At 43.5% G+C, this 105,065-nt stretch overlaps 5 protein-coding genes across 15 annotated transcripts; 2 read left to right on the forward strand and 3 right to left on the reverse strand.

Annotated features, from left to right (window-relative positions):
• Positions 1-261: 261 nt before the first annotated feature.
• Positions 262-21,941, reverse strand: MRPS31 (mitochondrial ribosomal protein S31). The gene is made up of 7 exons (XM_037377231.1): positions 21,769-21,941; positions 19,390-19,680; positions 18,560-18,718; positions 13,545-13,691; positions 10,444-10,517; positions 6,007-6,150; positions 262-965 (listed from the first exon to the last, which is right to left on the reverse strand). Exons 1-7 carry the CDS (start codon positions 21,894-21,896, stop codon positions 754-756), a joined length of 1,155 nt encoding a protein of 384 aa, XP_037233128.1. The 5' UTR covers positions 21,897-21,941; the 3' UTR covers positions 262-753.
• Positions 21,942-26,030: 4,089 nt separating this feature from the next.
• Positions 26,031-42,852, forward strand: SLC25A15 (solute carrier family 25 member 15). Of its 3 annotated transcripts, XM_037377592.1 has the most exons (8): positions 26,035-26,190; positions 26,836-26,942; positions 28,751-28,878; positions 32,753-33,011; positions 37,786-37,923; positions 38,262-38,431; positions 39,481-39,639; positions 40,518-42,852. In XM_037377592.1, exons 3-8 carry the CDS (start codon positions 28,824-28,826, stop codon positions 40,640-40,642), a joined length of 906 nt encoding a protein of 301 aa, XP_037233489.1. In that variant the 5' UTR covers positions 26,035-26,190; positions 26,836-26,942; positions 28,751-28,823; the 3' UTR covers positions 40,643-42,852. The 3 variants fall into 3 exon arrangements, with proteins under 3 accessions (XP_037233491.1, XP_037233489.1, XP_037233490.1); XM_037377594.1 differs by lacking the exon at positions 37,786-37,923 and having other exon boundaries at positions 26,031-26,190; XM_037377593.1 differs by lacking the exons at positions 26,035-26,190; positions 26,836-26,942 and adding an exon at positions 28,173-28,576.
• A 2,550-nt stretch (positions 42,853-45,402) lies between these two features.
• LOC119143565 (phosphatidylinositol 3,4,5-trisphosphate 3-phosphatase TPTE2-like) lies at positions 45,403-66,364 on the reverse strand. 7 transcript variants are annotated; one of them, XM_037377944.1, is made up of 19 exons: positions 66,133-66,364; positions 64,893-64,982; positions 62,736-62,813; positions 60,450-60,497; positions 59,572-59,730; positions 59,057-59,176; positions 56,211-56,310; positions 55,327-55,390; positions 54,749-54,813; positions 54,105-54,165; positions 53,127-53,208; positions 52,959-53,047; positions 50,907-50,968; positions 49,881-49,961; positions 48,781-48,886; positions 48,030-48,127; positions 47,560-47,655; positions 47,093-47,163; positions 45,403-45,674 (listed from the first exon to the last, which is right to left on the reverse strand). In XM_037377944.1, the coding sequence occupies exons 2-19, from the start codon at positions 64,940-64,942 to the stop codon at positions 45,572-45,574; spliced, it is 1,533 nt and encodes a 510-aa protein (XP_037233841.1). In that variant the 5' UTR covers positions 64,943-64,982; positions 66,133-66,364; the 3' UTR covers positions 45,403-45,571. The 7 variants fall into 7 exon arrangements, with proteins under 7 accessions (XP_037233841.1, XP_037233844.1, XP_037233840.1 ...); XM_037377947.1 differs by lacking the exon at positions 66,133-66,364 and adding an exon at positions 65,769-65,792; XM_037377943.1 differs by lacking the exon at positions 66,133-66,364 and adding an exon at positions 65,615-65,684.
• Positions 66,365-72,865: 6,501 nt separating this feature from the next.
• LOC119143581 (fibrinogen-like protein 1) lies at positions 72,866-82,256 on the forward strand. Of its 3 annotated transcripts, none has more exons than XM_037377966.1 (9): positions 72,866-73,084; positions 73,370-73,429; positions 74,739-74,820; positions 76,158-76,368; positions 77,465-77,624; positions 79,164-79,261; positions 79,346-79,434; positions 80,829-81,019; positions 82,038-82,256. In XM_037377966.1, the coding sequence occupies exons 3-9, from the start codon at positions 74,749-74,751 to the stop codon at positions 82,225-82,227; spliced, it is 1,011 nt and encodes a 336-aa protein (XP_037233863.1). In that variant the 5' UTR covers positions 72,866-73,084; positions 73,370-73,429; positions 74,739-74,748; the 3' UTR covers positions 82,228-82,256. The 3 variants fall into 3 exon arrangements, with proteins under 3 accessions (XP_037233863.1, XP_037233864.1, XP_037233862.1); XM_037377967.1 differs by having other exon boundaries at positions 73,370-73,418; XM_037377965.1 differs by having other exon boundaries at positions 72,866-73,418.
• Positions 82,257-87,007: 4,751 nt separating this feature from the next.
• Positions 87,008-103,607, reverse strand: LOC119142960 (thrombospondin type-1 domain-containing protein 1-like). Its single transcript, XM_037376570.1, is given in 5 exon segments — positions 87,008-88,397; positions 92,811-92,969; positions 101,149-101,654; positions 101,656-102,112; positions 103,586-103,607. Coding segments are annotated over 5 exon segments (2,520 nt in total). The 3' UTR covers positions 87,008-87,021.
• Between the last annotated feature and the right edge of the window lie 1,458 nt (positions 103,608-105,065).

Genomic DNA, 105,065 nt, shown 5'->3' on the forward strand with positions numbered 1-105,065 from the left:
CCATTTTCAAACAACAAATACCGATGGGAAGTTGGTCAAAAGCTTCAGAATGGATGTATGGACGGTAGGAGAGACTTCCCATATTATTTTATGTAACTCACCAGTGTTATGCTGTGCACACATCTCATGAATACAATACCTCTTCACTGAGCAGATAAACAAGCATTCAATTCCAGTGACTTAGTCATTACAAAAAATTTTAAAATGAACCAATGAAGATAACTACTGAAAGGAGGAAAGAAAGGATTAACACCATCCAAATACCAATACCAAATTCATTGTATTTAATGAATTAGCAAAGTGAACTGTTCATATCTCAGTAACAGCTCTTCAACATTACAGCTGTTTCTGGAGTTTTCAAAAACAAAAGCATTTCAAGTTTTCCAGAATGGGAAAGATGATCAAACCTGTCAAGATATACACCAAGTGTAAAGGGTGTAGGAAGTGGCATTACTCCTAGTATTTTGTATGGTCAAAAGATTAGTTTCAAATTTAAAAGACGACAATTTTGTTAAACTAAATTTTAAATGTACATTCTACAGAAGCCATACTTTTCAGTTCCTTCTTTTGTTGTCAAAAATTATCCACATATACATGGACATACACACATGAAAGTATGACCTTTGAGTTTATTATTTAAACTACAATTTTCAGGTCACATGATTACTATGCACTGACAGTACTTCCATTGTAAGAAATCATCAATTTTGATGCAATGATTCCTCATTTCAAGGTTAAGCACTTTCCCAAGTCTCAAATCTCTTGAAGAAATTCCTTCTTTTCCTCAAAATACTTCTGAAACCACTCAATATGTTCAATCTTCTGTTTAACACTGAGGTATGGGTTTTTTGAAAGCCCACAAATGACCAGCTCCATGAAGTGACGAATAGGTCCTTGCTTAGGAAAACCTTCGAGGTGTTTCTCCAGAAAGATATGTTCATGAAATTCAGCACCATCGTCCATCCCTAACAGAAGGGATCCAAGAAAATGACAGTTATTATCATAACAGCAAATTTAAAGTAAAAAAGGATATAGTTCGCAAATAATCTTAAATTTGTGAAATTAATGGTTCTGTGCCCTTGAATTCTTTTGCACAGTTAAGCCAACCACACAGAAGTGGAAGAAACTGTAGAATTTTAACACATTAATTTCTCCCTCTACACAAAAAATGTCAGCACATATCATACTCCTGACTACCCTATTACTTCAGTTTTGTACTCTCATTTATAAGAATATCTAATATTTAAATCAGCTTTCTGGCTGGTAACCTGGCTGAAAGCTGATGCCAGGGTGGAAGCAGGGGGAGTAATAAAAAAAAATAAATAAATCTTCTTGCTAAAAAAAAAAAAAAAATGTTAAGTATGTGAAAATTTTGATTTACCATGGGTACCATCTTTTAGACTGGGGACACTCTCTTCATAAATTCTTTAAGAAAACACTTGATTGCCTAAATTCTGCAGAGGATTAGAGAACACAAGCTAGTCCTGAACAAATGAGGCAACCTCATAAAGTACGTCATATGAACAGCTAACATACACTCGCATGTTCATTCCAAGTCATGGTTTTAACATCCTATTGCTATCAAATGGGCATAGAAAAGCAGTTTTCCAATGCTTTCTGAATCTGGGAGTGTATGCCAACATAAAAATGTTGTGTATCTCACCAGTTGCTACTTTTAAGTTGTAACCAGTACAAAAGATGATTCAAAAGCATTTAAAAGCATCCACAGGAACACGGGACAAGGAATTATTATTATAGATCATATAATCACGCACAGCTCAGATCCTATGGTAAGTTTTTGATCTCTGCCCTGTGGATTTTCTTTGCTGTTCATGTTATGATGCTAGTGCACGCAAGAGACTCAGAACACAAATTCCTACATGCAGAAAAGAGGCTGCTTTTGCAGTTTCCAATTCTCAGATAAAAAAAAACAAGGCAAGCTGGGATTTGCAATTGAAAGATTATTCTTCAGTTAGGGATATGTGAAAAATTTTATTTATCTGATCTGCTATAGTTTTGTAAATGACATTTGCACCTTTAAGTAAAAATATATCATTACAGAACAATACTGTATATTATATTTCCAGACAACAAAAACAGGAAGTCTACTCTGTAGACTAAGTGTAAATGTTTCTCTACACGAGCTAGGGTATATTATTTGACAACATTAAATCAGGAGTATTAAAATCGAGGCAATTAAGCCATGTCAGTCCTAGGCTTCCTCCTGTGTAGAGCTTCTACAGTTTCAGAAGAAATGATGCACAGCTCTGGGATGGAGAAGTCTCTCAGCTTGTATTCGCTAAGTTCTTTCTTTCTTGTTCTAAACTTTAGGAACTGCAAAATCTGAACAGGCTGGGAAATACGCTTATTTTTCCCACAAATGTGAGAAAATGTTTGTCCTTGAAAAAGCAAGCATGTTTCCTTCTTCAGAAACTCTTTTTTCCTTTATGTTAAAAGTTTAAAAAAAAAATCACGTCAGCTTCAGAAGGTATATTTCTGCTGTGCTTGGAGACCAATGTCCATTTACAGATTACCATGTCACCCACACTGACTTTCCTCCACCAAGGGAAGGTGGAATCTTGCTGTACCTGGATGCTACTGGTTGCTTTCACAAGCTAACATCCTTTCCAGATTTCCAGACTTTTGCTGGTCACAAAAATCCAGGAGAACTATACCAAATGAGCCCACTACCAAAAGAATCTGAATAATGCTGACAGTAAAATTTGGCCTTCTTGATGCTCTTCTTTTGGGGATAGATACAGGGTATCAGGAGAGATTACATCTAATTAATAATTTCACCGATTTCATCTCTAACCCAAGAGAAATGAAAAAATTTATAGCCTCACAAAAACACAAGTCAGAAGGAAATATTACACCGTGTATTTTGATCTCCCATTTGTCAAAGACTATCATACATAGTTTGGGGATGAAGTGTTAGCCCAAACATTTCAGTTAGACCACATATTTCAGTCCTCAAAGAAGTAAAGCATGCATCACAAAAAGAGACCACAATTGCCCAAAGCATCAGAGGCCGAGACTTCTGGTGGGAACTGATTAGATGAGATATGCTTGCATGATTCCCCTCACCCCCAGCAAGCCGTAACTTCCTACATGGGAAGAACAAGCTTGTCCCTTAGCCTCTCTTGCACTGTCCTCAGAAACCTAGTTTGAAAGAATATGCATGGTGGGAGGATTTTCTTCATCGACCTCAAAGCACCAAGTCACCCACTCTCAATATCCTATTTCCAATACCCTACATACAGCAAAACAGAAAGTCTAGGGAATTTCTCTAGCTAAAACACTAACCCTCCCAAGACATGGCCAATGTTGCCTTAAAGATGACATCTCAAACGCAGATGTCCATTCCTGTAGGGAGTGTTGCTGACATGCTATAAAGATGACCAAGTATCCTGATCTAGTGAAAGATGTCCCCGCCCATGGACTAGATGATTCTTAAAGGTACCTTCCAACCCAAACCATTATATGATTCTAGGATTTTTAGAATGAGATAAGTAATGCTTTTACAGTAGGTGCCTAGAACAGACCCAGAATTTACAGTAAAGCAATCCCCCCCGAAAATGACTGTGTAACATTTGCCACCTCTCTTAGCAAACCGACTCAATGCTTCTCTGTTGGGAAAAGCATCTTAGCAAAACAGCCAAAACAGGATTTGGTGAACGTTTGCCTACAAAAGTCAACAAGGGGCAACTGAGGCATTACTTTTCCGAGACTTCCATTAAGCCTATCACTTCTGCCCTAACAGTCTCTGGCCCACCAGAAGCATTTACTCCTCAGAATGAGGTGCTAAAACAATGTATCATCAAGAATCTGCACTGTCCTTTCTAACCACTGTGCTCCTCAGGATGTGAGTCTTAAATATAAATGCACAGAAATAATTTTTAGAAGGGAAAAAAATCAACGTTTTTCCCAACTTTTTGCCATGCCAAATCATGGAGCAAAACTAAAGCTACTAGAAGCAGAAGAGGCAAGCAGAAAGGAGGAGTGAGAATGATGTTACGCAAGGTATACTGATGGTTTGCTAACCTGGTAAAAATTAATCAGAGGTCAGAGAGATGGAGAAAAAAAAAGGTAGTTTTCTGCCTAACAGTGACTTCAACTGCATCAGATAAGGGAAAGGACACGCAGGCAAGAGCAGACAACAGGACAGCAGGGTTGGGGGGCAAGACCACTACTGGCCACTGCAGCAAGCCAGCACTTCCAGCCACACCTTCAGATGTTCACACCAAGGCCAGAGGTTTTAAAAATCATGACCTTGCCCTGATGCCTCAAAGCACAGCACAGTGCCTCGTTAAAGCACTAACAACAACACTGCAGATGCTCTGGAGACAAGAAAACAGTTACAAGCTGTCTTCTTTCTTTTTCATATTTCATTTAAAACTTTAAAGGCTTTCATAATACTAAATGTTGAGCATACATCCTTCCTCAACAGTAAATTTCATTACACTTATGTTTTTAAAGCCATGTGCTTGTGGCATAGAAGAAAAATCACACATTTCTTAATACAGAACAAGCTGAGGTAATGTCCTCCTATTGAGACAACTGTTACAAAACTGCAAATTAATAGCAGGAACAGGCATCTTTCTTTTGAAGAGCCACTGCAATTACACTATGTTGGTATAATTGGAGAGAGGTTTGCAAGCTTTTAACTGTGCTTTGACATACCTGATCTGATTAACAGTCTGTGGCCAGCAGTTTGACAGGATGGAATTTACTGATTTGATATTTCAACCTGAGAGGTGATAGATTTTGGAACACTCCACTGGAATTTTCCACATGACTAGTCTTTGTGGACAAATCAATAAAGGTTCTTGTTTAATTACATGTAAAGATGTATGTAATGCTGTCCATTCACCACCCCATCCCAGACAGCACTGTTCCAGCTACATTGCTTCAACAGAAAAACCACTGGCCACCAAAGACGCCTGGTCCACTTACAACCCCAGACAGCAAGATTCCAGCCACATTACAACAACAGAAAAACCATTGGCCGCAACGGTTTTCAGCTTGCAAAAACATGACTAGAGTATACTCGGATTTCTACATGATAGAACAGATCAATTCTGGGAGCAGTGATTATATTCTGTGAAAAAACTGCCAAAATAGGATGAGAATAAACATTAAGAAACAATGAACCACATTATGCAATTTGCAGCTCGGTATAGGACAGATTTTCAAAGACTCCCTGCTTCAGATACTAACCTGTTCTGCTTTCACTGACTGAATCATTCTAAAAGTAGTCCTGTTTGATGTCTTTAAAGTCTTAAAAAAAACCCCAAAACACACCAACCCACAGCCAAGCTCTCCCTGAAGTTATGAAGTTCCCTTCCCTAAAGTGTACACCTGCTTTGTGTAGTTGTTCTTCCCTTCCTTAACATTCGTTCCCTTTCTGCTGGCTTAACTTCACAAAATGCTTTTTTTTTTTTTTTCCAACAGTAATAAAAGTAAATAGCATGCACAAAGATGTCTAGTTAAGATAGATGCCCAGAGTGAGTGAACACTGACTGCTTATTCTTATGAAACAGATAGAACAAAGGGAGCAAACAACTGTTTAACATTCAGCCAACACAGATATGGAACTGGCAGATAGCTGATTAGGATCCTGCTAGCCGCTTGGTCTGAGAGCCACACCAAAGAACAGAATCAGCATTATAAAACACACATGGCAGTTTTAAGATTTCCTATCCTCTGCTAGAAGCTTCTTTAAAGAAGCTGCATAGTAAAAGGTATTATGTAATAGACCTGAATGGCCTTTTGGTGCTGAAAGCATCAGGGCTGAGGGGGGGAGGGAGTTCTCCCCTTTTTTGGCAGAATCTTGTCTGAAGAGTGCCAGAATGAGTTCATCTGAAGCATCTCTGATTTTGGACGCTATTACTATCAAATACATGACTCATAGCTGAAACATGATGTTACGAGAGTCAAAGGTCATAATATGCTCTAATTCTCAGAAAAGATACAAAGAGACAAATAATAAAATAGTGCACGTACCAATTTCATTGTCAATTGGGAACTCCCACAGTATTCCTTCTTTTGTCCACTGGATCATCTCCTCAAAACCATTTCGAGGAGGCTGTGCAGTTACTGCTGCAATCTCCTTTGCAAATTCCAGATCCCAAATTGTTGGTGAAGATACTAAAAAAGAAATTTTGTAAAGATCTATCAGCATGCCAAAGACTTCTCACTAACTAAAACAAAGTCCTTTAACCTTTACAGAGACTAATACTTTCAGCTGTGCTAATTTTTCTGCCTTAGATGCCAGCATCACCTTTCTCAAATGAGAAGCCTCTTGTTGACATGAAAGTCCATTAAATTCTCAAATATCTGGTGAAAACCTATTCTGAACTCCTAGGGGATAATTTATTTTTAAGCCTTTCACACAGAGCGGGAATTTAATTTTTCCACAATCTTTTTTTTCCTTTTTCTCTTTCACAAATCGTACATACTACAAACTCTGAACTTGACTGGTACACTCTGCCAAAGGAATCTTGCTTACTAGAAGAGATTTCAGGTACTTCAAAACTATACTTTCCTCCTTCAGGGAAACAACTCAGTCTCCAAATGATGGCAATTTCTTCCCCGCCACTCATAAGTGTCCCAGTTTTTGTCTCTTGGGCTTGAGAAATCCTGATTTCCTATTCTTCTTCCAAAATCAAACAGTCCCTTTAAAGACGCATCTTTCCTGATACATATAAGTACACTTTGATTAAAAAAAAAATAAAATAAAAGATTTATCTGGCAGCAGCGTTACTCTTAAGGAGTTCTTGCCTCTCCACCCAGGAGAACTGGTCATGAACCCAGACTGAACCACACTGCTGAAGTGAAGGGAACAAGCTGTTGCCACAGGACAGGGAGGAGCCACTGGGAGTGCCTTTGGCTGCTGCCTCATGACAGTTGTGCTCCCCTTTATTTTCGTGTCTCCCCCTGTTACCAATTCACCCTAAGCTCCTTGGAACAGAGATCTTGAATACAAATGCTACAGTCCATTTGAAGTGGATCATGGCCAATCAGCTATTATTTTACTAATAATAGACTTTACTAATAAGTCTAAGTATTTGAAACCAAGATATTATAATTTCATCTTCAACTCACTGGCTTACAACTCCACTGGATTAAAAATAAAGAAAAAACCTCCTCCCTCCCTTAAGAAAAAAACCAAAATGAAAGGGCAAACAGTATTTCTACATACTGAAAAGCATTTTCACATTTTGTGTTAAATCAGAAGACACTTTTCCAAATTAGGTCTTACTTAGCAGGGAAATTGCTGAAACTATATTCCCTAGCTGCCTACCTTGATTTGAGGGCTGGAAGCAGGAATAAAATACAGATAAAAGACCACACAAGAAATCATAACAGAATGAAATTATTACCCACATCTTAATACCTTTTAATAATGTGCTACTAATAAATCTTCTAGTAGAACAGAGCAGAAACTAATTTTTCAAGCTTACAGTAAAGGTGGTAAACATTATATTTTCACCTCTGTGAAACAAAATAAAATTACAGTGGTGTTTTTTAACAGGTACTGATCTTTTATGTTAACAGTTAAAAATATTTTTTTCAGGATGCCAGTTTACTTTCCCATTTACATTTCACAATAAATGCTCAATACATAACACAGAAATTTATTTTCTGTCATGTATAAACAATACTTTAACTCGTTATCTCCACTAATATAAGCCCAGACAGTGAAGGCAAATCAATCAAGTATCACAGTGGTACTTCCTGAGAGTAACACAAAAAAATTTTTTGTCAACAGGCTTAGTCAGTAAGCCAAGTAAGAAGCTTCCTGGTTTAGAATATGTTGTGCATTTCCTCAAGGCTACCTGGAATAAAACAAGGAAACACCACATAAAAAGCTGAAAGAAGCTTACTTTTTAGTATCTCATTACAAATCCAGTAAGTCCACTTGCTCTTTTACAAAATTTGTGTACATTACAGTTTTGCGTTTATTAAAAAAAGTGTATCTCAACTTTCTATCTAGGGTGACTACTAAGTGCCGTTGTGCCTGTATTGTGCTCGTGCCAAAAAGAAAGGTTAAATTCTCACCCTCTTACCTGAGTAAACCTGATTCAACTCAAATGCCAGTTACTTGAACATCACATTTGTCAAGATAGCTAAAAATAAATGCTGCATCATTCATTATGTAAAATGGACCAATTTTAAGGAAACTGGCAACCTTAAAAACAGTAAATTGAATTCCATTCTAATAAGCAACCTTCATTGTCCACCACAGAGGTGGCTGCATCCAGAAAGCTCACAGCAGTATACTTGAAAATACGCAAATTGCACTGACATCTTACTAAAGAAACTCAGTAAACACGTTAATTTCTCCCTGCAGTTTCAAGTGTAAAAAAAGGAGAAAACTACTCAGCAAGAAACTGGCAAAAACTAACAGTCTTGCTCTTGAAAAGGAAACAAATACATGTCATCTTCTGAGATATCAGAGAGGAATACTATTTCTTCTGCAGCTGCTGGTTTTATACATAGTTGTAAGTCACTACACTGAAATAAAGTCTTTTCTCCAAAGGGCCTCAGAATAGCTTAGGGAAATCAGCATATTAAAGGTCAGTGCTAAGAATGCACAATTTCATTGTTCAGGAAGAAAAGTGAAGTAGGGAGTTTTTACATGACTTGCCCATATTCACACACTCTTAGCCAAAATCCCGTTCGCAGTACAGCCAAGCCTTCCTGTGCGAAAGCTATGCCCCTTACACGGCATTACAACTGCTCCTGCAGAGCTGTGACGTTCAGTGAATAGCCAGGTATCACACACGTTTTGCTGTTGCTTTTGGGGTTTAATTTAGATGGGTTTCGGCATATGTACATGGTGGATAAGGAATTGGCTGGACGGTCACATCCAGAGAGTAGTGGTCAACAGCTCGACATCTGGATGGAGATCAGTGATGAGTGGCATCCTACAGGGGTTTGTACTGGGACCAGTACTGTTTAGTATCTTCACCAACACCACCGACAGTGGCACTCAGTGCATCCTCCACGTATTTGCACATGACACCAAGCTGAATGGTGCAGTTGACACACCTGAGGGACAGGATGCCATCCAAAGGGATCCGGACAAGCTCAAGAAGCGGGCCCGTGTGAACCTCATGAGGTTCAACAAGGTCAAGTGCAAGATCCTGCACATGGGTTGGGGCAACCCCTGGTATCAATACAGGCTGGGGGATGAAGGGACTGAGAGCAGCCCTGCTGAGAGGGACTTACAGGTGTTGGTGGATGTAAAACTGGACATGGCCCAGCAACGTAAATTTGCAGCCCTGGCCAACTGGCTTCATAGAAAGAAGTGTGGCCAGCAGGTCAAGGGAGGTAATTCTGCCCCTCCACTCTCTCTGGTGAGACCCCCACCTGCAGTACTGTGTCCAGCTCTGGGTTCCTCAGCACAGGAAAGACATGGACCTGTGAATCAGGTCCAGAGGAGGGCCACAAAAATAATCAGAGGGATGGAACACCTCTCCTGTGGGGAAAAGCTGAGAGATTTGGAGTTGTTCAGCCTGGAGAACGGAAGGCTTAAGGGAGATCTTATTGCAGCCTTTCAATACTTAAAAGGGGCTTATAAGAAAGATGACAACAGACATTTTAGTAGGGACTGTCGTCACAGGACAAGGGGTAATGGTTTTAAACTAAAAGAGGGCAGATTCAGACTAGATAAGGAAGAAATTTTTTATGATCAAGGGTGGTGAAACGCTGGAACAGGCTGCCCAGAAAGGCTGTAGGTGTCCCATCCCTGGAAACATTTAAGGTCAGGCTGGACAGGGCTCTGAGCAACCTGTTCTAGTTGAAGATGTTCCTGCTTATTGCAGGAGGGTTGGACCACCTGTCCTTTAAAGGTCCCTTCCAAGTCAAACCATTCCATGCTTCTAAACATACATGAAGAGCTTTACAGTAGGTAAAACAAGGCATCATTTGTCAGTCACTTACAGGATCTTTCAAGCTACATAGACAACACTAAACAAGAGAAGGCTACAAAGCAACTGAATGCATAGTCTTGGGTTCTTTCTACCTTGCTTATGCTTAGCCCCCTGTAGAGCAAGCTCATTTCCCTGGGATCACAGCCTTGTGATGAATGCAGCAAGTTTGCAACTTGACCAAATAAGCTACTGGAGCCAACATACCCATTCTCCAGGCTAGTTTTCCACTCACAGAAGACAGACAAGCCTCAGTGACAAAAAGTCAGTTTTACCCCTTCAAGTTCAGTAACAGAATGTCCTGATTAGTACAGAAAATCTACTATGCCACATGGAAGTTTTGCTTAGTAAAAATCAGAGTTACATTAAAGTATTCACTTTTTCATAGGTCTGAAAGCAGGAAGCTAACAGGTCACAAGTCTGACCCACAAAAATGAATCTCTTGATGTTCTAAAAATTCAGAATTTGGCCTCACTGGGTTTTTCATTATTGAATTTCCACTAACCTGTTTTCAGTGCATTTTCTGGTTCTGTAGAAGCCTTAGTGAATATATTAAGCCTTCTTCCTCCTTTGAGACTTCTATAACAAAAAAGACAAATGATATTTAGCATTTCACAACGCTTCACAACACTGCCAGATAACAAATTCAAAAGCACAAAATATTCTCATGAACTAACATATCTCTGGAGAAAAAAAAAACACGAGATAGTGACTCTCACTAAATCCTCAGGCATTTAACCAGAGAAAGTGTTCATGACTTTATTATTCATCTGTAACAGAGCTTCCCAAAACATTTCCATGTGAAAGAATGAGCATAAATCAAACACTGTGTTTGCAGTCATTTTTTAACTGAAATAGTTAGGAATCTGAACAAAGCTAAACAGTACCAAACTACAGTACTCGAACAGTTTTACAAAGTTGCAATTTAAAAGTGAATCTGGTGATTTGGAGATTTTTTCCCCCATAAAAAATATGGCACAATTCAGGAAGAGAAAAGGCACCAGCTAAATCAAACAATTCCTGCTTTATGACATAAATAGCCTTTTTGGAAGAGTACACAGCTACCTTCTCTGCCATATGGCAAACACTCAAAGTATATCTGCACGATATATTTTAAACAGCATCACCTTGATGCTCTCTCTTCTGAATATAAAAATATTTCACTCTGACCATCTATTCTTAATCATATTTATCTTCAGCGTAAGTGTATACCGAAAAAATTTAATAATCCAAGAGTTCAACAAGTAATCAAAATAAATTTTCTTATAAACAGGAAAAAAGTACAGTAAAGGCATTGTTTTTCCAACACACTGAAGTTCAGAACAAATGATTCTTTTAATCGTACAATCTTCTGGGTTTCCACTGAAATCCTAATATTTCCTACTTTATATATTACATACTCACTGCTACTCTGGCAATAGTTGCCCTTCCTGACCTTAAAATTTCACCTGTCTGGGTTTACTGTGGATTTCTGATAACCACAACTACTTCTGCATACCTGTTCTTCATATTACATTTTACTGATGTAACTACCCTGGATCTCTTTCAGCACAGAGCCCTAAAAAAATGTTGGTTTAGGATTATATTTTCCTATTTGTGTGTAACTCTCAATATCATCAGATACAGGCATGACTTGGAAGAACATTTATTTTAAAATTACTAGTTCAAATTACTATAAAGCACCATCACCCATTTCATTGAAATCTACTAACTCCATTTAAACTTAGATACTCTTCCTAACCCATTCTTTTCATATTATCAATAGGTAAGTATATGCATTAGATTTTCAGGAACGTGGAAGGAAACTCAGGACTAAAACTGGAGACAGTTTGCTCATTAAAGGGATTTTTAAAAATATTTTAAGGTACTGTTCCTGAAGTTATATCCCAAGTGCACTTTCATCACACAAAGAGGGCAAGACAGCTTCACAGATATCATAAATGTAATAAACGTTCTCAAACATAAGTGAAATTCACTTTACTTTGCAGTATGTTAATAAATGAAAATTTCAGCAAAGATATAAAATAATATACACCGTACCAGCATGTAATACCTCAGGTTTTCAGTTCAGATTTCATCATATTACTTCTAGTCTCTCAAACTTTGAAAAACTTTTAATCCAACATCTTAAATAAAGTATTTCTCACAGTCAGTCAAGAATCACAGCATAACAAAATTACTTTCATGTGACTACCAACTCTGTCTGACAATTACCCCCAGATTAAAGCTACCTATAGAGCTATTCAGCAGCTGATGACGACATCAGCTCCCTTACTCCTCAAACCAGCTGAATGAAAACCCCAGGACAGAAACATCTAAGTCAGGACAGCTTGGTCAAGAACCTTGTTCCACTTCTTCCTTTCTACTTCCACCACAGGAAGCCCCTCTTGCACATTCTACAAGCTCTGCATCAGGAATCAAGAAAACACTGCTTGCTGGCCTTATAACATCGAAGATGCCCAAGAGATATTTCCCTAGTACACCTTAACAGTTTGGTAGCTCAAGAACAAGGAAGTTACTCAGAAACATTTCAGCAAGCAGGTTAAATTCTTCTAATGACTGGCTATAAACTGCTGCTTTGAGGTTTTTGCATTATCTACATGGCTCAATGCATATGTTCCAACCTGTTCCTTATGGGAAGTCACAGTTCTGTTTATGATACACCGAAATAGATGTGTCTGCCAAAGAGGGCAGAATATAGTACATCTACTCACCCATAAATTTATGCTTTTTTTTTTTCTTAGTTATCCAAATTTTGTCTTCAGTATTATCTATCTAAATACAAATGAATCCCTCAAATTCCAGCCACAAACACAAAGACAAGGGGATTTATTTGCAAAATAAATTAATGATTAGAGAAGATAATTCTACTAAAAACAGAACTGCCAGAGAAAGGATATACTGAGAAGAAATGTGATGATGAGTTGCCATGGGCAAATGAAAAGACTGCAGGCAAGAAAGCATAACTTACAGGAGTAAACCAAAAATTTAAGACCACTCCTGAATTCATTAAGTAGTAGAATGGCCACATACACCAGCAGCAAGATAAAATTTAAGAGGTACCCTGAAATAATCATGTAAATTACGTTCATTCCATAGACAATTACAAAGTCACAGACAATAGAAAAATCAATTACAGAATGATTTATCAGTTGCAACAAGGTGGTAAAAACCAAAACAACTTCAAAATCTCTTTAAAACGCCAACAGAATGTATGAATCTTTTCTAAATGTAGAGCATTTATCTGTTTTCCACTACATGAAAGTAAGCCTTCAAAACCTCCATTTCCCAAAAAGTTGTGATATCAAATTGTATTGTGTAAGTCAGAATAATTTAAGTACTTAAATACAACTGTGTTTCAACACCTAGTATTTTAATAATCTAAAATTTAATATTAAAAAAGTGCACATTATTTCAATAGCTAGTTAACATTAGTGTGTTTTCACAGCGTATTTCAACATGAGCAGTACTTTTCTTGAAAAACACAACTAATTTCTTTAAGCTCTGAAGTATCATGGTAACATGAAAATGTACAACTACATTTAAAATATTAGCCATTAGTAATTGATTGCACACTCCTATTGGAAGGGAACGTAACAGAAGTACCTTCTAGAGTCAGAAGACTGAGGTGACAATCTTTCAGGCTTGGTTCCTTGACCATCCTCATCGAACTCCAAGGAAATGCGACGAGATAGCATCACACCTCTCTGAGCTGGGGACTGCCTTTTAATTGCCATTTCTGAAATAACGTTGCTGAAATTAAAAACATGAATGTAAAAACTCAAAAAATTTGTCAAAAAATTGACAAATCAAGACATTTGTCATATGTCTTAACCAGAAACGCTACATAAGCTTGTATGAATCAGAATTATATATTACTCCACAACATACACTCAACTTTTAAGTCATCAACCATTCAAGCCTTATTTAAAACGCCTCAGCTGTTACATGCTATATAGATTGAATGAAAAGTGCCATTCTAGCCTACTAAATCAACAGTAGATGTCGTCTTTGAAATTATTTAGTTCCCAACTAAAAGAATTTCATATATCTGCATACCAATACTGAGTGCACCTGGTATGTTTCCCTTAAGTAAATGAGGAATTTCTCTGGATACAAGGAATATGCTGAAATAGGGAGGTAAAAAAAAAAAAACACACCAGTTTTTTGGACACGGACCAACACTGCCCAGGGACAGAGCTGTGCTGCTGCAGACCAAAAGAAAGCTTGCCCTCACATATCAGCTGACATGGGTCAATCATGCTACCCTAATAAGTAGGTCACCTTTCCTGATCCACTGCAATCTGTTGCATCGTGTAATCATATTACAGCATTAACAGGCCAAATCTTCCTTCATAACTCTGTAGTCAAAATCATATGCAAAGAGCAAAGGCTCTGATCTCTTCCAGCACTGTATGCTACTCATTCTGAATGCAAAGGGCAAAACACACCGCTTTTCTGCCTCTGCCAGTTAGCTCCCTTAACCGATAAGTCTGTTGGTTGTTAAAGACCAAGCTGGTAGTTCTTCCTCACAGCTGTCCTCTCCATCCAACTGCTTCCAGTAACATGCAGTCCTCCAAAATTGCAGCACTCAAGTTTTAACCATGAATATCGTCTCAAAAAATACAAATAGGCCAGGCTGAAAACACTGCATATCCATTTTATGAAAATCTGCATGAAATTCAAACAATGGTTTTGGCAATTTAAGTCAAAAGAGATTTTACTGACAAGAAATACTTCTGGAAAATTATAATTTAATTGCCACAGCAACACAGTAGGATTTATCTTTGGTGTTAGATGTGGTTTCAAATGGCAGAATAAGAATAGCACAGCTCTTCAAGTACTACTCTGAAAGAAAGGCACCTGAGAACAAGTTTTAAATAATTTCATTTTAATCTTGAAGAAAAAACAATCTCAGATTAGTTGCGTATCTTACACTAGAATTTACCCTGTGAAGTGCCTACTGGCATCAGTGAGCTGGTGTTGGGCTTGACACACTTCTGAGGGTTAAGGGGACATAATTCCTAAGGTCAGCCACACACAGCCCAGCCCAACTGCTTGACCTGGCTGCAACCTAAAAGGCTGGAGTGTTCCCATGCTTCAGGGGGATCAGGCTTGCTCAGATAAGCTCTCCTCTCAGCTGACCTTGATTTATTTGTGGTTTTACACAGTAGAATTGGACAGACTATGCTACCAAGCTCTCAGAACACAGAGTCAATGGTATCCTATTTCTCACTGGGAAGTCCTAATGTCACTCTGTCATTGGTATATGAACATTTCTGGCAGCAACATTCATCACTCCCAAGATTGAAAGTGCCCCTGTATTAACTAAAAATAAAACTACAAAGATGATTTAAATGCCTTTTGTAATGAAAAACATCAGATTACGAAGTCATTCTCCAACCCCAGTGTACCTACAGTGGTTAGACATTACCTCACGTCCCAGCACGAGGTTAAAAACCTAAGTTCCTAGATACTTCTGCCTTCCAGAGGTGGGAAGCAGTAGAGCTTTTGTAACAACCACATATTCTCTCTCTTTCCTGATTAGTAACTAATAATTATAATACTAAAAACGGACACCCAAGGAGCTCTGGATGTACTTCAGCCTTAGCTTTGAATTACTTTTCTTCTTTACCCAAAACAGGAGCTGAAATTTCAACCTGTAGTGCTGCAGATTTTATTTTGGTACAGTGCCGTTGTAATTTCCACTGAGTGAAACTTCATCCCACACTGAGAAAAATAAACTCCTCTATCGTTAATATTTTCCTCTCCTAGTGAACACACTGTCCTGGCGCTGTCTACAAAACAAGGCAGTGAGACGACTGCATACAACAGTGACCTCTGGAGGTCATGCCACAATCCTGGGGAAAAAAATAAATTGGTACAAACCAAAAGACCTGGACAACATACATTGTATTGTACATCATAAATCCCAATAGCAGTATCCCAATCTTTTGCAGGTGAGCATTATATGGCTCTACTGTTTGTGAAGGGGTCTCATTTTTAAATAGTGTTAAATAATGGAGGAATATATACTGGCTTCTAAAATGTGCCAGTATATCGAATATAAAATCTTTATAGAAAAAAATTAAAGCTAAATTGCCCATATTCTCTTGTTGTCAAAAAAAATTCAATACAAAATAATCACGTATGAATAAAAGTAATTGGTTTCTAATATAGTAGAAGCATTTTAGTGCCTTGTGTGGACTGAGAAATTCTGGAATATAAAGTCATGCCCAAGCAAGTCTGAGGGCTGCTGGGCTCTTCAAAATCAACATTTTTAAACACTTATCAAGAAGCTGAAAGTACCACATTTATCTCAGAGTCTGACTGTGAAAGGTTACTATTAACCAAGTTTTCAGTCATGAAAATCAGCAGGAGCTGCTGATCTTTCCTGAAAACTCATCTACTGATAAGAGCTTCAAACTGTTGCCTAACTATTAAGGAAGAAAACAGAACTTTTCAGCATATAGCGGGGGAAAGATGGAGCGGGGGGGGGGGGGGTTGGGGAAGGCATATTCCCAGGGGAAACAAGCTAGTTCACAAAGCTGCCTCAGAGAACAGAACTTGCCAACTCAAAGCGTAGCAAGCCAGCCATGACATTCCTAACCAACCAAAAAGGCTCATTTTGGTTGAGGAAAATGGATGTTTCTAACCATTTTTCTAACTATAGTAACTCACCCACAAAGATGTTATAAAATATTGTAATAGCACATCTTAACCCATCAATCAACTATAGAGAGCCACTATATAGCTGCAGGTGCTTTTAAATGTCTGAAGAATTTAAACTCTCCCAACAAAAACACCCTTTTTGCTTAGACTAGAACTTCCTTAAGACACCTTCTTTCTTCCACAGCAGTTACAGCTGGGTAAGTGCTTCAGGGGAGGGGGAGATGCAATGGGTGGCAAGGACAGGGAGCCCTCGATGCCAGTAACCAACGATATTCAGAGCAGACGTACCTTAAGGAACAGATGCAGGTGCATATGAGGTTAGCCACCGCACATATTAGCTCAGTCAGTATCAGTACAGTCATCCAACATGTTATCAGCTATTAAGTAGCTTCTAATTTTGTTTAAGTTGCAAGATGTTTGTGTACTCTGCTCTTCTGAAAACCCCAGTGACAGAGATGGAACAACCTCACTGGAAATTAATAGCTTAATGAACACATGCTTTATATGAAACAGTCCTTATCTATTCTCCTTACATTAGGAAGCACCTCTAAGTTTTTGGTAATACTGCACACACACACACACACACAAAATGCAGAAATACATCAATTTTACATAAAGCAGCCAGACCTCTAAGCTTTAAGGCTACTCATTTCAGCTCCAAGAGCCTGTGGAGAGATAAGCTTCTGTCAAGTTCTTGAGATTTCCTATATTCAGGCTGAAAGGACATGAAAACAGAGTGCACATACAGCCTTTGGAGATGCTTGCATATGCTACCTAAAACCATACTTCCTCCTCAAATAGCACAAACCTCACATGTTTAGAGAGAATTTCATTCTGCCCTCCACAACCACCACTAGCACTCTCAGTAGAGAATGACAAATACAGGCCAAAAGTGAAATGCAGTTTCTTCCTCCTCCCTTCACAACCTCTGAAGAATATGCATTTTGTTTAACAGTTATTCATTGAGCACTGTATATCTTTGCAAACACCCAACTCAACCTATTTGCAAGCATCTGTCACGTTCTTAAGTTTTCACTTACTTAAAAGGCAGACATCAGCCACAAACATCATTAGCTTGCTGGCTGTTCTGTTTGCAGTACATTGATAAAGGTGATCATTTACCAATCCCCATAGCAATCTACAAATAATAACATATGGGTCAAACTTAAATCCTGGTTTGGGACAAATTCAGTTTCACAGAATAAACTGAAACTAAGATAAGTAGTTTGCAGTTTACACCACAAACTGCCATAAATAAAGGTTTCACATTCCTATTTTGCTGAAGATCCAATTTTCTGTTTAGTTCAGCATTTCACCTGGATTTAATGCCTTAATTTTCTGAGCAGTTATCCAAATACTAGCTGAAAATAAGCAAAGAGAATGAAAAAATCTGTGTCTAGCCATCATCCAAAAAGCAGTATGCACAACTGTTTCAGTTTCCACACAAATGTTTCTCATCTCTTTGAAAGCCACATTGGAAACTGAGTTAAGCCAAGAGATGAGTTTCTTGGGTTGACTGGAAAGTTTTGAAAGGAAGGGTGGGGCTATAAATAGAGCTAGTCTTGTTCAGTTCTGCAGAGCTGTCATGAAAATTCACCAGTCCAGACAGAACGTCTGAAACATCTACAAATCCATCCATTATGTGAGAATTTTGGAAGCTTGGGGAAAAAAAAGTATCTGTTATTATGCTAGCCTGTCCAAAAAAGTAATGATCCTGGGCAGGAAAACAATTCCATTTCTGCAAAACCATTTTATAATGAGGATGGCAAAATTTAGGGAGTTTGGTATAACCAGACTAATAATGTTCCTAATATTCACTAATTCCAAGGATAAGCTGTCCAAATGTATCTCTCAGGGCCATCTTTCCAACACAGAACCCAGTCACCTTCATGATGACATTGCAAAATCAGAATTTCAACACTAATGAAAATAACACTCAATAAACAGACCGTAAGTTAATAGTTCCCCCCCTTTTCTGTTTATCTGTGGTTTCTTCATGTCTTCTTAGCTGTGCAAGTAGTTCCGATTCCGTCTGTTTCTTGTTGAGTGGGAGGGAAGATGCAACTGCAGAAACAGCCTCCACCAGTTCTGGATTTAAAGGCTTGCCTCTGTAAGAGACACAACAGATAAGGAAATAGAAAAAATTAAAAGCCTTAATATTTTTCAGTTGTCATTTCTATACTGTCATTTTATGTCTTAACTCAGAAGTTACAGTTACCTATTATCCCAAATGGGGGTGGCCAGGGGATGGCCCGGTTTGCCCTATGTTGCACAAACCATCTCACTGACACTGACAAGCTCGTGTTCTCAAACCTGGGAAAATGGCAGCCCTATGCCACTGCATAGCCCCTCAGACATGAAGCTTGAAGACCACAGGCAGTATAGATCTGCGTGTTTATAAAAATTATAAACACACCATGGAGGAGAGCCACTTGCAAGACTTGACAATCATTATTTTTTTCCTTTTTCCTCAGTTTTATTGTATTTTACCTGAACAGTATTTCCCCCCTCACATTCAAATCACTTTATACATGCAGACGGTAGTGTTACCTTTCAAAAGTCTCAGTGCAGAAAGTTAGCACATAGTAGAAAGCCTACAACATCTTTTGTCCATATTCTCCCCTGTGATTTACTGTAATCTGTATCTGTACACCATATATCCTTACAAGATTCTTTTCCATACTCGGAAACAGCATTTGATGCTTTATTTTGTCCCAGATCATAAAAAAAAAAATATGCAAGAAAGGAGAAAACAAGTTAAGAAAAATATATACTTAACCGCTGGATGTCTTCTGTAGTTCTCCGAGGCACAGCGCCTTCACTGTCCGGGCCTTCCAGCTTGTTTGTGGCTTGCTTTTTGATTTCACGTGTTTTTAACTGTTGGAGTTTTGTCCTGTAGCTCACTTCTACTTTCATATGACCAATAATGTCTAGTAACTTCTGCTTTGGTGTTTCTGCTGTACCTTCCTGACTCTTTGATGACACTTCAGCGCTGCTGTCTTTGGAAGTAGTAGATTTATCTTTCTCAGTAGAAAGTATGCTGCTTGTGCTGAAGAGTTTCTGTATTTTGCTAGAAGTTTAAAAAAATAAATAAAAAACAGAAGCTACAAATAGGGTCCAAGGCTTTATTATTTAAGTCTACAAAAACACCATCAGTTACAACTGTCTAGGCCTAACTGAGTATGTTAAGCACATGTCCAATATGCACATTTTGACTTTTGAGAAGGACTAAGGCAGCATTTAGGTGCCTTATCATTTATGGGTTTGTCATCACAAAAATCAAATAAATTTATTTCCTCCGTAAATAAACAGCGTTTAATCTACTAACTTAAAACTTCTCAAGTATTTCTGCATTAGGTAGCAGACAGAGTTTGAATCTACTGGTAGCTGATACTTAAATTCATTAGTACTATAGAAAACTCAACAGAACTCTTAAAATGAGGCAAAGAGATCACTCCTAGCTGCCTGAAAAAAAGACTGCACCCACACATTCAGCTTCACATCATTTTACACTTGTAGCACTACTACAGATCGCATTCCCCCACCCTATGCCCTGCAATATAGCACCCAAGCATTTCTGCAGCCATGTGGGAAAATGGATCCTGCTGCAAGACAACCCAGTAACAAACAAAAAAGTTATTTTGGTTATTCTTCCCTCTGGAACAGCTCTTCTACCTAGTTTAACACATCACTAGTTTAACACAAAGAAGCTAAAACTGCCATGGTGCCAATGAGGATGCAAAGCCAGGGACAGCAGGGAGCTGCTCAGGGTATTACTGCAACACAGACACAACAAATACTCTGTAAAAACTACTGTAAAATTCAAAGAATTTTAAACATTCTAAACTCTTTAACATACTAAAATGAAATGTTTAAGTCTTTAAATTCACAAATACTTTTTTTGTTTAAAAATCACCTTAAAGTTACTAAAATAAAGAAAAAACCCTTACAATTAAGTATGTGTTTTGATTCAAAATAAAACATTTCAGTAGATCTTAAAACACTTCAACAAATCTGAAGGAATCTTGATATACTTTCCCCTCTCACACACACCCCTCCAGCTAAAAAAGAAAAATCTGCTAGGCAGGCACCACATTACTGCCTCAGTCACTCCATACTTAATAGATTGTCAGCATTAACCCTAAGTTTCAATGTTGAGAAGCAACAGGAAAATTTAAGGAAAGCTTCATCTGCATTATTGAGAAGATGGTAGGAATCCTGTGGGGAACCATTCAGTGTAAAACAGCAGATCTTTTTCAAACACGTTCTTCATTAATTCAAGCTGCATGCTCCTTAAACTATTTATCCATTCAGAGATCTTTCCTTGCAGAAAAACACAGCAAGGCTGCAAGTCCTAAACATGTAAAGCCAGTGGCACACTGCAGTTTGCACTACTGTTAGCTCATCTACCATCAGGTTTCTCTTCTGCTCAGAAGCCTATCCTTAGAAAGCAAACACAGCCACGAAAGAAACCTAGCTGCTTTATTTATCAGGCTATCACAGTATTGGAACTTGTTCAAAAACGTCGAGGAGCTTTGAAATAAAAAAAGCAAAGGTACAACAGACTTATTAGAAGTAGTTAAAAGCTTATAGTAAAAATAATAATGAACTTCCAAACGCTATTTTCAGCCAGTGCTTTGGGCATGTACTGCTCTCCTGATACACACGCGGTAAAATGACGCCCGGGTCACAGCTGCACATCCTTCCCTGCGCCCAGAGATGAGAAGGACTGCAAGGAGAGCCACGCAAGAAACACAACCCACACCCCTCGGCTTGGCCTCACCCTCCCGATGCCCTCTGCCCGCGGGTGTCACCAGGGCCCAGCCCCGGCAGGACGGGCCTGGCCTGCCTGCCGCCAAGCGGGCTTAAACCCCGAGACCCCGGGGGCGGGCAGGGCGGCGGGCCGCGGCAGGGCACAGCGCAGCACCACGGGCACCGGGCAGGCCTCGCGGTCACGGGAGACTGTCGCTAAAACAAACCCCCCCCGTGTAACATGAAGGCAAATGGCGGCAACCCGCTGCCGAGGCGCAGGCCGCGGCGCCCCGGCCTGGACCGGCCCCACCCGCGGCGCACAGGAGCAGCCTTTCCCGGGGAGCCCCGTCCCGCCAAAGGCCGCGCCCTCTCCACCGGGGAAGGGATTTGCGTGAGGCGACGGTACCTGTGAGGCCTCCCCTCCCGCCGCGCCGCCCCCGCCGCCTCCCGGCCGCTGGCTGGCCCGGCGAGCAGCCGCATGGCGAGGCGACAGGGGCCGCCGGCCGCATCCCAGCCACGGACGCGGCTCCACATCGTGGGAGCGGCGCGGCAGGCGGCGCGGTCCGGCAGAGCGGTCCGTCCCCCGCTTGGTCCCGCCGGCGCGGCCGGAAGCTGCGCCAAGCGTTCCGCGCACCAGCGTTCCGGTACCTGGCAGTGCTGCGTTAACCGTTGTGCTTGATGATCTTAAAGGTCTTTTCCAGTCTTTTCTATGATTCTGTAACTTCATAGCAACTGGTAGTTACCAAGACTATTAAGCAAACTAAGAACAATGATTTATTGTGCAGTCGAAGTATAGAAAACAGAACCTGGATGTGCAGATCTTACACTGCAAAGAAACATTCCTCCGAAGACCTGTCTCTGCAGGTGGTTTGCTCTGCTGTAGATCAGACCATGTCAATGCAATCATTGAACACATTTGAACACCTCTGATGTTTTCACTCCTATTGGAATCAGTAGTCACAGTAATGGTGGTGTCATCAGATCTGCTCCAAATTATTTTCTCCAGCTGCCTTTTCAAACAACAGTGCATCCTGCACTGCCCAGCTGCACCATTTACCTGCACATTCTCCACTGTTTTAGAGTCACAACAAACAAATACCAAGTGATGGTGGCAGCTAGTCTCTTCTATCTCTCAGAATGACCTTTTGTTGGTTTTTTTCCAACTTGAACTATCCCTCATCCCCATGCATCCAGACAGATTTGTAGTAAGGTCTTCAATCTCTATGCTTACTCGGAAGATGCCACAGTCCAGGAAGTTCTGGAATTCCCAAGGTGATGTGACCATCTACAACAACAGAAACAGACCAGCAGACTGAAATGTCTAGTGCTGAGACTCCTCATCTCTGACTTAGGGAGGCTATCTTGCATTAGGTTAGGGCCAAACATCTTTCTGAAATATGTGGTTAAAAGCTGTCCCCCAAAACCTTCACTTCACTGAGTGCAACCTACTTTGGAAGGCCAACACTGTCCTCTCACTTGCAGTTGACAGCAGTACATCAGTACCCAAATCACTATCACCTGTGTAAGGCCTTGCGTGCAGAAGCCATCTTACTTTTCCTCCATGTACAGCCCCCATGTGGTACTGTACTGCTTGACACAGTTCTCCAAACAGTGGGAACAACATCCACGGCAAGATGCTGGGCAAGTTTTGATGGTGTCATTTCTGCAGCTCTGGCTGCTATTCTGGGACAGTACTTGCAAAGAACTGATGTTCACCCTCCTGGCAGTGAGGCTTTCCCTAAGAATTAGGAAAGGCAGACTGGCTTACAGGGAGCAAATGGTTTGCCTCTGGGTGGCTGGAGATGGTGGGCCAGGAGATCGGCTTGGACTGCTGGTATCCTGCAGGATAGAAAGGAATACATGTTGCAAGGAAACCCTTTCCTCTCCTGGGTCACACAAGTTTTCATGTCATTCCCTTACCAGCTTTTCAACTCCCAAAAGTTACCCATCCCTCCAGTGCTGAAACACTCTGCTCAAGAGGGGTTGTGCCCCTCCCATCACACAATGGGCCATCATGTCCCAAAGCCAATCACCCATACCCCTTCGGTGCAAGAAAGCACCTCCATGTTCCTGCAAAGCACTTGCAAGCCACGGTCTCTGTACACATGTCCCATTTCTGTCCTACCTAAAAGCCCTGAGAGGAAGCCTGAAGTTAAGCTCCAAATTGTCCATTAGGACCTCTATGCCAGCACGGTGCAGGGACATGCAGGGACACGGCGTGCAGTCTTAGTAGGCGTGGGTGCAGGAAGCAGGAATAGCCATGTGGTGGCAATATGCTCATTGTATGCTGCATTTCACGCCTATAAAATCTCCCAGGCAACGTTTCAAGCACTCACCAGTTCCCTCTTTTGTACAGGGTCCAATCGAGCAGATCAGGCCTGGTGGTCTGCCTGAGGAACATGGTTATGAAGAAGCATCCTGAAACACTCAAGGTCTGATGTTTCAGCTGGCAAATGCCGAAGGCAGGCAGCATGTGGTTTAATGGCATATTAGTCACAATTTTTACCAAATTAGGGGTTAGATGTTTTTCACCAACTGGATCTTCCAACACTGCTGCAGTCCTGCTAAAAAAGAAGTCAGCACTCAGGTCAAAATTCTTTGCGACTAAATAGTAATCTCTAAGTATCTCAGGTCATTTGATATGCACAACTAACAGTCACTAACTGGTTACTGCAGACTCAGCAATTATTTCTATGTTAAAGCAATAAAGTAACTTACAGTCCGATGTATTGTTTCTAGAATATTTTTAACCTAGCCTGCTTTTCCTTAGCAATTGCCATATTTTGAAGAATAGCCCCAATTAAAAAAGGATTTTTCTTTTCTTTACCAATTTAAAAGGATTTTCCTTTTCCTTTACCATTTAAAAGGAACGTTTCAAGAAAATAACCATATAGAAAAATCATATCTGAACCCTTCAATTACTTAAAAGTGATGGGGGGAAAAGTACATTTAACTTTCTGGTATTTATAATGCTTTTTCCTGGGTTTGGGCTTTGAAAGTATGAGCTGTCCATTTTATCTAGGGGAAAACACCATGGATCTAAGCTCCGATATGTAGGTCTGTGTGTCTCAATCCATGCAAACACATGTGCAACTCAGCAGGGATTGCAGGTGTACAGCACTTCCCAGGAACACTGCCTGGTCTGGCAGAGCATCTGTGGCAGTACTGATCACTGATATATATTGTAGCTACTGCTCATCTACCTTTCCACAGTCTGTACGGTGTCCTACTGCTTTCAACTGGGCATTGCTTCTGATGAGCCTTATCGTGAGCACTTCAGTTAATTGTTAATCAAAAGAGAAAAAAAAAAGAAAGAATGTAGAGGAATTATAGAGGAATGAAGCCGGGTTAATTAACATTGATAATATACAGCTGTGGGCTGGCTTCAGGGGCGGTGGGTTGGCTGATGTGGATAAGGTGCAGCTGTGGCTGGTTCCTGCTAAGTAGTTAAATAGCTCTAAGGGGTATGGAAGAAGAGTTGATGAAGGGAGGTGTGGAAGAAGCAGAGGGAGAAGAGAGAGTGTCCTGAGTGTAGGAAAGATGAGGAGAAGGATGCAGCAGAGGCAAGAAGCAGGGTGGGCTGGCCTGAAGAGGATGAAGAAACAGCACAGGCAGTAGATGACCTGTTGAAACCCTGTGGGGGATTGGTGGCTGTGCCAGGGCGAGGTGTGGGAATTACTTATTGAAGTTAACCTGGTACATGGTGGTAAAAGCCTTGTTGCAGCTGGCTAGTTTTGATAGTGCTGTGACAAAAGAGTTTTGTGCAGTTGCAGCTGAGGAAAGTGGTATTAGGCCTCATCACAGTGGTTTAAGCCACTATATGCCGCTTCCTATTCCCAAAAAGCAAAGAGCATAAAAGGGACATCTCTGCTTAGGAGAACTTGTCTATGTGCCATCAAAGCTAGAGGTTTTAGCAGATGTCAGAACAGGAACACCTTTTTTTATTTGTATTGCCACAATTATTTGACTATTCAATCCAACTAAAGAGGCACAAGAAAATCCCTTTTGTGTTAGTATCCAAGACATGAGGTATAGCTTCATAATTTTAGATACAGCAGTCTACAATCTTCTATCTTTTACATATAAGCTCCAGATTTGTACAGTTTAGTTCTCTAACACATGTGTTAAATTTAATGGGAATTTTGTATTTTGGGAAAAGAGGAATAGTAATTTTTGTTTTGCATTACTGTTATTCAGTAACATAGTACAAAAAAAGAAATGGCCACCGGTTAATTTTCCTTCTCTGTCATTGCTGGAATGACATTTTTAAAATGTCCTGTGGCTGCTTTCCCCCCACCCACAAACGCTGTTTATTTCAGGGTGCATAATTCCTAAATTAATCCTTCTTTACAAACAGACCACCCAACCGACCAAAACAAAAGGATGTTGTGGTTCTAATTCATCAGTTCAGTGAAATCCCGCTCAGCAAGCTTGAACACCGCTCGCCGATCCGGGGTTTTCCAGGGAGAAACTGCCATCGAGCCCGGGCAGCAGCGGCCTGACCTTCACGGCGCCTCCGCCCCCCCCCACCACGCCGCCCCGGCCGCCCGCGGCGCGCAGGCCCCCGAGGGGGTGGGTGCGGGGGGCGCCGGCACTTGTGGGGACCCCGCACCCTGTCCCCGACCCCACGCTGCGCAGCCCCGCCGGGCGTGTCCCCGCCCGCCCGGAACCGCCTCTCGCCGCCGGGGTCATCGCAGGCCGCCGCCCGGCCCGGCCCAGCCCCGCCGCCCGCCCAGCACCTCCCCGGGCCGCGGCGGGGCCGCGCCGCCTCCCCTCGGCCGCCTATATAGGGGCAGCGGCCGTGGCGGGACCGCCCGGGCGGGCTGCGGTGAGTGGCGGCGCCGGGCGCGGGGCAGCGGCTTTGCCCTCTCGGCGGGCGGAGCGGGCCGGGCCGGGCTGGGCGCGGAGCGGCGGGGTCCCCGGGCGGGAGCCGGGCTGGCCTGTGGGCCTGGCGCGCCTGCCGGCCCGGGGTGCGCCGCGGGGCTCAGCGGCCCCTCGGGAAGCTGCGGGGTGGGGCCGGGCGCGGTGCGGGGGTCGGCGGGCCCTGCCCCGGCGGGGCCTCCGCCATCGCCGAACGCGGCCGGGGCTTTCCCGCTCGGGGCGGGTGGGCCTGTTGGCGGCGGGGGGCAGCGCGGCGGCGGCCCGAGCCTTCCCCTCCCGAGGCGGCCTGCCCTCGGCTTCGGCCGCCCTGCAGCCGGGCCGGCCAGGGGTGCCCGGCCGTGGGGTCCCGCCGTGGCCCGGCCGTGCGCACGTGTGAGCGCTGCCCGCTGCCCTGCCCGCCCGGCGCCTCAGCTGCGGATGCCGGCCTGCTGCCGCCTGCCCGTGCGGGGTCTTGCGAGCAGCAGGGCTGCCTGCTGGGCTCATCGGCTTTGGAGAATGTTTGCGGAATGAATCGGCAGAGAATAACACCTGGGGCTGCGGGCGAAGGGCTCTGTGGGACCTGCTATGCTAACTGATGCACCTTTGTTTCTAGGTTTGAGGCTTGGATGTGGTTTGGAAGTAATAGAGCAGATGTTGCTTCGTGTATCTACAGTTTTTAATCTGCTAGTGTGATCACAAGTAAGAAAAAAATCGGGGAAGGTATGTACATATATAATACTGCTGTAGTTTGGACTAAGTCTTAAATATTCTGAAAGTGGCGATGTGCTCTTATTGATCAGGGAACTAAACTTTCTTGGCTCTTAAATCTTCCATATTTTTATAGGCATCTCTGTTTTTCCTTCTGCTGCCGAGCTTTCCATTGGTGTCTGTGGGTGATTTGGCATGTCCCTTTGGGGATCAGCACAAGTTGCTAAGCTCTCAGCATGATGCAAGCAGTGTACATTTTAGTGAGTGCAGGCCACTGTTGCTCTCTAGTAATTCCCTTCATTCAGAGGCTGCCTCACTGGCCTGTTGTTCTTTTCTTCCCCTAAATGAGAAGCAAAACTCTGCAGTGCTGTGTGAACACTAATGAGGTATATAGGCTAATGAAGCATCACTTGGTCTTGGAGCCTCTGATTTGAAACAACACCTAGTGTACTATGTTGTCAGTAGTGAAACTGTTCAGATCTGAAACCACAACTCAGAAACTGCTTGTGTTAGTACCATTTATTACAAGAGTAGTGATATTTTTTTAAAAATCCATTATGTTCAAATTCGATCAACACATCTTAAACAGATCGGACATAAGTTACTGAGTGACAGTATTTGGCCTACTGGATAGGTTTTATTAAGCTTCAGGAATAATAAATCTGTTTAGAGACAGGCTTTCTTAAAGCCTTGCTTGTAAGCAAGCATCTGTGCTTTTAATGTAAAAGCTGCACAAAGGATGTGGTTCATGCAGTGTGGGTTTTTTTAATTATTCTTTCAATGTAGCCTACTGGAAATCATGTTTCCCATTCATATTACTCCAAAATATATTTTGGGAGTCAGAAAGCTTCAAAAGAAGCACTACAGTAGGTAGAAGAGTGAAAAATGTTCTTTTTACTGATGTACTTTGCTTGAAGCCAGGCTTAAAAGTCAATGAGGGACTGATTCATGTGTGTGTTTGTGTGTTTTCTAAGACTCATGCAACTTCTTGACAGTATTCCCAGCCAAATGTCTCGCTCAGCAATGTGGTTCTGAACCAGTGGGAGCTCATCAACTCGGTGATTTTACTCTAGATAAGCAAGCTTGTTTTAACTGCTTGCCCAGCGGAAGTATTATGCTGCAAACTTGAGAACTGAATTAATTTGAATATTTTATTTGAAGGTATTGCCTTTGTATTTCTGCTTTCCAGCTGCCTTCCTGAGAGATGAGCTGTATTTCTTATTTATAGTGTGCTAGTCTGTGGAGGATTTACACTGGAAACATGACAGCCAGACACCATTCTAGATTCATATTCATTCCCTTTCTACTCATATTTTCTGAGAACCATGTAGAAATACCTAATGTGCCTGTATCATCATGCATACAGCTTTCTTAGCTGCTGTTTACCATGAGAGAGAGAGAGCAATTCTCTGTTTTGCTTTATAGGCAGGGAGCTGAGGTGGGGAGTAATATTCCTGCCAGCTAGCCTTGGAAGCCTGATGGAGGCTATGCTTCTACAATCAATCGAAAAATAATGCTCGACACTGTTCCTGGATGTCCTCTTTGCATTCATTTGAGAGATCCAGGGAGACTAGAAGCTAGAAAGCCCAAGTGATCTGAAGCTAGGAAGCAATACTTCCAGAGAACTTGCGTAACACATAAAACTGGTCAGTCAAAATACAAATATGCGATGTCTCAGTTCTGGGGACAAGCATTTTCTGTCTCTAAATGGTTTAGAACAAGCTAACTGGAAGAGTGGAAGTAGAAGCATTCATGTGACGCTTTTGCCTGTCAGAGTTACTGTTGTAAATCAGGTATGCTTCATCTTTCTCTTCCCTCAGGAGACCAGTATCACTATACCTGCCAGGAAACGGGAGACTTCACTCTGAAGTAACTGATAAACAAGCGTGAAGCATGAGGATCAACTCTGCTATTCAGGCTGCTATTGATCTCACAGCAGGAGCTGCAGGTAATGCTGGAGAGAATTTAATTGCACAAAACTTCTGAGGGACAGTTTTAATACCTTTGACAAATGTAGAAGCAGTTTCCCATTGCTATAAAAAGCCTCGCCTTCTGTATTTTAAGGATACGGAGTTGAAGCAGCTGACCTCAGCGAGTGTTGTAACTACATCACTCTCACTCCTCCCTGCTGAAACCCCTGCCGTACAGGGAAGGTGTAACCCTTATTTCAGACTAATAATCTTCCAGAAGGAGGTTTAAGTTAGTGTTGGTTCTCATGCTTATAGGAGTTTAAGAATCATTCACAATTAAAGCATTGGAATGAACTCCAACAATGCGCAAGTAATTGAGGTGCTGCTTTTCTCACAGGAATCCTCTGTAATTGAAATGGGCAAGAGGCTAGCCGAAAGGTTATTGACTCCAACAACATCCCAGTGTGAATCTTTAAAAGCTGGGAAGCTCAGCAGTGCGACTGATGATGATGAATTCACTTAACTAACTTCCACTTTGGTCTAGTCTGTGCTATAGTTTTGCTGGACCAGTTGTGACAGTTGCAAATGTGGAAACAGTGGCATTGTCTTGCTGGTGTTACCACATTGGAAGTGTCTGTGGCTGAGGGATGAATTTGTTTTTAGCTCTACCACGGAAAAGGGATCTTTTTGACATTGCTAAGGTGGCAATGTTTATATAGAAAAGATGGAAGGAAAGATTTTTCTAATGTACTGTTGTAACCAATTTAGATAGTTTCATGGGTTTTCTTTCCCATACAATAGCTATTGCAGTCAGTCCTTTTATGATGGTTATGTTAATGCTGTATGACAGTATTCATGGTGTTAAGTGCATTCAAAGGTAGTTGTTTGAGGTCATTTGTCAGAACGGAGTTAACCTTACTGCAGTGAGAAGGCAAGTGGTGACAAGTCACATGAGACCAGTGTGGCACCTTCATAAAGCATTTCTCCTGCTGCCACATTTTTTCCTGGTGAATACCTGCTTTGTTAGCCTTTGCAAAATACGTAAGTGACCAGGTAAGACCCTCTTTTCCTGCAAGGGAAGAGAAATGTTTCTGCTATTACTCCTTCATTGCTTTAAAAAAAAAAAAAAAAGTTTCTGTTAGCCTGTGCACTCACCTTGGTTTTGGGCTCCTCAGTAAAGAAAAGCTATTGTATCTGCTCTGTTTCCCAAAGTAGCAACTTAATATCTGTGCGGTTCTTGATGGTTTTGCAGGTGTTCCCAAGTGCTCAAATGGGAGGTGTGATTGCTTTCCTTCCTGGTGCTTCATCCTAGGAATGCTACTGTTAACTTTATGAGTTGAAGCCTGGTATGTCTCATCTTGGCTACTACAAGGGCTGGAAACTGGCATTAGCCTAGAAGCCCATTGCTTGGTGATACTGTTCCATGCCCGCCTTCAGGCTGACAGGGTATGCACTTGAGGTTTGCCTGGGTTTTAGCAGTAGAGCTTAGAGGACCTTAGAATTTATTATGGTGTTTTCTTCTCTGGTATAGTTCTCTTGCCTTCAGATGAAGAAATTTAGACCTCTTTCAATATAACTTCAGTAATCCTAAATCACTGTTTCTTGTTTTTTTTCTTTGATACTTCTGTTGTAGTAGATAGTTTTACTGTTCCTCTAGTATTTATTTTCCACATTTTTTCCACATACTTGCTTTATATTGCCTGTGTTCATTGGCAGTGCTTTTTTCTGTGTTACATTATGTTTCTACACCCTTTAGAAAGTGTGCTTAACTAGGCAAATGACTAGTTCCTCCAGCAAATGCATAACCTGATTTTACCTTCCTCTCCAGATATAGTCTTGGCTAGCTGATAAGTAATGACATTTCGGGGCAAGTAAGTTCTGGACAAAGAATAAACAAGTCATTTAGCTGCCTGTGGGTCATAGTCCTTTGCCTAGGAATTGATCAACCTCTGCTCACATCTTTGATTAAGTAGGACTCTTTTTTTTTTTTTTCTTTTTCTTTTTTTTTTTTTTTTTTTTCCCACTATTCCCATGTTATTATTAGGACCACATTTGTCTAAATGTTATTATTAGGACCACATTTGTCTAAATGTTCAAGCAGGGTTGACTTTTTTTTGCTTTTCTGGTTTGTTTTGGTTTTGTTGTGTATTTTTTCAGACCCATTACTGCTGACTGGAATTATTATGTTTTTCTTTAATATTTTAGATATTAACTGGGACTCTTGGTCTCTACCTTGAGGCTTACAAAGTTCCTTGCTGTAGTTTACTGGGCTTCTTGTGCCACCTTCAATGACAGTGTAAGGAGAGCCCTTTCTCTTTTTGGAACATCTGTTCACAGTCCACTCCCCATTTTTCAGCTTTACATTTCCAAGACCATTCCTGGTTTTCTTGGGCTTCTTCCAACAGCCATTATTTTATTATATATGGATGTGTTAGGCTCCTGTGTAAAGGAAGTCCTAGCACTTGTCCTGTAGATTAATATCTACCTGGCTTGCCTGCAGGTAGCATTGGCTGAGCCTTTCCAGCTCTGCTTTTCATCTGAGGTTTACATGGATGTTACTGGCCTGAGCCAGCTACTTCTCTCCTTGGTTATCACTCCCAGAGCAAGAAGCTCATCATGCTTCCTTGCATGTCTTACTCTGAAGCTTTTCATAATCCATCTGGTTGAGCATGAGGTTTTATGGCAGCTAGATCTCCAGTTCCTGAAGTAGCTCTTTGCAGAGGAGCAACAACAATGTAACACAAATGTGTTTGCAAAGAGTAAAATTAATTGAAAATAACCGGGGTTAAACAAATGCTTGCTCACTTTTCTTCTTTCACTTAGAAGAAAAATAACTAACCTTAATTCTATTTCAGTTTCTCTACATTATCTGCATTTACAGATAATTATTTCTGTTTCATAGCTGAAAAAACATCTTGTTAACTTGACCCTCTTTAAGATATTTCCGGGTTAACTGTGCTTTGGTTAAAGATCAGCTTCTGTTTTAGGGTGGTTCTTCTCTCTTGCTGGAAAAGCAAAACCGTAAAGCCTATATAAGGTACACCTATCATATGCGTCCTGTTAGGTATTGGCATCTAATAGATTGCTGTCAACATACGCTGGTGGTTTTTACTGAAAAAGTGTAACGTCAGCTCTTTCTGCAGACTACTTAATTGAGTTAGATCTTGTGGAAGAACACTGCACTATGGGCAAAGTGGTTATTGATGACAATGATGGAAATACCTCACAAGTTTTCAGGGTATTGACCTTGCAGTTCTCTTTGGAAAAGATAACATGTTGAGAAACTTTGCCCTTTTGCCCTTTTTCAGCTTATACTGGACACTTTCTTCCAGTATGTGGGAATAAATGTACGTAACAATCATCTAGATTTTTGAAGTAAAGAGCTTGAGTCTTTGATTATCAACTTACAATGTATCATCAGTTTTAGCACTCTCTCAGCAGTGTTCCTCTTGTGCTGGAGGAATCTTTGTCTTGCTTGATTACAAATATTTCAGGTTTTATTATTACTGGAACATAAAATCAGCTTCAGAACCACTGCATTAATGAGCAAGGGAAAATGTTGCTTAACTCATTAACACAAGTGACTTGATTGCAGAACAATACTTCTAATTTAATACCTGTTTATGTAAGATGAACAAATTCATTTATACTTGCTTTTAGTAAGGTAAAGAAATGTTTAATGAGAATAAAACTGTTACTGCTGTTATGCCTGATTTTTTTTTTCTTCAGTAACTAAATTCACCACTGACAATTGATGCTATTGTTCTAAAATCAGCACAGTTGTCTTTTCCTGTGGAGAATTAATTCCATCTTTGCTTTCTGCGTGATTTTCCTAATAGTGGTGTTTGTGTATAGGTGTTTCAGCTGTGATAATCTTCAGCCACGCTCTCTTAACTTCCACTGCTTACTTAGGTGGGACAGCATGCGTGGTGACTGGCCAGCCCTTTGACACTGCGAAGGTGAAGATGCAGACGTTCCCCAACATGTACAAAGGACTTATTGACTGTTTTGTGAAAACCTATAAGCAAGTGGGGTTTCGAGGCTTCTACAAGGGAACCACACCAGCGCTTGTAGCCAACATTGCGGAGAACTCAGTTCTGTTCATGTGCTATGGATTTTGCCAGCAAATTGTGAGAAGAATTGTTGGAGTAGACAGGAAAACAAAGCTCAGGTTAGTAATAGAAGTCTGGTTCATAATCTAAAATAAATAAATAAAAAATCATGCAGCTGCTACTTGCAAATACTGTATTGTCAGGGTGCAGCTGATGTCCTGGGCCCCCCTCAGTCAGTATGCAGTGTAATAGGTTTTGGAATATAGACCTTTGTGTTAGGATACGGTGTCTAACTAAAACAGAGCCATCTACTTGTTACTACAGGTAGCTGGTTTAGATAATCACAACTTAATGGAATATTCAAGACCTGGAACATTTTTGCCAAAGAGACTGAGCATTGCCACAGCTGAAAGTTAGTATTCCCTTGATCTCTAGGTGGTTCTGATTTTGCAAGGGAGGTATTTGTTCTTAGAGGGAGGCATACTAAGGGGAAAGGACACTTTTCTAATATTGCCTTGCTTTTAAAAAATTGTTTCAAAAGCTTGAATATAATGGTGGTTAGACCAAAGGTCTAACACAATCTACCGCACTGGCAGTAAGTGGTTGCCTAAAGAATGAGAAAGAAGAGAAGGAAGTGTTTAATACTTTTGAGTTCTCTACCAGGCTGCTTTCTTAGTTCAGAGGATTTCTTGATCCTGGTGTGACTTTGGATCTCTTTTTGAAGCACTTGTCCAGTCTCCTCTCAAATTCTTCTAAGTTCCTTACATGTGCAGTACGCTTTGGCAGGGAGTTCTGCAGGTGATAGTCATTAGTTCTGTAATTGTTGATTCTTAGCCACTGTCTCCATGTTATCTGGGATTTTGTAGACCTGTATCCATTGCTCCATGCCCCTCTTCCCCACCTGAGTCTTTTCCTAGATGGAAGGATCCCAGTCCTCCTAGTCAATGAGCACTCTGAAGCTGTTCCTTTAGCTGTCACTGTCTTTCTCTGAAACTGTTGTAGTTCTAATGCGTTTGGGCTCTTAGCTTATGAGACCAGAGCTGTGCAGAGTATTCAGGCTATGAACAAGTCATGGATTTATGCACTGGCATAATGATCATAATCCCTTTCTAGCTAGGACGGCTCTTCTCCAGGTCTGTGTGCCTTATTGTTACGCATTTCTCAAGGCATGTCTTCTGTGCAGCACTGGGAGCAGCTGCACCTTCTCCATCCCTGTGCTGCCCCACGGTATGTAAACAACTTCTCACACTGTCTGAAGTCCATTCATTCATAGTGATGCAAGGTTTAACCCCACTTAGCTTTTTATTAATAGCTTTGTTCTGCCTCTGTCACATCTGTCTCCAAATGGAAGTATCTGGGGAGGCCATGGTTCTGCATTTGAGATCTCTGACATGGCTTGGGTAGCTACCTAAGTGCAAGACAAGTATTTAAAAGTGGCATTAAGTGAAGTGTTCTCCTGTCACGTGTTAAGGTGCTCTGTATCTTAAGACTGAGGCCTGCTATGAGTGAATACGTATCATAGAATCATGGGATGGTTTGGGTTGGAAGAGACCTTAAAGATCATCTAGTTCCACCCCCATCTGCCATGGGCAGGGACACCTTGCACCACGCCAGGTTGCTCAAAGCCCCATCCAGCCTGGCCTTGAGCACCGCCAGGGATGGGGCATCCACAGCTTCTCTGGGCAGCCTGTGCCAGTGCCTCACCACCCTCACAGGAAAGAATTTCTTCCCGAGGAGACTTCTATGACGTGATGAAGAAACGAATTATATTATTTGCTCTTTATTTGTGTTGTCTTTCACTGTGTTCTGGCAGTTCAGACCTCTCAGCTGAGACAGAACTATTTCCACCTTTTTTTATTGCTTTCTTGGATCGGGGGCTTCTGTTTGCTTGGCTTACAGATCCCTTGTCTTTTCCTACCCATTAAAATGTAGAAGGCAGGCCTACCAACAGGCCTACCTACTTAACGATCTTTTATGATCCTCCTGGGAGGTAGACCGCAGACTTGCAGAGGTCCTAGGATCATCTCTTCACATGACTGAGACAGCATGTTTACGGTGTATGTAGGGGAGGCAGCACAGGAAACTTTCAAACAGTACGTATAGGTGTTCTACTCCATATCTTTGGAGTAGGATACAGAATGGGAATGTAATTTGAATATGTAGCAATAGCGAGTGTCTCTGACAACTGACCCTTCTTTCCTCGGTCAGGTAATAGTATTTTTCAGATCCAGGATGGTTGGTTTTAATACATTGTTGATTGAAGAGCAAACAGTGTAACTGCATGGCTGTACTAGGACAGAACACTAAAGGATTTAGGTTTACTTGAAAGGCTTCTTCCTTGGTGCTGCTCCCTTGATCTCTTCATCTGGATCATTGTGGGGGCATCTGATGAGGTACATGTATGACAGAATTGTATTGATGTGGTCTGCAGTGGTACCCTGAGTACACGTGGTCTGTCCAGGACATCTCTACCCATTCTCATTGTTGAAGAGCGAAGAAGCCTTTGGCGTGTGCTCTAGGGAAGGGAAGAAACCTTGATGAGGTGGCTAACCAGCAGACATGACAAGCAAAGAACTATAATTACCTTAATTGCCTCTGCTGTTTAAAAATTGTCATACTGTCTTAGCCTGAAGAAGAATATGCATGAAGTCACAAACTGAGGTGCACCTGACCATTTTTCTTAACCATATATAAGCAATTGCTTCTCAGTTTTTCATGATTTTATAATTTTTGTGATTTCTCAAAACCAGCTAGAATAGTTTGGGTTTGCTTTAAGTTACCTTTTCAGCCTTAACTTTAAATGGCTTGGAAATAAGCTTGCCTAGCCTGCCTGGGTTTAGGGATATCCTGGTCAGTGTGTGAAGCCTTGCAAAACAGTTACCAGGTTAGTTACAAAACAACAGGTTTTCCAGTTAAAGGAATACATGCCACTGATGCACAAGTCAAAAAGAAAACAGAGGGAGAAATGCTAAATTCCATTTATTTTTTAACATCCATTTAGACCAACCAAACTGATTTCATTCAGTGCTAAAGTCTAAACTGAGACAGCAAAATGGAAAGAAGTGCTAAATTAAGTATGTCTTTAAATACCCATTTAGCCCAACCAAACTGATTCTGTTCCGTGCCAAAGACTAAATGGAGAGAACTTTATACTAGTTCACCTCAGTTTGACTTTCTCAGTATGTGACTAGTCATCTTCAGTAGGTTATTTTATTTGAAAAAAACAAGATAAATGCGTTATAGAAGTGTGAGAGTAGAGGATTCTTGCTCCTGTGATGTGTGATCAAAACCCTCCCATGCAGAAAAAAATTCTGAATTGGGCATTTTGAGTTGAGGGGGAACTTGAACAGGATTCAAGACTTATCACTTCTGCAATGAGGTTCACTATATTAAAACCCAGAGCCTAAACAGTGGGTCTATTTGAATTTCTGTATGTAGAATTAAACATCAGCAGCAAAAGTAGAAAAGATCTGAATTATGGCTAAGTCTAGTCCTTTATGTACGTGTCAGAATTCTTTTAATCTGATAGCATCTGGGGTTTATTTCTCTCCTGAAGGAGGCAGGATCTTGCGTATCCTTTAGTACATAGTTAGAAGGCACCTTTTCCGTATTTTCTTATCTTAATTCTTCAGTGTGTAACCTTATTGCCTTGCTCTAGCTCATAGCTTAATGACTGCAGGGCTCAGCCAAATACTGTATTTTCAGCTCTGCCTTTCTCTGTCCAGAGCTTTAGTAGGTTGCATTTCAGATCCCTGTTCTGCCAAGCTTTGTGTTCTGCAAGAGGGTTGTGCAGTCAGTGTTGCATTTCTTATTTACTGCATGTTATTCAGTTGCTGCTTGACTGGCAGTTCCTGATTTCTTCTGCTTTGACAGCTCTTGTCACTGCCCTATCTGAAGATGTCACGAGCTTTGCTTCATGTGAATTTTCACCTTACAGAAGCATCACAAAACTAAAGCTGTAGCTTTAATCTCTGATACTATAGGTGCATAAAACTGCTGGGCACAGGGCAAACATCTCCCTTGTATGGAAAGAATTTCTGTTCGGCAGCGAGGTCAGCACAGCGGAGACTGGCTCCCCAGGCTTTGAAAGAAGAGAGAAGCTCCACTTGCTCTGTGCTATTGTGCAGCTCCTGTCCAACACACCAGTGTCTGCAGGAGCCTGTTTAAAGTGTATCATCATAAAGCAGTATGAGCCTGGAGACCTGGCAGTTCAGCAGCCCAGACTTCGTGATATGTGTAAAATCACTGCAAAGTAAGCCCCAGTTTTGGAATACTGTGAGTCAGTGCAGATTACAGTGCTGTCTTATTCAGTGGTGTGGTTTGTTTGTGCTAGCTCCGAATCACTTGGTTATGTTCATAGCACCACATCCATAGAAAGATTATAGTGGTCCATCATGCTTTGCTTTCAGATTTCTAGCATCTTCCACTGAAAGAAAACCTGTATTAATACTGGTAAGATGAATTTGAGAACACTGACATCTATACGAAATTATTGTTGCTCCTTCTCTCTTTGAGGAAGTAACTAGTACCCAAAAGTTGCCCAGTAAAACAAGTCTACAGAAATCTTTTATCACAGCCAAGAAGGGGAAGATTTGATAGTGTTTATTCTGCCACATTCACTGAAGTATAGCAAAAAGGGTAAAGGTTGCAATGTATCCTCTCGGGTGTCAAAAGGGTGTGTTCAAGTTGTACACGAAGATGGGATGAGTTAGGTTTTTCATCTCTCTAGTTCAAGTAACTGCCCTTTTCCCTTAAGACTCTTCCCCCCAAGACTGTGCATCAGTTTCTCGATGATTATTTAGAGTACAGGTTTGGGAAGCTGATTGGTGGTGCAGTGGCTCAGCTGCGCTGAAGGTCAGTGCCCAAATACCTTCTGCAGTTTCTCTCTTGCAGTGATCTGCAGAATGCTGCTGCAGGCTCCTTCGCCTCTGCCTTTGCCACCCTTGTCCTCTGTCCCACAGAGCTGGTCAAGTGCCGGCTGCAGGCCATGCATGAAATGCAGTTGTCAGGAAAGATAATCCAGGGACACAAGTAAGTATACACCCTGCCCAGTATTTCTGAAACCCTTTTATTTATTATTTTTTTTTATTATTTTTAATTCTGTGTTGGCTCAGTGTCACATTTGTAGTGCACTACTAACCAGAGAAGAGTTGTGGTTGGGAGGGTCACGGCCTGGAGATCTCTCAGGTATCAGTAAAGCTGGATGCTGGTGAAGGGCTCCCAGCAGGGTCTTGTTCTAAGTCTTGCTTGAATTCTGTTGTCTGCACAATGGGTCTAACCCTTAATTGTTGTTGCCGTTGCCTACTATTCTGTAACTTTCTCATTATCTGGCTATTAGGCATCACTAACTGGATTAACGTCTCTATCAGTACAGTTTGGTCAGTAGTGAAGGGTGTTATTCAAAAGGACGGTCCCCTTGGATTTTACCGTGGCCTGTCAAGCACTTTGCTGCGGGAGATCCCAGGCTATTTCTTCTTCTTTGGAGGGTATGAACTGAGCCGGACATTTTTTGCCTCTGGGAGATCAAAAGATGAATTAGGTATGGTGCCTCTTTTTCCAGGTTGATTTTAGCATGCTGTCATGGGGGATATAAGGGGGAGGGGGCATATCTTCCCTGAAGATATACAAATTATATACAGCAGTTGTAAAATGCATGTAAAATGAAGGGAATTGGTCATACGCAAAATGCAGACCTCTGTGTTTTGTATGTATATAGTAATGAATTATTGAAGTGACCGTTTTTCAATGGAGCAGGATGTATTACAAATGGAGAATGAATACAGTGAGCTAACAGTAATGCTACAAAACTACTTGAATATCTGATCCTACAAGTGTAGTGCCACTCAACTTATTTCAGCTGCCGTTTAGAGTGATGTTGAAGTCCTTAGTTGTATTCCTGAACAGTGTTTTCAAGCGTATGCTGAAAAGTATACTGACTATTAGATGTAATTACAGTGATAGTAAGAGAACACTGAGATTGAAAATTAGACATGGAAAACACGAAGAGATGCCAGAATAAAGATTGCTTGTCCCCTGTTGAAAGATTGAACAGTAATACTTTGTCTTGCTGGGACTTAGGATTTCAGCTGCGTGCACTGTGGTCTCTGTTGCAAAATAAGTATATCATCATCTGATCTGAAACACGAAGTCGGGTTGCATCTTAAAAAATGATGGATCACAAAGTAACTTTACCAAATAAATAAATCTCTGTATAGGTGATTAGGGACACCATGTGATATCACTCTAAACCATTTCACAATTAGCCTTGGAAAGTGACTACAAGTGTGAAAGGAGTGGAGTTAATTTAGTTAAAGCAGTCAAAACAGATTTCAGAGTTAAGCGTTTTTAGCACATCCACTAATCTGAGGCACTCCTTTGTAACCTTTGAGCTTCTGGTTACACTTGCAACTTACCAGTGGCTTAAAATTAACTTAAAGGTTTTGCTGGGGTGGGGGGCGGTGCAGAAACTGCTCTTTTGTCATAAGCAGGTTTCTCTATGTTCTCTTTGACTTCTGTAGATGAAATAATGTGATATTTATGTTGGTGAATATTTTGTGGTGTGTATAAAAGCTTATTTCTTAACTTTAGGTCCTATTCCTTTGCTACTGAGTGGAGGTTTTGGAGGCAGCTGTCTGTGGATTGCTGTGTATCCTGTGGACTGTGTCAAATCTAGAATTCAGGTTCTTTCAATGGCTGGAAAACAGACAGGCTTTATGGGAACATTTGTAACTGTTGTGAGAACTGAAGGTGAGTATGCAGCACATTAACTGAATCTGTAGGGCTGCAGATTGAAGTCAGTACCCTCCAGTATTAAAAATTGCTTAAGAAGTCTAGTGCACTGATAATGTGTTGAAGACAGACAGTAACTGTTTCTAACAAATACTGATGCTTCATGTAGGCTGGAAAGCTTGGAATTTAGAAATCGAGACCTACTGCATCTGCCCTGCCTCTTGGTTCAGGAGACAATTCACATAACACTAACAGGAGCTCAGTATGCATTAAAAGCAGATAAAGGAAGGATCTCCATCACCCTGTGACCAAACCTATAGATGAAAATTGAAGGAATCAGTGAAGTTCAGTACAGAATTTTTCTTTACCTCTAGAAGTTACTATATGGCTGACTGAGGGCTGTTTGATAAATCAGACCTATCTAGCCTGGCAGCTTGGGGCATCTACCTCTGTGTCTCATCTCTGGAAAAGGCCTGCACCAGGAACTTCAAAAGATGGTGTAAGAACGTATGTGGCAGCAGATACGAATCCTGGCCCTTGTGCTAGGGAAGATACTCCAGAGCAGGAGTCTGGCTTGGGTACAGCTTCACCATAGTCCTGCTGTTCTTTCTGTCCCCTTGCCAGCTATGGCACAGCTACTATGAAGACCCTGTCATATCTGAGATAAGCTTCTAACAGAAGCACTTAAATGGCTACGCTCGTGTTCTAACTCTAGATGCTTACCTCTGTATCACTATCCAGTAACACCGCAGTTAGCAGCTCCGCTGAGTTTAGCTCTTTGTGTGCATGCCTCTGAGCAGAAGCGTTACTTTAGTATCCTTAGAAGGTAAAAGTACAGTGGTTGATGCAGATAGCAATTTATTAAATTGCCTAACTCGCTCTTATTTCATTTCCAGGTGTACTTGCCTTGTATTCTGGACTAAAGCCAACTATGATCCGCGCATTCCTGGCTAATGGGGCACTGTTCCTTGCCTATGAGTACAGCCGGAAACTTATGATGAAACAAGTAGATTCTTACTGATACCGTCTAGCAGATGGAGAACGAAAAGGTTGTTTAATGATCATTTAAATAAATGGTCAAAAACCTGTAGATCACACCATGGTCTGAGCAGGGCTAAATCAGCGACCTAACTTTAGGAACTCAACTCCTGTTTAGGATTTGTAATCTTTGAAATTCAGGTGTGTTTTATAGATGTGTACATGCTGCTTGAGTTAGATCAGCAGAACTATCTCCATCTTGCAGATTCTGCACTAGGTACATGGCACATCATAAATGTATTTTCCTGACCGGTAATGGTGCTAAAAAAGTTTATGTTGACCTGTCAGGTTTCATGTAATATGCAGCAGTAGGCTGTGATTTGTTTACGGCAAAACACTGTCTTAAAATCTGTGCTGTGGTGGTGAGTTTTCCAAGTTGTTCCTGGCAAGTGTCTGACTTGAAATAACAGCAGTCCTGTCTGATCTTGCTGAGTATGGCTGGCTGATACATAGCCCTCAGCTAGATTCCTGCCCTTGTCTGGATCCTTTCTGCTCTGTGACTTTCCAAGGTCATGGCAGTTGGTGCCTGACTTGTGTAGTCTGTCCCAGTAAATGGGCTTATAAAAGTAGGAAGTGTTCACCCCATACCTTGTACTTACATGACCTAGAGCCTGACATATGCTGGCATTTGAGGTAAAAATACATAGTTGATGGGTTTAAGGAGTCCTTGAAAGGATTTCAGAAAATAGTGAAATGCTGGAGTATATACTAAGCACCACTGAATTAAGTACTTAACATGAGGGAGACTACTGGAAATAGCTGCTGGCTCTGAGCACAGAATTGTAACTGCAGATTCCTGTCTGGGTCACCCTGATGTGAATGAGTCCATGTGCTTGAAGGACAGGACACTGAAGAGCAGCAGAATGCCAGAACCAAGTTCTTAAAGACAACTGACACCACGGTCTCTGTGGTGTAGCGCACACTTGGGCTGGAGCTCTGCCACTTGATGTGTCCTTCCAGCTGAGTGGAAAAAGCTCACATGACTGGATAGTTTGTATCATGTCCCCTTCAGGCCTGGAGGGCATACCTGCTTGGCTGTGTTACTTGATCAAACATGCAGTTAGCATTACCCAAAATTATGCAAAACACCTGTTTCTAGATGCCACTTTAAGTAGGATGTTCTTTATACATGCGGTGTAAGCAGCTATTGCCGTATCCTGGGCGAAGGTAAAGCAGGTCTCTGAGCTCCACAGTGCCTGACTCGGGCCTGGAGTTGTATGGAAGCATGTTGACTGCATGCTGTAAGTGGCAGCTCACCTGGTGGGGGGCACAGGCAGACTCTTTGACCTACCAAGATCATCAGCGCTACACAGATTGGCAGCTTCTCCTGGCAACCACAGTTTGTCAGTGACTGACAACACTTTCAGCTGAAACAGCTCAGTTTTGCCTATTAGAGCTTCCCTTCCAAATCCCAGAAAGGGGAGAAAGCTTCAGGCATAGATCAGGATAAAGCTTCAGGAAGCATCTCAGTACCTGCTGCCTCATGCAGTGGAGCCAGGGTGCACTGAAACCAGCTACACCTCTGCATTGTTACAGCCTGTTTGAGAGGTGGCCAGGGCAGCTCCCCCAACTCTTCTGGCTTCTCCCACCTCCCTGTGCAGTGAGAACTGTTCATCTCCCTTTCATACACCCCTGCAAAAGGGCAGTTAAAGCAGGGCAGGGCAGAAGAATCTTCAGTGTCTGTTGCGCCAATTTACCTCAGCTGACTGGTAGACTAGGAGCAGTAATGCTGTGCATCATCTGGACTTTAAAAGGAGTTTATGCCAAATGTTTAAATAATCCAGGTAGGAGGGTAAGGCTTTAAGGGTTGTTACACTTCCCCTTCTTTTCAAAGGTGTCTAGCCAAGGGAATGATTATATTTGTACATGTTTCTCATAGGTATGGAAAAGCGATGACTGATTCCACATCAGTGGAATACTTCAATCTATTAAGATTTGTCTTTGCTTTCATTTTTTAAAGCTTATGGTTGCAGTTTTTAATACAAAAGTTGAAGCTTCAAGAGAAGCAGGATACTTAGCACTGAACCTACAGCAAGAAATAGACTTGTTTTGAGAGTTCACCTTCTGAAGTTGATGTAAGCAGTATTTTTGCTATTCACAGCTGCTTAAGCTGTACATATGTATCAGTTGTTCAAAGAACTTCATAATGTTGGTATAAAAATTCATGGCAATAAAGTTTGATTTGATTAACTGGGTACCTGACAGTTGTTTATGCAACAACAATTAACAAGCTTGTCTAGCTGAGGAGCAAAGAGAGGTTGAAGTCTGTGTCACTGCCCCCACAGAATTAAAGGAAAAAGGGGTTTTGCAATCACTAAGCATATAAAGCCCTCAAAATTGAAGGGAAAGTGCCAGCTATAACAAAGTGCTGTAAAACAAATGCAAATTTTACATATCCTACTATGGAAAATAAAGGCCTATAGTTTCACCCTTGGCCTGTTGCTTTGATAGTACTAGAGTCAGCTCTACTATTAAGGTTCAACTCAACTTCCAAGATCATCAATTACCGTGATATATGCTATAAGGGCAAGTTTCCTGCCACAAGAATGCCAGGGGTCTAGCACAGGTCACCTGAATTCCACATGGGAAGGGGGGAAGCATCCACTACATTGAAGCCAGAAAAAAAAAAAAAAAAAAAATCAATGCTACAGGGAGTTTGAGAACTATTGTTACCATCTTGTGAGCAGCGGTGCTTGGATCTCTGAAGATAAATGTAGTATCTCCCTCATACAGCTATTTTGTTACTCATTCCTGCTTACACAATAGTTTTTGCTTAGCTGCGTGCTTCAGCTAGAAAAAACCCTGACTCTCGCCATTACAGCCTTTGCTGTTGCTGCATGAGATTAGCTTAGTCCGTAAGCAGGAAGAAGGTTCACCTTAACAGCCCTGCAAGCTATGAGACAGGGCATCCCAGGAGAGTGATATCCAATTCCTGAGCTAAGACCCGAGGAACTTAGTCAATCAGCCACTTCTGGCTGCAGTAAACTGACCTCTTCCACCTCCCGGTACGCTCGGTGTGGCAGCAGAGGCCTTGCTGCTGCCTTGCTCATCGCCCTCTAGCGCTGCGGCCCCGCTCCCACCCCGTGTGAGCGTGCACTCCTTTTCTGCAGGCAGAGACGCAGGGATTGCGGTAACTTTGGCAGCACCCCTTCACCTTGCGCACTTTGCTACATTTATGCACAGTAACACATGCAGCCTCTGAAGCGACACGACAGCTTGGGGACCAGCACTGCTGAATTGTACCATTCCAGCCCTCTGCTCGCTCTGTGCGCATCCGCCAGCACAGACATGGAATACCACATCCCATTTTGTATTAGTACAAGAAAGGCAGGGACATGCTTGTGCAAGCCAGAGGGCGATGAGGACAGATGGTGGAAAAAGCAGAGCTCGCCCATAACAGAAAGCTGAGAAGAGATTGTAAGATCAGGTGTGCTTTCTACAGTTACCTCATTCATGAGAAGTGGTAGGGACAGGCTCTTCTCAGAGATACAGGGACAGGACAAGATGCAACAGCTACGACTTGTAATGTTAGAAATTCCAACAAGGAAGGAAAAGTAGAAAATTAAGTCTTCTGTGAAAACCCAAGCCACAGAGAATAGAACTAGGTTGTGTGAGCCAGCTCTAGTGGGCCTGTTTTGCACAGGAGCTTGAACTACATGTATCAGGGTGATCCAGGCTCACTGTACTGCACCTAAAACTGCAAACAATTGGTGCAACACTTGGGCATTCAAGACAGATTTTAGCCTCCACACGAAGTACAGCACTGACAGAAGCAGCTCCCAACACTGTGGGAGTTTCCAACAGCCCAGCTCTGAAGTACCAGGTCATTACACAGCAACAGCAAAAGTTGAGTGTATACACGTACTGCATAGTATACCGCTACCCTCGGGTGAGCGCAGGGAAGGTAGGCGATCTCCACTTACTCCAACAACTAGGCATTAGCCATGGAAAGCTGTATCACCCCCTTTTCCACTCCTGGTTCCTAACAACAAAAAGACAAAGGAAGCAACAGAACCAAGCAGCTGACCTCGACACATTCCACATCCAGACAGGCATGAAGAGTCCCCACAGAGGAGCTGCACTGATGAGAACGGCTGGAAGCAGAACAGACATCCTGGAATTTTGTGCTTTACTAGTCTTAGTATAGCTCAGAGGGGTCAGTGAGCATATGCAGTATTAGCTCAGAGCAAGAGCACAGATCAAACCCACGACATGCAGGCATGAAGACAAGCCTGGCTTAACTGATCCCAGGCAGCTGGCATGCTCATGAGCTGATGAGATCCAGACTTAAGGAAGGGTTAGGGCACTTGGCTATGTCAGCCCTTTGGGGGAAGGTAGAGCAACAGACAAACAGCTGTGCAGTCTCCAGGCACCAGTCAGCTCCTAGGCTAGGTGTTGCTCAAAACCCTGTGTCTCTGGATTTCTGATGAAGAGGGGTTCAATACCAAGACTTCTACTCAAAAAGTGGTCTGCTGGTGCCAGATCACAATATTTCTCCCTCAAAATCCCCATTACTTTACTGACCTGTAGAAAACAGCGATGTTGAGAGAAGGTGTCTCAGATTTTTCCAGAAGTCTCCTGTAGATTGCTAATGTCCACCCACCATCAGGTTAATGCTCATTTAAGATAATTGCCTTAGATTGATAAAAATGGGGATTACCTGTATGTAGAAACATTAAACTCCAGAGGATCCAACAGCTCATTAACGTGACATGACTGTCAACTGACACTAACTCTTCAGACTATTATTGCTCTGCACAACAGAACTTCATGCAAGTTTATTTGGGAAGTTGTATCCTCACAGAAATACATTAATACATCAAAATGAGACCGCTTCACTTTACACTGAAGCAGAAAGACATTTTCCAGGAAAAGACAGATTTTTACATTTTTCCCTTCTTTCAGCTTTCCCTTATGGTTCAATAAAGTTCACCTCCACAGCAAATGTTTCACTATAGACTTTCCATGTTTTAGACTTGTGAGGGTTATCCAGCTCATTCCTGGGAAGGTAGAGTCTGAAAGACAAAATTCAGTAGCATATCTTACAGCCCAAGACACACTTTTTCTTTCAGCCAGCCAAGGGAACTTCAAATTCAGCCCTGGAATATATTAAATATAGCCCCAGACCATGAATTAAGAAAAGTGTCAGTCATGCCTGCACAGTGCTTTGACTGGATGTTTCTCAGACTAGTACAGATCCAATCTGATGGGTTTGTGGGTGTGTTAAAAAAAACCACACCCAAAACCCAAAGAGCCCTACAATGCAAGATTGTTAAAGTTTGTGTTAGTAGCGGGAATAACTGACTTTCCTAGCGAAAGGATTTGATTCAGTATTCAGTCAAGTTCAGCAGGTGTGTTCTCCATTTTTGATGCTTACCAAATTCACATCACTTAATATCACTTGCACATCAGCTGTGGCTGAATTAGAAATACAGAGATAGAAGCACTGCCTTAACAGCTGTTTTGCTTCTGATCAGACCTAGTCCACCTCAGGTCTAGCAGAATTCTCTGGGAAGGAAGAGAGACAGTCTCTACTAAATTGTGTTTCAAAGACAGTCGGGGGGGGGCATCCTCCCTAGCCCTGGAAGAAACAACACTTGGGTGAAAGTTTTGAGATGGCACTGTTGCAGGGCTGTCACACAACAGGTACATGTTTTCCCTGGCACTGGTTTGGTATAACCAGATGTCTGCACCTGGACTGCTCAGCATATTAAGTTTAGTTATGAACCTAGACTCATGGCTACCTGTCCTCATGCTCCGATGGGATCAATAGAATAAAAACTGTTTCCTTCCTATTCCACTCAAAGAATGCAGTAGTTTCCACACATCAAGTTCACTGATCCTCTGTCTAAGTCTGTCAAGTTTGGCAGACAGGAAAGAAGGATCTCCTGTCTGCGTTTCTAGACCACTCTGATCCAGCCAAACAAGGCCAGCTTTCAGTGGCTGGAGCTGTCCCAAGACTTCTAGTCTAACAAGAAAAGCCACAGTAATTTTTAACTTAAAAGCATGAGAAGCAGTAAAAGCCTTTCTTTAGGATTCCAAGCATCAGTACCTCTAACTCTGGTCTTAATGTTTGCCTACAAAGCTGCTGAATGAGGTCCAGCCTCTTAGGCAGTCATGCTAGACGATAGCAGTTGCCTTTGGTTTGAACAGCATTACCTTTTTGAATTCAAGTTCATTAACAATACTTAGATGCTGAGAAGAGTCTAATGGATTAGGATAAAGAGCTCACCTATGTTTGCACAGTGTAAGGAAGCGTGTGCTAACTGCCTGCTTACAAGTTACAGTTGAACTGGGTCAGAGACCAGTACCCACACAGAAGCCAGAACAGGCTGATCACCAGCTCGCTCAGCTTTCAGTACTGTTTATCAACTTCCCACTCCATTCAGACACCAGAAGTTAGTGACTGCCTTCAGATCCTGTGATCACTTACCTGTTATTTTCAATAAAGGAAGTGTTGAACCAGAAGAAGAATGGGCAGTCATCATAGCCTTTTGGGAGATCCTAAACACAAAGATCTTGTTTAAGGACTCCATTAGACAACAGGATTTATTTTAAGCAGAGCAAGAATATCCACCTGTCCTCAGTAGTTTGGTTTACAAAGCTACAGCGTCAGAGTCAACACACTTGAAGAGCCCAGTATCCCACCCAAATCACCATCTTCACCAATATTATTTCAGGACTAGGTCACTCAGTGCAATTGAGCAAGAGACCCATGTCAGAAGCAGCAGGTACTCAACTAAGATGTCCAGGTTGTACTGTATGAACAGCCAGATGCCTCCCCTGCCTGCATAGGCACAAATTCTGCCCCACACGGCACAGCCAACCAGACCCCAGCTGCAGTTTGCACTGCAGCCTCTCCCCAGACTCAAGCAAACTTCTTCACACTGTTATACTTACAGAATGTGACTCAAATCTGACTTTCACATCACCGCTTATAACAGGGCTGTCTTCCAAGCCAATGACTACAGAGTCACTTTCAGAATCAAAGAAAAGCTATATAATAGAAGAAAATATTAGTTTTATGAAGAGTTACTATAGAGAGACAAAGGAGTAATTCATGACAGTACCTAGCTAATCATTCTAGCACTACTATTGTAGTATTTGTACACCATGAATAATGGCCAGAAATTTAAGCTTCTCAGGTCTGAGTGAACCATTTACATTTAAGTAACTTCTATGGAAATCTTTCACAATCTTACTAAAAAAAACAACTATGATTTAGCAAAGTTTAGCTTTTTCACCCTCTCAGAATTTATAGCATTTATTTAGTTAGCTGGGTTTTTTATCCAGTATTCAGCTTCTACAGGAGGACACTTGACCTATAAGTCAATATAAATTCAACTGACAAGACTCCATAGTACTCTCACCTTGCAGTTCCCTTGACTGGCACATATACATTCTAGTACAACTTGCTTCCTCACTATTATCTGCAATCTCATATCAGTTCCATTGCCTTTCCCAACTCCTAGGAAGAAAGAGTTGCATTATACCAAAGCATATACATTTAGCTGGAAACATAAGCTGTAATGAAAACCGAGTGCAACCCCATTCAAAAGTGCCTTCTTTCCAGAACACCTTGCAATAGACTTTAAAGAACTCAAATCCTAAAGGCAGCTCAAGATTCAGTGGTTGAAACCTTTATTTTGAGGTAGCAGTGAACCCTACTAGTGGAGCAGGCTAACGTAGAGTCTGGTTCCACTGACTGAACAAGAAGAGCAGTTTGAAGTCCCCTAGAACAAGTAGTACTGAAGTTCCAGCCTTCTATCAAGGCTGCCAGTACATGTGTACAGAATCAGGTGTGCACATCAAGCTGAAAAACATTAGCGGATGTAGTTCCGTATGTGGAGTCAATCTCACTTTTCAAAAGTGATTCCCCTCCCAAAAGAGCAGGTTGTGTGTGAACCACCATTTGATCAGACACCCATAAAGTGACAGAACACACGGGGCAAGTGCACTTCAAAGTGCTTTTTGCTGTAGTTTAACTGTGCCATTTGAATTCTCAAATCCCAGTAGATCTACATTCCTATCATGGGTTTAGCAAGAGAGGCAGTAGAGATCAGCTGCTGTAATAGAAAGTCATTACCAAATACAGGAATGCCCAAATTCAAGAGTTCTTACCGTGTATAGAGTGGATTTTGAAGTTTTTTATTTTGAGTTGTCTCTCTGGTGGGAGTTTCAAGTTACACTTGTTCTTCAGGATCTCATAATACCCAACATACCTACTCTGTAATACAAAAAAACCCAGACACATTATGCAGTTTCTGTACCACACACAAATTCTAAGCAGAAGTAGGATTAAATAGATCTTCTACCCCAAGTTCTTAGCTCTAACTTCAAAGCTAAGAAGAAAGTAGCCATTTGTTCTTCCCCTCCCCAGTTCAAACAGTTCTCTAGACAAATTCAACACCTATATTTTCAAGCGGTACTCAAGCTTATGTTCTAAGAGGAATTCTGTACTTCAGCTCAGCAAGAGGCAGGGAGCTTTGATGATGTAGCTTTTTAAAGGGCAGAATGTTTCAATGTACAAGATACCTTCATTTTACAGCAGCACATTCTGAAGGACAGCTATACTTCCATTTTAAACCAGCAACTGATGAACCTCTGTCACCAGCTTTATCTCACATACCCGAATTGCACAACACACAGCAAATCAAGATGAGCTAAGCCCCAGACTGTGGTCTGAGGCAATAACTTCTGTGTTTTCTTGCAAATGTAGTCTCTAGATGATGCATTCCTCTACTCAGCCACATCAGTGCCATAGTTCCTCCCCAGGCCAAGCTGTAGGCTTCAGTGCATCCCTGATAAACAGCTCAATTGTCTTACAGGGTCATGCTCCTGTGAGCGTGCCCAGAGAGGTTGTGGAGCCTCCATCTCTGAAGATATTTTTAGACCTGACTGGATATAGCCCTAGGCAACCTAGCTCACCCTGTTTGCACATTGGGGTTAGACTGAAAGCTCTCCCAATCTCAACAATTCCTTTATCATCAAATCTGAATTATGGCATCTAAGATTATGCAGAAAAAGGCATAGGAAATATGTGCTTGGACAAAGGGGAGGAAGATGCAGTGCAAACCTGCCATCTGATAGTTTCACAGTCCTTTGAGAAAGTGTTCAGGAGTTAAACGCATGGGAGAAACCTGGCAGGGGAGGTGGGGTAGTGTAGGAGCTCACAGGCTGCTGTTGGTTTGGCTGCTGTTACTGGACCTGCTTAACCTTACCTGGGATGGAGTTTCAACTCCTTGAAACTTGGTACTTGTGCTTCTATCAGTTCTTCTCTCCCCAAAGTAGGCCAAACTTTCCTACACAGGAAAATAATTTCAAGGATTAAGATACTCTTCCCACCACCATTCCCCTTCCTGAGAAGGGGACAGTAAACTAGTGTTACACTAATCAATTCCAATAAAGGAATACAAGTGAAAATATGCAATAGTTGCTTTAGTACCTTCTAAAGGAGGCTATTAACTAGAATAAGAAAGTACTAATTAGGAAGTCAGATACGTTAAGTCTGTCATCTATGACAGTGTGAAGGAGAGCAATATGATTTCAGTGATTGGTTTAGAACCGTCACTATTTCTCAGGTAGTCTGTGGCAAGACCAAGCTGAACACTAGTTCAGATCTTCACAAGTCAAACTCGGAAAAACAAGTTCAATAGATACAGTCTGCCCAGACTACCCTGAGTGACCTGGACCTTCTGCAACCCTGGTCTTCAGTTCTATATACCAGTCCTGGGATACTAAAGCAGCACATGCAGCCGTACTGGCTGGGACTTTGTGATCTTTCTTTCCCCAGAAGGGCTTACTGTAATGCTAGCAGTCAAGACAAGACAATCCCTGAATGCCTCACACTACTTGGAGGGAGGTTAGGCAAAAATAATTGCTCAAGACCATGTAACTACAGTGACACCATCTTCAGCAGAGCATGCTCAGAAGCCACCTACAGTTTAAGAAACCTGTTGCTCAAGATCCCAGGTCTATCATAACTCAAAAAAAAAAAAAGTGTGCTTCAAAGCTAGTACTCTTAAATTCTACTTTCCCAGTTCTTCCTGATCAAGAATAGTCTTGATCAGAAAGGAATTTACACAGTTGCACGATTCACAAGAAATTTTTTAGAACAGGTTGTTTACACTACCCTTTTTCCAACACAGACTTTTTTTGCAGAATATTAGTGAATTTCACCAGTTAAGCAGATTCTAAAGGGGCTTTTTGAATACTAGAAGAATCAAAAAATAAACGCTGGTTTTTACCTTCGCACTCTCAAACTGGTCACTGTCTATGAGCCAGGTACAGACCATCGTTCCAGTTCTACCTGTATTAGAAGCGAAAGACAGGTTGAACTACAGGAGTTCAAAGGTATTCAGGATTATTTTTGTGAATATGAAGTTAACTCCTGTTTTCCATTTCAAAAGTTGGAAGTGACAGTATAGTCGTCAAGTACCTGTATTCCTGGGAAGAATGAGTTAAAGACAAGATATCACAGTTTATTAGCTTGTTCCTGAAGGCAGTTCCCACATTTCTTTGCAGTATTACTGGAGACACTTAGTAAGTTGCCAGTATCCACCTACATCATTCATCAGGGAACAGCATCAAGCACACCCTACTAAATGAGGTTATAGACTGGCACTTGCCAATGTTGTACATCTTAAAAGTTGCTTCTCTGCCTCAACCTTTTCCCCCCAACCCAATCCTACTAAGAAGGCATCAAGACTTCCAGCAAAGACTCCAGTATAGTCTGTTTTGAATTTGAAGTCTGAGGTCTCAAAAAATACCCCTCTCTGCACTTGCTCAAGTTGGATTTGGCCTGCAGGTAGTTTCAATGTTCAGTTTTGCAAGACCTTTTAAGCTACAGTTCCAACTGGGAGAGACTTCTTTATGTTAAGTAACCACCTTGTTCAGCCAACTATTTGCAGTAGTAACAGCAGACAGCTAAAGATGTGGCAGATGTTTGCAGGGAAGTTTGGTTTATTTTCACAGCTATCTGTGCTCTTCAACAAATCCCACACTACTAGAGATTGTGCATAGCACCTACAGGTCAGCTCATATGCAGTAGCTTTGACAAGCCTGTTCCCATAAGACCACATTATGCTCTATCACATAATACCATGTGTAGCTTGATTTAAGATCCAGCAGTACCCAGAACATTCTAGCAGGGGAAAGTTATGGAGCAGATCATCTTGAATACTATTGCACAGCATGTGCAGGACAACCAGGTGATCAGGCCCAGCATGGGTTTATGAAAGGCAGGTCCTGCCTGAATAACCTGATCTCCTATGACAAGATGATCCACTCATGATGGATGAGGGAAAGTCTGTGAATGCTATTTACCTGGACTGTAGTAAAGCCTTTGACACCATTTTCCACAGCATTCTCCTGGAGAAACTGGCTGCTCGTGACTTGGATGGGTATACTCTTTTCTGGGTAAAAAAACCTGACTGGATGGCTGAGCCCAAAGAGTGGTAGTAAATTGAGTTACATCCAGTTAGCAGCTAGTCCCAAGTGGTGTTCCTCAGGGCTCGGTACTGGGATCAGTTTTTAGTATCTTTATCAATGATCTGGACAAGGGGATCAAGTGCACCCTCAGTAAGTTTGCAGATGACACCACGTTGGCCAGGAGTGTTGATCTGCTTGGGGGTAGGAAGGCTCTGGACAGCCTCGAGTTGTGCCAGTGAGGTTCAGATTGGATATTAGGAAGAATTCCTTCACCAAAAGGGTTGTCAAGCATTGGAATAGGCCGCCCAGGGACATTACCTTCCTTGGCGGTATTTAGAAAACATGTAGGTGTAGTGCATACAGACATGGTTTAGTGATGGACTCTGCAGTGTTAGGTTAATGGTTGGACATGATCTTAAAGGTCTTTTCCACCTAAAGAATTCTATTTCCCCCCTGCCAAGAAATTAAAGAGCTTGAGATATATTACAATGGAGGACATTCAGTGGGGGTGACTGGCTTCCAGGGAGCAAAAGCAGCAGCTTCACACTTTTGCTAGTAGCAGTGTCAGTAGCTCCCTATCCCCAACCTCTCCCAGGAAACTGCTGTCCCAGAAGCCAGGAGAGCAGGAAATTATTGAAGAACATTAAGAGATCAGATGCCAGCTTTGATTAAGAACTAGTAATTTGGGCTACCTAGAAAAGGGGTTGTGTAATACTAAAACACACAGTACTACACTGTTACTCATCATCACAGTAGCTGCAGAATTTGCCAAGTTGCACTCTAACCCATCTCACACTTACATCAAAGCAGCCATGGTAAGAATAAAGCACAATTTGTAGCATTCAGAGATTACACATGAGAGGTTCTACCTTTGCCTCCTTTGCAATGAATTGCTATGATGTTCTTTTCATCTTGGCTCATCCATTCACGGACACTGGCAGTGAATTTCAGCATGTCCCTAGATGACAGGAAGATTAGTGGATCAAAGCAAACTCCTACACAGTATGATTACATATGCATTTCTTGACAAGACTCACTCTAGTGCTGGGACATTGTGGTCATCAATAAAGATCCTTTCCACCCTGTAGTGGAAGTACTTGGGGTCATAGCCTTTTTCACCTGCAAGGAAAGATCTGAAGTTATGCCAGGAAGGAGAAGAGGACTGCAACAAAGTGGCTTGTGACACAATTGCTGGTCTAAGCATACACTAGTGTTTAAAGTGCAGTAGTATGAATAGACAGATTGAAGTGAAAAAAATGAGGTAATTTGGCTAGAACCACGCTTGCTTGAGTTTCACACCTTTCACTTCAGTGAGAGGTTATCTCCAGGCCCAATTGGCCATTCCTTTCCATGGGCATTATTTAGGGATCTGAAAGTTAGTGTTCTGATGTACTGTCAGGGTCAATCACAGCAACCACCACCTACAAAGTGGTCAAGAGCTGTTAATACCACACCTACCTGTGTCCCCTCATCTATCCCTTTGCTGGCCAGAGGGCAGGTTTACTTTTTCAAGTAGCAGTGCTTCTATATCACATCTTGCTTCCAGCTCTGATACTCTACTATGAAACAGGGGCCACAGAATAATTGTTTCTGAAGTGGTTTGGTTTTTGGGGTTTTTTGGGGGGGTTTTTTTGGCCACCTTTAAACAGAAGAGCTTTTAACTATTCCTCACCTCGTTCTCCTAAGCCTCCATGAGAAAATTCTCCATCACCCCAAGTTTTAGCCCAGGTATAGTTTTCCACTTATTTTTTAGTAAGATTTTCAGAACATTGAAGAAATTGTTCAACATTAACAAAAAGACTAAACTGCGAGACAGATCGTATCTCCTTTGCAAGCTCTGGTAGTATTAGATGCTCAAAGTCAATAGCCATGTTCAGGACTGAAGGCAGTCAGAGATCGCCATCTACTTTTGACATACTGCACATTCCTGGAGATGTGTTATTGCCAGCAGCACACTTGAAGAAATGTTTCTCTTTAGCAGTTATTCAGTATAGTCAGCAGCTAAATATACTTACTGCAGAGATTGTAGACTTTATAGTGGTCGGCATGTTTGGTGTCCAAAAATCTTGCAACTTCCTAAAGTAATAACCAAGTAAGAGTTCAGAGTAGTTAGTGCTCTACTCCTTATTTCCACTGCCGCCTCAACACCCATCCCTCAAGTGGGGTCAGCAACTGCATTAAACAGCCCTTGGACAGCAGGCCCTTCCAGCCCAACTACTCAGGTTCTTGTCTGGAATAAAAGTACTACTGCAACTGTCTTCCTTGCCCTATATATTTCTACAGTATCAAGCACAGCTCTGAAGAGGGCATTATACAGACCTTTTGAACATCTTTAGATGAATAGATAGTTCTTATTATCACTCACACTACTGCTAGCCTGGGACAGAACTGATTTGGTTCTCCAAAGCATTCCCAAAGAACAGGAGCAACAGAGCACCAGTGCATCCACACTGCAAGATACACCCCCCCAAGCTTAGCTGAAAGACTACAACACAAGCAGTACAGCACAATGAAGACCATCATGCAGTCATTCCAACCAGCCAAGGCAAAAGTCAATCCTAATCCTGCTGATCTGGTCCACACACAAATTAGTGAGAACCACCCCACCAGTGGGGTGAAACAGTATTCAGAAACTGAACTTGGTAGATTAGATTTTTACCTCTATAGGGTTCCTATAGAAAGACTGCTTCCCAGAAGATGGAAACGACATTGCAATAATGCGATCTGTGGAGAAGACAGCAATCAGAAGTAACAGTGGGAAGCCTCCCCACACGTAAGAACTACGTGACTGACAGCATCATGAAATTGCATATTCCTACCCTAACTATAAAACCAACCTACCTACCCATTTCTGAGAAGCTTTGCTCTACATTCAGCATAGCAAGACAATAATACTTCTCAAGGCATCAGCTACTGTTGTGTTGGTCTTCACAGAATCATAACCAAAAATACTGTAAGTATTTTCAGTAGTTTCTCAGCTCTGGTTCCCTAGGTCTCAGGAGAATTTCTATCATTACTTACAGCATGTACAGCCTCTTCCCCAGGAGGCTAACCCTTGAGTACAGTGTCAGAGTCAGGAATCCTTATTTCAAAATCCCACAGAAAAGGAGTAGGCCTGGTTTGGCTTCATACTTACATTTCATTAGTCTAAAACATTGACTGTATTTTATGTCAAGCACTGAACTGAATAACTAGTCTTAGCAGGATATAACAGGCTGCAAAGTGTTATCTACAAACCAGTAACATAAGTGAGATCCAGATCAAAGCCATCTTTCATATAACGCCTTTTGTTTTCAGAGACCTGCCAAAAAAAAAGAAAGAACAGTTAGTCTTCTAAAGGAATGCCAAAGATCAACAACTTACAAGGGGGGTGGGGGTGGGGAATCAACCATCTAGACTCTGAAGTTGTCATGAGTAGTAAAGCCTCATTTTGCTATAGCAAAGACCACAGCATTAGCCAAAAGTAACATTTGTTGTGTTAGCTTTTGGGTAGAAGTTCCATACAGAATTTTTACCCTGAAGTATCAAAGTTTATTCTAGTAGAAAGAACACTGCAGACACTTTGCAGACAGAAACATGAATCTGTCCTTTCTATTTGAGTGTTTGGGGGCTAAGGGAAGGAAGAAGAAAGTTAAGGGCAGCATAACAAAGACTGCTTATTCCCAAGCAAGAAGACACACTTGAACCTTCAAGTACCACTTCAGTGCGCCTGATGAAAACAAGGGCTTCAAGAGCTAAGTTGTTTTGTTTTCACCTGGAATAAGCAGCAGAAACATTAAAATTCCTATTCTCCCCATGTGAAGGAAAACTATGTACCACAGAAACTAGAAACTATCCATTGAGACACATGGTGGTGTTGCAATCACTTTGCTGTGCTGGCCTTCCCGGTCAAGTTTCTGCTTACATGAACAAAGTTAAGAGTAATTAGCTATATGGAGGCTGGAGGCAAAGCTCCCGTGCCCCTGACAGGTACCAAACAGATGTACTGCTCAGGCACTATCATCAGCTGCAGACCAATAGGCTGTGGGCAGTCTTGCTGCTCGCCATTGATGACTGCCTGGAGAAAGAGCTAGAGCAGGAAACGGTAACAGCAGCCTAAATACATTAAAAGGCCAACTTACCATTCTCCTGGTCACCACTTCAAGTTGCTTCTTTTGTGAAGCCAGGCGAAATATTCTTATTAAGATGACAATTCTTAGAACTCGGAGGAAAGTAACCATTCTAGATGAGGGTCAGATTCACCATGAATGAAAATGAACATGATTAGACTTAGATGCAAAGCTTAAAGCTATTTAAATACTGTTTCAGAGACAGTTTAAGGCTTTGTTTCATATACTGAACTAGTACTTCTCACACTGGTTTTGGGAAAAAAAAAAAAAAGTACTATGCTTAAGGAATACCATGGTTTTATTGTTGAGGTTTTTTGGGGAGTATGTTCCGAACAGCTAATGAAAGTAGGAAACCCCCTACTTGCTCAGGCTTTCACAGGCACCTCTGCCCAGCAAGCAAATCCCCTTAACGCTACCCATATTATTATCCCCAAATCCTTGTTCCTTGAAGCCTGTTCTCATATACATTTAAGTGTAAGTAGCCACCTGAAAAACAGCTGAAAAGAGAAGCCAGAGAGGCTGCATACATCATGCCTTCATTAAGAAGCCTGAGAACAGGTCAGTATAAACCCTGTGTTTAATCATTCAGCAACTTGATCAGATGATTTGGTTTGAGGAACTTTGAACTGCTGATGAACTTTGAAGCAGGCAAGATGCTTATGCAGTGGCTCTACCTAGACAACTGAACAGGGGCAGCTGCTTTTCATACCCTTAGGGACTAGGGCAAACTAACATTCATTCCTTAGGGAGGTATATGAGCATATACATTTAAGGAGCACATGCACATATTTCAGGTCCTCGTATACTCAGGTAAGAATCCCAGTGAATACCTTCATTAAGGGGGACAAGCCTCCAGCTGAAAACAGTCTGCTCTCCACTGATATGAAGATTAAAGTCAGCAATACAAGGTTGTCCCAGACACCTGGAGGAAACTTTCAGTTTCCAACCCCTGAGCTCCTTCCTAGGCCAGGATCACTTGGCTGTTTTCAGAACAGACTTCCCTTGGAGCTATCAGCCAAGGAGATGAACCAGCAGTGGGGTGAAGAGGACTACATAGCCCCTCTCCCCAGCCTGAACCACCGTTGTGAGAAGCAGCTCTTCAAGATAAAAGCAGTTTGCATTCTGCCCTTTACAAAGTTAGCCAGTTAAGCATTAGCTCCCAGACCGATACCCAGCTCTCATTCCTCAATGTCGTTTTATAGGTCTGACTTCAAGGAAACAGGTAACATCCCAATGCACACCCAGACAGACCAGATTAGAAATAGAAACCATACCCCTCTATCAGGGGATGTTGCTTCCAAGGGCTGTCACCAAAATTTTACTTGTCACATATATGCTTTCATCCACATAAAAGCTGCTCAGATTCTAATTATTCTGAGAAGTATCAGGTGCTTTAAGACTATTGTTCACTTCTTGAAGAAGGGCTGGGTAAATAAGTGATAAACCCCAGGTAGGCTACTGGGAATTAGTTGGATTGTGTGAATATAGTTAGGTGGGAAGACCATCTCACCAAGATTTGATATTTGGCCAAGTCTGAGGTATCATCTAATATAATATTTTGGTCAGAACACGACTGAAGATCCCTTAACAAGGTAAGCCTTAAAGAAGGCCTCAAAAATTGAATGGGTGAGACAATAGACCCCAGCTGAGGATCTTCCAAGAACAGTGTTATCTTCTGTGACCCCAAAGCCTATATTAAATCTACATCAACTTCAGCAAGTCAATAGAAAGGTCTTGCACACACCAATCTACAATAGGATGGGTCAGTGCAGGATTAAGCCTACTAACACAGCCTAGTAAAGACAACAGCACAAGTTACCTGTCACAGTGTTATTTCTCCTACCTTTAACTGAACGCTGCTATAAGAAGAGAGCTGCATTAGAAAAACGTGGCCAGAGAAATTGGAAGTAATCATTAAACTCAGATTAGTGTTCAGAAAGACCTGAAAGGAAACACCCTTTTATGATACTGAGGCTGCACAAACTACCCCTTTGACAATTCTACTTTTTGAAACCCGAGTTTAGCTGGTATTTAAAGAGACAAGTAGTACTTCCAGAGGTTTGTCCAACTCTGGATCTTCTTCAATAGCTACACTTTGAGTTTGTTTCTTCTAGAAGAATGTTTCCCCACTTGTACCCAGTAGCCAGCTGAATCAGGGGCATAATTATTTTTTTTTCCTTTTTTAAAAAAAAAGAGCTCAACTTCTTTCCCTGGCTGATGCAAGCAAGTTTTATTAATTCAAACCTATAGTTGTAGTTCTACCTGCACTAAGATTAGTTTGTTTCCATCAGGAATGGATTCCTCTCATCTGATCAAGCTACAGAAATAAGATTGAAATGCGACTTGAGTTACTTATGCACGTGAACAGCATGTTTCCCCTCCCCAAGGCATGGCTGAAATATCCAATATGTATTACCATGGGGCTTCTGGGAAAACAAGACAGTGTGGCAACTCTTTCTCTTTCAAAATTCATTAAGTGGAGACCCTCCCCCAGTTGTCTATGCCATTTGCTATTAGAAGCCAAATCTTCTGTCTGACCTTCAGACTCTTACCTCTATCAGGGCTGCTGCACACCTTCCCCCAAGAAATGTTTGACTCAGTATTTGATGGTCTTACTATTCACTTTCAGTTACCTCAACTGATACATTTAGATCATCTCTGCCTTCAAGACAGGGACAGCCTACAGTATAACTGTAGATCAAAGTTAGGTGTCTTTGTTAGCCTGTATCATGAAGTATGGTTACAACCACATCCGTTATCTGAGCTAGATGTGTGCATACTAGAGGTGCCCAAGAAAATCCTTAGAAAGCTATCAAGAGAAGAGAGTTCACATTTAACAGCTGCCATACCATTCTTACCTTGGTATCTGATCTGCTGCAGCAAGGTCTGAGAAGGAGTATGTCATGTTAATTAGCAGAGTGCCCACCACTATGCATGCATCCAAAATATTCAGTTTAGACCGGAAATAGTTCCTGAAGCTGAAACAAGAGTTTTAGACAGATGCCCATAGGGGCAGCAAAGATTGAAATACATTTTCCGGAACAGAATTACCTATACAGAGCTACTGCTAGAGACAAGCTCTCCTGAAGCAGTTCTTAACACTGAAGACTCATTAAGAAAATAATCTTACACCTTGTCTACACCCATAAGTCACAGCAAAGCTGATGCCGTTTCCAAGTGCTCACTTATACCAAAAACACTCTACAGATTATTCTATAGAGGGATAACAGCAATTTACAGCGCCAAGACTACAATGGTCACATCTCTATGACCAGAAAGTTCGCCTACAGGGCATCCATGTTCATAGTCCAAGTTTGAAGTATTGCTTCCTTGCTGGCTTGCCACACTGACTTAGTTTTTGTCCACATCTTACCCTTCAACAAACACTCTTAGGAGAACATCGATGAGAAAGAAGATTGCTATTGCCAAGGAAACACCTTCAAGAATCTCTCTAACACCCTTCTTCTCACTGATAGCCAGATCCACAATCACAATTAAAATGTCCACAATGATAAGTACAACTCCAAATACTCTGTAAAAAAAAGAAAAATACAAGTCAACAAATGCCATCAATTCATTTCTGCCTTTCAGGTTGACTGAAGCGCACAAGCCCAGAATTTTGCTTTAACCTGTTCCAGCAAGAGTGTGTTCTCTTACATACAGATAGGCACCTGCTTGTATCAGCAGCTGAAGGATTCCAGTTGCATTTTAAGTCATCTGCACAGAGTACACCATCCATGTTGAATTGTACATTTACTTCAGACTCAGCTGTAGTTCTTAACCTATAAACCCACAGCTACCTAGAAGTGGTGCAAACCCAAAAAAAGCTTTAAGGCACTCAAGTGTCTGTCAGTGCTGCCTTTCACCTTACTCCCCTCCCACTTTGACTTAGTGTAGTCCCTTGAAAATAACTGTTTTTAGTGGCTTACCTTGTTCCAGCACATAGACTGCATAGAACCGACCAACTGGTTGTTCAAAGGCTGCCACAGCCTGAAGTAAGCCATTAAAGAGCTTTTATCCAAATCAACAGCATTTAAAACCATGGCTTTCAGCTATCCTTGAAGAATGTAGTTGTATCTGTTTAAGACTTCTTTCTCAATCAAAGTACTTTCCTCAAGTCACCCTTTCTAGGGGTGATAAAGGATTCAGTACTTTCCAGACAGAGCAGGCTGGAGTTCAAAGAGCTCTCCAAGTTTTTACACCAGAAATAAGGACCACCTTACCCAAATCATTACAAGCATGAGCTTTTACCTGAATCCAAATGACATCACAAATGGGGAAATTTTTCTCCTAATTGCACTGCAAGAAAGGAGAACTGCCATCAAGACAAGTAACTTTTTGCTACTGATATTAGCCACAAGAGTACCGTTACATTCTTATGTTCATATTCTTTTGGTTTTAGAATTCTGTATAGTAGTAATTCCTTTAAGAGGAGATTATTCTGTTGCACTCACACTGTATATAGGTTAAAACAGTAAAGCAATGCTTTGACCACTTGTTAGAAATATTCACCAGTTACAGACCCTAAAAGTACAGCAGTACGTACTTTACACATAACACTTCAATATCACAATTTCAGTTACACTAGAAGACTGCCTTAATGCCCATTTACAAGCTATAAGAAGTGGGCTTATACAATAACAGTTTGTCAAGAGGAATATTAAAGGATAAACATCTCTTAAGGTATCTTTTTCAAGATATTAGCTTATTGTATCAGACAATTTTTGTCTGTGCCTGGAAAAAGCTACACTTAATAGTTCCACTGCTGCTTCTGTGCCCTTGGAATAAAGGAAGGCAAATCCTCTTCTACCTTTAAGAGGTAACATTCGGCTTTCAGGTTGAAGACTCAAGTACCTATTAAGAAAATCAGTTACTGATGCTAAGTTCTTTCAATTCTGAGAGTTATCCCCAACCCTAGCAAGGCTCCAGCTCCTGTTTTCAGTTATGGAAGATTATTTGTTGCCTCTTCGGTATACTTTAAGCTTCTGATTTAAAGCTAGGCCTTTGTGTAACTACCTCACCAGCTGAAGTTCTCTTTAGGCTATACCAAGTGTAGTAGGTAGAATAAATTATCTGTAAGCCCCAAGTTCTGGCAATTTGAAAAACAGATTGCCAGCCTGTTAAGTAATTTTGGGATTACTTAGCTACTGTAAGCACTAAGTCTTTACTTACACTTGGAAAAGGTGTTTTCCTTAAGAGTCTATCACTAACAGTAGTACCTACCAAAAGGTTCTGACATGCTGACAGAAACTACTGGTAAATTCCTTTCATATTGTTCACATATCTACCCTACCTTTCCTGTTATATATACTTACTACACTTCCTTTCCGCATCACCATTAAAGATACCACTGTTACAGGAAGCCTGCCAGCTCAGTCATGCATATTGCACCCCAGTGAGCCTGTTCAAGCTACTTGTTTGCTCTAGGGTAACTTTGGCATCACATTTGGTGTGTACCCTTAACACCTCAGTAACTCAGTTTAAGACAAGGGTAGATATCTTTGAAGTGATGAGGAAGCATCTTGCCAGGCTTAATGAGTTAACCCACACTTACTAGTAGGTGCATACTTTAAACTAAGGAACAAGGTCCACCCAGCAAACATCTGCATCCATAAGCAGGAAGGAGTTGCTGAGGTTTAGTACCCACTTTTTCCATGGCTTTCCTTACATTTATGTGTATCTAATATAGAAGGAAACACTGTGATAATTACACTAACAGTTCGATGACCTATGTCTTTACCTCATCAATCCTACAATGCAAATATAGTAGGTACACCAAGACTTCATCTCCCACAGTCTAACAACAAGCACCTTTATTAGGTGCACTAAAGACTGAAATATACACACCACTCCAATTTGGCCTGCCAACACCTTACATCACTTGAAGAGAACATGGCATATCTGTTCACATAGCTTAAAGCTTTTGTGAAATGCATTTGTACATGCAAACTTCTGAGTTCAAGAAAGACATGTCACATAAAAGAACTAAGATAACAGGCTTCGTCTTACTATCCTTGAGCAGCAAGAACAGAGAAACAAGTCTATTGACTTGTCACCGACATGACTAAGTACACTATAAGAGTGAGTAAGCTGGTGACAAGAACTAAACAACATTAGAAAATAACTACTTCAAGAACAGAGTTAATCACTAGCAAGTTCAGACAGTTTAGTCTTGATGAGGGCCTGATCCCTATTTGCTCCAGAAACTCAATCAGCTCATTTTTTTTTCCCCCACCAGCATTTGTTCTTCTGTGCTCTCCCAAACTCATTCCTTCAGGAAAATTTAATCAATGCGGTTTGGACTACCCATTCTTCATAATTTGATGGACTTGTAGCTAGTTCTTGGGTTGGGCTTTAATCTCTACAGACATAAAGAAGCTTCCTGAACTTGTCTTTACTATGCACTAAAAATAAATGTCAGTATCAAGTGATTTACTGGGCTTATCCCTACTTCAGCAAGCCACCTGCCTTCTTATTTTATCTCAACATTTTCCAATTTGGGGGGTAAGCAAGGCATTTAGTATATCATTAGCTTACTTGGAACAGCTGTCTGGTTCATTATCCTCATCACGCCCATCATCAATCTTTACTGTGGGCTCTTCTGCTGCTGGAGAGCTGTCAAAGCAATAACGCAAGTCACATTCTCATACAGATGTCAACTTTATACATTGCTACTCTTTGTTGTTCCACAGAAAACAGTATTAACTGTCAGCTGAGCAGCAAGCAGCAGCCTGGGACAGAGCACAGGCATAGTACCATGGGAAGACAGACTTCCCATATGCTGGCACAACAGAACCCCTCTGCTTGTACCAATCTAGTTACTGTTAGCAATTTCTCGAAAGTTCCTCTTTCAGGGAGGAAGGGAACAGATGTGTTCAGCAATAGGATAAGTGGCTTTCAAGTAAGGTATCCAAGAGTCTGCTGAGGGCTTAACAGCCCTGTTCAGACTCTGGAAGTGCTGTAAATATGCATATGCAAAATTGTTTCAGAGAGTCCAAATGACATTAATACTATTACAGTAAACTACTTGTTCAGAGAATGAATGTTTTCACCAGGAAAAGCCATAGCACAGAGATGTTTTTGTGCAGAGCAGGATGCCAGACAGGAAACTGGAAGACCAGAGCAGCAGCAGCTGAGCTAGTGCTAGAACAGCATTTTTGGGGGACAGTGGCTGCTTGCCATAGCTTCCTTAAAAGGGTCTCTTCAGATCATGTTTTTGTTCAGCCACCCGAGAAGCTTTGAAGACCACATGATAACTTCAGAGAAAATAAAGTTTAACATCCAAATCCAGGAGTTTCTAATTCAGCCTTCTCCACAGAAATACTGCCATGCATAATAGCACAGCCAATGTTTGCCATGGCTCTGCCTCTGGCATCATTGCCTCAGAACAGCATGGAAACATCAATATTGAACATGTGCGTATAAGTCACTCCTGGCCAAGAAGCAATCTAGCATGTTTAAAGCATTACTGGAACAACTCAGAGGATACAAGTACTCTTCATGCTCCACAATAGACCCAATGCACCAGCACTGCTTCTGTAGTGTGGGCTAACCTGCTTTTAAGCAAGGAACTAAGTGATGCATTTCCTACAGTGTCAGCAACCAGTACTGGTGGTTCACCACCTGTACTTAGTATCAGGCTGAGTAGAGGAATGATTCCCCCCCCAACAGTTTTGTTATTTAATGCTAATTTTCCAGCTCCAGTGTCTCCAGACATTTTGTATCCTCATTTTGTTCCTAGAACTGAAGCAAAGCTCCAGCAATGTATTACCATTCAGCTTTGCTTCCCAGCTACTCCTATGGAATATTCACTTGGGAGTTTCCACTTTATGTACAGCTGAAATGTTTCGCTCAAAGCAGGTTGCTGCTGCTACAGCAGAAGTTTTGCTGAAGGTCACTTGCTTTTATTTGTAGACACATGAAGTGCACCAAAGGCTACTTCTTATCCTCCACTGTGATTAGAATAAGCCAAAATAAGAATGAGCAACAAAGTGTTTTGCGTTAGGAAGTCAATCTTTAACACAAAAGGAAAACAGAAGCCAAGTTCAAGTACATTGTTTCCACTGTGCACTCACAAGTATTCAGTTCCAGATAATGCTTTCCTCAGAGGGAGTCTGTTTTGTTGAGCACTCCACATCTGCTTGTTGTCCAAGATGGAACAAGCTCTCTGCCACAAGCTACTACATCTATTTTTTCACTACTGGGGTGAAAGAGAAGAAAATAAGGATATACTAGAACTTATTTCCTTTACACGCACTTTCCATACAGAGCATAAGCTTTTCTGACTGCTCACAGCTAAAGGGAACCTCAAATTTGAGGTTTTTAAGGAGAGCAGAACATAAGCATCTTGCTTTACAAGAGACCTTGACAGAGTTTCTGGATGATAGAACAGAGCAGGCTTTAATGTCATGAGCTTACACCAGGGCTGAAGGCTCTGTACTTCCTAGCTAGTTCTTAACTGCTTCAAGAAGTCAATCACAACAGCATTTTTCCTTTAAATCATATTTTCTTCAAAGACATTACTCCTTTCAGACAACAGCATTTCAAGGGGGAAAGAATACAAAGACTATATACTACATAAACTTCAAGCACTATCTTTGTTATATTTAGAGCACTAAGCAACTCTAGACAGGGGACGACACACTGCACACTTCAACCCCAGAGACATATCCTGGTGCAGTTCATTTCACTCACCTGGACTCTTCTGCCAGCCCTGCTCCTTGTTCATACTTCACAGCTGTCATTTTGCCTGTTGTTGCTCTGCTGGTCTTAAGAGAAGCACATCTGCTTAAAGAGATATCAGTAGAAAAGCAGTGAATAACCAGCATCCCGTAGCAGCCTTACACTCAGTTACCAGCAGACAGACTTCTGCTTCTTTTTCATGAGTTCAGAGAGCACAACCTTTACCTGGAAGACCACTGAGAGACATTAAGGCCAGCAGCGGGATACTCTTTGACTATACCCAATACACCACAGTGACAACAACTTTAAAGCAGCATCTTTACCTCACGATGAAGCCTCTTCCCCTGCTTCAAGCTACGAAACGCAGCAGACCCGCAGGCGGCACCCCCGGGAGCGGTGCCGCCCAGGCTGCTGCCCCAAGCGCGGGCTAGAAGCCCCGGGCAGCGGGCCCGTCCCCGCGGGCACACACCGGCCCCGCGGGCGGCAGCTCCACGGCCGGCCCCGCTCCCTCGGAGCCGCCTCGCCGGGCGGCAGCCGCCGCTCGGGCACGGCATCGCGGTGCGGCGCGGGCAGCGGCTCCCGCAGCGGCGGGCACGGCCCCGCCAGCAGCCTTCCGCACGCCCGGCGCCGAGCCGGCCCCGGCAAGCCGCCGGCACCCCCGCAGGCCAAGCCCCGGCGGGGCGGCCCGGTGACCGCGGCCCCCCGGGAGCCCTCTCTCCCCCAGCCACCCTCACCTCACCGCGGCCGGCGGGCTCAAAGTCGAGCCCGGACGCCCGCCCCCCGCGCTCCGCGAGCTCAGCGGAAAGTTGCGTTAAACTTCCTGAGGGCCGTTCTCCGGCCCCCGCCTTCCCTCACGCCGGCCGGGCCGGGCCGCGCAGCCCCACTCACCCGCCGGGGAGAGGCCGAGCAGCGGGCACCGACGGACCTCAGCCCCCCGCCGCGCCGCGGCTAAATGCCCCGGCGGCGCCTCACGGCTGCACCTGGGCCGGGGCCGGGCTGGGCGGACCCGCCCGCTGCCACCGCGACGGCCCCGCCGCCGCTCCCGGCACCGCCCGGCACCGCCCGGCACCTCGCACTCAGCAGCGGCGGGTCCGCAGCGGCCGCCGGCGCCTCCCGGGACCCGGGGGTCCCGCAGCCGGGCCGGGCCTGCCTGCCCCGCCGGGTCCCGCAGCAGGGCCTGCCGCCCTCTGCCGATCCTCAGCCATTCGGGCCGTGTACACCCGCTGCTGGGCTTTGCCGCCTCTTCACGCACCTCCCGGGCACGGCGGCTGCTGGGGGTCGCGGTCGGGACCGGGCTGGTGCGGACGGGCCGCGGGACCGTGGCAGCGACTGCGCCCTCGCAGGGCAGCGCCGCGTTCACCGTGCGAGCGCTTCGTGCTCTCCACGTAACGCTGAGCACTCGCGCCCGTGCAGCCGGGAGCCCGCGGGGCAGAGCGCGGCCCGTTCCCTGCGGCGGCCCCGCGCACCGGCCGGCAGCCCCCGGGAGACCCCCGTGCGGTGGAGCGGAGCGGCCGGGGGGTCCTGCGGGGCGGGGTGGGGGATCCTGCGTGGCGGGGGGGGTCCTGCGTGGCGGGGGGGGTCCTGCGGGGCGGGGAGGGTCCTGCGTGGCGGGGGGGGTCCTGCGTGGCGGGGAGGGTCCTGCTGGGCGGCCGACAGCAGGGGGCGCTCAAGGAGAGCTTGTGAGGCTGCTCGCGGCGGCTGTGGCTGGAGCAGGGCTGCGTGCGGGTCAGCCGTGGCAGGAGCCTTGCGGGATGCCCCTTGCCCAAAAGAAGGAAAATCCTTAGGATGAACGCTGAGAACAAGGAGCATGCCTGGGCAACAAGCTACATGGACAGTTTCCCTTTCAAGCCTGTCAGATATATATAAATATATGGGTGAGTAGCTAGTACAGACAGTGATAGCGAGCAACGAGCTAAAGGTGTTTGCTGTGCTCAGATAATTCTGTATTTTAGAAGCGGCTAAACATGGATGGAAACTAAGCTGGATGATGAGAAGAAACATTCGATTAATTTTCTCTTAATTCTGAAAAAAAAAATGTACATGTGCGTGTACAGCCTTTATCCTGTGGACTGTGTGGGTATCCTGTGAGTCACTGTCAGAAGCAGCTGTTGCCTGTGCAGCACCTGCACGGGGACGACCATATCAGAGAATAGTATAGAAACACAGAGGTCTGGTTTCCCCTGTCCTGGGCTCTGCAAGCACCAGACTGTAAAGGCGGTTTGGGTATTGAAGTGGACTTTTCACAGGACAACCTGTAATGACCAGTCAAAGGAGAGCTGGAGGCGGGAGGCTTCCAGTTTGGCATACAGGCTGAACGCCAGGGCCCTAAATGAACCAGCTTGCTAGAGGCTGCAGATGCACCTAGAAAGTAAAAACAGTTCTTCCCTTTTTTCATGAAATAGGTAGACATCCCAGTGGTAACACCATCACTGTTCCTTTCAGTGTTGCTAATCTTACAGCATTGGTGATGCTGTAGAAGATCTGCCAGCTCTCATGCGTCATCATGAGTTTCCTAGTGGTTGATCTATTTTCTTCAAAGCCTAACTTCTGGACTCAGATGACTAAAATAAAAAACCCCACCTTTTTTTATTAATAAAATTAAATTTCTAGTTCTCAGCTGGTAGAGAAAAGCATATGAACAAGACCCCAGGTTGATAAGCCTAAAAATAAAAAGGAAGCACTGCAAATATTTTGCTGGTTAATTCATGATACTGACATTTTAAAGCCCCTCAGATCCAGTTCTGATCCCTTGACAATTATTCATCATGTAAAATAGAGGATTTGTCAACAAAATACAGAAAAGATTGAAATATTTTAGTAAATAATCCAGTCTCATACTGGCTAGAGAGCAGGATGAAGTATGCATATCTCAGAGGGGTGATGACATACTTTACATTCCAAAAATAACAGAGAGGGTAGTAAACAGAATCTCTTAACTTGAAAGATTTTAAAATTGGCATGTATGTCTCATTTACATCTGATACTTTTAAGAGAGATGGTCAAGAATGATTATATTTTTATTAAGTCTTAGGATAGAAGAAATATGGAGCAAAGTGGGGAAAAAATTGGTCCTCTGACAATATTAAAAGCAGGTAGATCATAAGACCTGATGATGATAGATCTGTCAGCTTGGCTTTGGTCCCAGATGAAATGAGAGCAGACCAAACAGAGGTTTCAGCTAATAAAATATTAAAGAAGATTAGCAGTGATGGTGATGATGATTATGGTGGTAATAATAATAATAATAATAATGATGATGATGATGATAATATGCAAATTATTAATGCCAACATGGGATGAGGGAAAATAGTTCCTGTCAAGAAAATTTGTATTTCTAAAACAAGATGACAAGTTTTACTGTTAAAATAAAAGTATTTTTTTCCTTCTGTAAGCAACTGTCTGGCTAGAAAATCACTTTGATTAGAGAGGCAAAAGAATATAAACTCAATCTGGTTCACATTGGCGAAAACCCAGCACACTTGTCTTAAAATAACTAAAAGGGGGACCATCCATAAGTAGTTCCTTTCCAGAGAGGTTCTGCAGGGATTGGGTGTTGTCTTATGCTGTTTAATGTTGTGTTGTTTTGTTTTAAACCATACACGGAATAAAATCTCGAATGATGAAGTTTGCAGCTGACACAGAGGTTGGAAAAGTGGTCGTAATTGAAGAACAGCTGCCTAGCACTGAGTAAATTGTAACATCTGTTAAGTTCAGATGAGTGAGCAACGTGCTTTTCCATACGTCCACTGTCAATCTCAGAACAAAAGACTCACGATGGTGCTTTTCAGCCTTTGGTACCTGAAGGACCATGCAACACCTTTAAAAAAAAAAATCCTTGGTCTACTTATAATCCCACCAACTGTCACTGCAAGGCACCTTCCACCTGCATGGCATATATGTGTACATGTCAAAAAGCTTGCAAGCATTTCTTGACTTACTTCTCATGTTGCAAGTCACAGTCATCCTCACTGTGGGGAGAAAGACCATGGCAGGTCAGACTCGGAGAATCAGCAACTATTATGAAAACAGGTAACTAAAAAATCCTGGGGTAGCGGTAGGGAGTAGCCAGCCATAGGTGATTATGGCATGTGGCTCTGTGGCAAAAGGAATAACAAGATCCCTGGATCCACAAACATGCGTTGGAAATATTGCTTGAGCTCTTTACTTGGCTCCAGAGCTCTCAGGTCTCCAGTGCTGGTAACAACTCCAGAAGAAAGAGCCATGACATGAGTAAAAGGCTGTGAAGTGCACCTCATAACACCTGGGTTGAGTAGCTCAAAGCTGTCCATCTTCTGAAAGGAAAGATAAGGAGTGACTTGATTACAGTTAGTCAGGGCTGGATCTGGAAAAAGGTCTAGGTGTTCAAAAAGGGGTGTAAGCAGACTTAAAGCTTTGAAATTTAGATCTCGAAAGGTACTTGTTCAGCAGCTGCCTAACCTTAGAGGCAATTAAACTGCTTGGACATCTCTCTGCGAGGCTGCAGAGATCCCCCAGAACCCATAGTTCTGCTCCTGTGCTTGCCCTGGATTGTTCTGGCTATTTCTCTCTGCTGCTTGCCTCTGGCTGTGGAGGATGAGGATCCCAAATCTAGGCAGAGGAGTACTGCAGTCCCTGGAGCCCTCAACAAGCCCAGTGAGACCCCCTCCGCCACACACTGCCATACACCACCCACAGCTCTTCTCACCTTTATGTACGCGCTCTGCATTGAACAACCATGAATGAAATCACTGCAGGAGCAGAACTTATTCTTGTCCTTCCTCCTTCCCCATGCCAGCCAAGTGCCCGGCCCACTAGCACTCTTCCATACACTTGTGCTCTGGTGCCCAGCCTTGCCTTGGACAAGCTCCACACAACTCCTCACCCCTTGAACCCCCAGCACGCATGCCTGCAGCCAAAGTAGGGTTCCCAGCCAAGGGCAGACACACAGCTTCTCTGTACTTGGACCTAGCCTTAAGCAGAGAAAAAGACATTTGGCAGGAGAGTGCTCTTCCCCTTTGCAGAGTAAGGCATTATGAGATTAACAGCCTGCAGGATGACACTTGGCAAATTCAGAGTCAGAGCAAGAAACGATAATAATTAACAATGCAGGTAATTAAGCAGTGGAAAAGCATGCTAAGGTCTGTGGCTGGTTCTTCAGCCCTGGTTATTTTACACCAAAATATCTTTTCTCAAAGAGATGCTCCCATTCAAATGGGAGTGAATTAGGTCAGGAGAGTTCCCTGACCTGAGGTAGGTAGAAGATCACACAGATAATGCACATACTCCCTCTGGCTTTGTGACTAATTCCCTCTGGTACAGCTATTCCTCATGTATGTGGGACTGCTTGGACCTGTGCTTGCCCTCAGGAACTTATAAACTAATTACGTTTGTTGTGTCAACCCATTAGATGGTTACAGGCTGCATGCAGACTCATTAGTTAGGCTGTATTATGTTTTTGCTCTTTGAACGTTATCAAAACATTCAAGTCTAGCATGTTTAACGTCTGCTACCATTCTTTGTACACAGATTTCTGTGGTTCCTCTTTGCTAGCAAACCACAGGTGCTAAATGCGCATATGCTGGTTTTGGTTATTTAGTAGATTGAAACTATGGTGGCTGATGTCATGCTGACCTTTTAAGTTTATCCTACTTTTGATGAAACCCTTTATTGTTAGATTTAAAAAAAAAGTTTCAGATCTCATACCATAATTTTATTTTTAAAAAATCGGCAGCCCATACTCCTCCAGAAGAGGTATAGTAGCTCACAAATCAAGAACCTGCAGGCCCCTGGTACCTCCACACTTGCAGTGCCTGCAGAGGACCCAGGTCCGCAGTCTCTCCCAGTGAGCAGCATGTCCGTTCGTAGAAGGTGGGATGTGACAGAGAAGTATAAAAGTAATGGCAAATGCATAAAGCACCTGGATTCAGTGCAAATGAGCTGTTTTTCTTGGAGCCAACTCCAGACTGCTCTGAATTTTCCTAGGGCACAGGTAGGCAGGCAGACTCTTGCTGGGAAAACCTCAGGTCTCTGCACCTCCTTCGGAGTCTGAAGCCGTCTGCCTCATTTCTTCCCTTCCCTCTTTAACAACAAACAAACCACGAGGAACTGGTCTTGGAAGAGTTTTGAGGTGCCACCACTGTCTTCCAGCTGCAGTGATGTCCCACTGGGCACTGGGGGAGTGAATGTTCATCAGGTGTCATCTTCGTGTCTTCATCCCAAGCCATTCTTTCTGGGAGAGCCCAGTGCCCTGCGACTGTAGGAGTATCAAGAGCTGCCCCACAGCCGCCCTCTTCATTCACATTTATCCAGCAGTTTGCATTCTTCCTGTGCTGGCTGTGCATTTAATGTGTGAATAATAGGCGTTTTATGACTGTTATTCAGCACCTACATACTTTTGCTGGAAGGAGGGTGGACGAGAGCAGGGCGGGGAGGTTTTTAGTTACTGAAACTGCTATTATTTGTTGACAAGATCACCGAGTATCTTAAGAAGAGGGAATTTGATCTCCTTCCAAGTAACTAAAAAGAAATTTGCACTGCAGAATATGTGTGAAGCGTATGTATTCCAGGGTAAAAAAAGAAGACCATTTACAGTCACATTGCCTAGGGATTTCAACATCTGTGAGGAAACAACAACAGGGATCACACAGTGTCCACATTCTTTACAATGACTTGATTATTTTAGCTCTGGGCCAGTGGAGCAGTACATGAATGCACCCTCCTGCTAGACCCACCTCACGTGAACTCAGCCTCATGACAATCCCTCTCTTGTACTTCAGGTATTCCTAAAACTTCATCTAGCCTGGGAAAATAAATTAATTGAGAAGCAGGTATGCAAGAAACATGTTCTAGCTGACTGACTTTTTCACATGCAGACTTTGGTGAGGCTAACACTGACGGAGTCCTAGAGACAGTGTGCGAGTGCCCCAGATGTCTTGCCCCTGAGAGGTGTTTGCTCCTGAAGGAGGGTGGGAGTTTGTGTCCTGCTCCTGCAAAGCTGCAGTCACATAACAGACATGTGAGTCCCACGGAGACTGCAGCTCCACTGCCTCTTCCCACCCAGGGACCAGCAGGACTTAGAGACGTGGGGCCCGATGCTCCTGGCCTTACAGCCCTGCAGATGGCTGTGAGGGCTGCTCACGCTGCCCGTACCGAGACTCCAACACTGCCACCACGGACCTGGGCCCGTCACCAATCCCATCTGGGACCTGGAGGTGCTCGCAGGCCGAGGAGGATGTTGGCCATCTAGGCAAGAGCACAAACTGGTGTGCAGCATCTCAAGCCCTGGCTGGCTGGCTCCAGCTGAGAAAGAGATGCTGCTGTGGATGAAGGTGCCGGGGGATGGTGTGCAGCCCCCTGTGCTCAGGTGTGTGGTACCCCAGCACCCTGCTGTTGGCTGTAGTCCCTGGCTGAAGTAGTGGGAGAAAGAGCTGAGTACCCACTAAGGAGGAGAGGAGACGTTTCACTCATTTCACAGCTGCCAAAACCAGCCTAAAACTAGGGGTAGAGAGCAAGTGAGAAGAAGAGCGCTGTTTACGTAATCCTTTGGCAGTGAAATGGGTCAGTGTTCTTGTGGGAGAGGAAGAATGTAGTTTTTAAGAAATAAACAGCATCACTGTAGTTGATAAAAGCTGGACTGTCCTGCTTTCCTGAAGGGTAACACAGAAGTTTACTGTGGGCTTATATGCCTTGTCTTTCGTCCTCACAGTTTCTCCTCTGAACACAGCACACTGAAATGGAACATTCCTGCTGTTTTCTTTAAAATAATCTGTAATTCCTTGGCTATAATGCAAAGGGAGGCACCCATCAGTTTGTTTGGGTTATTTTTTCTCTCTTCCACGAATGTCCTTGTTTATGTTAACTAGCAAATCTAATCAACCAGCTCAGAGGAGAGTTACACAACTGCAAACCTCCTGAGATTTCAGTGGAATAGCAAATCTTGCTTAATACCGCCCCCACCCCCCCGCCCCCACCCCCATTCTCTTCTCACTTCAGATTTGCAGCTCCTTTGGCGTTACAGCTGTGCTGTGCCTTTACATATAAACCAGATTAAACAGCAAAGGGAATGCTGAATGGAAAAGCTGTGTTATTTCCACCTTGCAGGACTTACTGAAATAAGCCTGGCTGTATCAAACATGAGATGAAACTCCCACAGGGAGCATTAGTCTGAGTGATTCATGTAAATGCTTAAAGAAGTCTGTCTTGTTTGAGCTTCCTAGTCAAATAAGGTGGGTAATGGTACGCAACCAGCAGAGCCCCTCTGCTTTGGAGAGCACTGCTGACAGAGACCTGTTGTTTATTCTTACTGGGAAGCAAGAGGATGAGTATTGGGTACCAACAGATACCCCGAGTTATGGGTAACTTTCACACGAGGAGCTGTGAGCGTCTTCTGTGGAACTGTCTAGTGCTGTGAAACGTTCTTCGTCTGCACCCTTGATGTGAGCCATCTGGAGGGGAAAAATCTCATCAACCTCTAGAAATGCAGCCAGGTTTATGATCACTTTCTTTTGCAGTTGACTTTTTAAGGGAGATAATCTCATCAGGAGGAGGTCTGAAGGAAAGGTGACTTACAGGTATGTGCATTTCATGTGTGTTGATTAAGGCATAGACGAAGTTGCTTGCTTTCCCTCCCGTCTGCACTGTCTGGTTGTCAGGAGCTGTGGCTCAAACCCATCCTTCCTGCTAACTTTTTGACTCCACCACATGCACCGCATGGGGCCTGATTCTGACCTCGGCACCAGTGCTGCAGCCCCAGCATGGCTGTGGGGCGGTGTGGGTGAACAGCACCAGCAGTCACAGATAGGGGAGTCCCCTGCTGCAACACTGAACTCCTCTCTATGAGCTGAAAGAATGCTGTGTGCTGGGGCACCCACCTGCACGACACCTTTTATGGGTGACTTCCATGGGGCACTTCTTCTCTTGGCTTGCTTTGGGCACTACCTGCCTGGCTTGGGGGATGGCTCCCCCGTCACAGCAGCTTCGCTGGCTCTGGAAGCAGCCCCAGCATCAGCTGCTGCAGGGATGCTAATAGAGCTGTAGCTGAAACAAAGCTTGTTGCTCAGAGTGGAAAGCTGGGTAGCCAAGTTTCTGCAGCACTTCCAGATGTGAAGCGGGGGAGCCGATTTTAGCTGATTTTTCAGATTTTTTTAATTCTGATTTCTTTGATGTATTTTTTCTAAAGCACCGTGCAACCACACTGCAAACAATTTGTACTGTTCACTCACGTTCAGCTGCATGTTCCCAGTGTCATTTGCTTAGCACTTTTTCTAGCCGAGGCTCTCCAACTGAAGCCATCTGTGTGCTCAGGCAGGTCAGCAGCAGAGATCTCTTCCACCGAAATCCAAGCAAAAACTATCCCATGCCCACTCAGTCCCATGTGTGACTTCTGATGTCGGCCTCTAAGGTAATCCCATCCTGACAGACTGCTCCATGGACTGAGGGGGGGCAATGCCTACAGTCACTCAAGAGGCAAAATTCCTCTTAGCTTTGTGGAGTTTGGACTGAGCAAGGACTGTGTGGTTTTGGCCAACCAGTTTGGCAAGGAGTGCTCCAAGGAGGTGTAATTGCTGAGTAACTTCCCATCTGCGTGGGCAGTCAGGAGAAGGGGCAGAGGCTGCCGGGGAGTTACGCTAGGTATTTATTTCTCCAGGGAAGCAGGAGCTTGGACCTAAACCTCAATATCCCTCTCAGCACACTGCACTGGTGCTTCAGCTTCCCCCTAACACGCATCTTTTACCTGTTTTTCTCCTTCCTGTAGTTTCAAGCAACCTCCTTAAATCCTGCAACATTTTTCTGGGGAATTAAACGTGATTGTGAGGGGGGACTAAGTTGTGAGAGGAACTAAAGAAACCTCCAGTGCAGCCTGTCAATGCTTCTTTTCAGGTCAAAAGAAATGAGTGCGATGATGCGTTTGCTGCTGCTGCTCCTTCTGGTCAGCTTCGGCTCGCCTGCACCCAGGTTTTCAGTGCGTATCTTTTACTGGTGTCTGTACAACCTCTCAGTGGTTTATGATTCCCAGCCATGTAGAGATAGGTGCATCCACAGAAGAGGGATGGAGACCTGCAAGAGCAGAGCAAAAAGGCATCTGCCTGCAGCTAAAGGAGGGTCACTCTTGTCCTGATAATAGAATAGTTTGCACACAAGGGGCTGTGCAGCTCTCTGGGTGACTAGACTGATATTGCCAAGAGTTATGAACAACAATAACAAAAGCCCTTTAAAAAAAGAAAGTAATTTTATGGCCAGTGAAGAAATATTCTACTCCATTCCCTCAGGGAAAACTGCCTTCATTTATTCAATGTGATTTAAAAAGCAGTAAGGGGAAGATGAGGTAGGCATGATCTGAGGCAACCTGTACTCTTCTGATGAGTAAATTTCTCTTGGGCCATCCCAACAAGGTACAGAACTTGGCAAGGAGAGTCCAGTGAGATAAGGGCTGTCTGCAGCAGGTCCCTGTGTGCCTCCAGCCTGGAAATGCTCCTCTGTGGAGGAAAACCAACAGGCCTAGGAAAAGGAAGAGGCAGCTGGATGGCCATGTTTGATCACACTCAGCAGTCTGCTGTCATGGGCAACTGCTTGTTTTGCTTGTACCTAGTACCGGTTCTGACCTGGTATCACTCAAGCCAGCTTGCTCAGGGTTAAAATAGCCAATTATTCTTATTGCACAGGTTTCCTTGGTTGTCTTGGAAGAGATTTTGCTCTGTTTTGTTGTGTTTTTAATGGAATAACACCAGCTGCACACTAGACTGCGGCTGAAAATGTTTATCCCAGCCAGTGTGTGTCAGATTATTGGTTATGGTAACGTAGCTTTGAAGTTATACCACTGTAGGCTCACTGCTTTCAGCTCATTTGTGTCAAATATCAGCCTTTTATCTTCCAGTTTTACATAAAGATGATTCTGGAACCTTGCTGGTTTGGCCTGGCTGCAGTGCAAGAACTGAGTTTCCCCCCTCTTATTACCCTGAGCATTTTCACAACTTCCAAACACTCCCCTTGAGTTCATTAAATGGGAGTCAAAATGAATGACTTTTTGTCCAGAGTAATTTTCTACATATCTGACCATATTCTGGGATGCTCTGAGCAGTGGCAAGATCATTGTAGAAAACTCATTTCCACTGGGTTCAACTCAACAGCCCACAACAGCATGGTTTGTGTATCTTAGGAAGGAACCGCCATGGAATGGTCTTGATCTGCAGAGGCAGTGGGACATGTTAGGGTCAAGAGGAGGCAGATACTCCTTCTCTCTGCCTCTCTGATTTCACCAGTGACTTAAGTGTGGGGATTTTTGTTTTATTTTCTCCACAGGAAAAAGATATCTGCCTCCTAGACAATAATAAATTAAGAAAAAGGTTAAACCAGCTTCAAGACTTGCTTTACTTATATGAACTGCAACTGAAGGACATCCTGGAGAACACTTACCACAGAACAAAAAGCGGGCTGTTCTCAGGCAACAGGAGCGTGCAGCATGAGATGCTCTTACCCACGACCAGTGGAAATTTGATAGTCTATGACCAAGGTACAGTTTGCAGTGGTGTGTGTGGAAATTTCAGCTTCCCATAATGTTTGTTTCTCCCTGCAGTGTCCCATGCGTCATATTTTATTTCTGCTTAAAGTTATAGAATGTGTAAAGGTGGATTGTGTTTTTAAATGCAGTCAGATACATGAGAAGGAGGGGGGCAGACTGGCTGCCCTGGTACCAGCAGACATCCCCCAGAGCCAGTCAGCTGGGCCAGCTTTAGGCAGCTACTGCCCAGGTACAACGCAGACACCTGCAGATGGCTTCTCACCTGGGACTCTGGTGCACAGAGGAACAGGCTCCTCTCAGATGTTTTCCATCAGGCCTACTTTAGACATCTCCTTTAGGAAGAGATGGGTCTTGCTCTTGAAAAGCTCATTTTCCCCGAGTGACTTATGGGAGCCCAGAGTGCCTAGCTCAGCTGTGGGCACTGAAACCTGTTTTGAAGAGCGCAGCCTCCTTGCTCCTCAGCTACTCCACCACCTCTGCAGCACAGCAGTGGGCATGCATACCCGCTTCCCTGGTGTCAGTTTAAGAACATGGTCATAACTGGAATCGTGGCCTGTGGCCAAGATTTTACCCTTCCTGGGCATTGCATTGAAAGTGTGAGGCATTCTCCTGATACAGCCCTGATGGAGCTGGTCACAGGAGCTTAGCCCCTTCCAGTAGAGATTTCAGGCCCCAATCCAACCTGAAGTACAGCTGAGATTACCTTCCACACGGAAATCAGTTTCCCTGCAACTGATCTTGCTGACAGAGCCAATGCCTGTCCAGCGCTGCTCCCATGCTATGGCCCCAGCCTAAGCTGCAGCCACCCCGTACCTCACCAAAGATTTGGGAGTGACTCCCTCAGAGGGCATGGCTGTAAAGGCTCTCAAGCTTTGCTACCCTATGTCAAGCCCAGCAGTTGGCAAACCAGCGTTGCTACTACCTTACTGAGCCATTTGCTTTGGCTTTGCAGGGCTTGCAGGGCCATCCGCAGGCTGGCCAAGTGTCCTTGTCCCATACAGCCCCTCAGTGATGCCTTCCCTTGGCTGCACGTACCCCTTTGCTTTCCCCCCTCCCCATATAACAAACCCATACTGTTCTGCCCTAGATTGCTCCGCAGTGTATAATCGTCAGAAGGCCAAAACCGGCTACTACCGGATAAGGCCCAGAGCAGACCGAGAGCCTTTCCTGGCATACTGTGACATGTCTGATGGGGGGGGGTGGACCGTCATTCAGCGGCGGAGTAACGGCAAGGAGAATTTCAACAGGTGGGTGCATTGTGGTTGCATCAACAGGGCTTGCAGCCAGGTCTCCAGCTCCCAGCCCCGGTCCCACTGCCTGGCAAAACCCTGCGTTTGAGAAGCAGGGTATGCTACGCTATACTTTAGCAATGATAATTCTGCATTAGGACAACCTGGTGCTACAGGTTTGTAGCAGGAGGCCATTTTCAAAATGGACCTACAAAGGCTTTTCCATGGCTTCTCTGCATTTGAGTAAGTGTGTACGTGTGTACATACTTGTTTTATCATTATTGGAGATAGCCGAAGGCTCCGAATTGGCAGGTATCTGCTGTCAGTTCATAGACTGAGATCTGTTGAACCTATTACCTGTTCTCGTATCAGGAATTCCATTCAGCATGGTGTAACATTTATTCATCAACATATTTCAAAAAGATGTCAAACCACTGGTCCAGATTGTCCTTTCTCTGTGCAAAATCCCAGAGAGGTGACTTTCACTTGGAGACCTCCAGGAGGAGAGACGCTCTGGTAGCACAGTAAAGAAGGAACATCCCCATGCAGATCACAGCACACACAATTTCAGGGCATGTCCAGTGCCTCCTACAGTGAGTGCAGTCCATTGCAAAGCTACCTCAACTGACTCTCAGGCTTGCTCAGAGAGTGGTAACCATCTAGCCATGGTACTTCAGGTCTCAGCATCAGTGAACGAAAAACATACTGAAGAGGAGCATTGACTAGTGTGTACATTAATATCCCTAATAACATGAGGGAGGGAATAAACACGGGATTACTAAAACTGGAAATGATGGTACACAGGTTGTATAGGTAGTATAGAAGTATCAAAGATAATACATAAATAACAGAGCAGATTTTAAGAGAATGAAATTATGAGAAGAATGTAACAGCAGGAGATTTCTCTCAGGAAGATGAAGCCAGAGAATGGTGATGAAAAGTGAGTATATATCTTTGAAGGACAAGTTGCCACATTGAAACAGTAATCCTGGAAAAAAACCAGAGGTGAGAGTCAATGAATAAAAAATACATTTAAATGGAACAGGAGCTCAAAACAAACACAGATATTTTCCTTTAAACTTCCTCTGCAAGCTTCTACTTGCAGCTTCTATGCAATTTCTGATTCTTCACCATACCACATCATACATTTTAGATTGCCACGTATTTTAGACTGCAATATTTGTTCCCAGCCAGGAGTGCATTTGAATTATGACTTGCTGAAGAACAGTATCAGATGCTTTGCTGAAGACCAGTATGACAGCTGCTGCTTTCCCTTTCCATCTAACTGACACCCTCAACCTGTGAGCACTGCATCTGGCAGTTGGAAGGTTTGATCCCAGTATATGTGTGTGCACAGGTTTAGCAGGAGAAGCAGCTGTGAGCTGTATTTACTTCTAAAGTGGAGTGACAAATCTCAGCTCAGCTTGCTATGGATCAGGTACTTTTAGAAAACAATGTCTAGAGATACAGATGAAGTTTTACTTGTTACCATAGCCAAGTGTCACAAACTGTCTAATTCCCTCATGCGCTGAAATTGGTATTTGTATCTCACTGCAGGAAATGGGATGATTACAAACTGGGATTTGGGAAATTCCAGGGCAAGAATGATGAATACTGGCTGGGCAATGACCACATCCATGACCTGCTCGCTAGAGGTGCAAGTATTTTCCCTCCACAGATTTCTTTCCAATTTGCGTGAGATAGCTCATCCATCTAACAAGACACCACTTTGTGTTTAGGAGAGTGCTCATTAAAGATTGACCTGATGGACTGGCAAGGGGAAAGACGTTATGCAGTTTATGAAAATTTCCAGCTTGCAAATGAGCAGGTAAGAAATTGAGAGTGGTGATCTGCTTGGTTTGTCTGTGAGGTTGGGGCATCTGCATATGCAGCATCAGACTTCAGTATCAGGGTTGTAATTACAGTGTTGCAAAACTTACCTGCTCTGGTTCCCTGGGATTCCAGGTTTGGCTGTTTGACAAACAGCCCTGGGAGCAGGGACCTAAGCCTGGGACTGCTTCCTCACAACCACTGAGTGCCCAAGCCAGCAGGTCACCTCTGTGTGTGCTCTTTTGCTAACTCAGCTGCTGCACGGAGGGCAGCTCTCCGCCACAGGGCGCAGGGATTCCCACATTCATTTGCCTCCAGCCCCATGGTCTTCTGTGAGGTAAGAGACAAGGGTTTGAACCTCTGCAATGAAACTGAACCCTGTTTTCCTGCTTCCTAGGAGAGTGTTTCAGGCTGTCACATAAAAGGCAATTGCCAGAACAAACTCTACTTTGTTTTAAAAGAAAACAGTGAACTGTAATCCAAGCTTTGGAAGAGCAGTTATAAGTTCCTATCTTGAAGAAAGGTACCTGTACTACTACACTTGGTGCTACGGACACAGAAGACCCAAAGACAGACACATCCCTGTATTTTCATGTTTGCTTCTAGCTTTAGACGGTGTCACGCTCAGTATTAGTGCTGTTCTTTGCAGGCTTGCCTGTCTGAACACACCATGCCTAAGTGGCCCAAATACCCAGGGACATGAGTTCCATTGCATGGACCAGTCCTAGTTCCAACTCCATGACCACTCCAGAAATTTATGCATTACATTCAGTTTGCCATTAGTTTTCTTATGAAAAGTTTGAACAGCTTCATTTTAATACCTTACTGCTATTTTTCATAAACAAAAGTGGAATATGATGACAGGAAAAAGCCCACACCACAAAAGTAATCATCCATCTTACATCAAACATCTCTTAGATCTGTTAGCCGTGCACAATGGAACTATTCTTCTAAGTATTCCTACCAGGACTAGACCATTTAGCTAGAAATCAGATGGCTTCTAGTTCCTGGAAGAGCAAAATTCCTAAGGAGTTATTCTAGCTGAACAACTGACCAGTTTATGAAGGCAACTACTTGGCACAGTTTTCTGCCAGGTTGTTCTTGATGAGCTAGGAAGAGCCTTCCAGCTTGTTGTATAGTGCATCAAATGTTTATTGAAAGACAACAAAGCCTGAAGCCTGTTGTAGCAGCAGCTACTAGCAATCCCTTCTGGAAGTTTAAACCCCGCATTGATCTACACTAGGATCATTAAAGCACGGGGCCAAAACTCACCCTTGACTTCAACAGTCTTGCCTTTGACAGTGGATACAATGGCCAGAGAAAAGTTGATCTCAAAAGTGGGAGGAAGGGCAGAAAGAGCTGATAACAAAGACGTTTCACATGTTCTTGCAGGACAATTACAGGTTATGGTTTGGCACCTACTCTGGTAACGCTGGCGACGCTCTGTCTGGTGGGAGCAATTTTGAAGATCAGTGGTCAGCCTCTCACAGAGGGATGCAGTTCACCACATCTGACAAGGACCACGATCGATTCCTGGCAGGCAACTGTGCATCAGAGAACAAGGGCGGTTGGTGGTTTAACAGGTATGGAAAACAGTTGATTCCTCTTGGATGCATAGGGTGTGGGTGGCTGTACAGCCGAGAGCACTTGCCTGCCTTACAGCAGCTGGAGGTTGCTGTGTGCATTTGCCACCTCACACAGTCAAATCTAAGATGTTCAGACCTACAGATCCTCAAAGGAAAGCAATCTCCTTCTTTCACTATGAAGCAAAGCAGGTCAGTTGCATTCATTTTAAGAAAATGGGTCATAATAAATGCACAGGGGGGAATGACCTGGAAGGAAAAGAGCTCAAATAAAATTCCTTTAAGTGCTTTGGGTTATATCCCAGGAAAGAAAACAATGGTAGCCACTGCAAGGTGAAGTGTGTATGAAGGACATTTCTCTGTTGTGGAGCATGTCTAGGGGGTGAGTTACCCCTTGTTAGTCCTGATGGTATGTTTGCTAGTTGGGCATACCTCACACATCAACAGATAGGGGCTCAGGTTCACCAGCCCTGGACACACTGCTCTCAGGTTTTTTCAGCTTTAGTGCAGAATGAGCCCCTTCTTTGACCAGGCCCTCATCACATACAAACTGAAATCACTAGAGCTACAAGAATGTACATCAATAGTGGGATTTACCTTGATTAAAAGACATCTGCATTTTTAGGTGCCAATACGTAGCCGCCTACACTTGAGCTGCAGCCTACTAAGTGGCACTACACCGCTCTGTTTAGGCAACTGAACTGAGTCCCTAGTTAATACACTTGGAGGAGTCAACAGGTTGAATTATCTGACCAGCATAGGTGTCTACGTTAGGATGACCCACATACTTCTCTGGGTTCCACTAAATGCATTAACCAGATTCCCACAGGCTAATGCAGGACTTTAGATAACCAGTTCAGTACAGACAGATACATCTAGGTGTCTGAATTTGTCAGTGAATCCCGCCCTGGTATTTCTAAATGTATGATGTGTGAAAACTGTACTTCACTGTAATGATGCAATATCTTCCCACACTAAACCTAATTTCCCTTTTTTCCCTTTCCTACATTGTTACAAGGTGCCACGCCGTAAACCTCAATGGAAGATACTACAGAACAGGGAAGTACAATGGATCCCATGACAATGGCGTGGTTTGGTCTACATGGCATGGGATGTGGTACTCGCTAAAATACTCGGCCATGAAAATCAGGGCTCCGTTCTTTGTTGACAGCGAGAGTGGAGATGGTGAGAACGGTCAGGGCAGCTGAAACCTGCTGCTTTGGAAAGAAAAAAGTACAGGCTGAAAAGAATTGTGTAAATTAATAGCCAGCCCTCTGCTGCTGCCAATTGACAAACCTGCACTGTGATAACTGGAGTTGCACCTGTTTGTATGAGCTGAAGCTAATGCTGCAAGTTATTTGAGCACAGCCAGCCAACAATTTAATGGAAAACATATGGATCTTAGTCATGGAAGAGTCACAGTTTTCTTTTTCAGTGATTTTCAGGACTTCATTGCTAAGCGTTTTTGAAAAGCATTCTGGACCTTGAATGATCAAGAATGTTCTTTTAGCTATTTGTACTCTTCAAGATCTTTCTCATCTTGATTTTAACTGTCCGCAGCTCAGTTACCAGAACTTAAGAACAGAAACAACAAGTTGATGGGGAATTGGAATTAATCTGGTGTCTCTTCGCTAGTGCTTTGATCTGAATCAGCAGAGTTTTTTTAAGCAGCTCTCCCTATGGTTCCCAATTGCCACACTTCAGTTGCAAAATGCTTCTGGAGTGTGTGAAACCGAACCAGTGGATGCACATGCTCCAGTTGCTAACGTGCATCCAGGCTAAGGCTATGTCAGAGTAAACCCCCACAACGTGGACAGTGTGGACACTGGGTTTCCTTGCCAACAGCTTCCCACTGCAGATACGCTTCTATAGCACACCGTGATACATTAAAGCAGACAGAGACAGCGCTGCCAACCAGGCTTAAGCCCCAGGTGAAAATTAGGCAGATTTTACTACATTTAAGACAAGCACAAATATTCTTAGGAGTTCATATAATGCAGTCATGATTCATTTGTACATTCTCGTGGAGTGAGGGGAATCAGTAAGTGGAAAGTGGTTGAACTGTAAGGCACACTGACTTCATTGTCTCATTGGAGTGAAAGAAAGAGCAACACAAATGACTGACAGAAGTGGAATACTGAAAATTTATTTTCCACAAGTTTTTAATAACAACTATTAAAAATGAACAGTAATATTAGCTTGATGTAAATCATTTAACTACCATGTTGCAGAATGAGCCTTTTTTAAAAAAAATAATATTTACAATCATGTATTAAACTGGTAGTTATTTTCCATTTACTTGCTTTCAGATCCATACATATTGTAATTTGTATTATATATCCATAAAGGGTGAAATAAAACCATCTGAGTAGGATTTAACACTTTGTATTTGGTTTTCAACAGTACAAACTTGAACAGAAATTTGGATGAAAATCTTGGTAAAGCTCATAATGTGAGAAATGCATTCTTTTGGCATTGACTCTAGTGCTTTTGCACCTGCTGTTCTGGATAGTTGAGTGGGTCTGCAAGGTAAGTTTAATTTCCATGGCTCAAGCTGTCCTGGACAAATGCAGAAACATGTGCAGGTTCAGTGTGAAACTTGGTTTGGTTCCTCTGCTTTGTCAAGAGGTAAACCCTGCTCTCACTTCTTCCTAAACATCCCAGTGACTGCAAAGGTGAACACTGGAGCACAATGGGCCAGCGCTCCAGGGAACCATGCTCCTGAAGCCTGTGCCCTGGCAAGGCTGCACTGCTGCTCTCTTCCCAAGCATTGGCATGTACCCACATGGAACGAAACTTGCACTATGCCCCTGAAATGAGGTTGCCCTTGTGAAGAAACCACTGCGAACAGCCAGCACTTACTATTTCCTTTCTGATCCCTAATTCTCTATTTTGCTATGGTAAAATCTTAGTGCCAGGTTGTAACTGCATGTTGGGAACGTAAGGAATCACTTTGCACATGTTGTAACCGTGGGGCCACAGATGCAGTGCTGAGGGCAGTAAGGACAATTTTTGTCTAGGCAGAAGACACAGAGAAACACGAGTGAAATAAGTTAATGCCTTCTGGCAGATGATGCTCAATCCCATTCTTCAGTAGAAGGCTAGGGAAGCAAGATAAAGATTACAGACTGGTGATGCTTGACTCTGTATGCTGGAAATCAACTACAGCACCAAAGAGACAGCGTTAGTGGTTTGCCAGTTCACTGAGCAGGCAATAAGCCATCTGATAATAGAGCATCAAGCTGGAAATAAAAGTCCACAAGGCTTGGTCAGACAACTGTTACCCAGTCCAGCTCCCCAGTGAGTGTGCAGTAAGTGATGTAAAGCCCAGAGTACAGAGCCTCTTCCCCCTTCTATGTTAATATGGAGAGGCAGGCATTATATTTGGACTGCCTTCAGCCAGCATGAATATGTGAAGGTGCTTTTTTTTCTCTTTCTCTGAGAGAGAAAGGGACCAAGATCTGACAGGCTGGGAGGGAAGGGGTCTGCCTTGCTGCCTTAGATGCAAGATGTACCTAAGTACATGTAGTGCATTACAGTAGCTGTTCTGAACACAGTTCGACCCCGAGACAAGGTTTCAGGAAGCAGCATCTGGCTTAAGAGTGAGGGTCCCCCTCCTCTGCCACGCAGGGAACCCCCTTGGATATGCAGAGGTCACAGGGCTTTGTGTAGGACCCTGCAACTCCCACAGCAAACCCCAGGAAGTGTTTCAGAAGTCTCTTTACCTTAATAAACAGGGTAAAATGCCACTAGCTAAGAACTTATTTGATCTGAAGGCTACTGCCAAGCTCAGATCACTCCCACTGAGGGTTAGGAGACTGCTTGCTGAATGTTGCTGTGCTGTACATTTGATCTCCTGTTTCTCCAGGGCCTCCCGTGCTGAGAGGCTCATGGAAGCTGTAAATATTGTAGCCCTGTAGCTCCAGCGCTGACAGATCACTGCTTCAGGGCAAATGTTCTTGACACTGTGGAGTTTACCTTAGTACAGGGGTGGTAAGTAACCTGAGCAGCAATTGCTTCAGAGCTCTGATTTCCAGCTCATTTAAGTCAATTTAAAGACTCATCACATTTGATTAGCTTTGGATCACTCTTCAAGTGTGGACATGTTCTCAAATGCTTTAAACAGCATTTCAAGTTGATGGTTTATGGGAATGCATAGCTGGTACTAAAGCCACGCTGGGCCAAAGGGCTGAATGCCGACAATGCAGTGTGCTGGCACAGCTCCTGGGAAAGAGGGAGTTCGCATCACCCTGCGAGTCAGATCTGGCGCTCCAGCAGCAGCTGCGAAATGTTACCCATCAAAAAAAGGCCATTCAAATGGCGGGGTTTCGTTCTGGCAGCCAAATGCCGAGTGTCTTGCTCCTCCTAGGCTGTCACAGCAAGACCTGTTGCTGTGTGCCTGTCAAGTTACCTGTGCATATGCTTTGGATACTTCAGTGGGGTGCCACTGGTAACTGGCTAATGCACAGTGATGCTGCTCTTCCTTCAAAATAGTTGGTTTGGAGGGAAAAAAAAGTGTGGCCCTGTGAAATCTATCTTTCTGGTCAGAAAGCCAGTGTTGAGAGATAGCCAGAGAACTGAGCACATGCTAGTTTTTCCCTCACACCCACAAGGCAGGCTATAGGGCATGTAGGGTTGGGCTCCTTATGGCGGAGTTGTTTTAAGACTGACAGTCCTTTGCCTGAAGCTATCTCCTTTCACTCCATCCTCCATGGGCAGCACCTCCTCTTTTCTTGTTTTTGCCCAATAGCATTCCCTTGGTCTTTGCAAACTCCCTGAAGAGACGGTTATCCTAACAAATGGCAAGCAAAGTCTCTGAGTCATTCTCACTGGCCTGAGCTCTGTCTCGGTTGTTAATTGGGGTTTCAACCCAGCTCTGAATACTTGCAGCAGTGTGTAATCACCAAACTGTGATCTCTGGTTTTAAAGCACAACAAAAAAAACCAAAACAATGTAACTTTTGTACTTCACCATGATTCTCCAGGAATCACCAGATGTCAAGCCACTTTATTTTTTCTTTTTGTCCGCAAAACAGGTATTCATCAAATAAATCTGTTGTTCACTGGTTTTGTTCATAATTTATTTTGAGCTTGCTGTAGTAGTATTATTGTCAGTTATTTACATTTTTTAAAAGTTTAATAAAGGCAAAGATGATTACAGAAAAGATGGGTGATTCAAAAATTCTCTCACTGTCTTTTACCGATGCTTCAATGCTGCCTTAACATTTCTGTGAGGACTAAAATTTGATGATCAATTTTCTCTGCCCTCCCAGCATCATGCCTTTTCTACTAATCTCCCGCAAATATTTGCACATTACTGTTTTCTTAACATAAATATTGGCAGACAGAAAATATCAAAGTCTTGAATGATGAAAAACACCTCCTCAATTTTAAGTTCAGTCCAAGTATTCAGCATCAATTGTTTGCACTTTCATGCAACCAGCTAAAAAAAACACCACCATATGACTTATTTGAGCAACTACAAATGACGAATCAACACAGTTCAATAACAACTACCAGAAAAACAATGAAAACTGCTCGCAACTTGACGTTTATGTTTTCTAAATGGCCAATGATCCACTAATTAGGACAGATGGTCTAGGATACTGGACAATAGATGCTTTAGGATATCATAATCTACTAGTACATGGTCCACAAGGTGAGAAAGGCTAGATCAGTGGCATTCATCATGCATGACGCACCAAACGTGACTGCTTTACACAATAAAATCTGTTGGCTATTCCTGCGTCACACCTTCACTAACATGTGCTTTCCCAGGGTATTCTGTGTGTATTGTACACACATACATACAAAAAATAATTACACGGAAGCACTTTCCAGTAATTAGAAAGGAATGTGTTCCCAGAAGCCAGACTTGGGGCATTATTCCCTCCTGCTCTGTGCAGAGGTAATGCAGTTCCTGCTGCCCCTTCCACCAGAAGCCAACCGACCCTGCAGACCCTCTCCTGTGCACGCCCCTCCTGCAGGGCTGCAATGAGTCACTCAGATCACCAGCTTCTCGATGCTTAAAGTACTTGTTTCATCCTCTTCATTTGAGCCGAAATACCCGGGGAGGTCGATCATCTGCTGCTCTGCCTCCGTTAAGCCAAAAGTAGTATTGTCATAAAAGGCAAACTCAGGGTCCAAGGGGAAGCTCTGGCACTTGTCCCTTCGGTACTGGGCAGGGCTCACGCCTGGGCCTCTCTGGGAATTATCCTTGCCAGTCGAGCCCGCTTCCTTCCGCCACGCACCTCTGGGGTTAGGTGAAGGGCCCCTCTTACTACGGCTGAGCTCGGGCTTATCAGCTGCCTTCTCCTGACCAGCAGGCTGGCGGTCAGTGATCAGGTCCAGCTTCTTCACCGGGGGACCTGCCCTGTGGTGGCCCTTTGTGCCGTGGCCCTGTGGTTCGCACCCCAGCACAGTGCTGTGGGGCTGATCCAGCTTTTCACACGTGTGATTGGTGTTCCTCGATTTTGGCCGCGTCCTGTCCTCCAAACCCTGGTCCCACGTTCTGGTCCTGGAGTTGTAGAGGGGAGTCTGTCGGGGGGTGAGGGTGGACATACTTCTCTCTCTGAAAGGCCTGGCCTTTTTGGTTTCATGGAAACTGGCTGTTCTTCTAAACTGCGGGTTTCTGTGACAGCCCCTCTCGGGTAAGTCCCCTCTGTTATCCTGGTGCTTGAAATGAGCTCTTCTTACTAAGGTCTGAGTAGGGCTCATGGCAGGATTGGCCTGTGAGAACGGAAAATCCAGCCTAGGGTGAGAGCTTTCCCCCAGGAATTTGGGCTGACTGGCTGGCTGGTCCAGAAATGGAGATTTGATCCTAAATTTGTTCGCCACTGCCTCCTCTTGGTTCTCCCCACTCAGGGGAAGCATCGTGGTAGCACCAACAACCGTGTCCGTGAGGGGATTCTGAGAGACATGGTACACCTTGGTGGTCTCAGTCAGCCCTTTCTTCTTCATCTCTTTCAGCTGCTGCTGTGCCAGGCGGTAGCTGAAAATCGGAGGGATTATTTTTTGTGCGTTTGGCTGAAAGTTTTCGCTTCCAGAGGCATCATCTTCTTGGGCAAATTGGAGGCTTCGCCTGTAAGTCAGAGGAATGTTAACAGGGGCATCCCCTCCTTCGGCAAAACTGTCCCGCTGCTTGTTGCCTTGGCAAATGTTCTCCTCATCAGAGTTTTTCCGGAAGCTGGGGGAATGGACGGAGTTTCGGCGGACAGCAGTGCTGCACTTCTGAGCTCTACAGAGCTTCCTCCAGAGGGTGATGAGAACAGTGGCAAAGATGATGAACAAGCATAGGGAGATACCTGTGACGGTGACTATATTATTTGCTTTCTGGTCCTCTCCTGGCTGGACAGAAGGTGGAGTGGGAGGCCTGATAGCTGTAACAAAGAGCACACATGTCTGTCAGAGTTGCACTGCCATCAGCACTTTGGTATTTTAGGATGGATACGTTACTGCAAAGAAAAAATAACCAATTAATACAGTACAGGAAGCTGTCCAACTGCCATTAAAATTTGCTCATTGGAGATGACTTACTACCAATGACTTCAAACTGGCAGGAACAGATCTACTTACTTTACACCAAGGCTCCCATGGACCTTTTCAATGTAATCTTTACTTTTTCCTGTTCCGCCATTTCCTTAAGGCACTCCTAAATACGTGTAAAATGGGATAACACTATTTGTCCTCCTTTATGAAGTACATTAAGATCCTCTGGTGAAAGGTGCCGTAAAAGGGGAAAAAAATAACCCGACCCACATTAGTACTTCAGGTACCACTTTAGACTTACTTTTAGGATATCTTAAGCGGGCGTGAGATTTGCAGTGAGTCTGAAGAGCAGAGAGACAGCACTAGCATGGGCAGTGTATCTTTTCTAAGGAGTCCTCTGAGGATGGTTCTTCCACTGCTGCCTGATGTCACAGCCCCAGACGCTGAAACCTTCCCCCACTACAGCAGGCTCCCAACTGAGAAGGCCACTGCTCTCATGCCCCTGGCATTCTAGTATTGACACTCTTCTGTTGTGGACTGGAGATGGGCCTTCAAAGAGGGAAGAATATCCTGCAGCCCTCCTTCACTAAGGTAGTGGTCAGTCACTGGAACAGGCTCCCCAGGGAAGCAGTCACTGCACCAAACCTGTCAGAGTTCAAGGAGCATCTGGAAGATTGTCTTAGTCATGTGGTTTAATTTTAGGTAGCCCTGCGAGGAACAGGGAGCTGGACTCTATGATCCTTACGGGTCCCTTCCAACTTGAGATATTATATGATTCTAATCTGGAATGTGAACATCTCAGAGCTTTCCACATCCCTATTTAAACCTCCACCTGCCCATTGCACCTCATTACAGAAGGCTGAACCAATGAGAGATTAATAATTCTTTTTGTGGATGAGGTCTCTAGCATTTCAGATGCAACCCTGAGCAGAATATAGCACGGTGGAAAGTGGATGATTTGGTGCAGCAGCTAATTTTAGTGTGTGTTAGCACTCCCCAGTTTCTTGTGGCCAAACGTCAGCTGTCAGGCCACAAAAATGCCGTCGGAGGATGAAGCTGCTCAGTTGTAGTTGACAAGAGCTGGCCACAAAGCTGTGAGCTCAGACTGAACCACTTAACAACCCTGTCCCAGTCTCTAGCTTTATCCGGAACCCAAAGCCTTCCATCAGAGTGATAGACAGTCTGTTGTAAAACTTGGCAGGTGCTCCTGCCAGCACCACAGTGACTGTCCAGGCATAGGAAATGCGTCTGCAGAATAACAAGAAGGAGACACCATGTACTTCCCATAATTCAGAATAATACTCATTCCACAGCAAGCTGGTAGCACGGCGATTAGTTGTGCAGGATGCACAAATGCACTGATGAACACAGACCAGAAGGTCTCAGGCTGCTATGACAACAGACACGCAGGGTGCTGCGCTGGGCAGGAGATCTGTTTCTTTGACTCAGGACCACCCGACAGTCCCAAGCCCTTTGAAAAATCCTGCCATTGGGTTAACTCTGACCTTCATGTCACTCTGAGAGCTTGACATCAGCTTAAAGAACAAGACCACCGCCTGCTGAGTCCTTTTTGGAGGATGTCTAAAACTTGCATTCAGCCCAATGCCACCACGCCAGAGCATGGAACACTGCTGTTGTGGGGCCTGAGCAGGGAGTGAACATGCTGACCTCAGGGAAGAAGGCAGGACCAGCATTTGCTCTGTTCAGTACCACCACAGCGGAGCAATCCCTTCATTGCTCATCCTTCCCTCAGTCCAGTTATTTTCTAAAGACTCCGTTTTCTATCTGTAATGCAGACACTGTGCTGTATTGTTTGGAGTAGAAAGCTAACAGCTAGGGAATGGCGAGGTTTGAAACAGGACTTAGTTGCATAGATTTGCCACTCTCTCCTTCTCATCTACCTCTGCCCCTAGGCTGTGTGCTGGTTTCATTTATTCAGCCATTTGCTCCATCTGCTGGACTAATGACTGCAAACACAGTTATGCTGAAAAAAAAGCTTGCCTGCTTCAGAAAGGTGCAGACAGTCAGGGGGTGGGGAAGAGTGACACTCCCAGCTTGAGATCAGGCAGCAGATGAACACTGTAATATCATGGTGTCAAGTCACTTCTCAAGCACCCTAGGATTCAATGAGATGAAATCATGTAGGTGATTCTGTAAAGAAAGCTGCCTGACATGGGAGCAGGAGTATTAGAAACCACGTGCAAGAGAGAAGCGAGGCAATTCCTCCAGATGATCCCAGGGCAATGGGTGCAGATGTAGGCCTCCTGTGCATCTGTGTTTTCTATATATAAACCCTCTTTATCAACCCATAGACCTCGCTAGAATCTGAGGGTTGTCCAGACCTGCTGAGTACTGTTAGGCTGTATCTCTAACCAGGCTGGCACAGGAAGGCTGATATCTCTGGAAACCACCATATGCATTATACAGTTGCGCACCTGCAGAGAAAGAGTGACACCTCTGAGAAGCACCAGAGTCCTGTCACTTCTGTGCATGTAAAGCAGGGTGCATGCACAAACCCCGTGTCCAGCACATGCTCCACATGCATGGACCATCCTCTGGGGAGCTCTCTGCACTGGGACTGCCCTCAGAGCTCCAGAGGAGTGGGGTGAAATTGCCCAGCAAGGAGCCAAGCCAAATACTGTCCTTACAGACATACCCCTCCGGCAGGTAACAGGAGGCGCGGAATAGCACAGCTCAGTATCAGCTTTAGAAAAATACCAACAACCCCACTGCATTTTGCTGGTGGCATTACTGCCCACAGCATTCTGACTGCTCGGCATAGAGAAGACAACCAGACCTAGAGCAGGGAATCAGTTTTAAGCTGGGGCCCTAAACATTTGACTTGTTCCTCCCTGCTTACACTTGCAGCGTTACAATATAAGCAAACCCACATGGCCAGCATTTTCTAGTCATTAAAAACATCAGACAGTTTAACAACAAGCTGTTTAAACATCCCAAGTGCTGCACAAACACTGACAAAGTGCACTATCTGACTTGATAGAATACAATTTTTAATATTTTCCCTTCGCCTGACCTGTTGTTCAACACAACCCACTTCTTAGAGTGCTCCCGATACATTTCAGTCCTGCCTGTATACTTCTGAGGTCTTCATTCAACAAACACCCTAAAGCTGGTTCAAGCCAACATCTCCATTTAAAAAGTCGTCCTGTGGTCTTCCTGCTCCAGCTACACATTCTCCCCCTCTCCTGTCCTTCCCTTTTCAGTGGCCGTGTGAGAAACAACCTCCCTACTTTCCTAAACTGTCAGTTCTTTAGGTGGCTGCATTCCAGTTCTCCACACAGCACTTTTGCCAGCACAAGAAAGTTCACAGAAGCAGCCAAAACAAGGGGTGAGGCATTGCTCACTTTGCAATAGCTTAAAATATCTGCTAAATTACATCCTGAGAGCTTAGGAGCTTGCACAGTCCCTGGGCACCTTCCCCTCCCCATCCCTGTCCCCTGTGGCACCTGTGGGACAGAAGGCATTGATTGGAGCTTGTAGATGAGCCCGTTTCTGAGCAGATGGACCTCTAGGGCCCCTTGGCCCTGCTGTAGCAGCTCTCCAGTTCCAGAGACAGCACCCTCCTTTCCAGCAGGGAGTTTGCAAGAAGCGAAAGTTTAGCATGGACTAAGCACCAGCGCCCTGTTAAAAGGGGCCACTTCTGCCCCTTATGATGGCTGCAAACACTCAGCTATGGGGCTGGCACAGCCTCATCCAGCCTCACCACGGCCATGTGGCTACTGTAACCCCCTCTCACCTTACAGGACACTTAAGTCTCTTGTATCCGTACCCACTGGCCACCCACCGGCACTGGCCAGTCTGCCCTGTCACTGGCCCACAGTAGTGGCAGGCTGGAGCAGGGGGAGACCTGGCACTGCCACCTCAAAACTCCCAGAATGGGAACCTCACTGTGGGTCTCAGCTGGAACCAGCCCTCTTTTAATAGGTTTCCACTGCCTGGGGTCTTTGGCTTTCAGTACTGAACATGTTCTGCTAGCCCCAGGATCTCTCCTTCAGCCCTTCTCTGCTCCCTGGCCATGCTGGAGATTTTAAACCCCTTCCATAGCACCCACAGGTTTCAGAAATCTTCTTACACCTTGGAGCCCTATCTCCAGCTGTCCTACAAACACATGTAGGCTCCCACCCTACTCCATCAACTGCAGGAACGTGACACCCCCCCACAATCAATATGACTGAAGGAGAAATCAGATACTTCCATTTTACAAAGCCCTTCTGGTAACAGGCCCTTTGCTTTTTCCAGGGGAGACATGCAACCACAGGGAAGAGGACAGCAGAGCTACGTACACAAACACTCCTCCAGTGAACACAAGGAAGTCTCCCTCGGTGATCCAGCACAGCCTGGTTTTGCCGGCGAGGAGGTGAGGCACTCTCTGGAGCGCTCCCGGACGCCGTCCCCACAGGTGACACTGCAGGGGCTCCAGGGCTGCCATGGGCTCCACGTTTCTGCAAATACATAAACTCACAGCAATAAGGAATGCATCTGCCTCCTTACCTTTAAAAACACAGCCATTTGCCTTCTCTTATTTGAGAAAACCAGCAATAAATAACCTAACAATCCAAACAGCAACCCCAAAAGAGCAAGCAGCATCCAGGGATCTGCTCCTGTTCCCATCAAGAGTCTGGGGCAAAGCTTCCACTGTTTTCCTTTTCTCACTCCAGTGCCAACCAGCAACACAGCAGTCGGTCAACTGGCAGGCAGGTTCTGCCTGGAACAGCAAATGGAAATTAATCCACAGATCTTTGGAATGGGTTAGTAATTTATATATTCATCTAATTCCTGCCTGACAAATAGTGCTTTTACAGCAGGATAACTAAAGTGTAGTTACTCCTGATTTATATGATTGTGAAAGGAGGATGAGCCTACAAGGTCTAATGAAACGGCAATACTGGGGTTTTTCTTTATTATCTTCTCAGCCACACAAACATGTTATTGAATCACTCATTTGACAGCTTACAGGCCCCTATTGCTTATGGTTAGACAATTAACTCAAGATATAATTTTGCAGGTTCATTTATTTATTTTAAGTGGAGGCAGACTCTAGTTCTAATACTACCTCAAACATTATCATTTTTTAATGTTTAATGAAATCCCCCTTTTGCTTAGACAACATCCTCATCCGGTGTTCAACACTCAAACTTTACAGCAGCAAAAACCCAAGAGGGATAAAGGGACCGTTCCTGCCCATATCTGGCAGCTGTGACGCTGAAGCAGGACCACAACTTTAAATTCCAAACTAACGCATGAGTCCAGGTGTAATCTTAAAGGACAAAACCCTGGGGACTCTCCTATGGGTCAGTTGACTTGGTGGCCTGGTTTTGAAATCTGCCAGAAAGAAAAACAATACACCACTTAACTCAATTTCACCACTCACAGCTAAAGTGGAAAAACAACTAATTTAAAAAAAAAAAAAAAAAAAAAAAGAGAAGTAGATTAGGTTTGTTAAAGTTTGCTCTTTTAAATAATTTATGGTGCTGCCACTGCCAACACAGGTCATGATCTTTAATTTTATGACACAGTTGCTTTGCTGCTAGCATGCCCCTGAGCCCTGAGCTCCTGGACAGTGACCAAGTTACCATATCAAAGGACTAGACAGTGTTGCATGACTGGCTTTATGATTTCATGTTATCTTCGTTGCTCTATTGTTACTATTTTTGAAAATAACTTTTAATTTTTGTCTAACAAAAATTAAATACAGCTGTGTTTCAATGAACATGAAATTTTAACTGGTTTGGGCCCTGTCCTATGAATTTTTGTGCGCACGCCAGCAGGAATAACGTTAACACAAGCAGCGTAACAGAACCAGCGGGGCTGGTCTCCTGCGTGCAGGTACTCACCTGCATTGCAGGATGGGGCCCAGAGGGTTTGAGCTTACACTTGTGCTGTCAGCCAAGGCTGTAAAGCGTGTGTGGGCACATACTCACGCACATCTGTGTGCATGCACGTTTGAGTATGTCTGCCTTGCCTAATGCAGAGTAGAAATGGGCATGGCAAGACGCCCTGGTGGTGCTGCGGTTGTAAAGCCCACACAACACCAAGTGACCTCTCTGGCTATTTGCCACTGACTCCACAATACTGTGACATCCATGATCCCAGGCTGTCTTTCACTTTGTGCTTTTCGTGCACCTCTCTGCTTTCGCCCCTCTGTTTCTGGTGCTGGAGAGCTGCTACAGCTGGGGTGAGGAGCCCAGAGGCAGGCTGAGCTTTTGCACTCCTCCTCCAGTTTGCAGTTATGTCAGTTCCCAGTAAAGCGCAAAATGGAGCAAGATTGGATGGTGCGTGGTCTCAGGAGGAAAAGGAGTCAGAGGATGCCAAGGGGAGGAGAAATGAGGAAGCTTGTTGGGGTAAGGATCTCTCAAAGGTACGACCCTGGACAGTTGCAACGTCACATCAGCTAGCGAGCAGAGCTATTAGCAAGGGCAGGAAGGAAAACAGGCCATAATTTAGTCAGGGCTCACTGATCCATCCTCCAAAATTACTCAAAAATTACTTCACGGTATCACAGTATTTGGGGATCTCACAACACTTTTCTTCATATCAGTATCATGAAAGACTCCAGCAGCATCCCTCATCACTAGGCAGAAGGAGGTAGCTCAGCTGGAGAAGCACCTACCTCCTCACAGACTACTTTATGTGAGCAGCTTGATGAGTCTCTACCATATTTTCAGTGTGTGAGCTAGCTCGTTTCCTTCTCTCCACACTCCCTGTTCATTTAAAATTCTGTTAACTACAGTGAGATATAGACCCAGATCCTGAAAGGTTCCAGTTGCCTCCGGTATTAACACTGGTGATAGTGAAGGGTGCTCGGCAGCCTCTGCATTGATGCCTGTGGGCTTCAACGTACAAGAACATTTAGGATGAGTAATTTTCTAACTTTGACGTCAAACATATGATGTGCCCATTGCTCCAGGGCACTTTTCACTGACTTCAGCTTCAGCTGAGGGCACAGAGTTCCTTAGCAAAAACACTTGGCATCCATAGCTTTGGGGCTAAGAATATGCACCTTAGGCAGCAGGAGAGCAGGAAATGCTCCAGCTCCCACGAACGACGGGAGATTTAAACTCCTGCAACTTGTTCTGCAACCTCCTGCAATTACCAGAATGTAAAAGAAAATGAAGCATAGTTTATTCTCCCCCAAGGAAATGAAATGATTAACCTTCATTTAAGACAAAACAGATCCAAAGCGCTAGGGGAAAACCCAGAAGGTACGCACCGCAAACTAGCTCTAATAAGTGTGAATTTTTTCACATACAATTGAGGAATCAATTATCAACGTGAAGACATCTAACTGATGAGTTAGTCTGAAATAGCTGACAGTTGGCAGATCTGCCAGCATGAAAGATAAATGCAATTAACTGTGTTAATTGTTGCTCTGCATAAATATCTCCCCTCAAATTTCTGTGTTCGTAAGACTTTGAGCATGTAGTGCTATCCAACGGCACAGCCAGCAAGGGTTGCTGAGAGCATCATCCTTACAGCACATGATAGTCCTAAGCACTTCAACCAGACCAGTGATACAGGACAAAATCACTAATTACTTACAGGCTCATGTAAATGCCTACACTAGCCTGGGGGACTGCAGGATATTTGTGGAAACTGAGATAGTTTTTAGGTCCTGAGCCCGGGCGCACACACATTGTATTGGTCTTTGGATAAGGCCTGGGCAAACACTCTTCTCAGCTATTCCGTGTTTCTCTCTTCCCATGGAAATGAAGCCTGGGTGCACTGAAACGGTGGCATGCTCCACAGGTTACTAATTTGGACAACGAAAGGACGAGGATCTCTTTAAAAGACAAAAACCTGGATTCCACCTGGGCAAATTACAGACATCTTTAAGAATCATGGCGGGCACAGCCTAAAAATTTTTTTCAGAAGCCAAGAGCTATCCCAGTGAGTCCATAACACTCGATTTATTCCTAAAACGCTGAGGGTGTGGAGATGAAGTATTCACTGACACAGGAGAAGCTGATGGGGTACAAACCAGCCCTAGCATACCCGCATCCCCTGCATCTGCCTGTTTCTAAATAAATGCAAACCAGATACAGATTCAGGCAACAGAGCTAATTAGTTCCCAGAGTTTCCTACAGATAGGCAGGTCTGATTCATACAATCTTATTCAGGGAGTGAGAATTTGATGGAAGCTGTGTATCTCTGCCTGACCCCTAGATACTCCGCTTACTCTCCTCCTCCCTTACTGACCACTTTTCCCTTCAGAAGGTCTTCTCCTGCCTTCCTCTTTGCTGGCAACAGCCTGCACTTCTTACATCTTGCTGACCCCTCAATAGCTTTTTTTGACAGTTAGCAAAAGACAGATGAAAAAAATTAATCTCTGCTGTCGGCAAGTGCAAGAAACTACTGGGAGTCACACCGAAGTTGAAACTGGTCTCAGGAGTGTAACTAAGAACTGTAAAAGAAAGTTAATTAACACTGGAAATATGAATAAAAATTTCTATGGGCATATTACTGATTCATTTTATCAGTCTCATCCCTAATGTTTCACGTGGGATACAGGCTAGGACATGGGACATCCTTCTAAGGAGTGCATAAGTCTCACTGCTGGGGACACTTAAATTCCAGATGACAAAGCACAGGATAAAGCATTGAAAAGAATGAGCCTGCAATGCGTCTGTTGCTGGGTAAGATGATCTAACAGAGTTTCCTACCTCAGACATTCAAATAATCCAGTGAAACAGGGAAAAAATTAGCTACATGAATCTCTAAGTCACCTGTGTGAAACAATATCCCACCGAGACGAATGAAATGATTCACATCTCACTGTTATTTTTTCACAGGTTCTCCAATTGGAGTCTAAAGAAAGCTGCACAAGTGCTAGCTCACAGATGTATTCCCCACCTTTAAGAGACATAGTCACAGTCTTAGGTAGTACAAGGTTGTTGCAACTCATTTGAAGCTGCTGCCCTGGGCTGGAAAAGCTGCTGCCCTGGCCTGCTCAAGGCCACTGGGAGCCTTCTTCCTACCCTAGACACAAGCCAGATTCCTGTTCCACAGGCTGTACTAAACCTGGCTGGGATGAGGAGTAAAGGGCACGACTGACAAAAGGTCAGGAATACAACTGATGCCTGACCTATGGAAAATGGTGTGTGACAAAATAATCATATTTTATCTCATCCTCTGTGGTTTGGATAAAGATAATTTAATGATTTAGGAGCTTTGATCTTTTACAAGACAATATCTCTGCTTCATAACAATAGAGCATACGCTAAATGAAGTAAGAACTGGCTGAGTGACAGATTTGATACGCAATTGTCGACAGAAAACCATCACTGAGTGGGAATGCATTTGGAGACATTCCAAAGGGATTAGTATAAGGCTCAGTGCTGTACAGTGCTCGCCTAGTTGACATCAAAATAAATATAAACCATTACTGAGAAAATATGTCACTCTTGTGATGACAAAAATAGACAGTGCAGTTGTATGGAGCAATGTGGGTACGTGCTAAGTTAGAATAACTCAGCAAAGTAGATCATAAATCGGCAAAATGCAAAATGTAAGAAGAAGGATAGCTAATTGTACCTGCAGGAGGGTAGATTACATACTGAAAGGTCATACACAAAAACAGCTCAAGATGAGTTTACAGGGTAAAATTTACGGCAAAATTAGCTAATGCAATCGGTGGAATGAAAGCAGAGGTAGGGATAAGGAGAGTGCTACTGCTCAAGCAGCATCAGTGAGGAGGACATCTGAACACAGCACCCAAAGCTGGTACTCCTGTTAAATAAAAAGGATTGTTTAAAATAATGGAAATGGAGCCAAAGAGAGACAGAAAATTAATCAAATCCTGAAGAAAATGCCTTCCAATTAAAGACTCAATCTTTTCAGTTTATTAGGAAGAACACTGAGATAATCTGGAAGGACTGAGATGATCTGGGTGTGCAAATGCCTTCGAGGGGGGTGGGAGGACTGGATAGGAAACAGCTGTCTCCTCTAGCAGAGAGCAGCAGAAGTAGAGCCAGTCACTAGAGGATGAAGCTAGATGAGCTTTAGTTATGAAACCACACAGTTTCCTTTTTTAAAAAAAATAAGTCAGAATGCAGTATTAAAGAAATTATCGGAAGGTCTCTGTTTTGTGCTGCCTTCAACAGAAGACTAGATAACTCTCTGGAGGATAAGCAGCAGAAAAATGCAAAGACTAGCTGTGGGGCTCAGCACCAGGGTAACTGGATGACAGTGATGGCCCATGCTGCACAGGAGCCCAGGCTAGAGCTTATCAGCTCTCCTTCCCTTAAACTGAGTGAGTTCAGGAAGCCCAAAGCAGAAAATCAGTGACTTGAGGAGAGGTGTCTGTTGTGCAGCGGCTGCGCATTTTGCACTAACAGCTATCGGGGTCTGGGTCCACGCAGGCCATCTCTCAGTTGCCCTGCAGCAGGGTGAGAGGGCTCAGGAGAACTTTCCCAAGCAGCCAGGAGGCAGATGGCCATCACAGGTGGTTCAGCTCTCTCTGCTGTCATGGCTTCAGGCTGATGTGCCCCTCCCAGCACGCCCTGCTCTTTCAAACGCTACCTGCAGGCTTTGAAGTCTCGCAGATACAGGCACAAAGTCAGATGTGCTGCAGTCTAATTAATTTCAGGCTGACATTTTATTTACGGCTACGCGGTGTGGTTTCGCTTCATCGGCTTGTAGATTTGACACTTCTAACTTGGCAGCTATTGACTTAACTCTGTTCTTCGCAGGCATAGCCTGATTCTTTTGACTGTGGTTGTAAGGGTGGTGCAACTGGGGAGCCCAAGGAAACAAAGCAGATTGCAGGGATTCATCGTTTAAGGTGGATCTCATCAATTAAAACAGTTAAACATTGGGCACTGAAACATCTATGTCATATCCTAGGTATTCATCTGTCAGGGTAATTATCTAGATCCTATCAGTGTAACATACCACCCAAGCACAGAGAAAGAGTTAGAATTCTATCTTCCTTTTTCCTTGAGAATTATCTCCGTTACAAAAACAATATGCTTTCATTTTTAGATAGACTTTCTTATGCCAAAGGAAGAAAGAGAGTGCCAACAGAGAACGCAGACGGAAGTTAAGATGAAGAGAGAACTATGTGCCCAGGTTGGTATGTGGTGAAAATAAAGGTCATTTTTAGTACAGAGTATTAATTAAACAGCTAACAGTTTTAGAATTTATGAATAGTGCAAAGCTAGACCAAGCTAGGAACCTAATTAAGGTAGGCTGTGTCTGGACTGTGTGCTATGGAGCATGTCCTACAGTTCTGGTCTCCTGATGATCCCACTTAGCTGCCCGTGAAGCGCAATGACCGTTTTTTAGCTTGAGTTCCTGCACTTCCTTTTCAGGGAGACCAGGGCGGGGAGGTGTTGAAAACATGTGCCACATCTCAAACCTTTCAACCCAAGCTCTTTGAAGTGTGCAGATGGGAAAGACTAATTCATGACCTATAGACACAAGCCTGCTCCAAAATGACAGAATTTACTTTTCCATTCCAGGGTGTAGGCAAACACAGGCTAACCCAACCCAACCCCAATCCCCTAGTGCACATACTGCCATCCCGCACTGTGGTTGCCTTCCCACAAATGAGGGATTGAGGACATTTGGCTCATCTGCTTCTTCTGCCATGCTACTGTGATTTGTAGACTCTGCCAAACCAAGGACTGCCACCTCTGGAGCTACAGCTGCATAAGATGTAAGATATTAATGGAATGTATAAATACTCCTTAAGCAGGGCTGAGGAATGGGCCTCAGCTCTGTCTTGTTATCGTACTTAACTGTGACCACTCCTTAACCATGATCATTCATACTCCTGGACATGGTTTGGCTTCTGCTAACTAGCACTCCCCTCCCAGACATATGGACCATGGACTGGTAGTTGTATGATTCTAATCTTTCCTGGAAGGAAAAGTTTAGCTATATGAATGTGGACCCATGATCTGCCAGTGGTCTCATGGGTCAGAAAATGCATGCTGGCCTATTTTAGGCAGCAGAGACATGTCTTGAAAGGCTGGCTGAAAAAACAGCAAGCTGTCCAAGTGACACGGTGTCTTTTGGTATGGCCAAACCCTGATTCATCTCACCAAATTTTGTGTATCTAATAGGTAGGACTCTAAACAGCAAATGGGCTAGAGAAAAAGACACGCAAGTGAGGATTCAGCCCATATATCTTCTATACCCATGATCACCCTTGTAAGATCCCCATCTCTCTTGACTAAAAAGCCAGACAACTACTTAATGTTGGACTTTGGCTTTTAGACACCTAGATGCAGGTAAGACTAATGCTACCTTTAGTGTCTCAATGGGCCAGATCTACTGCAGTATCTTCTTACCTCACTGAGCAGGCCAAGTTTCAGTTTTACCCAGACTAGATAGGTACATCAGTCAGAAAGCCCCAGATGGTTTTGGTTGGTACTTCATGTTAACTTAGTGCAGTTTTAAGCCACCAAGTGGCATTTGTTACCAAATGTCCTTATGTATGCCTCTATGTAACAGTCTACTCCACCTTGTTCCCAACTGCATATGACATCACAACTATTTTGTCTGGTGTAGGAGACCCAAAAAGTAGCTATTCAATAGGGGACACCACAATCAAACCTATTTATCATTACCCACATTGGCTGGAAAGAGTGCTGAAAGAGGACAAACGTCTGTACAAACCCATATTCCTTTGGATCATCATACACTCCTTAACTCTTGTTGGGAAATGGCTTCGGTTTGAGAAATTAAAGAGGTCAAAGCAGTACTTGTTCTTCCCCACATCAAACAAAGTGCAGTTAAATTCTGTCCTGTTGTCTCCTGGGTGAAGGGCATTTTCATACAGCCAAGTTGTTCGTTGGCTGGGATGCTTGACAGCCTCTTTATAGACGACAATTTTTCCACTGATAGAAGTGCACGGTGGAGAGACTATGAAGACCTGAACCAAAGTCTTGCATGTTGTTTCTGGTGCCACAACCAGTCTGTATCCAAATTTGTGGAGGAGATCTATGGGTCCTATGGAGGAAATGATGGAACGTGTTTCTAACGATTTCAGTAACACCGTGATATATGTTTCTTGACCAACAGGCGGGCAATCAAACTCTATCCACTGGGACCTGGAGAGCAGGATTCTTTTGCTAGTTCTAATGCCCAGAGTGTCGTCAGAGCTTACTCTTCTGAATTCATAAAGTGCTAGTAAATATCACATCCAGTGAAACCACTGTCTCGTTTATGGCACACAACTGCTCATTCGTAAAAATTCCAACCTGAATGGAGCTCCCAAGCACCTCTGAACTCCTGTTCAAATCAATGTGAAATACAGGCCATTCCACATGGAGGGCAGACATGCTTCTTCTGCTCCACTGGGCAGCACTGCTGTTGTTGCTGGGAGAGACCATTCTGAACAAGAAGTCCCCGGCACTCTTAAAATGGAAACACTCAAATTCTACCCTCCCATGGGACTGATTTGCTGGAAGTTGTTTTCTTGCAATTATCTCGTTGGTGCTGGCATCCAGCAAAAGCACAGACAGATGCTCTGCTGTCACATTACCATCACTATAGTACTGATATTCCACAGATACTGTGTCATTGCTGAAGGCTACATGACCTGGGCGCTCCAACAGGAGATACTCCACTTCGCCGAGAACTGCAAGGAAAACAGTTTCACAACAGTATTAAGAGCCAAAGAGACAACTGATTGTTTATCTACCTTATGGAAGAATCCAAGGATTTATAAAGTGGATATTTAAGAAGTGGATCTCAAGCTTTTTAAAGTGAATCAGTTCACAAAAAATAGGTCCTAGCTATAGCAATTAAAGCTCACAACCTCCCCTTTGCACAGGGACATGGTTTGCAGCAGCAAAAAGCCCACTGCAGTAACATGTTCAGGAAGGTCAAAAACAAGGTTTAAAAAAAACCCCACACAAATGACCCAAAACATTCACAGAAAATCTCAAACTTCTCAACTTCTTTCACTTACAGTTTCTTTAAATCCACTTCACAGTGGCCAGCTGATGTTCCACTTACTTTAGCTATAATTGAGTAAAAAAAAGCACAGTAGTTTCTTAATAGAGAAACATGAAAAATGTCCCCCAAATTAAATAAAATAGGAAGTCTGCATGATGCTTTTTGAAGCCTCTTCTCTTGCTCTGTCTTATGAATCTTTCATTTTGCTCATTTGCATCGCAGAGACACTTGAGTGAAAGAGCTGAAAATAACAGTGATGGTGACTGCAGCACTTTTCTTGTCTCAGATGTGGTGCAACATGTCTAAATGACATCATTTCATTACAAATGGCCCAGTCTTTTTAAATGTACTTCTTGCATGACCATGTTTGTGCAAGTTGCCAAATTATCCTGAGACGTGCTATAACTAGCGGGGATAGATGATATCTAAAGCAATGGATTGGGAAGATCACATTTCCGTTCTCAGCTCAGCTAGCTTTTCTGCATTGCTTGAAACTTAAGAATTGAAAACATAGAAAGGTTATCTAAAAAATGGGAGCTACATGCATCTATTCCAGACACAGAATGCACTGTGAGACGTCTTTATGTAATTAATTGTCTGGGAAAAGGCTTCTGAGTCTTGGATGATGCTACGGAAGCATAAAACTTCAGTTAAAGCAATCCTTTCATAGGTAGTATCAACTAACAATACTTTGACTTGTTAAATCTGTTACATATGTCTTAAGATTACCTCAAAGAACGCTTTGCTGGAAAAACACTGCAACTGCCAAGAAGCACTCAGCAGTCAGGAGTAGCAGGACTCATCTCACATAATATTAGACGCCTACCACTCTAAGCTTCTATTTGAGTTAGTCACCTTGGATTCACTTTCTTGTCAGCGGGGAAAATTTTCGGGAAGAAATTCATCTGACCAGCTACAGACATTTACACCAGTGAGGTGCAGTGTGCACTAGAAGAGCCTATTACCCTCCACCAGCTATAACACATCCTCAAAAAAAACCGGCTCCAACCACATCCATGCAGTCCGAATGAAGGTGGCACGCACAGCCTTACACATACAAATCATGCATATACTCTTACATGTATGTACCATAACTTTCATTTGCATTTCCAAAAGACACTGCTTTATTTGGCAGATGGATGGTGCTCATTACCAGAGGGCTCTTTTCTTCTCATTCCTCTATGGGTGGTGCCAAGCATTACTGACTGCACACCATCCAAAATCCACGCTGATAACACAGATATATTCATTTCCCACATGTACTCTTCTATTGTGCTCTTACCGCAGTATATTAGCACATTAGAAATATTAGCAAGTTTATCCTCCCAATAACCCTGGAAGATGAGAGGATGACTCTATTTGTGTTTACTGTCTTTGGAACAAAGCACAGGCACAGAGGAAAAGTGTCAAGTATCAACTAACTGCAGGTGCCCCTAAGAAACCCAAGACCTGATTTTAAATACAATGGTCCTTCAGACATCCAAAGCAGGATCCCATTGATCCCAGCTGTGGTGAGCACATGGCACTCCAGGAAACCTGATCTCAACTCGGACACTCAGAGAGCAGGAAACAGATCCTGCATGCCTGTTAAAAATGGCTCTCCATGAACTGTCCAGCAACATGTTCTCCTTGCTCTTCATGTTTTGGTTCTGTCATCTGTGCCTGCCTGTGCCTGCCCATATTTTCCAGGCCTGTTCCTACCATCAGCTACTGCCAATATCTCTTGGGTACTATCCTAACTCCGTTACCATTGTTCTCCAAACTCCTGCCTTTGTCTCTTTGCCTTTATAGCTCTTGTACCTTCTCCTGCTCCTTGGGCCTGCAATTAACTCCAGCAAGTTCCTACTTTTCTCACTCACTGCTAGCATGACAGCAGAGAGCACAGGACAAGAACTCTAGTCCCCAGTATCACAAACGTGGAACGTGGGGGAACTCTGCTGCCTTGGGCTGGAGCATGCACAATATTGCGTGGGGCTGGCAAGAAGAACCAGCGGGAGCTGGGGCATGCTTAACCCTTCAGAGAACTTCATTACCATCATCTGCAAGGACTTAGATCTGAACCAAGTCTGGGCAATTCTTCACAACGACAGCAGAAAGCATGTCCCAGGCCACCGCGAGCACTCCAACATGAAGTTCCCACAGCTGTGTGAAGAGTTTCCCAGGGAAATGGTTGCAAGTTGCTGAGCTTTTGTTTCTTTGAACATGGGCAAAATGATGTATTTCTCTACAAAGGAATTGGCTAGATTCAACTTAGCTGAAACATTATAAAGGAAAAAGGAATCAGACCACGGCAAAAGTCCAGCACGAAAAATTTCAGCTTCAAGCTTTGAACTTACAGCAAAAACATTAAAGTGACAGTAATGAAAAACATTGATGTTTGTACCTACTGCTCTACTATCTTTGCTCTGTCTTGACTCTTGCACTATTTTTTATTTGGAATGGCTCAGACAAGAAGAAGTACCACTGTGTATGTGTGGGGGAGGACTGGAGAGAGGCCAGGGGACTGCCATCTAGCTCCCATCAACCTTAATGCAGATCATTTGGGAAGTGAGGAAAGTGGGAATTACTGGAGGATGCTGTTATAGCATTGCAGAGCTCTGGCTGGTACACCCCAGTTCACAGCATCCTTTCCC

This window comes from Falco rusticolus, chromosome 2, assembly GCF_015220075.1.
Source record: "Falco rusticolus isolate bFalRus1 chromosome 2, bFalRus1.pri, whole genome shotgun sequence".
NCBI lineage: Eukaryota > Metazoa > Chordata > Aves > Falconiformes > Falconidae > Falco > Falco rusticolus.

What these genes read in the sequence shown, in the direction of transcription:
- MRPS31 (XM_037377231.1), bottom strand. Translation starts at nt 21,896, where the DNA reads ATGTGGAGCCGCGTCCGTGGCTGGGATGCGGCCGGCGGCCCCTGTCGC. An exon ending in AGAAAATGCACTGAAAACAG is followed by an intron (nt 6,151 to 10,443) that starts GTTAGTGGAAAT and finishes TTTCTTTTTTAG; the next exon opens with TATCTTCACCAACAATTTGG. An exon ending in CCCAATTGACAATGAAATTG is followed by an intron (nt 966 to 6,006) that starts GTACGTGCACTA and finishes CCCTTCTGTTAG; the next exon opens with GGATGGACGATGGTGCTGAA.
- SLC25A15 (XM_037377592.1), top strand. Translation starts at nt 28,824, where the DNA reads ATGAGGATCAACTCTGCTATTCAGGCTGCTATTGATCTCACAGCAGGA. An exon ending in GACAGGAAAACAAAGCTCAG is followed by an intron (nt 33,012 to 37,785) that starts GTTAGTAATAGA and finishes TCTCTCTTGCAG; the next exon opens with TGATCTGCAGAATGCTGCTG. An exon ending in AACTGTTGTGAGAACTGAAG is followed by an intron (nt 39,640 to 40,517) that starts GTGAGTATGCAG and finishes TTTCATTTCCAG; the next exon opens with GTGTACTTGCCTTGTATTCT.
- LOC119143565 (XM_037377941.1), bottom strand. Translation starts at nt 64,335, where the DNA reads ATGTGGAGTGCTCAACAAAACAGACTCCCTCTGAGGAAAGCATTATCT. An exon ending in GCAGCAGATCAGATACCAAG is followed by an intron (nt 56,311 to 59,056) that starts GTAAGAATGGTA and finishes ACCCTCATCTAG; the next exon opens with AATGGTTACTTTCCTCCGAG. An exon ending in TAAAGTCTACAATCTCTGCA is followed by an intron (nt 53,209 to 54,104) that starts GTAAGTATATTT and finishes CTTTCCTTGCAG; the next exon opens with GTGAAAAAGGCTATGACCCC.
- LOC119143581 (XM_037377965.1), top strand. Translation starts at nt 74,749, where the DNA reads ATGAGTGCGATGATGCGTTTGCTGCTGCTGCTCCTTCTGGTCAGCTTC. An exon ending in CGCCTGCACCCAGGTTTTCA is followed by an intron (nt 74,821 to 76,157) that starts GTGCGTATCTTT and finishes TTTTCTCCACAG; the next exon opens with GAAAAAGATATCTGCCTCCT. An exon ending in TCCAGCTTGCAAATGAGCAG is followed by an intron (nt 79,435 to 80,828) that starts GTAAGAAATTGA and finishes ATGTTCTTGCAG; the next exon opens with GACAATTACAGGTTATGGTT.